The following is a 144,179-nucleotide window of genomic DNA, read 5'->3' on the forward strand; positions in this document are numbered from 1 at the left end:
CTAGACAATACACTATCGCATTGCATATGCTCTGGTGCCTTTTCAGAGGTCACCGCCAAATGGTGCACAGGTTTTTGCTCAGAAGATACCGCCATATGGTGCACAGGTTTTTGCTCAGAAGATACCGCCATATGGTGCACAGGTTTTTGCTCAAAAGATACCGCCATATGGTGCACAGATTTTTGCTCAGAAGATACCGCCATATGGTGCACAGATTTGCGCTCCCGTAAACGCCGATCAATCTGGATAGCCAATTTCATGGCATCATTCAGACCTGTAGGCACAGGGAACCCCACCATGACATCCTTCACGGCATCAGAGAGACCTTCTCTGAAATTAGCTGCTAGAGCGCACTCATTCCATTTAGTAAGCACCGACCATTTACGAAATTTCTGGCAGTATATCTCAGCTTCATTTTGCCCTTGGGAAAGAGCTATCAAGGCTTTCTCAGCCAAAATCTCTAAATTAGGTTCTTCATAAAGCAACCCCAAAGCCAGAAAAAACGCATCTACATTTAATAACGCAGGATCCCCTGGCGACAATGCAAATGCCCAACTTTGTGGGTCACCCCGCAATAGAGAAATAACAATTTTAACCTGTTGCGCAGGATCACCAGCAGAGTGAGATTTCAGAGACAAAAACAATTTACAATTCTCTCTGAAATTCAAAAAACGGGATCTGTCTCCGGTAAAAAATTCAGGCATAGGGATCTTAGGTTCAGACATTGGAGCACGTATAACAAAATCTTGTAAGTTCTGGACCTTTGAAGCCAGGTTATTCAGACCTGCAACCAAACTCTGTGGATCCATGATTCAAACAGGTGTAACCAAAGCCATTCAGAGATTAAGAGGAGAGGAGAAAAAAAAAAAGGCTGAAGACTGCAGTTTAAGCAAGGAGTACAAATAAGCACTAAGGTGCACTTTCCAAACACAGAAGGAAAAAAAAAAACCTTTTATATCCTTTCCTGCTTTAGTGCATAGTTTTAACACATGTGGGCCGGCCAAACTGTTATGATTTTCCCAATGGCAGGGAAATCAAAATAACAACGGACTAGCTCTCGGGTGATGGGAACTAAAGTGACCGTGACCTGAACCTGACACGACACTGGAAGTAGCCGGGGAGTGTTTCCTACGATGCCCTAGACACCACGCGCCAGCCGGAGATCTAACTACCCCTATCAGAGGAATATACAGGCCTGCCTTACCTCCAGAGATGAACCCCAAAAGGAGATAGCAGTCCCCCACAGATATTGACGGTGAGTCAAGAGGAAAAGACATACGTAGGATGAACAGCAGATTTAGCACAGTGAGGTCCGCTTACTAGATAGCAGAAGTACAGGAAAGAGTCACTTCACGGTCAACTTCAAAACACTACTCAAAAACACCATCCTGAAATTACTTTAAAACTCCAGTGACAACTCATGCCACTGGAGTGGCAATTTCAGTCCACGAGAGCTTCCAGCTACAGAGAGTCACATTGCAAATAGCTGGACAAAAATAGCATTAACTAGAAACAAAATTCAACTTAGCTGAACAGGATCTTGAGGCAGGAGAATGCAACAGAATGCTACTGATACATTGTTGGCCGGCATCGGACCAGCAGCGAAGCAGCCTTAAATAGGAAACTCCCCTAATGGGTGTCAACAGGTGATCAAGGATAGAAGAAGGGAAATAAGTGGCAATACCATAAAACACCACCGGGGGAGCCCACAAACAGAATTCACAACAGCAGGGGTACACAGGCAGCATTGGTGTGGTAAGCGGAGGACAATTGGAAGGAGGGACCACAGACAGACTTCCTAGGCCTAAAATAATAAAATAGGATCTATGCAGCTTCCATTAGGTGGCAGGGGTACACAGGCAGCATTGGTGTCGTCAACGTTGGACAATTGGAAGGAGGGACCGCAGACAGAATTCCTAGGCCCAAAATAGTAAAATAGGCTCTATGCAGCTTCCATTAGGTGGCAGAGGTACACAGGCAGCATTGGTGTGTTCATCGTAGGACAATTGGAAGGAGGGACCGCAGACAGAATTCCTAGGCCTAGAATAATAAAATAGGCTCTATGCAGCTTCCATTAGGTGGCAGGAGTACACAGGCAGCATTGGTGTGGTCAGCGGAGGACAATTGGAAGGAGGGACCACAGACAGTATTCCTAGGCCTAAAATAATAAAATAGGCTCTATGCAGCTTCCATTAGGTGGCAGGGGTACACAGGCAGCATTGGTGTGGTCAGCGGAGGACAAATGGAAGGAGGGACCGCAGACAGAATTCATAGGCCTAAAATAATAAAATAGGCTCTATGCAGCTTCCATTAGGTGGCAGGGGTACACAGGCAGCATTGGTGTGGTCAGCGGAGGACAATTGGAAGGAGGGACCGCAGACAGACTTCCTAGGCCTAAAATAATAAAATAGGCTCTATGCAGCTTCCATTAGGTGGCAGGGGCACAAAGGCAGCATTGGTGTGGTCAACGTAGGACAATTGGAAGGAGGGACCGCAGACAGAATTCCTAGGCCCAAAATAGTAAATTAGGCTCTATGCAGCTTTTATTAGGTGGCAGGAGTACACAGGCAGCATTGGTGTGTTCAACGTATGACAATTGGAAGGATGGACCGCAGACAGAATTCCTAAGCCTAAAATAATAAAATAGGCTCTATGCAGCTTCCATTAGGTGGCTTGGGTACACAGGCAGCATTGGTGTGGTCAGCGGAGGACAATTGGAAGGAGGGACCGGAGACAGACTTCCTAGGGCTAAAAGAATAAAATAGGCTCTATGCAGCTTCCATTAGGTGGCAGGGGTACACAGGCAGCATTGGTGTGGTCAACGTAGGACAATTGGAAGGAGGAACCGCCGACAGAATTCCTAGGCCCAAAATAGTAAAATAGGCTCTGTGCAGCTTCCATTAGGTGGCAGGGGTACACAGGCAGCATTGATGTGGTCAGCGGAAAACAATTGGAAGGAGGGACCGCAGACAGACTTCCTAGGCCTAAAATAATAAAATAGGCTCTATGCAGCTTCCATTAGGTGGCAGGGGTACACAGGCAGCATTGGTGTGGTCAACGTAGACAATTGGAAGGAGGAACCGCAGACAGAATTCCTAGGCCCAAAATAGTAAAATAGGCTGTATGCAGCTTCCATTAGGTGGCAGGGGTACACAGGCAGCATTGGTGTGTTCAACGTAGGACAATTGGAAGGAGGGACCGCCGACAGAATTCCTAGGCCTAAAATAATAAAATAGACTCTATGCAGCTTCCATTAGGTGGCAGGGGTACAAAGGCAGCATTGGTGTGGTCAACGTAGGACAATTGGAAGGAGGGACCGCAGACAGAATTCCTAGGCCCAAAATAGTAAATTAGGCTCTATGCAGCTTCCATTAGGTGGCAGGAGTACACAGGCAGCATTGGTGTGTTCAACGTATGACAATTGGAAGCATGGACCGCAGACAGAATTCCTAGGCCTAAAATAATAAAATAGGCTCTATGCAGTTTCATTAGGTCGCTTGGGTACACAGGCAGCATTGGTGTGGTCAGCGGAGGACAATTGGAAGGAGGGACCGCAGACAGACTTCCTAGGGCTAAAAGAATAAAATAGGCTCTATGCAGCTTCCATTAGGTGGCAGGGGTACACAGGCAGCATTGGTGTGGTCAACGTATGACAATTGGAAGGAGGAACCGCCGACAGAATTCCTAGGCCCAAAATAGTAAAATAGGCTCTGTGCAGCTTCCATTAGGTGGCAGGGGTACACAGGCAGCATTGATGTGGTCAACGTAGGACAATTGGAAGGAGGGACCGCCGACAGAATTCCTAGGCCCAAAAGAGTAAAATAGGCTCTGTGCAGCTTCCATTAGGTGGCAGGGGTACACAGGCAGCATTGATGTGGTCAGCGGAAAACAATTGGAAGGAGGGACCGCAGACAGACTTCCTAGGCCTAAAATAATAAAATAGGATCTATGCAGCTTCCATTAGGTGGCAGGGGTACACAGGCAGCATTGGTGTGGTCAACGTTGGACAATTGGAAGGAGGGACCGCCGACAGAATTCCTAGGCCTGAAATAATAAAATAGGCTCTATGCAGCTTCCATTAGGTGGCAGGGGTACACAGGCACCATTGGTGTGGTCAGCAGAGGACAAATGGAAGGAGGGACCGCAGACAGAATTCCTAGGCCTAAAATAATAAAATAGGCTCTATGCAGCTTCCATTAGGTGGCAGGGGTACACAGGCAGCATTGGTGTGGTCAGTGGAGGACAATTGGAAGGAGGGACCACAGACAGACTTCCTAGGCCTAAAATAATAAAATAGGATCTATGCAGCTTCCATTAGGTGGCAGGGGTACACAGGCAGCATTGGTGTGGTCAACGTTGGACAATTGGAAGGAGGGACCGCAGACAGAATTCCTAGGCCCAAAATATTAAAATAGGCTCTATGCAGCTTCCATTAGGTGGCAGGGGTACTCAGGCAGCATTGGTGCGTTCATCGTAGGGCAATTGGAAGGAGGGACCGCATACAGAATTCCTAGGCCTAAAATAATAAAATAGGCTCTATGCAGCTTCCATTAGGTGGCAGGGGTACACAGGCAGCATTGGTGTGTTCAGCGGAGGACAATTGGAAGGAGGGACCACAGACAGTATTCCTAGGCCTAAAATAATAAAATAGGCTCTATGCAGCTTCCATTAGGTGGCAGGGGTACACAGGCAGCATTGGTGTGGTCAGCGGAGGACAAATGGAAGGAGGGACCGCAGACAGAATTCCTAGGCCTAAAATAATAAAATAGGCTCTATGCAGCTTCCATTAGGTGGCAGGGATACACAGGCAGCATTGGTGTGGTCAGCGGAGGACAATTGGAAGGAGGGACCGCAGACAGACTTCCTAGGCCTAAAATAATAAAATAGGCTCTATGCAGCTTCCATTAGGTGGCAGGGGTACACAGGCAGCATTGGTGTGGTCAACGTAGGACAATTGGAAGGAGGGACCGCAGACAGAATTCCTAGGCCCAAAATAGTAAATTAGGCTCTATGCAGCTTCCATTAGGTGGCAGGAGTACACAGGCAGCATTGGTGTGTTCAACGTAGGACAATTGGAAGGAGGGACCGCAGACAGACTTCCTAGGCCTAAAAGAATAAAATAGGCTCTATGCAGCTTCCATTAGGTGGCAGGGGTACACAGGCAGCATTGGTATGGTCAACGTAGGACAATTGGAAGGAGGGACCGACGACAGAATTCCTAGGCCCAAAATAGTTTAATAGGCTCTGTGCAGCTTCCATTAGGTGGCAGGGGTACACAGGCAGCATTGATGTGGTCAGCGGAAAACAATTGGAAGGAGGGACCGCAGACAGACTTCCTAGGCCTAAAATAATAAAATAGGCTCTGTGCAGCTTCCATTAGGTGGCAGGTGTACACAGGCAGCATTGGTGTGGTCAGCGGAGGACAAATGGAAGGAGGGACCGCAGACAGAATTCCTAGGCCTAAAATAATAAAATAGGCTCTATGCAGCTTCCATTAGGTGGCAGGGGTACACAGGCAGCATTGGTGTGGTCAGCGGAGGACAATTGGAAGGAGGGACCGCAGACAGACTTCCTAGGCCTAAAATAATAAAATAGGCTCTATGCAGCTTCCATTAGGTGGCAGGGGTACACAGGCAGCATCGGTGTGGTCAACGTAGGACAATTGGAAGGAGGGACCGCAGACAGAATTCCTAGGCCCAAAATAGTAAATTAGGCTCTAGGCAGCTTCCATTAGGTGGCAGGGGTACACAGGCAGCATTGGTGTGGTCAACGTAGACAATTGGAAGGAGGGACCGCAGACAGAATTCCTAGGCCCAAAATAGTAAAATAGGCTCTATGCAGCTTCCATTAGGTGGCAGGGGTACACAGGCAGCATTGGTGTGTTCAACGTAGGACAATTGGAAGGAGGGACCGCTGACAGAATTCCTAGGCCTAAAATAATAAAATAGGCTCTATGTAGCTTCCATTAGGTGGCACGGGTACACAGGCAGCATTGGTGTGGTCAGCGGAAGACAATTGGAAGGAGGGACCGCAGACAGAATTCTTAGGCCCAAAATAGTAAAATAGGCTCTATGCAGCTTCCATTAGGTGGCAGGGGTACACAGGCAGCATTGGTGTGTTCAACGTAGGACAATTTGGAAAGAGGGACCGCAGACAGATTCCTAGGCTTAAAATAATAAAATAGGCTCTATGCAGCTTCCATTAGGTGGCAGGGGTACACAGGCAGCATTAGTGTGGTTAGCGGAGGACAATTGGAAGGAGGGACCGCAGACAGAATTCCTAGGCCTAAAATAATAAAATAGGCTCTATGCAGCTTCAATTAGGTGGCAGGGGTACACAGGCAGCATTGGTGTGGTCAACGTAGGACAATTGGAAGGAGGGACCGCAGACAGACTTCCTAGGCCTAAAAGAATAAAATAGGCTCTATGCAGCTTCCATTAGGTGGCAGGGGTACACAGGCAGCATTGGTGTGGTCAACGTAGGACAATTGGAAGGAGGGACCGCCGACAGAATTCCTAGGCCCAAAATAGTTTAATAGGCTCTGTGCAGCTTCCATTAGATGGCAGGGGTACACAGGCAGCATTGATGTGGTCAGCGGAAAACAATTGGAAGGAGGGACCGCAGACAGACTTCCTAGGCCTAAAATAATAAAATAGGCTCCATGCAGCTTCCATTAGGTGGCAGGGGTACACAGGCAGCATTGGTGTGGTCAACGTAGACAATTGGAAGGAGGGACCGCAGACAGAATTCCTAGGCCCAGAATAGTAAAATAGGCTCTATGCAGCTTCCATTAGGTCGCAGGGGTACACAGGCAGCATTGGTGTGTTCAACGTAGGACAATTGGAAGGAGGGACCGCAGACAGATTTCCTAGGCCTAAAATAATAAAATAGGCTCTATGCAGCTTCCATTAGGTGGCACGGGTACACAGGCAGCATTGGTGTGGTCAGCGGAAGACAATTGGAAGGAGGGACTGCAGACAGAATTCTTAGGCCCAAAATAGTAAAATAGGCTCTATGCGGCTTCCATTAGGTGGCAGGGGTACACAGGCAGCATTGGTGTGTTCAACGTAGGACAATTTGGAAAGAGGGACCGCAGACAGATTCCTAGGCTTAAAATAATAAAATAGGCTCTATGCAGCTTCCATTAGGTGGCAGGGGTACACAGGCAGCATTGGTGTGGTCAGCGGAGGACAATTGGAAGGAGGGACCGCAGACAGAATTCCTAGGCCTAAAATAATAAAATAGGCTCTATGCAGCTTCCATTTGGTGGCAGGGGTACACAGGCAGCATTGGTGTGGTCAGCGGAGGACAATTGGAAGGAGGGACCACAGACAGACTTCGTAGGCCTAAAATAATAAAATAGAATCTATGCAGCTTCCTTTAGGTGGCAGGGGTACACAGGCAGCATTGGTGTGGTCAACGTTGGACAATTGGAAGGAGGGACCGCAGACAGAATTCCTAGGCCCAAAATAGTAAAATAGGCTCTATGCAGCTTCCATTAGGTGGCAGGGGTACACAGGCAGCATTGGTGTGTTCATTGTAGGACAATTGGAAGGAGGGACCGCAGACAGAATTCCTAGGCCTAAAATAATAAAATAGGCTCTATGCAGCTTCCATTAGGTGGCAGGGGTACACAGGCAGCATTGGTGTGGTCAGTGGAGGACAATTGGAAGGAGGGACCACAGACAGTATTCCTAGACCTAAAATAATAAAATTGGCTCTATGTAGCTTCCATTAGGTGGCAGGGGTACACAGGCAGCATTGGTGTGGTCAGCGGAGGACAAATGGAAGGAGGGACTGCAGACAGAATTCCTAGGCCTAAAATAATAAAATAGGCTCTATGCAGCTTCCATTAGGTGGCAGGGGTACATAGGCAGCATTGGTGTGGTCAGCGGAGGACAATTGGAAGGAGGGACCGCAGACAGACTTCCTAGGCCTAAAATAATAAAATAGGCTCTATGCAGCTTCCATTAGGTGGCAGGGGTACACAGGCAGCATTGGTGTGGTCAGCGGAGGACAAATGGAAGGAGGGACTGCAGACAGAATTCCTAGGCCTAAAATAATAAAATAGGCTCTATGCAGCTTCCTTTAGGTGGCAGGGGTACACAGGCAGCATTGGTGTGGTCAACGTTGGACAATTGGAAGGAGGGACCGCAGACAGAATTCCTAGGCCCAAAATAGTAAAATAGGCTCTATGCAGCTTCCATTAGGTGGCAGGGGTACACAGGCAGCATTGGTGTGTTCATTGTAGGACAATTGGAAGGAGGGACCGCAGACAGAATTCCTAGGCCTAAAATAATAAAATAGGCTCTATGCAGCTTCCATTAGGTGGCAGGGGTACACAGGCAGCATTGGTGTGGTCAGTGGAGGACAATTGGAAGGAGGGACCACAGACAGTATTCCTAGACCTAAAATAATAAAATTGGCTCTATGTAGCTTCCATTAGGTGGCAGGGGTACACAGGCAGCATTGGTGTGGTCAGCGGAGGACAAATGGAAGGAGGGACTGCAGACAGAATTCCTAGGCCTAAAATAATAAAATAGGCTCTATGCAGCTTCCATTAGGTGGCAGGGGTACATAGGCAGCATTGGTGTGGTCAGCGGAGGACAATTGGAAGGAGGGACCGCAGACAGACTTCCTAGGCCTAAAATAATAAAATAGGCTCTATGCAGCTTCCATTAGGTGGCAGGGGTACACAGGCAGCATTGGTATGGTCAGCGGTGGACAATTGGAAGGAGGGACCACAGGCAGTATTCCTAGTCCTAATATAATAAAATAGGCTCTATGCAGCTTCCATTAGGTGGCAGGGGTACACAGGCAGCATTGGTGTGGTCAGCGGAGGACAAATGGAAGGAGGGACCGCAGACAGAATTCCTAGGCCTAAAATAATAAAATAGGCTCTATGCAGCTTCCATTAGGTGGCAGGGGTACATAGGTAGCATTGGCGTGGTCAGCGGAGGACAATTGGAAGTAGGGACCACAGACAGACTTCCTAGGCCTAAAATAATAAAATAGGCTCTATGCATGTTCCATTAGGTGGCAGGGGTACACAGGCAGCATTGGTGTGTTCAACGTAGGACAACTGGAAGGAGGGACCGCAGACAGAATTCCTAGGCCTAAAATAATAAAATAGGCTCTATGCAGCTTCCATTAGGTGGCAGGAGTACACAGGCAGCATTGGTGTGGTCAGCGGAGGATAATTGGAAGGAGTGTCTGACACAGTAAGTACTCCGAGTCTCAAAACCTAAATTGATGTTAATGTATCCCAAACAAAAACAAAACAAACAAAAAAAAAGGGTGGCATACTTAGGTACAGGGGTGTGCTCCTATGCTGACTTTCAGACATTGTAATTTGGCGCAAAGTATTTACTGGTGTAAATGTAAGGCAGGGCCCCTGACTATTTTAACTAGCATCATACATGTCAACAAATTGTTATTGTCTGTGCCAGGCATGGAAGGATTTCAGCGCATAGACTAAACAGTGGTGGAGCAGCGACAGATAATTTTGCAAGTGGTAGAGCACTGTTTGACCTTGGGGGGGACACTCTCTCCTGGCCGGCGGTACAAGCCCAGGGCCCCTCATGTTACAACAGTGTGTCTGACGTTGGGTGCGCGCCACCACCGCCAGAGACACTTCATTGTACTATGAGGGACCCAGTGTCAGTGCCGTCAACCAAAAGTGGGCACACCCACCTCTTCAGACAAACGGCACTCTGACAGGTGCTTGTGACAAGTGGCGAGACCACGGCCCTGTGGGGGGAGTTAGGCCATTTAGGGAGGTGTAAACATGTCATATGCTGGACAAACAGCAGCTGCAAATTAAGAGATTGGAACAGTCAGTAACACCAGTCCCGAAGCAAGACCTTTTTACAGGAAAGCTAGGTGTCGCAAAATAATTTGAAATCCATGAGTGGTTCATTTTTATGAAGGTTAGATCATCAACATTTTGGGTAGCCAGACGAGTCCTTTTTTCAGTCAGTATTGAACCAGCAGCACTGAATACTCTTTCTGATAGCACACTAGCTGCTGGGCAAGCAAGCTCCTGCAATGCATATTCAGCCAATTCAGGCTAGGTGTCTATTTTGGATGCCCAGTAATCAAAGGGGAATGACGGTTGAGGGAGAACATCGGTAATGGAGGAAAAATAGTTAGTAACCATACTGGACAAATGTTGTCTCCTGTCACTTTGAATGGATGCTGCTGTACCTGTCGTGTCTGCGGTCATTGCGAAATCACTCCACAACCTGGTCAGAAAACCCCTCTGTCCTGCGCCACTTCTGATCTGTGCACCTCTAACACCTCTGCCCTTTTGCCCCCTGCAGCTCGTGTGAGAACCATCACCGGCGCTGTGTGCTGGGAATGCCTGAATCAAACGGTCTACAAGAGTAGCTTGTTTGGTTGCCAATATCTGTTCGAGGTTCTCATGTGGCATGATATTTTGCAATTTGCCTTTATAGAGAGGATCAAGGAGGCAGGCCAACCAGTAATCGTCATCTGTCATCATTTTTATAATGCGTGGGTCCCTTTTGAGGATACGCAAGGCATAATCCGCCATGTGGGCCAATGTTCCAGTTGTCAAGTCAGTGCATATGCTGGGTTGAGGAGAACTTTCAGGCAAATCAACGTCACTTGTCTCCCTCAAAAACCCTGAACCCGGCCTTGCACCGCCAGCAGGTTCTATTGCCCCCTGAGAAGCTTCCTCATCCAAAAAATAGTCATCCCCATCATCCTCCTCGTCCTCCTCCTCTTTGCCCGCCACCTCGTCCTGTAGACTTCCCTGAGCAGACAATGGCTGACTGTCATCAAGGCTTCCCTCGTCCTCGGCTGCAGACGCCTGTTCCTTTGCATCAGCAGACGCATTAGGGGGATGCTCATGCTTATTACGGCGTTGTCTGCACTAACCAGCCGTGTGCATTCCTCAAAACACTGAAGGACTTGACACAGGTCTTGGAGCTTCGACCACTGCACAACTGACAACTCCATGTCTGCCATCCAACTGCCTGCCCGTGTATGTGTAACCTCCCACAAATACATAACAGCACGCCTCTGTTCGCACAGTCTATGAAGCATGTGTAGTGTGTAGTTCCACCTTGTTGCAACGTCGATGATTAGGCGATGCTGGGGAAGGTTCAAAGACTGCTGATGGTTCTGCATACGGCTGGAGTGTACAGGCGAACGGCGGATGTGAGAGCAAAGTCTGCACACTTTCAGCAGCAGGTCGGGTAACCCCGGATAACTTTTCAGGAAGCACTGCACCACCAGGTTTAAGGTGTGAGCCAGGCAAGGAATGTTTCAGTTGTGAAAGGGCTATGGCAGCCATAAAATTCCTTCCGTTATCACTCACTACCTTGCCTGCCTCAAGATGTACAGTGCCCAGCCATGACCGAGTTTCTTGCTGCAAGAACTCGGACAGAACTTCCGCGGTGTGTCTGTTGTCGCCCAAACACTTCATTGCCAATACAGCCTGCTGACACTTGCCACTAGCTGTTCCATAATTGGACACCTCGTGTGCAACAGTGGCAGCTGCGGATGGAGTGATCGTGCGACTGCGGTCTGTGGACGAGCTCTCGCTTCTGCTGGAGGACAAGGAGGAGGAGGGGGGACGAACGCCTACAGCCAACTGTTTCCTAGACCATGGGCTAGGCAGAACTGTCCCAATATTACTGTCCCCTGTGGACCCTGCATCCACCACATTAACCCAGTGTGCCGTGATAGAAATGTAACGCCACTGGCCATGCCTACTGGTCCATGCATCTGTTGTCAGGTGCACCTTTCTACTCACAGATTGCCTGAGCGCATGGACAATACGGTCTTTTACATGCTGGTGGAGGGCTGGGATGGCTTTTCTCAAAAAGAAGTGTCGACTGGGTAGCTCGTAGCGTGGTACAGCGTAGTCCATCAGTGCTTTGAAAGCTTCGATTTCAACTAACCGGTAGGGCATCATCTCTAATGAGATTAGTCTAGCAATGTGGGCATTCAAACCCTGTGTACGCGGATGCGAGGATGAGTACTTCCTTTTCCTAACGAGAGTCTCATGTAGGGTGAGCTGGACTGGAGAGCTGCATACGGTGGAACTAGCGGGGGTGCCGGTGGACATGGGTGACTGAGAGAGGGTTGGTGATGGTATTCTTGATGGTGCCCTACATACAGTTTTTCCGACCATGAACCTGGTGATTCCCTGACTGCTTTGGCCTTGCTTTGGCCTTGCGACGAAACATTACCTGCAGGTGGTGTGGTAAACGGTGGGCTTACAGTGAGGGAAGGGATGTCGCGTTTCTGACTAGCTTCATTGTGAGAGGGTGCTACAACGTTAAGGGACGTTTGGTAGTTTGTCCAGGCTTGCAAGTGCATGGTGGTTAAATGTCTATGCATGCAACTTGTATTTAAATTTTTAACATTCTGACGTCTGCTGAAGGTCCTTGAGCATTTCTTACAGATGACTTTGCGCTGATCATTGGGATCTTGGTTAAAAAAATTCCAGACTGCACTCTTCCTATCGGATACCTTTTCAGGCATTGCACACTGAGCTACTTTAACCTGATGGCCACGCTGTCCTACAACTGGTTTTGGTTTTGCCACACGTTTTTGGCCAGATACGGGCCTGCCAGATGGAACCTGTTGCGATGTTGATGCCTGCTGCGGCTCCTCCTCCTCCGCTTCAGAGCTACTGCTGCCTGCACCCTGTTCCCCCAATGGCTGCCAATTGGGGTCAACAACTGGGTCATCTATGACCTCCTCTTCTATGTTCTGTGCACCTTCCTCTGGGTCACCGTGTAAGCCGGTGCTATAGCGTTCGTGACGGGGCTCCATAGTCGAGGGCAATGTTCTGATCTGAGTCAAAGGAACAGCATAATAATCTGGCTGTGGCTGTGCATCTGTGCACTCCATGTCCGATTCATCTTGTAATGGGCATGGCCTGTTAACAATTTCCCTTTCTAACCCAGGCACGGTATGTGTAAAGAGCTCCATGGAGTAACCAGTTGTGTCGCCTGACGCATCCTTCACTGTTGTTCTGGGTGAAGGACACAAGGAAGCAACTTGTTCTTGACTGGGAGCATCCACTGACGACGCACTGCTCTGACATTTGGCACTTTCCAAGGAGGAGGCGAAAGAGCTAGAGGCAGAGTCAGCAATGAAAGCCAATACTTGTTCCTGCTGCTCCGGCTTCAAAAGCGGTTTTCCTACTCCCAGAAAAGGGAGCCTTCGAGGCCTTGTGTAGCCAGATGATGACGCTGGCTCAACAACTCGAGACTTAGGGGCTATATTGCTTTTCCCACGACCACCTGATGCTCCACGACCACCACCACTACCATCATTACCAGCTGGCAATGAACGCCTACGGCCACGACCTCTTCCACCAGACTTCCTCATTCTTGGAAAAATGTTACCAAACTAACAACCGTTATGTGGTCCTGTAAAACCAGGTACAAGGTGTGCGTGAACTTGTTGTGAATGTAAATCTCCCTTTTTTATGTGTGGGAGAATGCAGTGAAAAATGAGGCCCACTGTATTACACTAGACAGTTTGATTGGCAGAAAGAGGCTGGCAAATATGGCACTAACAGGAGTGAAGCAGATAAAAACACTGGCAAAAGAAATGTCCCTCTTTGTGTGTGGGAGAATGCAGTGAAAAATCAGGCCCACTATATTACAGTAGACAGTTTGATTGGCAGAAAGAGGCTGGCAGATATGGCACTAATTTTTTTTTTAGCAGAGAAGATGTGTCAGGTACACATCATACAATCTCTAGTAATCAATCCATCCAAATAGCCAAGAGAGTCCTTTATAGAATAAATTAAAACATAACTTTTACTCTTGTTACAATAAAAACATGTATGGACAATGTACACAATAAAGTGCAAAAAATAGTGCCAACAGTGCATAACAGTGCTCAATAAAAAATGGTTTTCTCTCACCAAATAGTTGTTAGTTACTGGCAGGAGTCCTTTGGTGCTTGAGGGGGAGGGGGGAGAGAGTAATCACTATACTACCCCAGTCGTGCCCCTGTTTTAGCTCCTGCCCTGACAAGGACAGTACCCAAGTCAGGCTAATTAGTTGTACCCACCACACAAAACAATTGAACTTCCCTACGCGTTTCTTCTCACTTCAGTGAGATTCATCAGGGGAATATATATAAAATAGTGGGGTATTCTATTCAAGAGAAAAGTCCCTCCATCCGGAGGTGACTATTATGTGTCCGATGCATACGGTTCTCGGCATGGACTAATGGTAGGGTGAGAATCCATGTGGGCAGGTGCCCCCTTAAATAGTTTACTCCTGCAAAGATAATTAAGTATAGCGTCCTACCTCCATATGAATGTCGCCCGCGTGGTCTTACATGGCGTGGTATCGCCATTACTATGTACGTTTCCGGTCCCCCCGGGGTATTGTGTCAATCATCCACATATCTTCCGGCGCAGTATGTGCGCTCAGAACAGCGGTCCGCTGTTACTTCCGGTTTACCTTCCCCCGGACTTGTGCTCAGTGCGCACGCGCCGTACATCATAGTACATACAACAAGTCTACGTTCTCCGGCGCTCTATGTGCACTCCGGGAATCATTTCCGGTTTACCCGGCCCTCTCCTTAGTGCGCACGCGCTATTCAAGTAAAGAAAGGAGACAGATTTTTTATATACGGGATCCCGGTCACCTTGGCAACACATATACACTGGCGGTTAGAACTATTACGCCCAAATTTATAGCTGGACAGGTTCATAATAATAATTGGAGGCATATAGTATAAAATTCTAAATAAGTACCTATTATTCTGGGTAGTTCTTGTCTTTGATATAAGATATCTGCATGTCTTATCAATCAATAAAGAGGAAAAAGTAAAAATCCCTGATGTTTTTAAGCCACCCATATAAATGGGTTGTATTATGAATATACGGGCCCATATACTGTTGTATAGATTATATCGATTATGTCAATGTTTATTACTACCATATCCATATATATACATAAGTAGCATATTACTGTTGTCTATAATATAATAATACTGCAGTTCCAAACAGGTGGTCATATGTCAGGATTAATATAAGCGCCTATCGGCTAAAAGTTGGACTAAAAGTAGACTGCTACAGATGATAAGGACAACCAGCTTGATATTACTGAACTATATGGGACCACAATTCGTTAAGGAGATGCAGATTGAATAATAGATGTACTGCAGGAGGACTATATGTAGATGAAGGAAAAGGGGAGCAGCCCTACAAACACAATGTCCATAACCAATGCCCGAATCTCCATTTATACCACATATGTTGGGGTCAGAGATACCGATATGTGAGATATAACAGTGGCCCATATCCCACTAAACCCGTCCAAGTGGACGATATAATATCCGTTTCATAGGCTCAATCTTCCTAAAGTACCAGTTCCTAAACACTAACCTATAAATACGCCTCAATGCAGCCGAAATTTCATCAGGGCTAATCAGATATACTGTTTAAGTTTAGAGAAAGCAACTAAAGTTCAACTGCTCATTTAATCCATGTGGATGGCAAGTATTAAGACGAAAAATCCACTTTGATTCTCTCTGGAGCAAAATCCTGTCATGGTCTCCACCCCTTCTTGGTGGCTTAACTTTCTCAATGCCCATAAATTGTATAGCCTTTACATCCCCCATATGCAAACCGTTAACATGTCTTGCCACAGTTGTTTCCCTTTTGTTGCGGATGTCGCCCAGGTGCTCACCTATCCTCCTCCTGAACTCCCTGATGGTCTTACCCACATATGTCTTGCCGCATCCGCAAATAATCCGATAAATTACGCCTTTAGTCTTACAATTAATGAAGTCTCTGATCTCAAAAGACTCACCGGCGTTTTCAAAGTTTCTGCCTACCAAAACATGTTCACAGGCTACACATTCACCGCAACGATAGCATCCCTTGGTCCTGACCGGCAGCCAAGTTCCTCTGACTGTGGGTGTAACAAAATGGCTGTGCACCAATCGATTACCTATCGTCCGGCTCCTCCTATAGGTGATCTCCGGTCTTTCACCTATTACATCTTTTATGTCCTCATCCATCTGGAGGATACCCCAATATTTTTGGATAACCTCTCTGACCATGTGAGCCCCATTATCAAAGGTACAGATGAGTCGAGTCTTCCCTGGTGAGTTTTCCGTTCTTTTTCTCGGGATTAGAAGTCCCCTCCTATCCTGGTTATTGGCATGCCTGAACGCTTCTCTGAGTACGTGGTCGGGGTAACCTTTGACACGAAATCTTTGGCGTAAGTCATCCGCCTTGATTTTAAAATCTATGTCATTTGAGCAATTTCTTTTTAACCTAAGATACTGGCCTTTGGGTATGCCCTTTTTTAAGGAATAAGGGTGATGGCTGTCCCACTTCAATAAAGAGTTGGTAGACGTAGGTTTACGAAAGATAGTGGTCTCAAGGGTATCCCCACTTTCTGATTTTGTAATCAAAACATCCAAAAAGGCCAGTCTTTTTGAGTCAATTTCGTACGTAAACTTTAAGCCCATCTCGTTATGGTTCAAACGGTCAATGAGTTCTTCAAATTCAGTCACGGTACCCCGCCATAAGATGAAAACATCATCTATGAACCTGACCCAGAGGTCAACCTTACTGGTCAGGTTCACAGAGTTCTCAGAGAAAACGATGGTGTCCTCCCACCAGCCCAGGAAAAGATTAGCGTAACTGGGCGCACATGGATTGCCCATGGCGGTTCCCCTGAGCTGGTGGAGGACTTTACCATCAAAACAAAAATAATTTTGCTGTAGAACAAAACCAAGGAGGGAGGTGACCAGTCTATTGTGAGGAACAAACTGAAGACCTCTTGTGGCCAGAAAAAATTCTACACCCTTTATGCCAAAACTGTGTGGAATTGAGGAATATAGCGCCTCAATGTCAATACTGGCCAAAAGAACGTCTGGTTCCACATTAATGTTATCAAGTTTGCACAACAGGTCAGCCGTGTCTCTCACATATGACGGTAACGAGCTCACAAAAGGTCTAAGTATCTCATCAAGGTATGTGCCTACATTGTGGCTTATGCTCCCTATACCGGACACAATAGGTCTGCCTTTGAGGGGGGAGACCCCTTTATGGAGTTTTGGGAGTGCATAGAAGGTCGCCGTCACTGGATGTTTGGGAAAAAGAAAGTCAAATTCTGCCTGGTTAATCAGTTGGTTAAGCCTGGCCTCTTCAAGGATATTTTTCAATTCGTTCCTAGTTTTCTCAATTGGATTATTCTGGACTCTGGCATATGTTGTTGAATCACTTAAAAGAGATAAGCACATATCCTTGTACTTATCAATATTCATTATGACAATGTTACCCCCCTTATCGGAGGGCTTAATCACTATAGATGTGTCTCTTTCCAAGGTATGGAGTGCTTCCATTTGTTCCTTAGTTAGATTATATCTGGTACGGACCCCTTCCTTTTGTTTAATATCATTGGTAACCAGATTAAGGAACACATCTATGGCAGAGATGTCACCACCCGGTGGTGGCATCCTAATGCTGGTCTTTTTCAAAGATGTAAATGGACCTTGACCCGTAACAGACGGTGGAACGTGATCCAAGTCGGCCAAAAGCTGTACTTCGTGGAACATATCAATTGGAATATCAAGGCCCGCACATGTCTTCCTATCCTGTTGTTTAAAGTGCTTGTGCCATCTTAATTTCCTAACGAATAAATTAATATCCTTAATACAATCAAAAGAGGAAAAATCGGTGGTGGGGATAAAGGATAATCCCTTACTCAATACAGTCATCTCTGACTCACTGATTAATCTATCGGAGAGATTGACTATTTGTAATTCTAATCCTTGTTGAACGGATTTCTGCTCCTCAGGGAGTATGTGTTGTCTAAAAAACCAGGCCTGGTATAAGAATGAAAAGTCCCTCCCCTGGAGAAACCTCTATTTCTACCCCTTTGGCGACCACGTATTTGTCTCTGCCTTATTTCTGTATCTGAAAAATCGGTGTCTGTAGAGGAACGGTCTGTTTCCCTTTCCACCCTTTCCAAGCGGTCCCCTAGGACCTGATAGATTTTATTCTCCTTGAAGTCCTGGAGATCCCTCAAATACTGTTTGTGTTTCCTTTCTTTTAATTTATATTGGAATTTTTCAATTGAATTTTGTAATTGAGTTTCTTTAATACTGAAGTCACTTTCTCCTTTAAATTTGGTAACAATCTCAATCTGTTCCTTCAGTTTAATATTTAATTTTTCAAAATTATTTTTCTCTTCCGTAAGTAGGAGATTCATAAACCTCAAAGAGCTATTGGTCGCCTCCTTCTCCCACCGGCTCAATAGTTCTGGGTTTCGACACCGAGGTGCTGGTAATAAGGTAATACGTAGTCCCCTGGGTACTATGTTGTTTTTTATATACGTATCTAGGCTCTGGATTTCCCACCACGAGCTTGTGTGTTCCTTATATACTTTATTCAAATCTTTAAAAGCTGCTGCATATGTAGGGGTATATTTTTTCTGAGAGAAGGTTTTCTCAGAGAAAATCTCTTTGGCCTCAGTCAGCCAAAGGTTAGTGTCAGGTCCTGCCGATAAGAACCCGGCCATAACAGAAAAATATGACCAATTTTTTTTAGCAGAGAAGATGTGTCAGGTACACACACTTCATACAATCTCTAGTAATCAATCCATCCAAATAGCCAAGAGAGTCCTTTATAGAATAAATTAAAACATAACTTTTACTCTTGTTACAATAAAAACATGTATGGACAATGTACACAATAAAGTGCAAAAAATAGTGCCAACAGTGCATAACAGTGCTCAATAAAAAATGGTTTTCTCTCACCAAATAGTTGTTAGTTACTGGCAGGAGTCCTTTGGTGCTTGAGGGGGAGGGGGGAGAGAGTAATCACTATACTACCCCAGTCGTGCCCCTGTTTTAGCTCCTGCCCTGACAAGGACAGTACCCAAGTCAGGCTAATTAGTTGTACCCACCACACAAAACAATTGAACTTCCCTACGCGTTTCTTCTCACTTCAGTGAGATTCATCAGGGGAATATATATAAAATAGTGGGGTATTCTATTCAAGAGAAAAGTCCCTCCATCCGGAGGTGACTATTATGTGTCCGATGCATACGGTTCTCGGCATGGACTAATGGTAGGGTGAGAATCCATGTGGGCAGGTGCCCCCTTAAATAGTTTACTCCTGCAAAGATAATTAAGTATAGCGTCCTACCTCCATATGAATGTCGCCCGCGTGGTCTTACATGGCGTGGTATCGCCATTACTATGTACGTTTCCGGTCCCCCCGGGGTATTGTGTCAATCATCCACATATCTTCCGGCGCAGTATGTGCACTCAGAACAGCGGTCCGCTGTTACTTCCGGTTTACCTTCCCCCGGACTTGTGCTCAGTGAGCACGCGCCGTACATCATAGTACATACAACAAGTCTACGTTCTCCGGCGCTCTATGTGCACTCCGGGAATCATTTCCGGTTTACCCGGCCCTCTCCTTAGTGCGCACGCGCTATTCAAGTAAACTTGCAGGAGTAAACTATTTAAGGGGGCACCTGCCCACATGGATTCAAGACATATGTGGGTAAGACCATCAGGGAGTTCAGGAGGAGGATAGGTGAGCCCCTGGGCGACATCCGCAACAAAAGGGAAACAACTGTGGCAAGACATGTTAACGGTTTGCATATGGGGGATGTAAAGGCTATACAATTTATGGGCATTGAGAAAGTTAAGCCACCAAGAAGGGGTGGAGACCATGACAGGATTTTGCTCCAGAGAGAATCAAAGTGGATTTTTCGTCTTAATACTTGCCATCCACATGGATTAAATGAGCAGTTGAACTTTAGTTGCTTTCTCTAAACTTAAACAGTATATCTGATTAGCCCTGATGAAATTTCGGCTGCATTGAGGCGTATTTATAGGTTAGTGTTTAGGAACTGGTACTTTAGGAAGATTGAGCCTATGAAACGGATATTATATCGTCCACTTGGACGGGTTTAGTGGGATATGGGCCACTGTTATATCTCACATATCGGTATCTCTGACCCCAACATATGTGGTATAAATGGAGATTCGGGCATTGGTTATGGACATTGTGTTTGTAGGGCTGCTCCCCTTTTCCTTCATCTACATATAGTCCTCCTGCAGTACATCTATTATTCAATCTGCATCTCCTTAACGAATTGTGGTCCCATATAGTTCAGTAATATCAAGCTGGTTGTCCTTATCATCTGTAGCAGTCTACTTTTAGTCCAACTTTTAGCCGATAGGCGCTTATATTAATCCTGACATATGACCACCTGTTTGGAACTGCAGTATTATTATATTATAGACAACAGTAATATGCTACTTATGTATATATATGGATATGGTAGTAATAAACATTGACATAATCGATATAATCTATACAACAGTATATGGGCCCGTATATTCATAATACAACCCATTTATATGGGTGGCTTAAAAACATCAGGGATTTTTACTTTTTCCTCTTTATTGATTGATAAGACATGCAGATATCTTATATCAAAGACAAGAACTACCCAGAATAATAGGTACTTATTTAGAATTTTATACTATATGCCTCCAATTATTATTATGAACCTGTCCAGCTATAAATTTGGGCGTAATAGTTCTAACCGCCAGTGTATATGTGTTGCCAAGGTGACCGGGATCCCGTATATAAAAAATCTGTCTCCTTTCTTTACTTGAATAGCGCGTGCGCACTAAGGAGAGGGCCGGGTAAACCGGAAATGATTCCCGGAGTGCACATAGAGCGCCGGAGAACGTAGACTTGTTGTATGTACTATGATGTACGGCGCGTGCGCACTGAGCACAAGTCCGGGGGAAGGTAAACCGGAAGTAACAGCGGACCGCTGTTCTGAGCGCACATACTGCGCCGGAAGATATGTGGATGATTGACACAATACCCCGGGGGGACTGGAAACGTACATAATAATGGCGATACCACGCCATGTAAGACCACGCGGGCGACATTCACATGGAGGTAGGACGCTATACTTAATTATCTTTGCAGGAGTAAACTATTTAAGGGGGCACCTGCCCACATGGATTCTCACCCTACCATTAGTCCATGCCGAGAACCGTATGCATCGGACACATAATAGTCACCTCCGGATGGAGGGACTTTTCTCTTGAATAGAATACCCCACTATTTTATATATATTCCCCTGATGAATCTCACTGAAGTTCAATTGTTTTGTGTGGTGGGTACAACTAATTAGCCTGACTTGGGTACTGTCCTTGTCAGGGCAGGAGCTAAAACAGGGGCACGACTGGGGTAGTATAGTGATTACTAGTGTTGAGCGATACTTTCCGATATCGGAAAGTATCGGTATCGGAAAGTATCGGCCGATACCGTCAAAATATCGGATCCAATCCGATACCGATACCCGATCCCAATGCAAGTCAATGGGACGAAAATATCGGAATTAAAATAAACCCTTTATACACTTGTAGGTTCATTCTACATGAAGGAAAACAACTAAGAATAATGTAGGATGTATTGGGGGACGTGGCGGAGACATTAAAGGCACAGAGGTTTAGCCCAATGTAATAGAATAGCAGGATTTTTTTTTTTTGGATGACGTTCGGCGTTAGAAAGAATTTGACTATGTTAATTTTTTTTTTTTTTTTATGCCACATATTGATGTTTCACTACTTCAACGCCCTTCACCTTCTTTTTTTCTTCTCCCACGCTTTCTTCTTCATTATCCTCATCATCAGCTTCTTTGACATCAACTTCTTCACCTTATTCATCTTCTTCTTCATCTTCTACCTATTATTTTTTGGGTTACATTGTTCATATTCTTTTTATTTTACTATTATCTTCATCATATTCTACTTCTTCATCATATTCTTATTTGTGACAGGCATTCCTGTAGTTGTTATCTATAAAAGTTTGAAGATTACACCTTCCGTTCTGCCTGTCACAAAACAGTTACATTTGTCCGCGTTCAGTTTGGCCTGCAGCATCAGGCTTTATCCAGGGGCACCACGAGGAGGAACGGACTCACCCCCATACACTGCTTAGTCTTCTTCTGCTTATAATTTAGATAATATTTTTTGCTCTGATATTTAGTGTTATGCTTAATGTTCTTCTGCTCTTTGTTCTGCAGCCTCTTGTTCTTCTGCTTCTCGGTCTTCCAGGTCGTCGTCGTCTCCAGGGTCGTCGTCTCCAGGGTCGTCGTCTCCCGGGTCATCGTCATCGGGGTGGTCTTCAGGGTCGTCGTCTCCGGGGTCGTCGTCATCACGGTGGTCTTCAGGGTCATCGTCTCCAGGGTCGTCGTCATCACGGTGGTTGTCGTCTCTGGTGTCGTCGTCATCTTAGGGGTGTTCTTCCGGGTCATCGTGTTTAGTCTCTTGAACTTGGAAATGTAGCAGAAGGTACAAGAAGGCTGAGAAAATGCCGAGAACCAGCTGATGGAACTGGAACTCGGATGGCTACCCGAAGGTCCAAGAGCCAATGGAACTACCGAGGACCAGCTGACGTTACTGGAACCCGGTTACTAAGCAGGAGGTACCCGTGCCTGAAAGCACTACCAAGGACCACCTGACGTTGGTGGAACTCGGATACCCAGAGGGAGGCACCTAAGCCAAAGGCTCTGCCCGGAACCAGCTGACGGTACTGGAACCAGGATGGGGAGCAGAAGGTACAAGAGCAAAAGACAGTGCCGAGAACCAGCTGATGGTGCTGGAACCCGGATGGGTAGCCGAAGGTCCAAGAGCCAATGGAACTACCGAGGACCAGCTGACGTTACTGGAACCCGGTTACTAAGCAGGAGGTACCCGTGCCTGAAAGCACTACCAAGGACCACCTGACGTTGGTGGAACTCGGATACCCAGAGGGAGGCACCTAAGCCAAAGGCTCTGCCCGGAACCAGCTGACGGTACTGGAACCAGGATGGGGAGCAGAAGGTAAAAGAGCAAGTGTCTGCATGGCTTTTGCAGGACACGATGCCGGCTGCACAGCAGGGGAACAGCTGGCGGTGCTGAACCCCACTGACACATTGGCGAGGTGTTTTTCTCTGTGCAGCTAGCAGTACCGGGCCCCAACTGGCGGTGTTGGAGCCCGGGGTCAGCAGGAGGAGGAGAGGGAGCAGAGTGTAGGCCGAAGCCTGCACTGGCGGCAGCTTTGGGTCTGTTGTGCCTGCGTGGCTGTTGCAGGACACGTTGCCGGCTGCACAGCAGGGGAACAGCTGGCGGTGCTGAACCCCACTGACACATTGGCGAGGTGTTTTTCTCTGTGCAGCTAGCAGTACCGGGCCCCAACTGGCGGTGTTGGAGCCCGGGCTCTGCAGGGGGAGCAGAGTGTAGGCCGAAGCCTAATCGAACCAATTTCAAAGGTAACCTTTAACCCCCCCTCAGGGGTTACAAAGTAGAAGAGCCACAGCTTATGCAGCAGTAGTGGTGCACAAGTCAAAGGTTGCTCTTTTAATTTGGCTCCTTGCACACGCTGAATGGAACACGTGTAACATTTAGCCCTTTATACAGTCAAACTGTGTTGGAGGCGCGAGTTCCCTTTGTAATGAGACACAGCACAGATGTCAAGAATCCCACCTTGGTGCTGGGTGCAGCCTCCTGAGCGTTGTTATTTGCTGTACAGGAGTCTGCGCTGTCGTGTTATCCCCTGGCCTAGCGCTGTTAGCGCTGCCCATCTTCTGACCTCATTTAATGTTGGCTGGTGCGGTTCGCGATGCCCATGAATCACAGCCCCGCAGTGTATTGACATAGTTAAAACACTGCGGGGCTGGGATTCATGGCCTGGCGCAGTACATATGTTCGCCTCTCGCTTGGGTTCTTACACCTGCTTCAGACTATGTGGCGTCAGCTGATCCCTTATCGCATGCCACGGCCATGAAGCCGCACAGTCTGAAGAAGGCGGAAGGAGATGAGGGACAGGCGAACTGATGCACTGCTCATGCCCATCAAACACACCCTCGCACTCCCAAGAAATAAGACACCGAGGGGCGTTGTGTGGGTCAGGGCGGCCGCAGAGGCGCAGGCAGCCAAACAATGATGCCAGAAGACGGGCAGCGCTACCAAGGGGGTTGCAGCGTGTCATTACAAAGGAAAGTCACACCACCGGGACGGTTAAATGGTCACACAGAGGACACATTTTAGACGTGTTTTCCGTTCCACATGTGCGAGGAGAATACGTTTATGAGCCACCTTGCACACATGCAGCATTACCGCTGTACAAGGTGGCCTTAAAAACGTACAAACGCCTGGGGGAGGGGGGACAGGTTCCCTTCAATTTCAGTTCTGGTGTCTGCGTGGCTTTTGCAGGACACGATGCCGGCTGCACAGCAGGGGAACAGCTGGCGGTGCTGAACCCCACTGACACATTGGCGAGGTGTTTTTCTCTGTGCAGCTAGCAGTACCGGGCCCCAACTGGCGGTGTTGGAGCCCGGGGTCAGCAGGAGGAGGAGAGGGAGCAGAGTGTAGGCCGAAGCCTGCACTGGCGGCAGCTTTGGGTCTGTTGTGCCTGCGTGGCTGTTGCAGGACACGTTGCCGGCTGCACAGCAGGGGAACAGCTGGCGGTGCTGAACCCCACTGACACATTGGCGAGGTGTTTTTCTCTGTGCAGCTAGCAGTACCGGGCCCCAACTGGCGGTGTTGGAGCCCGGGCTCTGCAGGGGGAGCAGAGTGTAGGCCGAAGCCTAATCGAACCAATTTCAAAGGTAACCTTTAACCCCCCCTCAGGGGTTACAAAGTAGAAGAGCCACAGCTTATGCAGCAGTAGTGGTGCACAAGTCAAAGGTTGCTCTTTTAATTTGGCTCCTTGCACACGCTGAATGGAACACGTGTAACATTTAGCCCTTTATACAGTCAAACTGTGTTGGAGGCGCGAGTTCCCTTTGTAATGAGACGCAGCACAGATGTCAAGAATCCCACCTTGGTGCTGGGTGCAGCCTCCTGAGCGTTGTTATTTGCTGTACAGGAGTCTGCGCTGTCGTGTTATCCCCTGGCCTAGCGCTGTTAGCGCTGCCCATCTTCTGACCTCATTTAATGTTGGCTGGTGCGGTTCGCGATGCCCATGAATCACAGCCCCGCAGTGTATTGACATAGTTAAAACACTGCGGGGCTGGGATTCATGGCCTGGCGCAGTACATATGTTCGCCTCTCGCTTGGGTTCTTACACCTGCTTCAGACTATGTGGCGTCAGCTGATCCCTTATCGCATGCCACGGCCATGAAGCCGCACAGTCTGAAGAAGGCGGAAGGAGATGAGGGACAGGCGAACTGATGCACTGCTCATGCCCATCAAACACACCCTCGCACTCCCAAGAAATAAGACACCGAGGGGCGTTGTGTGGGTCAGGGCGGCCGCAGAGGCGCAGGCAGCCAAACAATGATGCCAGAAGACGGGCAGCGCTACCAAGGGGGTTGCAGCGTGTCATTACAAAGGAAAGTCACACCACCGGGACGGTTAAATGGTCACACAGAGGACACATTTTAGACGTGTTTTCCGTTCCACATGTGCGAGGAGAATACGTTTATGAGCCACCTTGCACACATGCAGCATTACCGCTGTACAAGGTGGCCTTAAAAACGTACAAACGCCTGGGGGAGGGGGGACAGGTTCCCTTCAATTTCAGTTCTGGTGTCTGCGTGGCTTTTGCAGGACACGATGCCGGCTGCACAGCAGGGGAACAGCTGGCGGTGCTGAACCCCACTGACACATTGGCGAGGTGTTTTTCTCTGTGCAGCTAGCAGTACCGGGCCCCAACTGGCGGTGTTGGAGCCCGGGGTCAGCAGGAGGAGGAGAGGGAGCAGAGTGTAGGCCGAAGCCTGCACTGGCGGCAGCTTTGGGTCTGTTGTGCCTGCGTGGCTGTTGCAGGACACGTTGCCGGCTGCACAGCAGGGGAACAGCTGGCGGTGCTGAACCCCACTGACACATTGTCGAGGTGTTTTTCTCTGTGCAGCTAGCAGTACCGGGCCCCAACTGGCGGTGTTGGAGCCCGGGCTCTGCAGGGGGAGCAGAGTGTAGGCCGAAGCCTAATCGAACCAATTTCAAAGGTAACCTTTAACCCCCCCTCAGGGGTTACAAAGTGGAAGAGCCACAGCTTATGCAGCAGTAGTGGTGCACAAGTCAAAGGTTGCTCTTTTAATTTGGCTCCTTGCACACGCTGAATGGAACACGTGTAACATTTAGCCCTTTATACAGTCAAACTGTGTTGGAGGCGCGAGTTCCCTTTGTAATGAGACGCAGCACAGATGTCAAGAATCCCACCTTGGTGCTGGGTGCAGCCTCCTGAGCGTTGTTATTTGCTGTACAGGAGTCTGCGCTGTCGTGTTATCCCCTGGCCTAGCGCTGTTAGCGCTACCCATCTTCTGACCTCATTTAATGTTGGCTGGTGCGGTTCGCGATGCCCATGAATCACAGCCCCGCAGTGTATTGACATAGTTAAAACACTGCGGGGCTGGGATTCATGGCCTGGCGCAGTACATATGTTCGCCTCTCACTTGGGTTCTTACACCTGCTTCAGACTATGTGGCGTCAGCTGATCCCTTATCGCATGCCACGGCCATGAAGCCGCACAGTCTGAAGAAGGCGGAAGGAGATGAGGGATAGGCGAACTGATGCACTGCTCATGCCCATCAAACACACCCTCGCACTCCCAAGAAATAAGACACCGAGGGGCGTTGTGTGGGTCAGGGCGGCCGCAGAGGCGCAGGCAGCCAAACAATGATGCCAGAAGACGGGCAGCGCTACCAAGGGGGTTGCAGCGTGTCATTACAAAGGAAAGTCACACCACCGGGACGGTTAAATGGTCACACAGAGGACACATTTTAGACGTGTTTTCCGTTCCACATGTGCGAGGAGAATACGTTTATGAGCCACCTTGCACACATGCAGCATTACCGCTGTACAAGGTGGCCTTAAAAACGTACAAATGCCTGGGGGAGGGGGGACAGGTTCCCTTCAATTTCAGTTCTGGTGTCTGCGTGGCTTTTGCAGGACACGATGCCGGCTGCACAGCAGGGGAACAGCTGGCGGTGCTGAACCCCACTGACACATTGGCGAGGTGTTTTTCTCTGTGCAGCTAGCAGTACCGGGCCCCAACTGGCGGTGTTGGAGCCCGGGGTCAGCAGGAGGAGGAGAGGGAGCAGAGTGTAGGCCGAAGCCTGCACTGGCGGCAGCTTTGGGTCTGTTGTGCCTGCGTGGCTGTTGCAGGACACGTTGCCGGCTGCACAGCAGGGGAACAGCTGGCGGTGCTGAACCCCACTGACACATTGGCGAGGTGTTTTTCTCTGTGCAGCTAGCAGTACCGGGCCCCAACTGGCGGTGTTGGAGCCCGGGCTCTGCAGGGGGAGCAGAGTGTAGGCCGAAGCCTAATCGAACCAATTTCAAAGGTAACCTTTAACCCCCCCTCAGGGGTTACAAAGTAGAAGAGCCACAGCTTATGCAGCAGTAGTGGTGCACAAGTCAAAGGTTGCTCTTTTAATTTGGCTCCTTGCACACGCTGAATGGAACACGTGTAACATTTAGCCCTTTATACAGTCAAACTGTGTTGGAGGCGCGAGTTCCCTTTGTAATGAGACGCAGCACAGATGTCAAGAATCCCACCTTGGTGCTGGGTGCAGCCTCCTGAGCGTTGTTATTTGCTGTACAGGAGTCTGCGCTGTCGTGTTATCCCCTGGCCTAGCGCTGTTAGCGCTGCCCATCTTCTGACCTCATTTAATGTTGGCTGGTGCGGTTCGCGATGCCCATGAATCACAGCCCCGCAGTGTATTGACATAGTTAAAACACTGCGGGGCTGGGATTCATGGCCTGGCGCAGTACATATGTTCGCCTCTCGCTTGGGTTCTTACACCTGCTTCAGACTATGTGGCGTCAGCTGATCCCTTATCGCATGCCACGGCCATGAAGCCGCACAGTCTGAAGAAGGCGGAAGGAGATGAGGGACAGGCGAACTGATGCACTGCTCATGCCCATCAAACACACCCTCGCACTCCCAAGAAATAAGACACCGAGGGGCGTTGTGTGGGTCAGGGCGGCCGCAGAGGCGCAGGCAGCCAAACAATGATGCCAGAAGACGGGCAGCGCTACCAAGGGGGTTGCAGCGTGTCATTACAAAGGAAAGTCACACCACCGGGACGGTTAAATGGTCACACAGAGGACACATTTTAGACGTGTTTTCCGTTCCACATGTGCGAGGAGAATACGTTTATGAGCCACCTTGCACACATGCAGCATTACCGCTGTACAAGGTGGCCTTAAAAACGTACAAACGCCTGGGGGAGGGGGGACAGGTTCCCTTCAATTTCAGTTCTGGTGTCTGCGTGGCTTTTGCAGGACACGATGCCGGCTGCACAGCAGGGGAACAGCTGGCGGTGCTGAACCCCACTGACACATTGGCGAGGTGTTTTTCTCTGTGCAGCTAGCACATCTGGGCCCCAACTGGCGGTGTTAGAGCCCAGGGTCAGCAGGAGGAGCAGGGGGAGCGGAGTGTAGGCCGAAGCCTGCACTGGAGCAAGTTGAAAGGAAACCTTTAACCCCCCCCCCAGGCGTTTGTAGCTGGAAGAGCCATCGTGTACAGCACTAATGCTGGAAAAGGTAAACTTAGCTCTTTTAATTATGGTCCTTGCAGATGCTGAACCTAACACTTATGAAATGTGTCCCCTCACAGCGTTCAACCGTCCGGTAGGTGGAACTTTCTTTTGTCATGTGACGCAGCACAGCCGTCATTTTTACCCCCTTGTCGCCGTGCGCCGCCTCCTCAGCGTTGTTTGAATCTGTCCCGGAGCCTGCGCTGTTAGGTTACCCCTTGGCCATGCACACATTTTGCGCTGCCCGTCTTCTGACATCATTTGCTGTCAGGCTGGCTGCGCCTGTGCGGGTGCGCTGTCCGAGATTCAGCCTCGCGGTGTCGTCTAATGTAATCCCACCGCGGGCCTGGGATCCGTGTCCATGCGCAGTGCATATCCTCGCCTCTCACTCCCCTCCCTACGGCTTCTTAAGACTGTGCGGTGTCACGGCCGTGGCATGCTATTAGGGATCAGCTGACACCGAACAGTCTTTAGAAGCCGTAGGGAGGGGAGTGAGAGGCGAGGATATGCACTGCGCATGGACACGGATCCCAGGCCCGCGGTGGGATTACATTAGACAACACCGCGAGGCTGAATCTCGGACAGCGCACCCGCACAGGCGCAGCCAGCCTGACAGCAAATGATGTCAGAAGACGGGCAGCGCAAAATGTGTGCATGGCCAAGGGGTAACCTAACAGCGCAGGCTCCAGGACAGATTCAAACAACGCTGAGGAGGCGGCGCACGGCGACAAGGGGGTAAAAATGACGGCTGTGCTGCGTCACATGACAAAGGAAAGTTCCACCTACCGGACGGTTGAACGCTGTGAGGGGACACATTTCATAAGTGTTAGGTTCAGCATCTGCAAGGAGCACCACGAAAAGAGGCACTTTTTCCCTTTGCATCATTACTGCTGCACAAGGTGGCTCCTTCAGTAACAAACGCCTGGGGGGGGGGGACAGGTTCCCTTAAATTTAACTTGTTGTGCCTGCGTGGCGGTCGCAGTACACGTTGCCGTATACACAGCAGGGGAACAGCTGGCGGTGCTGAACCCCACTAACACATTGGCGAGGTGTTTGGCTCTGTGCGTACAGCACTTCTGGACGGCAACTGGCGGTGTTGGAGCCCAGGGGCAGGTGGAGGAGGAGGAGGTTGGAGGAGGTAGGAGGGATTGCCACACACACAGCAGGGGAACAGCTGACGTTACTGAACCCCAATAACAGAGGAGGGACTGTTGACTGTGCGTACAGCACTTCTGGACGGCAACTGGCGGTGTTGGAGCCCAGGGACAGGTGGAGGAGGAGGAGGTTGGAGGAGGTTGGAGGAGGTAGGAGGGATTGCCACACACACAGCAGGGGAACAGCTGACGTTACTGAACCCCAATAACAGAGGAGGGACTGTTGACTGTGCGTACAGCACTTCTGGACGGCAACTGGCGGTGTTGGAGCCCAGGGACAGGTGGAGGAGGAGGAGGTTGGAGGAGGTAGGAGGGATTGCCACACACACAGCAGGGGAACAGCTGACGTTACTGAACCCCAATAACAGAGGAGGGACTGTTGACTGTGCGTACAGCACTTCTGGACGGCAACTGGCGGTGTTGGAGCCCAGGGACAGGTGGAGGAGGAGGAGGTTGGAGGAGGTAGGAGGGATTGCCACACACACAGCAGGGGAACAGCTGACGTTACTGAACCCCAATAACAGAGGAGGGACTGTTGACTGTGCGTACAGCACTTCTGGACGGCAACTGGCGGTGTTGGAGCCCAGGGACAGGTGGAGGAGGAGGAGGTTGGAGGAGGTTGGAGGGATTGCCACACACACAGCAGGGGAACAGCTGACGTTACTGAACCCCAATAACAGAGGAGGGACTGTTGACTGTGCGTACAGCACTTCTGGACGGCAACTGGCGGTGTTGGAGCCCAGGGACAGGTGGAGGAGGAGGAGGTTGGAGGAGGTTGGAGGGATTGCCACACACACAGCAGGGGAACAGCTGACGTTACTGAACCCCAATAACAGAGGAGGGACTGTTGACTGTGCGTACAGCACTTCTGGACGGCAACTGGCGGTGTTGGAGCCCAGGGACAGGTGGAGGAGGAGGAGGTTGGAGGAGGTAGGAGGGATTGCCACACACACAGCAGGGGAACAGCTGACGTTACTGAACCCCAATAACAGAGGAGGGACTGTTGACTGTGCGTACAGCACTTCTGGACGGCAACTGGCGGTGTTGGAGCCCAGGGACAGGTGGAGGAGGAGCAGGTTGGAGGAGGTAGGAGGGATTGCCACACACACAGCAGGGGAACAGCTGACGTTACTGAACCCCAATAACAGAGGAGGGACTGTTGACTGTGCGTACAGCATTTCTGGACGGCAACTGGCGGTGTTGGAGCCCAGGGGCAGGTGGAGGAGGAGGAGGTTGGAGGAGGTAGGAGGGATTGCCACACACACAGCAGGGGAACAGCTGACGTTACTGAACCCCAATAACAGAGGAGGGACTGTTGACTGTGCGTACAGCACTTCTGGATAGCAACTGGCGGTGTTGGAGCCCAGGGACAGGTGGAGGAGGAGGAGGTTGGAGGAGGTAGGAGGGATTGCCACACACACAGCAGGGGAACAGCTGACGTTACTGAACCCCAATAACAGAGGAGGGACTGTTGACTGTGCGTACAGCACTTCTGGACGGCAACTGGCGGTGTTGGAGCCCAGGGACAGGTGGAGGAGGAGGAGGTTGGAGGAGGTTGGAGGAGGTAGGAGGGATTGCCACACACACAGCAGGGGAACAGCTGACGTTACTGAACCCCAATAACAGAGGAGGGACTGTTGACTGTGCGTACAGCACTTCTGGACGGCAACTGGCGGTGTTGGAGCCCAGGGACAGGTGGAGGAGGAGGAGGTTGGAGGAGGTTGGAGGAGGTAGGAGGGATTGCCACACACACAGCAGGGGAACAGCTGACGTTACTGAACCCCAATAACAGAGGAGGGACTGTTGACTGTGCGTACAGCACTTCTGGACGGCAACTGGCGGTGTTGGAGCCCAGGGGCAGGTGGAGGAGGAGGAGGTTGGAGGAGGTAGGAGGGATTGCCACACACACAGCAGGGGAACAGCTGACGTTACTGAACCCCAATAACAGAGGAGGGACTGTTGACTGTGCGTACAGCACTTGTGGACGGCAACTGGCGGTGTTGGAGCCCAGGGACAGGTGGAAAAGCAGAGGAACACAATGTAGGCCGAAGCCTGAGAAAGTCGAAAGGGAACCTTTAACCCCCCCCCCCAAGGCGTTTGTAGCTGAAAGAGCCAGCTTGTGCAGCACAAAAGATGCAAAAGGAAAAGGTGGCTCTTTTCATCATGCTCCTTGCAAACACAGAACTAAACACTTATAAAATGTGTCCCCTGCAACCGTAAAACCGTCCCGGAGGTGGGACTTTCCTTCGTAATGTGACGCAGCACAGCCGTCATTCCTACCCCCCCGGCGCCGCGCACCGGCTCCTCAGCGTTGTTTTATTCCGTCCCGGAGCCTGCGCTGTTATGTTATCCCGTGGCCAGGCACACTTAGCGCTGCCCGTCTTCTGGCATCATTTGGTGTCAGGATGGCTGCGCCTGTGCGGCCGCGCTGGCAGAGAGCCCGCCTCGCAGAGTCTTCTGATTTAATCCCACTGGGGGCCTGGGATCCATGGACATGCACAGTGCATATCCTCGCCTCTCACTCCCCTCCCTACGGCTTCTTAAGACTGTGCGGTGTCACGGCCGTGGCATGCTATTAGGGACCAGCTGACACCGAACAGTCTGAAGAAGCCATAGGGAAATGAGTGAGAGGTGGAGGTTCAGATATGCACTGCGCATGTCCATGGATCCCAGGCCCCCAGTGGGATTAAATCAGAAGACACTGCGAGGCGGGCTCTCTGCCAGCACGGCCGCACAGGCGCAGCCATCCTGACACCAAATGATGCCAGAAGACGGGCAGCGCTAAGTGTGCCTGGCCACGGGATAACATAACAGCGCAGGCTCCGGGACGGAATAAAACAACGCTGAGGAGCCGGTGCGCGGCGCCGGGGGGGTAGGAATGACGGCTGTGCTGCGTCACATTACGAAGGAAAGTCCCACCTCCGGGACGGTTTTACGGTATCAGTGGACACATTTTATAAGTGTTAAGTTCTGCGTGTGCAAGGAGCTAAACAAAAATAGCTACCTTTTCCTTGTGCAGCATTACTGCTGCACAAGGTGGCTCTTTCAGTAACAAACGCCTTGGGGGGGGGGGACAGATTCCCTTACATTTCAGTTGTTGTGTCAGCGTGGCGGTCGCATGACACATTGCCGGCTACACAGCTGGGGATCAGCTGACGTTACTGAAACCCAATAACACTGGGTCGTATGTTTTGACTGTGCAGACGGCACTTCTGAGCCTCAACTGGCGGTGTTGGAGCACAGGAATTTAAGTTCAGGTGGTAGAAAGATGAACACAACAGGAGACCTGGATAACGTATACAGTGACCTAATTATTTAATCAGGAGGAGGAGTGGCAAATTCCTGCGAGATCCAGGCCTTGTTCATTTTCAGGAAAGTAAGCCGGTCAACGTTATCGGAGGATAGTCGCATGCGACGGTCAGTTAGTACACCACCTGCAGCACTAAAGACACGTTCCGATAATACACTGGCCGCAGGGCAAGACAGCACCTCCAATGCATACTGGCTTAGCTCTGGCCATGTATCCAGCTTTGAGACCCAAAACTTGAAAGGGGAAGAGCCGTCTGGGAGTACAGCAAGAGGGCAAGACATGTAGTCTGTCACCATCTGACGGAACCGTTGCCTCCCGCTGACTGGAGCCGTCTGTGATGGTGTAGACTTTTGTGGGGGGCACAGAAAACTGTGCCACAGTTGGGCCATACTGGTCTTGCCTTGGGCAGAGGCACTGCTTCTGCTCCCTCTTTGTGCAGAGCCTCCTCCACTGCCTGGACGCACTGAGCTGCTTTGTAATGCACTAGCAGCACTTCTCTCAGTTGGAATGGAGAAGATGATGGAATTGACCAGTGTGTCTTGGTACTCCCGCATTTTTCGCTCCCGGTTCAACGGTGTGATGAGGCTTTCTACGTTGTCCCGGTAGCGAGGATCGAGGAGGGTGAACACCCAATAATCAGACATGTTGAGAATGTGGGCGATGCGGCGGTCGTTTCTCAGGCACTGCAGCATGTAATCCACCATGTGCTGCAGACTGCCAACTGCCCAAGAAACGCTGTCCCCTGCTGGAGGCGTGATCTCTGCCTGCTCGTCATCACCCCACCCTCGCTGTACACACTGAGTACTGGACAATTCGGTAACTCCCTCCTCTGCACGGACGTCTTCCTCCTCCATTGACTCCTCCTCATCCTCCTCACAAACTGTCCCCTGCCTACGCATTTGTGAGGAACCACGTGGCGCTGACTGTCCAGAAGATGATGGAAATGGTGAATCCTCATCCTCCACCTCTTCCACAACATCATCCCTTAGCGCTTGCAGTGATTTTTCAAGCAGGCAGATAAGGGGGACAGTCATGCTGACTAGTGCATCATCTGCACTCGCCATCCGCGTGGAATAATCAAAGGGACGCAAAACCTGGCAGACGTCATTCATAGTGGCCCACTCTGTGGTTGTGAAGTCTGTACGGCGCTGACTGCGACTTTTTTGCGCCTGAAGCAGCTGGTACTCCATTACAGCTTGCTGCTGCTCACACAACCGCTGCAACATATGTAACGTGGAATTCCACCTGGTAGGTAGGTCACATATGATGCGATGTTCCGGCAGGCGGTGTCGGCGCTGCAGAGCCGCAATGCACGCTTTTGCCGTGCTGGAACGCCGCAAGTGAGCACACTCTAGGCGGACCTTGTGCAGCAGTGCATCAAGATCCGGATAGTCCCTCAAAAAGCTCTGCACGACCAAATTGAGCACATGTGCCAGACATGGGATGTGAGTGAGGTTGCCGAGGCCCAGAGCTGCCACCAGATTTCGGCCATTATCACACACTACCATGCCTGGCTGGAGATTCGCTGGCACAAACCACACATCGCTCTCCTGCTTGATGGCATTCCAGAGCTCCTGCGCTGTGTGGCTACGATTCCCCAAAAAAATTAATTTCAAGACGGCCTGTTGACGTTTGGCCACGGCTGTGCTCATGTCGGTCGTAACAGGTACACGTTCATCACGGGTCCATGTGGAGGTGGACTGTGACGGCTCCTGCAGCGATGATTCTGAGGAACTGGTGTAAGAGGAGGAGTCAATGCGTACAGAATGGATTCCTGCAATCCTTGGAGTGGGCAGGACACGTCCTGCGCCACTCGCACGGTCTGTACCCGGCTCAACAACATTAACCCAATGGGCAGTGAGGGAAAGGTATCGCCCCTGTCCATGTTGACTGGTCCACGCATCGGTGGTGAGGTGGACCTTGCTACTGACGGCGTTCAGTAGCGCGTGTTTTATGTGTCCCTCCACATGCTTGTGCAGGGCAGGGACGGCTTGCCTGCTGAAGTAAAAGCGGCTGGGCACATTGTACTGTGGGACTGCCAATGACATCAAGTCACGGAAGCTGTCAGTCTCCACCAGCCTGAATGACAGCATTTCCAGTGACAGAAGTTTGGCAATGCCTGCAGTCAGAGCCTGTGCTCGTGGGTGGTTTGACGAGAAAGGCCGCCTTTTCTCCCATGCCTGTACTACCGATGGCTGTAGACTGGGCTGGGAGTGTGTGGATGACTGGGAAAGTGGCGCTGCGGGTGGAATTACAGCGGGTCTCTGGACAACAGGGCCAGAGGTTCTTCCACGGCGATCCTGGGAGGAAGCCGAACCAGCTGCGTGTGAGCTAGAGGAAGAGGCAACACGAGCTGAAGAGGTGGTAGCTGCCGCTGTTGGTTGGCCTACCTCTTCAGTGTGTTTTTCTAACTCCGCCGGGTGCCTGTTGCGCACATGTTTCCACATGTTGGAGGTATTGAGGTTGCTGACATTTTTCCCTCTTTTGACTTTTAGATGACACACGTTGCATCTGACATAGCAAATGTCATCTGCAACTGTGTCAAAAAAGGACCAGGCACTGCAAGTCTTGGGAGCGCCCTTTTTGGCTTTTGGAAGAGACATGCTCCTAACGGGTGCCAAAGCGGAGGCTGCAGGATCCGCAGTCTTCCCCCTCCCTCTCCCTCTTTGGGCCGTACGGGGAATCTCTTCCTCAGAGCTGCTCCCACCACCTTCCTGTCCCTCACGCCAAGATGGGTCGAGGACCTCATCATCTACACTACCCTCTGCCCCCAACTGCTCCTCCTGGGTAGTCTCAGCAGCAGAGCACGCACCAGTAAGTGGCACCTGAGTGTCATCATCAGCTGATGCGGCCTGCGATGTGGTGACCGGAGCCACTGGCCCACCCGCCTCTTCAGAGGAAGACAGAAAAAGCTGTTGGGCATCACTGCACCCTGCCTCTTCTTCCATTTCTCCAATGCTGCTTGGCTGGCCCCCTGTTTCCAAGCCAAGAGATTCAGAGAACAGAAGTAGAGACGGCTCCTGTCCTGGGCTCTCTGTCTGCCTGGGCAATTTGGCAGGTGGTGAAGAGACAGATGGCTGCTCTCCAGTGCTCTGTGTCTGAGAGGATGTGGCACTAATGGAAGTTGATGCATTAGCTGCCATCCATCCGACAACAGCTTCAATTTGGTCTTCACGCAGCAGCGGTGTACGGCGCTCTGACACAAAGCTGCGCATGAACGACTGTTGCCTGGTGAAAGTGGGTGCTGATGAGTCACCGGTGCCCGCAGCAGGCACAGAATCCCCATGTCCCCTCCCTGCTCCGCGCCCACGCCCACGCCCACGTGCCTTACTCACTGCCTTCTTCATCTTGGTTGACTGATAAAGATAAGCAGAAAAGTACTAACGGATTTGTGTGCTTATTCCTGAGCAACTCCTCCTAACAGGTATAAGAAACACTAATTTTCTAAAGTGTGGACTAGACTTTAATATGAGCTAATGTGGCCTACAGAAATGTAAAGTGGTGTAACTGGTGTGTTTGGTGAACTTTATTATTTATTTCTTTTTTGGGGGCTGAACTGACAACAGATAGAGCTGCAGTCACACGGAGACCGTGCAGACAGACGTAAACGGCGCTGCAAGGCCCAAAAACCCTCCTCTACGTTATCCTATGTAGTGTTTTTCCACAAATTAGCTGGAGACGGGTGGAAAGACACTAATAGGATTTTTTTAAATTAATTAGCAGCAGACTACACTACTTGAAAAAAAATTAAAATTGATTTGGCGGTATGACGCAGTGAACAACCCTGAGCTGGAGACAACCAGGCTACGGCTGCTCACAGACTACAGGGCGAGCTGCAGTCACACGGAGACCGTGCAGACAGCCGTAAACGGCGCTGCAAGGCCCAAAAACCCTCCTCTACTTTATCCTATGTAGTGTTTTTCCACAAATTAGCTGGAGACGGGTGGAAAGACACTAATAGGATTTTTTTAAATTAATTAGCAGCAGACTACACTACTTGAAAAAAAATTAAAATTGATTTGGCGGTATGACGCAGTGAACAACCCTGAGCTGGAGACAACCAGGCTACGGCTGCTCACAGACTACAGGGCGAGCTGCAGTCACACGGAGACCGTGCAGACAGCCGTAAACGGCGCTGCAAGGCCCAAAAACCCTCCTCTACTTTATCCTATGTAGTGTTTTTCCACAAATTAGCTGGAGACGGGTGGAAAGACACTAATAGGATTTTTTTAAATTAATTAGCAGCAGACTACACTACTTGAAAAAAAATTAAAATTGATTTGGCGGTATGACGCAGTGAACAACCCTGAGCTGGAGACAACCAGGCTACGGCTGCTCACAGACTACAGGGCGAGCTGCAGTCACACGGAGACCGTGCAGACAGCCGTAAACGGCGCTGCAAGGCCCAAAAACCCTCCTCTACTTTATCCTATGTAGTGTTTTTCCACAAATTAGCTGGAGACGGGTGGAAAGACACTAATAGGATTTTTTTAAATTAATTAGCAGCAGACTACACTACTTGAAAAAAAAATAAAAAAAATAAAAAAGAAAAGTATGAGGCAATGAACCACCCTCCCTGAACTGAATACAACCAGCTATGGATGGCCTATGTGGCTGCACTCAGACTAGAGAGTGGGCTGCACTCACACACACACACACAGACCTTGCAGATCGCTGTGAAAACAGCGCTACAAGGCAAAAGCAAGGTGAATAGTAGGTGAACACAGCGGTTGCTAAATTAGCCTTTGGAAAGCACAAAGAAGCAAATCGCTATCTCTAAACTGTCCCTCAGTCAGCAAACAGCGTCCTGTCACTAACTGAATTCACAGCAGAGTGATCGCAAAATGGCGCCAGCGACTTTTAAACTGCATCATGACATCATTTCAGCAGCCAATCACAGCCTTGCCAGTAGTTTCATGCCCTCCATGCTAAACAGGATGTGCCCACACTTGGAATCATTCTCATTGGCTGAATTTCGGAATTTTGAATCTGGGAACTTCCGATTCCGGTATCCGATACGCGGCAAGTATCGGAATCCCGGTATCGGAATTCCGATACCGCAAGTATCGGCCGATACCCGATACTTGCGGTATCGGAATGCTCAACACTAGTGATTACTCTCTCCCCCCTCCCCCTCAAGCACCAAAGGACTCCTGCCAGTAACTAACAACTATTTGGTGAGAGAAAACCATTTTTTATTGAGCACTGTTATGCACTGTTGGCACTATTTTTTGCACTTTATTGTGTACATTGTCCATACATGTTTTTATTGTAACAAGAGTAAAAGTTATGTTTTAATTTATTCTATAAAGGACTCTCTTGGCTATTTGGATGAATTGATTACTAGAGATTGTATGAAGTGTGTGTACCTGACACATCTTCTCTGCTAAAAAAAATTGGTCATATTTTTCTGTTATGGCCGGGTTCTTATCGGCAGGACCTGACACTAACCTTTGGCTGACTGAGGCCAAAGAGATTTTCTCTGAGAAAACCTTCTCTCAGAAAAAATATACCCCTACATATGCAGCAGCTTTTAAAGATTTGAATAAAGTATATAAGGAACACACAAGCTCGTGGTGGGAAATCCAGAGCCTAGATACGTATATAAAAAACAACATAGTACCCAGGGGACTATGTATTACCTTATTACCAGCACCTCGGTGTCGAAACCCAGAACTATTGAGCCGGTGGGAGAAGGAGGCGACCAATAGCTCTTTGAGGTTTATGAATCTCCTACTTACGGAAGAGAAAAATAATTTTGAAAAATTAAATATTAAACTGAAGGAACAGATTGAGATTGTTACCAAATTTAAAGGAGAAAGTGACTTCAGTATTAAAGAAACTCAATTACAAAATTCAATTGAAAAATTCCAATATAAATTAAAAGAAAGGAAACACAAACAGTATTTGAGGGATCTCCAGGACTTCAAGGAGAATAAAATCTATCAGGTCCTAGGGGACCGCTTGGAAAGGGTGGAAAGGGAAACAGACCGTTCCTCTACAGACACCGATTTTTCAGATACAGAAATAAGGCAGAGACAAATACGTGGTCGCCAAAGGGGTAGAAATAGAGGTTTCTCCAGGGAAGGGACTTTTCATTCTTATACCAGGCCTGGTTTTTTAGACAACACATACTCCCTGAGGAGCAGAAATCCGTTCAACAAGGATTAGAATTACAAATAGTCAATCTCTCCGATAGATTAATCAGTGAGTCAGAGATGACTGTATTGAGTAAGGGATTATCCTTTATCCCCACCACCGATTTTTCCTCTTTTGATTGTATTAAGGATATTAATTTATTCGTTAGGAAATTAAGATGGCACAAGCACTTTAAACAACAGGATAGGAAGACATGTGCGGGCCTTGATATTCCAATTGATATGTTCCACGAAGTACAGCTTTTGGCCGACTTGGATCACGTTCCACCGTCTGTTACGGGTCAAGGTCCATTTACATCTTTGAAAAAGACCAGCATTAGGATGCCACCACCGGGTGGTGACATCTCTGCCATAGATGTGTTCCTTAATCTGGTTACCAATGATATTAAACAAAAGGAAGGGGTCCGTACCAGATATAATCTAACTAAGGAACAAATGGAAGCACTCCATACCTTGGAAAGAGACACATCTATAGTGATTAAGCCCTCCGATAAGGGGGGTAACATTGTCATAATGAATATTGATAAGTACAAGGATATGTGCTTATCTCTTTTAAGTGATTCAACAACATATGCCAGAGTCCAGAATAATCCAATTGAGAAAACTAGGAACGAATTGAAAAATATCCTTGAAGAGGCCAGGCTTAACCAACTGATTAACCAGGCAGAATTTGACTTTCTTTTTCCCAAACATCCAGTGACGGCGACCTTCTATGCACTCCCAAAACTCCATAAAGGGGTCTCCCCCCTCAAAGGCAGACCTATTGTGTCCGGTATAGGGAGCATAAGCCACAATGTAGGCACATACCTTGATGAGATACTTAGACCTTTTGTGAGCTCGTTACCGTCATATGTGAGAGACACGGCTGACCTGTTGTGCAAACTTGATAACATTAATGTGGAACCAGACGTTCTTTTGGCCAGTATTGACATTGAGGCGCTATATTCCTCAATTCCACACAGTTTTGGCATAAAGGGTGTAGAATTTTTTCTGGCCACAAGAGGTCTTCAGTTTGTTCCTCACAATAGACTGGTCACCTCACTCCTTGGTTTTGTTCTACAGCAAAATTATTTTTGTTTTGATGGTAAAGTCCTCCACCAGCTCAGGGGAACCGCCATGGGCAATCCATGTGCGCCCAGTTACGCTAATCTTTTCCTGGGCTGGTGGGAGGACACCATCGTTTTCTCTGAGAACTCTGTGAACCTGACCAGGTTGACCTCTGGGTCAGGTTCATAGATGATGTTTTCATCTTATGGCGGGGTACCGTGACTGAATTTGAAGAACTCATTGACCGTTTGAACCATAACGAGATGGGCTTAAAGTTTACGTACGAAATTGACTCAAAAAGACTGGCCTTTTTGGATGTTTTGATTACAAAATCAGAAAGTGGGGATACCCTTGAGACCACTATCTTTCGTAAACCTACGTCTACCAACTCTTTATTGAAGTGGGACAGCCATCACCCTTATTCCTTAAAAAAGGGCATACCCAAAGGCCAGTATCTTAGGTTAAAAAGAAATTGCTCAAATGACATAGATTTTAAAATCAAGGCGGATGACTTACGCCAAAGATTTCGTGTCAAAGGTTACCCCGACCACGTACTCAGAGAAGCGTTCAGGCATGCCAATAACCAGGATAGGAGGGGACTTCTAATCCCAAGAAAAAGAACGGAAAACTCACCAGGGAAGACTCGACTCATCTGTACCTTTGATAATGGGGCTCACATGGTCAGAGAGGTTATCCAAAAATATTGGGGTATCCTCCAGATGGATGAGGACATAAAAGATGTAATAGGTGAAAGACCGGAGATCACCTATAGGAGGAGCCGGACGATAGGTAATCGATTGGTGCACAGCCATTTTGTTACACCCACAGTCAGAGGAACTTGGCTGCCGGTCAGGACCAAGGGATGCTATCGTTGCGGTGAATGTGTAGCCTGTGAACATGTTTTGGTAGGCAGAAACTTTGAAAACGCCGGTGAGTCTTTTGAGATCAGAGACTTCATTAATTGTAAGACTAAAGGCGTAATTTATCGGATTATTTGCGGATGCGGCAAGACATATGTGGGTAAGACCATCAGGGAGTTCAGGAGGAGGATAGGTGAGCACCTGGGCGACATCCGCAACAAAAGGGAAACAACTGTGGCAAGACATGTTAACGGTTTGCATATGGGGGATGTAAAGGCTATACAATTTATGGGCATTGAGAAAGTTAAGCCACCAAGAAGGGGTGGAGACCATGACAGGATTTTGCTCCAGAGAGAATCAAAGTGGATTTTTCGTCTTAATACTTGCCATCCACATGGATTAAATGAGCAGTTGAACTTTAGTTGCTTTCTCTAAACTTAAACAGTATATCTGATTAGCCCTGATGAAATTTCGGCTGCATTGAGGCGTATTTATAGGTTAGTGTTTAGGAACTGGTACTTTAGGAAGATTGAGCCTATGAAACGGATATTATATCGTCCACTTGGACGGGTTTAGTGGGATATGGGCCACTGTTATATCTCACATATCGGTATCTCTGACCCCAACATATGTGGTATAAATGGAGATTCGGGCATTGGTTATGGACATTGTGTTTGTAGGGCTGCTCCCCTTTTCCTTCATCTACATATAGTCCTCCTGCAGTACATCTATTATTCAATCTGCATCTCCTTAACGAATTGTGGTCCCATATAGTTCAGTAATATCAAGCTGGTTGTCCTTATCATCTGTAGCAGTCTACTTTTAGTCCAACTTTTAGCCGATAGGCGCTTATATTAATCCTGACATATGACCACCTGTTTGGAACTGCAGTATTATTATATTATAGACAACAGTAATATGCTACTTATGTATATATATGGATATGGTAGTAATAAACATTGACATAATCGATATAATCTATACAACAGTATATGGGCCCGTATATTCATAATACAACCCATTTATATGGGTGGCTTAAAAACATCAGGGATTTTTACTTTTTCCTCTTTATTGATTGATAAGACATGCAGATATCTTATATCAAAGACAAGAACTACCCAGAATAATAGGTACTTATTTAGAATTTTATACTATATGCCTCCAATTATTATTATGAACCTGTCCAGCTATAAATTTGGGCGTAATAGTTCTAACCGCCAGTGTATATGTGTTGCCAAGGTGACCGGGATCCCGTATATAAAAAATCTGTCTCCTTTCTTTACTTGAATAGCGCGTGCGCACTAAGGAGAGGGCCGGGTAAACCGGAAATGATTCCCGGAGTGCACATAGAGCGCCGGAGAACGTAGACTTGTTGTATGTACTATGATGTACGGCGCGTGCGCACTGAGCACAAGTCCGGGGGAAGGTAAACCGGAAGTAACAGCGGACCGCTGTTCTGAGCGCACATACTGCGCCGGAAGATATGTGGATGATTGACACAATACCCCGGGGGGACTGGAAACGTACATAGTAATGGCGATACCACGCCATGTAAGACCACGCGGGCGACATTCATATGGAGGTAGGACGCTATACTTAATTATCTTTGCAGGAGTAAACTATTGAAGGGGGCACCTGCCCACATGGATTCTCACCCTACCATTAGTCCATGCCGAGAACCGTATGCATCGGACACATAATAGTCACCTCCGGATGGAGGGACTTTTCTCTTGAATAGAATACCCCACTATTTTATATATATTCCCCTGATGAATCTCACTGAAGTGAGAAGAAACGCGTAGGGAAGTTCAATTGTTTTGTGTGGTGGGTACAACTAATTAGCCTGACTTGGGTACTGTCCTTGTCAGGGCAGGAGCTAAAACAGGGGCACGACTGGGGTAGTATAGTGATTACTCTCTCCCCCCTCCCCCTCAAGCACCAAAGGACTCCTGCCAGTAACTAACAACTATTTGGTGAGAGAAAACCATTTTTTATTGAGCACTGTTATGCACTGTTGGCACTATTTTTTGCACTTTATTGTGTACATTGTCCATACATGTTTTTATTGTAACAAGAGTAAAAGTTATGTTTTAATTTATTCTATAAAGGACTCTCTTGGCTATTTGGACAGATATGGCACTAACAGGAGTGACGCAGATGCACACACTGGCAATAGAAATGTCCCTCTTTATGTGTGGGAGAATCCAGGGAAAAATCAGGCCCACTGTATTACACAACACAGTTTGATTAGCAGAAAGAGGCTGGCAGATATGGCACTAAAGGTACCTTCACACTAAACGATTTACCAACGATCACGACCAGCGATACGACCTGGCCGTGATCGTTGGTAAGTCGTTGTGTGGTCGCTGGGGAGCTGTCACACAGACAGCTCTCCAGCGACCAACGATGCCAAGGTCCCCGGGTAACGAGGGTAAACATTGGGTTACTAAGCGCAGGGCCGCGCTTAGTAACCCGATGTTTACCCTGGTTACCATTGTAAAAGTAAAAAAAACAAACAGTACATACTCACCTTCTGCTGTTTGTCACACGTCCCTTGCCGTCTGCTTCCTGCATTGACTGTGATTGCCGGCCGTAAAGTACAGCACAGCGGTGACGTCACTGCTGTGCTCTGCTTTCACTTTACGGCCGGCGCTCACAGTCAGTGCGGGAAGCAGACGGCGAGGGACGTGAGACAGACATCAGAGGGTGAGTATGTACTGTTTGTTTTTTTTACTTTTACAATGGCAACCAGGGTAAACATCGGGTTACTAAGCGCGGCCCTGTGCTTAGTAACCCGATATTTACCCTGGTTACCATTGTAAAACATCGCTGGCATCGTTGCTTTGGCTGTCAAACACGACGATACACGCCGATCTGACGACCAAATAAAGTTCTGAACTTTCAGCAATGACCAGCGATATCACAGCAGGATCCTGATCGCTGCTGCTTGTCAAACACAACGATATCGCTAGCCAGGACGCTGCAACGTCACGGATCGCTAGCGATATCGCTTAGTGTGAAGGTACCTTAACAGGAGTGACGCAGATAAAAACTCTGGCAATAGAAATGTCCCTCTTTGTGTGTGGGAGAATGCAGTGAAAAATCAGGCCCACTATATTACAGTAGACAGTTTGATTGGCAGAAAGAGGCTGGCAGATATGGCACTAACAGGAGTGACGCAGATGCACACACTGGCAATAGAAATGTCCCTCTTTATGTGTGGGAGAATCCAGGGAAAAATCAGGCCCACTGTATTACACAACACAGTTTGATTAGCAATAAGAGGCTGGCAGATATGGCACTAACAGGAGTGACACAGATGCACACACTGGCAATAGAAATGTCCCTCTTTTTTTGATATGGGAGACAAGGGATTGAATCAGGCCCACTATATCACAGTATAGTTCCTGTGGCACAAAATGACTGACAGATACCACAGACAGCACTCGCACAGATGCACAGGTTTGGCAAGATTATTCTCCCTTTATTTTAATTTTTTGGGGGGATATGTGAGACAAGTGATTTAATCTGGCCCACTGTTATACAGTAGGTTTTCTGTGGCAGAAAAAAAAGACAGATGCCACACACAGGACTGGCACTAATGCAGATTTGCCAATCTTAATCTCCCACTTTTTTTTTTTTTTCTGGGAGAATTGTGAAGAAATCAGGCCCTCTGCTACACAGTAAGTTTTCTGTGGCAGAAAAAAAAAAAGATGCCACACACAGGACTGGCACTAATGCAGATTTGCCAATCTTAATCTCCCACTTTTATTTTTTTTTCTGGGAGAATTGTGAAGAAATCAGGCCCACAGTTATACAGTAGGTTTTCTGTGGCAGAAAAAAAAAAAGATGCCACACACAGGACTGGCACTAATGCAGATTTGCCAATCTTAATCTCCCACTTTTATTTTTTTTTCTGGGAGAATTGTGAAGAAATCAGGCCCACAGTTATACAGTAGGTTTTCTGTGGCAGAAAAAAAAAAAGATGCCACACACAGGACTGGCACTAATGCAGATTTGCCAATCTTAATCTCCCACTTTTATTTTTTTTTCTGGGAGAATTGTGAAGAAATCAGGCCCACAGTTATACAGTAGGTTTTCTGTGGCAGAAAAACAAAGACAGATGCCACACACAGGACTGGCACTTATGCAGATTTGACAATCTTAATCTCCCACTTTCATTTTTTTTTTCTGGGAGAATTGTGAAGAAATCAGGCCCTCTGCTACACAGTAGGTTTTCTGTGGCAGAAAAAAAAAAAAGATGCCACACACAGGACTGGCACTAATGCAGATTTGCCAATCTTAATCTCCCACTTTTATTTTTTTTTCTGGGAGAATTGTGAAGACATCAGGCCCACTGTTACACAGTAGGTTTTCTGTGGCAGAAAAAAAAAAGATGCCACACACAGGACTAGCACTAATGCAGATTTGCCAATCTTAATCTCCCACTTTTATTTTTTTTTCTGGGAGAATTGTGAAGAAATCAGGCCCACTGTTACACAGTAGGTTTTCTGTGGCAGAAAAAAAAATGCCACACACAGGACTGGCACTAATGCAGATTTGCCAATCTTAATCTCCCACTTTTATTTTTTTTTCTGGGAGAATTGTGAAGAAATCAGGCCCACAGTTGTACAGTAGGTTTTCTGTGGCAGAAAAACAAAGACAGATGCCACACACAGGACTGGCACTGATGCAGATTTGACAATCTTAATCTCCCACTTTTATTTTTTTTTCTGTGAATAAATCGGGGCCACTGTATTAGAGTATATTTTCTGTGGCAAAAAGTGGCTTGAGCCACTACCAAACTACTACAATTACTATCTCCCTACAGTTATCTCAGAAAAGTATGTCAGGCAGCAATAAAAAGGACTGCTGCACACAAAAGTCAAAAGTGTGGACAAACAAACAAGATAGCTCTGCAGAAAGGAAGGAGCAACAGGATTTGTGCTTTGAAAAAAGCAGTTGGTTTGCACAGCGGCGTACACACAGCAACGCAGCTATCAGGGAGCCTTATAACCTACAGAGCTGTTGCACAGAAATCGAGCCTCCACTGTCCCAAAAAGAAAAGGTGGTGTTGGACAGTGGAAATCGCTACAGCACAAGCAGTTTGGGGCTTAATTTACCCTGCCTAACGCTATCCCTGCTTCTGACGAAGCGGCAGCAACCTCTCCCTATGCTCAGATCAGCAGCAGTAACATGGCGGTCAGCGGGAACGCCCCCTTATAGCCCCTGTGATGCCACAGAAAGCAAGCCAATCACTGCCATGCCCTTCTCTAAGATGGTGTGGACCAGGACCTATGTCATCACGCTGCCCACACTCTGCGTGCACCTTCATTGGCTGAGAAATGTGTTATGATCCCAATGGCAGAGGATCTCTGATATTCCGGCAAGATAGCAAAATATAAATACTGCTCTAGGGAGGTGGAAACTGGGCTAACCGCATACCTGATCCTAACACAAACAACTAAAAGTAGCCGGTGAACGTGCCTACGTTGGTTCTAGACGTCTCGAGCCAGCCGGAGAACTGACTACCCCTAGAGAGAAAAAATAAGACCTCGCTTGCCTCCAGAGAAATTGAACCCCAAAGATATAGAAAGCCCCCAACAAATAATAACGGTGAGGCAAGAGGAAAACACAAACGTAGAGATGAACTAGATTCAGCAAAGTGAGGCCCAATAGTCTAAATAGCAGAAAATAGATAGTGGACTATGCGGTTAGCAGAAAACCCTACAAAACATCCACGCTGAACATTCAAGAACCCCCACACCGACTGACGGTGTGGAGGGAGAATATCAGCCCCCTAGAGCTTCCAGCGAGTCAAAAAATCAAATGTAAAGCAAGCTGGACAAAAACACTGAATAATGCAAACGATCCAAATTGTACAAAACAGACTTAGCTTTTCTTGCATGAGGCAGACTGAAAGGAATCCGGAGGAGACCAAATAGGTCTGGATACAACGATGCCAGGCAAGAGACTGAGTCCAGAGGAGACTCAAATAGGACACACCCGCTGCTTAACGACACAGCTGGAGCTCAGGCCTGCAACAAGACATACCTAACACAATACCGTTAGTGACCACCAGAGGGAGCCCAGAAACACAGTTCACAACAGAAATGGCGATTTAAGCGTCATAGGAAACGCGACTTTGGCGCAAAGATCGTGTACTGCATGGCCAATCCCACGCTGGGATCGGGTCGGGTTTCATGAAACCCGACTTTGCCAAAAGTCAGCGACTTATGAAAATGACCGATCCGTTTCGCTCAACCCTAGTCACCATCCATTGGTTTATCAATGCTGACCCAGCAGCTAGTGAACAAATAATTTTCAAATTAAAGTAATGGCATTTTTCTCATTATAGCATCCCTTGAACCACACACCATGAAAAAAAGAATCCAAAAATACTAAGTTTCGTCTGACACAACAGATTCTGGAAAATGTTTTGTCATTTCTATCCAATTCTTCTAATTCTATTTAATACATAGTATGTTTACAAAAAAGACAAGTCCACCAATTTCAGCAAAGGACATGACAATTTTTTTAAGGACATGACAATGGTTTATTTCTCCTGTAATTCAAGCTATAACAATTTACAATACGTTGTTATTAACCTTGCTGTTTACATTATTTTATTTTATTTTACTTGCATAATTATAAGGCAGAGGCTGCTGTTTATGTTACATATTACATTATATAAATATGTAAATGTTCATGATCATGATAATATGTCAGAAACATGAAAATGGCAATTGACTTATCAAATTCAATGATCTTGTATAATGTTGTTCTACATTGCATTCAGAAAACAAACAAACATATCACAGTAAAATCACTATGATAATAGCTGTGAGAATTTTCCTACTGTCAGATTTTAAGTTTAATGTAGTGGCAATTGGATTGTCAAAAACCCAACCAGAGAACATAAAGCTTTATCACTTAATTCTCAGCTCCCCTGCAATACGTGTCAATGTGTTATCACACGGTACTGTGGAAAGATAGCTAATGTTCTCTGCATAGTTATAAAAGACACCCGTCCTTCTAATCGTAGATTGCTGTCCAGTATTATACCTTGTTGCGCCTGTATGCTGACAACTAGATATTTACAATGACAGTTTATATGCTGTTATATTAGATTTATGTTGCCCCAAAGCAATACAGGAAGCATCGATTTGTTGAAATGGAAGTAGACGAGCTTATTTGACTAAATCTAGTAATTTCTAGAAATTACTACTTATAATCATAATGGGATTGATTAGTAAATTAGTATTCTTTAAATTTGTATCTTAAAAGGAAGCAGAATGGCCCCACACTTATTATTTGGGGTCCATATGGTTTCCGGTTGATATTTATTTTTAGAACTGTCAGAAAGTTTTTTAATGTCAAAATTGTTCCTCTTCTAGAAGTAAACAGCAAATAATAACCAAATGAATCAGATATAAATTAATGGGGACCCATTGCTTCCATTTAAAAAAAGGAATGCACAAGATGCTAATTCCATTCATCTGATCCATTTGTCTGTTCCAAACAGAACAGATAAATTGAAAAGATAACCAGACATGTGATCAGAGCCCAAGCAGCATCTGTACACATCAGCTTTAGAGTTAATTTATCTCTTTTGCCCGGCCAGGCTCATACAGTGAAGTTGTAGTGAGGTTGTCAAATGCATTATTTAGCTAATTCCAGGATTAGATCCAAAGAAGAGCAGAGATGTAAATCTTTCTTTTGAGATTCTCTTCTCTTTTGAACCCCATACCATTTCAAATCTGCAAAAACAGCAAATGCTTTTTTTCTTATGGAAATTAAGCTAAATTGTTTCAACCTTCTATGTTTTATCTGCAAAAAAGGAGGCAACAGCCTTTGTACACTTTCATACAAGCTCAGTTTCAAGTTTGAAAGACACAATAGTAGCGATGGTGAATTGATGAAAAGGAGTGAGAAGATGGTTAACAAATCTAGAAGTCTTTGCTATGGTGATCTTAATACTTTTATATGCTATACTAATTTCTTCATGAATTCTGATGTTTTATTTGTACATTAATTTTGCATGATCATTTTTATTGCAATTCCTCTGAAGATGGGCAGCTATGAAAAAAGGGTTACAGTTGGCCACTCCAAATGGTGGGAAAAGTTTTCAGGGTAAGAAGATAGATACTACTTCTTAATTGGAGTCAGTCAGTGTTTGGAAATGAATTGTGAAAGAAATTTAAGCAAGTAGTAAAGTTTCAACCAAGTAGTATTAGCAAGGAAAGAGGTCTTTGTGGTAGCAAGCCTGCAACAGTAGCTGGATTTGTAGCAGTCTGAATCGTAAAGGGGCTGTCCGGTACAAATCAGTAAGTGTGAAGTCACTCTGTGTGAGCTATGATTACCCCAAAAGCACGCACTGTGTGCTGCGAACACTCACCAGTTTCTGAGCCGGGACAGGAGGGTGCATATGTGTTTTACATACTCCAGTCGGCGCACCCTCACACCATACACTTGTATAGAGTAAGGCCACTCCCCGACTAGTGACGGTGCTGTCCAGTGGGCATGGTCGACTAGAGGGCATGGCCTTTGTTTCATACAAGTGTCTGGAGCAAGGCCACACCCACAGGAAAGGTTCTGGCCAGGAATATGTATAACTCATACATTTCCTCCAGTCCTGGCTCAGAAACTGGGAAATCACCGAAGCGCAATGTGTGAGCGATGGAGGGATTCATGAGTCTGCAGTCACAAATAGTAACTGTAGTCTTATCAGTTTGGATTGGACAGCCACTTTAATATTATCAAAACATCCTAGATGCCTCAAAAGTGGAGGATCCAGAAAGAGTGCTTAGCTGCAGTGTATATGGCTAGGAGTTCAGAAGAAACTGAAAGTTTTGTACCTTCTACCTACTGTACATAGCCATCATCAGTTCCAACGTTAAAGATCATTTTTTTATTGTAAAATGAACTGTATCCTTTCTTGAAAATGAATGACAACTTTGGTTCCTGTTAAATCTGAGTAACCGCGACTATAATGAGAAATACAGTGGCATGTAAAAGTAAGTGCACCCCTGGTCAAAACTACTATCATTCTGAACAGTAAAGCAAGTTGAAGATGAAATGATCTCTAAAAGGCCTAAAGTTAAAGATGACACATGACCTTTGTATTTGAGGCAAAAAAAAAATATATTGTCATGTATTACATACAGTATTAAAAATTCTGAAAAGAAAAATGGGCTGATGCAAACGTTTGGGCACCCTGCATGGTTAACACCTAGTAACACCCCTTTTTGAAAGTAGCACAGCTTAAAAAGAGTCTTTCAATTCTTGCTTGATGGATTTTCATCCATTCTTTCTTGAAAAATTCTATGATTTCTTTGAGATTCCTGGGTTGTCTTACATGTATTGAGGTCTACCCACATATTTTGAAATGATATTCAGATCAGGGAACTTTGAGGGCCATTGTAAATTCTTCAGCTTGCACGCTTTCAGGTACTGGGAATTTTGACATGTGTTTAGGATCATTATCAATTTGTTGAAGATATCCTCTTCCACTTATTTACAGATGGTATTATGTTTGAATAAATAATTTTTTGAAATTTTGCTGAATCTATTCTTCCCTCTACCCGTGATATGTTCCCGATGCCAATGTCTGCTAGAAAACCCCAAAGCATGATTGATCCATCCCCATGCTTAATTATTGGTGACATTTTTTCTCCACACATTCCTTTCATCATTGTGACCAAAGAGTTCTATTTTAACCTCATCAGGCCACAGGACTTGCTTCAAAAATGCACCAGGCTTGTTTAGATGTTCTTTTGCATACTTCTGAAGCTTAATTGTGTAGTGAAGGCCATATTTGTCCAGGTGTTTCTGAACAGTAGAACAATGTAAAACAACTCCAGAGTCTGCTAAGTCTTTCTGAAGGTCTTTTGCAGTGAAGCGGGGGTTCTGATTTGCCTTTCTCCTGCAATCCTATGAGCAGCTGTCACTCAAATTTTGCTTGGTCCGCCAGACCTTATCTTGACCTCCACTGTTCCTGTTAACTGCCATATCTTAATTACATTTCAGACTGAGGAAAGAGCAACTTGAAAACTATTTGCTATCTTCTTATAGCCTTCTCTTGCTTGGTGGGCCTCCACCATTTTCATTTTCAGAGTGCTAGGCACTTGCTTAGAAGAACCCATTGCTGCTGTTTTTTGTCACAATGCTAGTGGAGGCTGGGTTTTTGTAAAGCTGGGAAATATACATCACTCGGGCCTTTTATAAGTGAATAAGCCATAAACCTAACAGGCTAATTAAGGTCTTAAACCTTGGTCAAAGTTAACTGAGCACACAAATCTCCAATGGTGCCCAAAATTTAGCATTAGCCCATTTTCCTTTTTGCAGTCTTTAGAATGTAAAAAATGACTATATTTTTTTTTCTGAAATAAAAAATTGATTTTATTAAATTTTAGTGTTTTTTGTTGCTTACCCTCCATCACAGATGGGTATCGGTATGGTTTGCTGAGTTGATTTGAATGCCACTCTATTAGCAGAACAGCCAGAGGAACATCGTTCACTAGAGTCAAGAGTTGCAGTTCAAAACCTGGACCTATGCGACCATTAGGCCGGAGTCAGACTACCATAGAATATGGGCAAGTGCTATGCGAGAAAACATTGCATAGCACTCGGATCAGTGTTAATCTATGGGACAGCTCACATCCCAGTATTTTTTCTCAGTATTCGATGTGTAAAATCGCAGCATACTGGGATTTTATGCGTATATCGTCCGAGACTCATCAATGCAAGCCTATGGGTGCGAGAAAAACTCGGACACCACACGGACCATCCGTCTAGCTTGTGTCAAATACGCACACATTTTCCTCATTTCAGCTATTTAATTCAATGGGGAAAATCAGTGAGAAATGTAAAGCCATATGCATATCATACGCATGTCATATGGATACATGGTTGGGAGAGAATCGCATCATCACATTCAAAATGCATTACACACTGATTACCATATGCAGAACATTCGTGCAAATCTCGGCAGGGAGAATCAGACCGATGTTTCATACGTTTAGTGTGACTCTGGCTTTACAGTGAGACGGCAAAAAGCTTTAATACCATGTGAATGCATGAACACCAGTCGTAGGATGATCCATTTTTTTAAAGCAAAATCCAAATATAAGAAGGCTTCAATATCCAGTAAAAATCAGTTTGATTTATTATGCTATCACAAATACAGAAGCCTCAGAAATTTTTCAATCCCTAATACCGATGTGAATCTAATCTAAGCTAATACAGTAGTATACATCACTTCTTTTTAAACCCAATTTAACCAATCAATTCATCTGCACATATCCAGCAATAGACATAACTCTTACAGAAAAAACATTTATAAAACATAATATAAAATGTATATAAAAAGCAAATTGTGTAAGGATGGGTTGAAAGCAGAAAGTCAGGAACGTCCAGATAAAGTAAAGTGCATCAAATATTCATTTCAGGATGCACTTTATCTGGATGTTCTTATCGCTCTGCTGGCAGTGCGATTTATTCTGGTCTGTTGTTTATATACATTTTATGCTCTTCTATTATGGCGGCCTCTACTGAGAATAGGAGGATTTTAGAAGCCATGCCCTACACAAATGACAGCATTATGCCTAAGTATGCATAATATGGACAGGTGAGCAGACATCTTCATACTATAAATGCTTAATCCTTTAACATCTGCTGATATGCCTTTCAATGGCGGCCGTTTAGGGGCAATTTTCCTCAGCATCGCTTTTTAACGTTGCTAAGAAATAAATCCCTCAGCTGATATTCCTGCAGGTGACAGGGTTACATGACAGCTAACACAATATAGTATCAGCCCCAGATGGTTGTATAGCCGATCAGGGCTGATTAACTCCTTACATACTGCTGTCAATCGTGATAGCAGTATTTAATTGGTTACAAGGGGGTTTCAAGAACCCTTTTGCAGCCTTCAGACCCCTGTGATGAGAATCTGCAATGAGTACCTCAGAGTATGAGACCAGAGATCAAAATGAAAATTATACATGTCTCACAATAGGACTAAGTGAAAAAATAACACAAGTAAAATAAAATAAAAATAAAAAAGCTACAGCTCTCAGAATATGCTGGCAAAAAATTGTTTTTACTGTGAGATATCAACAAAACCTATAAAAAAATTAATATAAATATACAATCGCTGTAATCACACCGATCCAAAAAAATAAATTCACCTTATCACTTATACTGCACAGTGAACAGCACAAAAAAGGAAAATAAGAACTATTATTGAACTGCTGAATATTTGTTCATTCTACCTACTAAAATTTGGAATAAGGATCTGGTCACATATATCCAGCCTTCTCTGCTGAGCGCTTATGTCGACGTTTCTGTATAAATTCCCCAAAACTGTGATTCTGACAAAATCCTCTACAGAACCACTCACTTATGAGGCAGATGGAGTCACTTTGGAATGGTCTGTGTTCCGGTGGTGTCCCATCATTTTAGGCATCTTTTTAGAACACAATTTTGGGCAAGCACATATCTGTGCAAGCCTAAAAAAGATGGGCACCACCAGAGAAAACACCAAATGGAGTACAAATTGTCTCCATCTGCCTCATTATGGCTGGTGTTTCCATTAGGGGTTTCATCTGAATCACAGTTTTGTGGGATTTATACGGAAACCCCAAAGTAAGTGCTCAGCAAAGGACACAAGAATGTGATCCTAGCCTTATTCTAAAAGTGATCAAAAATGTTATGTACCCCAAAATGTTAGGTAATAAGCAATGGGTAAAGTAGAAAACCACTATGAGGATATTAGTAAGGTAGCAATTAGTGGGAAATAAAACTTAATTTTTACTCAAAAAAAGTTAAAAAAAGCATTAGATACGTATAATCCAGCAGCACTACAAAGTGCATCCTATGAACAACTAGCTCAAAAACATGCACCTCCAAAGTGAAAATGGCAAGCTCAGGTCATGTATCTAATTTGGGGACCCAGAAATTGATTAGAGCAGACCCATCTGTTAGTACGTGGAGAGGAGAGAACACGTAGACTTGCACCGTGTTGCAATGCTGGTTCCTGCTAGTACGGACCATATTACATGGTAGTGCTGTATGTTTTGGTGTGCTCATAAAGTTTTATCACATGTCAGCCTGGCTAACCTTGCCTTGCAGACAGGCAACAGCAGCAAGGTGAGAACAGAGAATGCGCACACTGGCCATACTTTCAGCAGAAGCTCCCACAAGTATAGGTAGTTTTTATATCTGCTACAAGATTTTACCCGTTAAAGCACATCACAAGGCTGGGCTTGAGGCCAACCACTCATCTCACTGCTGTTTGATCCTAGTCCACAGCTCCTGCGTAATGTGAGATTTGTCCCCAAAACAGTAGACTGTTCTTAAACTCCTCTGTTATTTCCCCCTGGCTGTGCTGAAGTTTCTTCTTGTGATCAGATGAGGAGAGTAAGAGGAGGACATAACCTGGACAGATAAACATGCAGAAATCCTAGTTTGTGGTAGGACATGAGAATGGCTTCCGCCTCTGTCACAGCAGCCACTACATTTACCCACTGGGCAGTTAGTGAGATGTAACATCCCTGGCCATGCTTACAGCTCCAAGGATTGGTGGCGTTGGGCAGAGTGCACCTGATTTTCTCGTCAACATGTTTGTGCAGGGCAGGGATAGCCCAGCTGGAAAAGTAGTCGTGGCTGAGAACAACGTATTGTGTTATAGCCACCGCCATCAGTTTTTTAAAACTGTCTGGCTCCACCAGCTGTATTGGCAGTATTTGAAAGGCCAGTAATTTGGAAGTAGTCCAATAAAAAGAATAAATACTCGCACTGCTGCTTTTTGCGATCACCTAACGGCGTGCCACGATGCGCTGTACCAGCTCCTATTCCCACTGCTCAATGCATGGGCTTATGGGGTGCTTCAACCAAAAGATATACATATGACCAAAGTAAAAAAGAAAAAATGGTCAGCACTCACCATTCCCGATGCTTAAAAAGTCTTTATTAGAACATGGACACGGACAGGGAGAGCATGGTGTCCAGGGATGACAGCTGTTTCGCGCTACATGCGCTTCCACAGATCCCGATCGGGATCTGTGGAAGCGCATGTAGCGGGAAACAGCTGTCATCCCTGGACACCATGCTCTCCCTGTCCGTGTCCATGTTCTAATAAAGACTTTTTAAGCATCGGGAATGGTGAGTGCTGACCATTTTTTCTTTTTTACTTTGGTCAGTAATTTGGAAGTGTTGTCAATAAGGACCATGGCTCTTGTGTGGCTAGTAAGTGGCCCTGTTGATCATGAGTAAGAGGCTTAGACCACAGCAGAAGAGGAAGGAGGAATCTCAGATCCGTCACGGTTTTTAAGGTGTGCATTCCACTGCACCTCATGCTTTGAATTCAGATGCCTCATAATACTGCTGGAGCTCAGGTTCAGAACATTTTTGCCTCGCTTCAGGGTCTGAAAGCAAAGAGTGCAAACGACCTATTGCTTTTCAGCAGCACATTTCCTGAATAAATGCCAGGCCAGGGAAATCTTTGGGCTGTCTTTGGTGTGCTGATTTTAGGATTGCAGTGGCCAATAGCAGCCAACATACTGGCTAGTGGCCAGCCACTGTGCCTTTGCACCCTGCTCCCTCTTTTGTTATGGCAGCGTTGCCACCTCCTCTTCCTCCGAACTTCACACGTCACTAGGATGCCCCCCACTCCCTGTGGGTCTAGAACCTGATCATTCCCTGCATGTACTTCCACCAAGTCCTTAACTCAGCCCTCCTTGCCAGTCTGCACAATGCATAAGGAAGCCGCAGTCGGCAACTGAGTTTCACCATCATCTTACCTTTCCTGCTGTGGTCAACTGACCATGTGTACTAGCCCTCCCACATACTCTTCAACATTTAAAGTGGCTGGGCATAAGTGCACTCAGTCTCTTCCACTTCTGTGGCAGGGCCAGGTGGATGGCCATGGAACCCCAGCCAGCTGAGTCATCAAAAAGCAGAACAGACTGCTGCATGACTTGAGTGAGGTGGAAACCAGTTGTCCATGGTCCTCAGGTACTGACTGTGCATTTTGTGCAGTGGACCAGGTGGAAGATAATGTGAAGGAACTGGAGCCAATCTCAGCCATCCAATCTAACACTTTTTCAACATCTTATGGACTCATCCATTTGAAGCTTGTTTCATATTTGGAAGTGGGTTTTTTCTGCATACTACTTACAAAGAGATGGAGGAAGAGTAGGTTAATTTAATTGCAACAATACACATGTATTTATTTGCCCTATAAATGGCAATGAGATAGCTGATGCCAATTATTTATTTCACAGACTACTAGAAAATACACACCAGTCCAAAAACATTCTTTCTTTTGCCTAGAAGTGGCAACAAGATGGCTAATGCCAATTATTTATTTGTAACAATATTAGAATACACCCATAGGCTGGGAATGCAGTGCACACACTGCAGGTTTTTTGGCACAGTACTCACAGTGCTCCCACATGTATGGGTTACAGAGTACCCACAGCATTTTTTTGCAGCGTGCACAGTTAGAATCCGTTCCTTGCTCCAGCTGTGTCTTATACATATACAAATAAGAGAAAATTGGGGGGTGGCACTCATGATCTGGACTTTATATAGGCTTGTTCACGTGGTGTGCTGGCCAATCACAGCCATGCCAATATTTGCCATGACGGTGATGATGCTGTATGTGTTTACAGTCTTAACGCGTATTGATTGGCAGTGCTGAAGCCTTTCAACAAGCTTTATTAGACTGGTGAACCTGAACAGTAAAAAAAATATTATTCAAAAAAAGGCATCCTTCTTGAAAGGCCCTATTCGAACTTGTTTAATGAATTGACCATTATGACATGTTGTGGCAGAAAGTTACATCACGTAACTACTAAATACACTAAAGATTCACAGTATGTGATGATTAGTAAACTCTTTTCTAAAGTTGTAGAGGATGCCCCCTTGTCCCCATCGTTGGCCTAAAGGTACCTTCACACTAAACGATATCGCTAGCGATCCATGACGTTGCAGCGTCCTGGCTAGCGATATCGTTTAGTTTGACACGCAGCAGCGATCAGGATCCTGCTGTGATATCGCTGGTCGTTGAACAAAGTTCAGAACTTTATTTGGTCGTCAGACCGGCGTGTATCGTCGTGTTTGACACCAAAAGCAACGATACCAGCGATGTTTTACACTGGTAACCAGGGTAAACATCGGGTTACTAAGCGCAGGGCCGCGCTTAGTAACCCGATGTTTACCATGGTTACCAGTGTAAAATGTAAAAAAACAAACAGTACATACTCACCTTCGCATCCCCCGGCGTCCGCTTCCCACACTGACTGAGCGCCGTAAAGTGAAAGTGAAAGTACAGCACAGCGGTGACGTCACCGCTCTGCTGTTAGGGCCGGCGCTCAGTCAGTGCAGGAATCGGACGCCGGGGGACGCGAATGTAAGTATGTACTGTTTGTTTTTTTTACATTTAATGCTGGTAACCAGGGTAAACATCGGGTTACTAAGCGCGGCCCTGCGCTTAGTAACCCGATGTTTACCCTGGTTACCCGGGGACCTCGGCATCGTTGGTCGCTGGAGAGCGGTCTGTGTGACAGCTCTCCAGTGATCAAACAGCGACGCTGCAGCGATCGGCATCGTTGTCGCTATCGCTGCAGCGTCGCTTAATGTGAAGGTACCTTAAGTGTGTAAAGATCATTAGAATGATTTCTGCACTGTTTCCCCTTATATTTGTATATCGTAATAAGATCACCCCTAAGCCTTTTTTTTTTCAAAACGGAATAACACCAGGTTTGATAACTTGTCTTGGTATTGCAATCCACCCACTCTCTTAATAACTTTAGCTGCTCCTCTCTGCACCTGCTCTAGGTCAACCACACCCTTCTTATACTCGAAGCCCAAATTTATATCCAGTATTCCATGTGGCCAAAGTGTTCTTGTCATGAACATCTATATCTCTTTTAGTGCACCCCATGATTTTATTTGCCCTGGCAGAAGTTGCTAAGTCGGGTAACTCAAGATTTTTTTCGTACTACAGTAGAGAATATTGTAGCATTGTTAGTGCTGCAATTATTTGCTTCCACTGATTTTCATTATCCCTTGTTTAATCATCAAGAATCCTAAAATCAGAAAGAAATGAAGCATACTTTTTGGGAATTTCAAATAGTAGATTATGCAAAGCACTCCTAAGTAGTTTATTGTCATACCCATACAACACCTGTTGAAGATAATCAGAAATAATTTACTTTTCATTTTAATCTTTCCCAGCTGTCCTTTCAAGCTATAAATCAAAAATCTTGGAGAATATCCCATTTTGTTTTTGGTATGCAATGATTTGGATAAGCTTTGACTGTTCCAGCATTATAAATAGATTCAAGACACCGTGTTTAACTTGTGAGTATTCAATTAAACAAAATTGCACCAAGATGAAGTTAATCATATTTATAGATTTTATATTATCTTTTTGTAAAATTCTTACTAAACTTCTTTAAAATTTCTTCAGAGAACACTCAATATGCACAACTATCACATTAATTGAATCAATTAATTATCCAATCATAAACTGTAAAATCATTTCATTTCAAAGACAACAGTGTAGTCTTGACTAGTGTTGAGCGATACCGTCCGATACTTGAAAGTATCGGTATCGGAAAGTATCGGCCGATACCGGCAAAGTATCGGATCCAATCCGATACCGATACCCGATACCAATACAAGTCAATGGGACTCAAGTATCGGACGGTATTCCTGATGGTTCCCAGGGTCTGAAGGAGAGGAAACTCTCCTTCAGGCCCTGGGATCCATATAAATGTGTAAAAGAAAGAATTAAAATAAAAAATATCGCTATACTCACCCTCCGACGCAGCCTGGACCTCAGCGAGGGAACCGGCAGCGTTGTTTGTTTAAAATTCGCGCTTTTACTTGGTTACGTGAAGTCCCGGCTTGTGATTGGTCAGGGCGGCCATGTTGCCGGGATTCGGACCAATCACAGCAAGCCGTGACGAAATTACGTCACGGCTTGCTGTGATTGGTCCGCGTCCCGGCAACATGGCCGCCATTAACCAATCACAAGCCGTGACGTCACGGGAGGCTGGACACGCGCGCTTTTTAAAATGGGCGCGTGTCCAGCCTCCCGTGACGTCACGGCTTGTGATTGGTTGCGTCTCCCATGTGACTGCGACGCAACCAATCACAAAGCCGGGACGTAATTTTAAAATCCTTAAGGACCTGAAATTACGTCACGGCTTGCTGTGATTGGTTGCGTCGCCCATGTGACTGCGACGCAACCAATCACAACGCCGGAACGTAATTTTAAAATCCTGAAGGACCTGAAATTACGTCACGGCTTGCTGTGATTGGTTGCGTCCCGGTCACATGGGCGGCACGCAACCAATCACAAGCCGGGACTCACGTAAAGGAAAGAAAAGCGCGAATTTTAAACAAAGAACACTGCCGCTTCCCTCGGTAAGGTGCAGGCTGCGTCGGAGAGGTGAGTATAGCAATATTTTTTATTTTAATTCTCTCTTTTACACATTTTTACATTAATGTTGTTTCGATACCGATACCCGATATCACAAAAATATCGGATCTCAGTATCGGAATTCCGATACAGCAAGTATCGGCCGATACCCGATACTTGCAGTATCGGAATGCTCAACACTAGTCTTGACTTCTTTTGAGTTGAAGGATTAAATAGGGTACTAGCCATACTAGCCAGAGGAATCCTAACTACATTTGTAGTGGGAGATAGCGCTTACTGCATGTGTTTGGGGGACACTCGCTTAGCAAAGGGACTCAGTCACACAGGCACGTTTTTCTCACAAAACAGTCCATGCAGTTTATTATGCAGTCATAAACCGGGTTATGCACAGCTCATTATATACTTCATAGAACACAATAGGCACCAACAGGTGACATTAAGCTGCGGCTTTAATTTAGATTCTTCTTATACAGTTTTAACTCACAGTTCAGACACTATACCTGCCAGCCCTCCTTGACTAGTTCCCGGGGGAGTCCGTATGCCGTATCAATGTCTCTAGTCATACTGCACACATGAAATTGGTTCACTGTCTCTAAACACGCTGGGCCTCACTTCATCCAGTTACCGTGAGAGACCACAAAGTTCATTACTGACCCCCTGTCAATGCACACAGTTCAGCAATGTCCATGGAACACAACAAGCACCAACAGTCTGTGCCACTGGAAGAAAATTATCTGCCACTATGATAGCTCCCTTCCCAGGTGTTACCTTTCTGGAGCTCCTGCTCCACACGCTGACCTCCTGTCAGTCCTCTATCCTCCAGGGAAACTGCCAAACTGGGATCACCAACTTGCCTTGCAGGGAGACATCAGTCAGCCCAGATCCTAAGATGGGCTGTAGCTCTCCCAATGCAGTGCCATCACAGACTCTGCATACACTCCTTTCTATTTGCTCTTCTGGAAGTCCTACTCCCAGGATCTTCCAACACAGGTTGTGCTATTCAGGAAGTCATACTCCCAGGACTTACATCACAGGCCGCTGCATGTGCTGTTCAAGATGTATGTCCCCACCTGGGACCGTCTAACACACAAGTCTCTCAGTGCACTGTTCAGTGATCCAGTGATGGTCACATTATGTAGTTGCAACCACTCCTATAGATGGGAGGTGTGGGTGGCTAGTTCGACCCACCCAGCTCTCAAACTAGCCCAGTAAGCCTCCCTTCACAACTATACAAATACTTGTGCAACTACAGATCCCAAAACAACATTACTTCAGGCTTACAACGCAGACTCCCTCTGTGACACATACTGGCCATTTACAATCCTGCCGGTCACTATCTCATTATCACTGTTAGTGCAGTGCCCCAGAGTCCTGGTCGTGGCAGTGATGTCATTCCTCCACCAGGGGGAGTGATATTACGTCTGATGGCAATAAAAAAGATCTTCCTACCAGGTATCACAAACCATACACCACACGTCACACTCCAGACCACCAGGGGGAGCCTTGCTCCTATCTACTAGGGCACCCCTCACAGAAGGGTAAAACTGGTGGGCTTAATAGAAAGTTTGAGAGAAGCTGACTGGGCTTTACCCAGGCAACATCTGTCAGGCAGACAGGGGGAAAGGAGGAACATCGGAGCTGCAGACAGAGGGTCCCTGACAGGGGTGGGATCCTGTCAGAGGCCTAGCAAGACAGAAAGACACGGAGCTGCGCCTGCCCCATGTGTGGCAGCATCCTAAGAAAGGACACAAAGAGAATTGTGTTGTAGAGGGTGAGAAACAAAGTCATAGCACAAGGAGATAACACAAGAAGGAGTTCTGCCCTGTAATAGGCTGCCTCCTTCTGAGGGGCGTAGCCGGCGGCCAGAACACCGAGGGAGCAACCGTCTCCAAGCCTTGCTCCAGAGACCGGCAAGACAGTCAATTCCAAGTTGGCTGCCCAACATTAACCCCTTCATGACCTTGGGATTTTTCGTTTTTCCGTGTTCGTTTTCCACTCCCTTCCTTCCCAGAGCCATAACTTTTTTATTTTTCCATCAATTTGGCCATTTGAGGGCTTATTTTTTGCGGGACGAGTTGTACTTTTGAACATCATCATTGGTTTTACCATGTCGTGTACTAGAAAATGGGAAAAAAATTCCAAGTGCGGTGAAATTGCAAAAAAAGTGCAATCCCACACTTGTTTTTTGCTTGGCTTTTTTGCTAGGTTCACTAAATGCGAAAACTGACCTGCCATTATGATTCTCCAGGTCACTACGAGTTCATAGACACCTAACATGACTAGGTTATTTTTTACCTAAGTGGTGAAAAAAATTCCAAACTTTGCTAAAAAAAACAAACAAATTGTGCCATTTTCCGATACTCGTAGCGTCTCCATTTTTCATGATCTGGGGTCGGTTGAGGGCTTATTTTTTGCGTGCCTAGATGACGTTTTTAATGATAGCATTTTGGTGCAGATACGTTCTTTTGATCGCCCGTTATTGCATTTTAATGCAATGTCGCGGCGACCAAAAAAACGTAATTCTGGGGTTTCGATTTTTTTTCTCATTATGCCGTTTAGCGATCAGGTTAATGCTTTTTTATTGATAGATCGGGTGATTCTGAACATGGCGATACCAAATATGTGTAGGTTTGATTTTTTTTTTATTGATTTATTTTGATTGGGGCGAAAGGGGGGTGATTTAAACTTTTATTTTTTTTTATTTTTTTCACATTTTTTTTTAACTTTTTTTTTTTACTTTTGCCATGCTTCAATAGCCCCCATAGGAGGCTAGAAGCTGGCATAGCCTGATCGGCTCTGCTACATAGCAGCGATCATCAGATCGCTGCTATGCAGTAGAAAATCAGGTGTGCTGTGAGCGCCGACCACAGGGTGGCGCTCACAGCTACCGGCGATCAGTAACCATAGAGGTCTCAAGGACCTCTATGGTTACAATGGAGAAGCATCGTCGACCTCCGATCATGTGACTGGGGTCGGCGATGCGCTCATATCTGGCCGCCCGGCCGGATGCGGTAGTTAAATGCCGCTGTCTGCGTTTGACAGCGGTATTTAACTAGTTAATAGCGGCGGGTGAATCGTGATTTCACCCGCCGCTATTGCGGGCACATGTCAGCTGTTCAAAACAGCTGGCATGTCCCGGCTTTGATGCGGGCTCACGCCGGAGCCCTGCATCAAAGCAGGGGAGCTGACCTCGGACGTAATATCCCGTCTGAGGTCAGTAAGGGGTTAATACCTAGGAGACACGGTGGCAACTTGTGGGGGTCGGGTCGTCTCTAGGGTCCCTATAAACAAGCCTCAGGCCATCAGTCATACGGGTTTGTCCTATCCATACCATCTGGGGGACAGAGAGGAAGAAATAACATCTAGAACATCTACAATAGTTGTGAGGACCTTACCGAGAAGCTCAGCAGGGAGGTACTACAACACACAGGCGCTAGAGGAAGGCTACTGATTTCCACCTGGATAAGGGGACTCTGGATTTGCGTTCAGACTGGCTGGACTCTGCCTACCCTGTGGTCTGTACCCTGGACTGTGGATTCTGTAGCCTTCAGTAAAGGAAAAGAGACTGCAACCTTGTGTCCTCGTTATTCACTGCACCTTACATCATCCACCATCACCATATACACTTCTGGGAAGCCCTGGGGATACATTTCACCTGTGGGAAGGTATACCAACTAGCTGCCATAACATCACCCCAGCAGACCCCTCACAGCAGCGTCGGTCACCCTGACCGAATACCACAGGAGGCGTCACGAACTTCCCCTTTAAAGACCTTTCCCAAAACCATAAAAACTCTATTCTTTTTATTGGATGTCCGTCAAAGGGCCATGGACCGGGTCAGCCACCGTGACATCCCCCGAACCGAAGGACCCGATGCCGAGTACCCCACTGCCCTTGCGTGGGGGTGATCCATTATAACCACAGATGCGCCTCCATGCATATCCTGAGGAGCATACACAGTGCCCCCTAGCTGCAACAGGGGTCACTGCATCACAGTAGTTTATCTGATTGTAATTTTGTTATTGGCATAGTTAGTATTTTCTTTAAATCAACTGTCCCTATGACATTTATATTGGTGTCACAGGAAAAGTTAAAAAAAATCTAAAATGTTTGCCACAGATGAGTGTCCTACAAAAGAGTTGCTTCTAGCTTAGTGAACTTTGAGTGTCTATACATTTGTTTTTATATTACGTATCATCTGCTGCTTCCACAGTGATATCAGGTAGTACAGGGAGAGTTAGCAACCAGACTGTCTTTAAAGATGGCATTGTACAATTAGAATCCCCTCTTTAATTTATCAATTAATAAATGATGCTTCAGATAACCACTTCCTAAAATATTTTTCTTGGTCACTGAAAATCACATTTACAAATATTTCATAGCTTTGTCAATTACAGATGTGGCATTGCACATTAATACAAAGCGGGATACAATACCATAATACAGAAAACATTTTCATGTAGAAACATCACAAGTCATTGGAATCACTTGCATATGCTGTCCTTTGTGGGATTTACACCTAGGATCCCAGCACTGCAAGGCTGCAGTGCTAACCAATGAGACACTGTGCTGACCCCCAAAAAATGAAAATTAGTTCTTCTCTAGAAGCAAGAAACTACCTTGTATTATGTGCGCCTGCTTCTAAACAGCCATTTTGAGGTTTTACCCATCATTAGTACAGGTTACAGTTGCAGGTGACTAGATGAGATGACTTGATGTATGTTGGGGAGGACAATCTTGGCTGTAAATGAAGAAATCCAGAAGGTATATGGAGATTGACTAATGGGTCTGTTCCAGAAATAATGGAGAGATGGCATAGTCATTTATTATGTAACAGAGATTACTTTAAAATTAATCTTTCAGCAAGATTTCACATCCAAACTATTTGTGTTCAAGTAGCTCTTTCAAAGACAAGTCCAGCAATATCTTTACTTGGCCAATCCGCTCCTCCATTACTGACAAATCTGCACTTGATTTGATGTGCAAATGATGCTGAAGATCTATTTGTAGATCTGAAGCCTCTGTCACTTTAGCTCTGTTCCCCACACAGCATTACCTCCTCTTGCCTGACAGCTTCCATGCAGTGTGACTTCAGGTAAATGAATTGCCAGTCAAACAGGAGGAGGTGGCAATTTCTGAGGAATAGAGCTGGAGTGACAGACGCTACAGATCTGCAATAGCCTTTTAACCTTTATTTCCATATTGGTTCAAATGCTGATATCTCAGTAGTGGAGCAATATACTTGCTTTGTAAATGTATTGCTGAACTTGTCTTTGAAAAAGTTAGACGTTCATATAAATACTTTTGAGGATAAAATTCTGCTGACAGATTCCCTTTAAATGTCAATAACTATTAATCATTGAATACATTATATTCATAGTTTAGATGCTAAAACATAGAATTTTAGTTTATTGACCTTGTAAAAGTAAAAATGTATTATCATCTGAACGGTGTTTAAATATAACTATAAAAGAAAAATACTTATAATTTAGTTGGCTAACTTAAACTGAACTCTGAGAGAAAAAAGGTTTGATTTCTTTTCAAATCAACCTTGTCATCTGTGTTCTGTATTCAAATCAAAATTGATGCCAGAAAAATCCAGTCTGTACTCAACATTAATCATCCTCAGATAGTTTTATGATAGTTTCAATAGACAGTATGTGTGCACAGACTCTCTGAATAACAATACATCGAAGGCTGCTCTCTTGTCACAAGCACCTAGCAGGAGTAGGGTATATTTGATTATCCTGTCAATCCCCCAGATCTCATATGTTCATGTATGAATGATATGTCACGATGGAAGATACAATGAGTTCATGCTGTGTTACCATTGTTCTCTTTAACATCCCAAGTGATTCTCTTCCATTCAAACATAGTATATATTATCAGACAGGAATAATCCATCTTCTGGTTTTATTCACGCATTCAGAATCATCTGATACTTGGACTCCTATAGTTACGTGACACAAATCAGATAAAGAGAAATAAATCAGGAACATAAAGTCTATTTTTTTTCCTTGTATTATTTTAATGAATGTTATTTTCCTAGAATTGTTTGCAGACTCCATATAGAGAGCCCTTATGTGCTAGAAAAGCAGAATCCCCACTCAAGTGACCCCATTTTGGAAATTATACCCCTTTGGGAATTTATCTACAGGTATAGTGACAATTTTTATTCCATGGGTGTTTTCCAAAACAAGCATTTCCAGGGCCTTTGTGCTACCAGTAACGTGGAAGCCCACTATATTTCCAGATAACGGATGTGAGTGGGGACTTGCTTTTTTGTGGATTGAGTTGAAGCTTTTATTAGGAACATTTACATAACTTTTAAGATCACATTTCTCCTGCGCTCAACTCTGAGCACTTACTTTGGGGTTTCCATCTAAATCTCTGAGTGACATGACAGATGAAAACCCTGAGGCATCTGTTCACTATAAGGAGGCAGCAGAGTTACTGTTGACTCTATTTGGCCACTGTTCAGTGTTGTCCTTCTTTTCAGAAGTGCACAAACTGTGGACAACCACACCTAAAAAGACGGACACCGACGAATCACAGGCCTGTTGGTTTCACAGTGCCTCCATCAATCTAATTATAGGGAATCTTCCACCGGGAGTTCTGTCTGAATAGTGTATTTCAGAGATTTACACGGAAACCCAGGTTTCAGAAACTCAGCATATAGCGCAGGATAAATGTGCTTACTGCAATCTTTGGGAGGCAGAATTAAAAAATCAACAGCAGGAGAAGAATGTGTTTTATTTAATTTTTACACCGTTCCTCGTGTGGTATGAGTGATTAGGTAACTTTACTCATTGGGTCTGCGCGATTACAAAAATACCAGATTTATATCAGTTTACGTTTGGCTGCTGGCACACACTAAAAGACGCTTTTTATTGGCAAAACTGTTTTTTTGCATCTTTATACTTAGCTATAATTTTTCCATATTCCAGCCGGCAGAGTCATGTGATGGCTTGTTTGTTTTGCGGGAAGAGTTGACATTTTTATTGGTATCATATTTGTGGTCACATGACATTTTTTGATCACTTTCCATTCCGATTTCTTTTTAGATAGAATGAACAAAAACCAGCAATTCAGGAATTTTTTTTATACCAGTCCGCATGTGGTAAAGTTGATAAGGAAGCTTTATTCTTTGGGTCAGTATGATTACAGCGATACTCCATTTATATAGTTTTTTTTAATGTTTTGCAGCTTTTAAACAATTATATAGAAAAAATAATTATTTTTGCATCGATTTACTCTGAGAGCTATAACATTCTTGCTTTTCCATTGATGTAGCTGTGTTGTTGCTTTTTTTTTGCAGGACATGATGACATTTTCAGAGGTACCTTTTTTATTTACATTTGCTTTTTTGATCAATTGTTTGCACTTTTTGTTAGCAGGCACTAAGAAGTCACCTTTCCTGAAGGACCTCGCGGCCATCCTGCGGCTGGGGGTCTTCATGGAGACCATCACGACAATGCTGCTGTCACTATTGATGGCAGCAGAAGAGGGGTTAATCGCCTGCAATTGGTACTAGCACCAGAGCTAGCACCGATAGGCTGCCATCACACTAGCAGTATTTGCTCAGTATTTTACATCAGTATTTGTAAGCCAAAACCAGGAGTGGAACAATCAGGGGAAAAGTATAATAGAAACATATGCACCACTTCTGCATTTATCACCCACTCCTGGTTTTGGCTTACAGATACTGATGTAAAATACTGACCAAATACTGCGAGTGTGACGGCAGCCATAGTGGGAGTTGTTGCAGGGTGTCAGCTCTCACAGAGAGCTGACACCCGCACCCAAACATGGCGGCGCTCAGCGTGAGCCCCTGTGATTGAAGCACCATACATGTATGGTGCTTTGCAGGAACGCAGCTCTCGCAGCGCCGTACATGTACAGCGCATGTCGGGAAGGGGTTAAATATTTTTTTTTCTTAAAACAACAGTTCACATGAAAATAAGGCACTGAAAATACTCTTTATTAGAGACATCTACTTATTTTTCCTCCTGGACAAATCATTAATTCTCAATTCATGGGCAAAATCTTTCTTAATCCCTTAACGACCAGATGTATTTTTGATTTTGCATTTTCATTTATTGCTCCCCTTCTTCCCAGAGCCATAACTTTTTTTTTCAAAATGGCCAAGTGAGGGCTTGTTTTTTGAATGACACTATTGGTTTTAACACATCCTGTACTGGAAAATGGGAAAATATCCAAGTGCTGTGAAATTGCAAAAAAAAAAGTGTAATCTCAGGTTTTTCTTTTACCATGTTCACTAAATGCTAAAACTGACCGGCCATTATGATTCTCGAGGTCATTACAAGTTCAAAGACACCAAACATGTCTAGGTTCTTTTTTATTTAAGTGATTAAAAAAATTCCAAAATTTGTTAAAAAAAAGTGCCTTTCCAATACCTGTAGCATCTCCATTTTCGTGATCTCGTGTTTTATGAGGGGTTATTTTTTGCATGCTGAGCTGAGGTTTATAAAGATACCATTTTGGTTCAGATACGATCTTTTGATCGCCCATTTTTGCATTTTAATGCAATGAGCAGAGACCAAAAAAATTTAGTTCTGGCATTTTGACTTCTTTTTCCTGTTGCGCCGTTTAACAATTGGATTAATTATTTTATTATATTAATAGATTGGGCAATTCTGAACACAGCGATACTAAATATGTGTATGCTTGATTTTTTTTGTATTGCTTTATTTTGAATGGGGCAAAAGGGGGGTGATTTGAACTTATATACTTTTTTATTTTCTTAAATAATTTTTTAAACATTTTTTTTATTTTTGGCATGTTTCAATAGTCTCCATAGGAGACTAGCAGCTGCAGTTGTCCGATCGGCTCTGCTACAAACAGGTGATGATCAGATTGCCTGTATGTAGCAGAAATGCTCCCTTGCTATGCTCGCCGACCACCTTGCTGCGCTCATAGCAATCTGACTATGACAACCATAGAGGTCTGCTGGAGACCTTTTGTTTTCATGCCAACCAATCAGTGACCCGCAATCACATGACAGGGTCACCGATAGGCTGCATTTCCAGCGCGCTTTCCTGAAGCGCAAGTTAAATTCCTTTGTCAGAGATTGACAGCGGTATGTAACTAGTTATGTGCCTCTGGTGGATTGAGATTCCACCCGCAGCTGTTAGAGGCACATGTCAGCTGTTCAAAGCAACTGACATGTGCTGGAAAAGATGTGGGCTCCGCTCTGGAGCCCACATCAAATGGAGGGAATCTGACATTGGCGTACTATTACACCCGATGCCTGAAAGGGGTTAGATAGAAAGATAGGAGATGACAGCTTGTGCTCTTAAATTTCTATGGAGACCTCTAACTCGATTCAGATGAACTTGAAGCATAATGTCCTTGTCTATTTCTAGAACCTTATTACACATTTCCATCGAGTGTTAGAAGCACCAACTGTAATTTCTTTTGCTAGTAAAGTAGTAGCTAGAACATCATTTTATTTTATTCTTTTGTAGCTGATACTACTATCAATTAATTATAAAGCAGTTCTCCTATTTGAATGATCTTGTAAGGGGTTAAGGCAGAACAGATGATTCTGCCATCAAAGACTTATGACAGACTGTGTCCATCATAAATGAGCTCCTTGCCATTGATGCGGACTCGCATCTTTCCTGGCAGATGATACCTGTGATATTCATTCAACATCTGCCTCTAACAGTTGTTAATCGCCACTGTCAATCTGTAACAGCAGCATTTAATGCACGACAGCAAGGTGGCGCACAGTTCTATACCCTTATCCACATGATTGCAGGACCCCGATGTGTTGCAATAAAAGCCAGGGGTCTGCTGAAGACTCCTATGTCTGTCATCACTGTATTCCTGTGAAAGCCAGCCCATGGCTGGCGTTCATAGGAGACCCTGGTTTCTGCTATTACAGCAATTCTATGGCATTGCTGTATATAGTATAAGTGAACAGGTGATCGCAAGTTCCCTTCTCCTAAACAGACTAACAAATAGAATAAATAGTTAAAAAAAAATGATTTTTTTAAATATAAAAGTCCACCACCTTTTCTCAAATTAAAAATTAAGAAATAAAAAATACACATTTTGTATCACTGCAAAATGTGCATTTTGTATCACTGCACTGTAAATGTCTGATCTATCAAAGAATAAAATACATTAATCTCACTGCATTGTTTAATAAAGAGAAAAAAAACTCAAAATGCCAGAATTGCAGTTTTTTGGCTGCTGCAACAACAGAAAAATGTAATAACAGGCTATCAAAACGAGGCATAAATCTCAAAACGATATAAATAAAAACATTGGCTCATACAGCCCCATATCTGAAAATAGAAAACCTTATGGCTCTCGGAAAGTGGGGGCATTAACAAAAATGTTTTTATATAAATTTCTGAATTTTTTTTTCACCTTTTAAGCAAAGAAAAAGCTATGTATATTGAATATATGTACAATCATTCTGACCTGGAAAAACATATTGATGGCTCAGTTTTACTGGAAAACCAATGCTGTAAATCAAAAATCCAAAAATGAATGGCACTTTTTTATGGATTTTTTTCCCCACTTTCCAGTACATTATATGATAAAATAGATGGTGTAATTCAAATGTACAACTGGCCCCCAAAGACAAGCCTTCGCATACCTATATCAATGGAAAAGTAAAAATAGTTATGGCTCTTGGAATAATTTTCTCATAGAAAAAAAATTCTATCCTATAGAGATGAATAAATCAGTTGAGTCAAATAGAATTCTCCTGAATTCTTAACTTTTGGTATTTCACCTCATCCACATACATCAAAATGGTGGCCAGCCGATATGTAGCTAATTTGTATTGAGCAGAGAAAGTGGTTAAATAAAAATAATAAAAAAATATTCACTTCAGTTTTTATCTGTCTTGCCACTGGTTCCCCTTGAAGCTGCCTCTGGCCTCTTTATGTGTCCATGACACAAGAAGTCCTCTTCCTCCATCATCACATTGCTCTGGGCATCATGAATCAAGGAGATCTCATGCACTTCATTATATTAGAACAGGCACTGTCAGAGACCAAGACAGCGCCGTGTGCGACACTCATGATGTCTGATCCCCACTGAGCACCTGAAGCCCCAGTTTTGGGAGAAGATAGAAATAAATAATGTCATGTGAAATGGGGTAAAGAAAAGGCACAGATGGTGAGTGAGGAGATGTAGCAGTGGGACAGAGGAGTGGTGACTAGTGATGAGCGAGTATACTCGTTGCTCACGCTCGGGTGGTCTCCGAGTATTTGTTAGTGCTCAAAGATTTAATTTTTGTTGACGTAGCTGCATGTTTTACAGCTGCTAGCCAGCCTGAGTACATGTGGGGGTTGCCTAGTTGCTAGGGAATCGCCAGATGTATTCAAGCTGTCTAGCAGCCGTAAATCATGCAGCTGAGCAGACGAAAACTAAATCTCCGAGCACTAACATATACTCGGAGACCACCTGAGCATGCTTAGGAAAACCCAGGCAACGAGTATACTCACTCATCACTGGTGGTGACATTTTCTTTTTCACCTTATTCTTATTATGACCTGGGGTTAGGATAAACCCCATAATAGGGCACATTTGCTTTGCATTGCATAAATTCAATGCTAATTTAATTACATGACCAAATTTGTACTAACTACTGGAATCAAATTTCAACAGATTTTCTCATCACTAATAAGACTAGGTTTACATAGATATCCATCCCCTTTTCCAATTTATTGGCAACCTAAAAACAAGTTATCAATATAAAATGTTTAGGATTTATTTACAATAAGTCAGAAAGTCAAAGTGCAAATGCAAGTCTGGTTTTTCACGAGAAACATCCTTATTTACATGGTAATCAAACTGCAATAAGAGGAAAAGTAGGTTGGTGAGACAGAAGGAAACAACATGATATATTTCAAATGTAAGCATATATTCAGTACTGTGAAGACTCTCCAGTAATTATCTGGTAACGATTTGCATATAAATTATAGAAATCTACCCTATTCTTTCCAAATGCATACATTTTTCTGGATGGTTAATGTAAAGTAGATAAATTCCAATATTAGTGCATTCTTGAATGGACTGAGAGAACTGGGAACAAAAAGAAAAGAGTTTTGTAGAGCTCTCAACAGGTCACATTGTCATCAAACTCAATTAGATAATGTAGGCTGCCTGGTTTTCAAGTGTTAAGAAATTGCATCCCGTAAGCTGGTGCTAAACACAGAAATTTAGAATAGGGGATATATTAAAAACTAATTACATTTTTTTCTCTCCTTATTATGTTTCATTTGTAGTAGATACGATTTTATATGGTGTCTGCTTTATTATCTGCCTTGCTTTCAGGAAGTCGGTTAAAGTAACAAAGGAAGAAATTATTTCAGCTTTTGATGTATGGGATGCTTTTGTAATTTGCCTTTACTATGCATCCTGAAAAAAAAGTATGTACATTAGCTGCCTCTGTCTATCCAGTGATAACAAAATAAAAATTGTACAAGTTTTCTTTGTACATAAAAGCACATTCAACGCAGTTGCTTTTTGCAAGAAACCTTTGGTCTACTTTTACTCTGTGTTTATTTCTTGGATATACAGCCTACAATAATACACACATTATTTTATTTTTCTATAATGCAGTTTAATGTTTAATTACAACTTAATTAGCTGTTTCTGATCCATTGTTATATAACTGTATGCTGAAGCCTTTTATAAATCACTCATTGGATGAGACATTAAACTTCAAAGGAATCTTCTAACTTAACTTACTGATGTAGTGATGAACCATATATTATCATAAAATAACATTCACTTTACATATTTAACACTGCACAGAGGCAATCGCGACAATAAAAAGGAACAATTTTTAACGGACATTTATTTAATTCTTTAATTCAGAAATATATTTTGGACCGTAATGTTACTTAAAGCTATTAGGCTTTATAGTCTGACATTATGTTGCTTGTGACTTAGTACGTTTGACATTACATACTGATATATCTTTATAATTATCTAGCACTAATTTTATGAGATGATACCAATATGACCTGTAAAGGTCATTACTTTTATGGAAGACTACCTGCTGTTTAGCTTTGAGTGTTCATTAGTGCTGGACAGGTTGGTCGTTCTGCATGGGTAGTTGACATGCATGCTCTATAATCTGTAGTGCGATGTCTTTTTCATGAAAGGTGAGCATCTGTTCTACTAACTGTATCAATGTCTAATCATTTAAGAACACGTAAAAAACCTCTCATCTCGTGGACTGCAATCAAGCCATTGTTTTCATGTTCTAAGGTTCTGTAAGTTGTTCAGCAAGTTGCCTTAGGTCTACTTATGAATTTCCTTCCATTATGTTTACTATTTAAAGCACTTACTGTTAGGGCTAGCGGAACACACTGAATAAATATAGATGTTATTATTGGTGCGTTCGCAGCCCAGGGTCCACCGTGCAGGAGGAACCTGCTGCTAGCAAATGACGGCAACATATGGTGGTATAATCGAACTCTGTTACTTCACAAAGTCGCACAGAAAGAAGATGCTGTGCCCTGCTAATGTCACAGGGGAACACAGGTAACTGCTGAGCTGATGTGGCAGTCAGTGGTCACGCACTCAGAGAAGCACACAAAACATTCCTCTCCGGTGGAACCGGAATTCTAGAGCCAGCCCTGAATACATTCATACAAAACTCCTCACCAGAGGTGCTGGTATTCTAGGGGCTTATTTCAGCCAAACCCTGTCCACATACAGCCGTGACCACAATAGCAAAGCTCATACACATGTTGATACTGGCCATGCGAACCTTTTATAGCTGCAGCAACTTCAGGACCTTCCTAGAGGACCAATGGAAGCTGCCACAGTACCTGAGCAACTTCAGGACCTTCCTAGAGGACCAATGGGAGCTCCTGCAGTACCTGAGCATGTGACCCCTGACCTCCAATGAGAGGTCATACCTTGGGCATGCTCAGAAGGGGAAAAGCAGGACTTAGTCCCAGAGACATCTGCTCGCCGCTGACCAGTACCAGAAGGATGGGAGACCGCAGCGGAGATGGAATGAAATTCCCCCTGTGCAGAGGCAGGAACTCGACACCTAACACTTATTGCTTTGTTTTGGGCAAAAATAGACTTTGCACTTGTTTTTTAAAGGGACTCTGTCACCTGATTTTGGTGGGCCCTGTGTTTGGTCCGATGGGCGGTGTTTTCTCTTGTTTCATTGACCCCTTCCTTTCCCGCTGGCCGCACTATTTTCTTGAATGTGAGTTGTCTTCATCCATAGTACACGCACTGCACTATGTCCTGGAAGTATTTCACTGTGTTCCGGGACATAGTGCGGTGGCGCATGCGTACTAATGCTTTTCGGCTTTGCTCGCAGTTGGGCAAAGCATACTGCGCGTGCGCAAGGAAAGATTGCCATGCGCATGCGTGTACTACAGAGGAAGACAACTCACATTCAAGAAAATAGCGCGGCCAGCGGGAAAGGAAGGGGTCAATGAAACAAGAGAAAACACCGCCCATCGGACCGAACACAGGGCCCCCCAAAATCAGGTGACACAGTCCCTTTAATAGTGTTGGGGAAAGTCCATTCCTGTAGAAAATACTACCAAATTAAAATAACAACCAAACATACATATAATGTGCATGTGGTGTGGTGTCATATTGGTCACTGACTTTATCGACATTTATATAAAGGTATTGTGAGTAAAATCAAAAGAAGAGACAAGTAGAACTGGTAAGGTGGTAATGAAATTATATAACAGTAATGCAATAGTTGAATGACAAACTGTGGTTTGAATTAAAGAGTCAATTTTGCTAAACATATTGTCCACCCTTAACTCTTCATTACATTTTCTTCAGCCTCGTGCCCGGTATGAATATTCAGTACTTCACACCATTCTCAGTCACCTTCCTCCCATGATGGGCCAATATTTTCCTTCAGTACTGCACTTTAGTATGCTGTTTTTTACTTCAGTGACCTGAGTGTTGCAAGAGGAGAGATGTTCTGTCACAACCAGATACAGCAGTGAGACATATGCATGTTGTAGATGTTTCTCACTCAGGTTGCATACCCTCGGCTGACTCCGGAACCCCAGATGTAGTACATTAGCAAGGAATTTTCATCCATTTCATAAAAAAGGTCAACACATACTGTTTACAATAGGTAGCAGATACAAAGCTTGTCTTTCACATCATCTGTTTTACACACAGGCATATACATATTTATTTCAATGTGGCGGTACATCACTTGTAAAGAGCATTTCAGTAATACAACATAGGTGACTTGAATGGACCATTCTTTTCATGTGTTCTTCACTAACCACACGCCATATCTGTCCCCCATCCTGGCAACTTTAGTATCTTTTCAATAAGATTCTCAGTTAAGGTCTTCACATTGCCTCTTCAGTCCTACTTCATCTGTGCTATCTCAGGGTTACCCAAAATCCACAGCTACCACTCCTTAGGCTCTTTGCTTTTCCTATAGCTCTCCTCCTGTCTATTGAAATTCCAAGAATCCATGGAATTGTGGCTGAAGTAAGGTTCATACTGCTACTTTATCCAATACAGGGCATGCTACCCCAGAAAATCTTACTTACACTCATACCCAGTATGTGGCTTAGGCTGCTTTCACACTAGTGTCGGACCGGTACGGGCCCGTTGCATTGAGTCGGGCCGACGTACTGACGCATGCTGTGAAAGAAATGCACAACGGGCCCCATTGTATGGTCCGGGGAGGAGGGGGCAGAGTTTTGGCCGTGCATGCGCGGTCAAAAATGGCGGACTAGACGCACAAAAAAGCGTTACATGTAAGGTTTTTTTGTGCCGGCGGTCCGCCAAAACACGACGCAACCGTCGCACGATGGTTGCGACGTGTGGCGATATGTCGCAATGCGTCGGTATTGTAAGTCTATGGGGAAAAAATGCATCCTGCAGACAACTTTGCAGGATGCGTTTTTTCTCCTAAACAACGCATTGCGACGTCCGCCGAAAAGCGCTAGTGTGAAAGTAGCCTTAGTCTGTCACACTCCTGTGCTAGCTTCACTGTTCTCACTTCACAAGTAACTACTTACTCACTGTAACCAGGAAGCAACTATATTCTTACTCCCAAAAACCCCTCCCATCTACAGGGCTGCTGTTAACTCTTTGATGCTTACACATTTACACTGTTACTTTCACCTTCCAAAAACAACTGCATAAAGGAGCATTAATCACACATTGAACGACTGCATCAAACATCAACTTAACAAAAATGCATTAATGCATCAGCTCTATAAGGTTTTCTGAAGTGAGTTTCTACTCTTTTTACACTCCTACACAGTAATTAAGAATACTTCTTAATCTGTAGAGAAAGACAGAGGAGATAGCAGATATGGGGAGAGAAAGAGAGCAAGCAATAGATATGAGAGAAAAAATATAGGGTAGAGAGAGAAGACTGAGGCGAGAGAAAGGGATCAAACTTGTTTGCTGCAATGTTTTTTTTTAATACTAAAGTCTTTTTCTGCTGCTCTGTGGAATAACTTGTGCACTTTTACTGCTATCCCTATGTAACAAGGTGGCATGGGGTGGTAGTCATAGTCGAGTCCACTAGGTCACAGTAAGTGAGCACCCCGAGCCCTTGCACATGAAAAGACAGGTCCAGTCCCAGCCACAGGTCATAGTGGGTTACCTCAGAATCATAGCTGTTTTCCATGTTGGAAAGGCGTCCTCCTGATGTACAACACACCACACTCTTTAGGGCCCAACAGTGGCAATTTGTTTTATGGAGATAACGAAGAGAAGAAGCTAATAATTCCTAAACTGTCCCTATTCTATGATGCTGCTCCTTCGGCAGCAGCAGCACAAGAATCAGCTCCCAATGGCTCCTGAAAACACACAGTCAACTAAAGGCCAATATCACAGTTCCTGTGCCCTGTTCCACTGCCTGGCAGTCCTTGGTAGCTTGAAGTCCCCAGCCAGGATTTCCTTCTGTCCCAGATGGGGATCCACATATATCCCAAATGGAGGTCCTCACAGTTACAGACAAGAACACATTTATGCCCCAGACGGGGGTCTCTTCTGTCCCAGACAGGGACGCATATATTCCCCAGACAGGGGCTCCTTCTGTCCCATAAGGGGATACACCTGTGCCCAAGACGGGGACACACACTCTGCCTCAGAATGTCCTGCCTGGGCTCTGACCAGGAAGCAGGAGCTTCCTGCTCCCTTGAGGCTGCAAGTCCAGCCCTCTAAATTAACCGCTTCTGTTCCTGCCTCTAGCATGTGCATTACAAAACACAGCATAATAATCATACATGGCAGACACAGCACATTTAACAGTGTATAACATTAAGGCATAAGTAGTACATAGCATTACACTTTATTGAACGACAGCGAAACATTAGCATGTTAACATCCAGGTACACCATCCGGGTACTGCATAAAGTATATGGGACCAGCATGAAGGAGAGAGGGAGCACTGAGGGTCCCTGCCATCTCCTTTCACCTACTCTGTAGAAACATAAATTGGTGCTGCTAAATTGGTCACCATCTTTAATCCTGGCTGTGATAATCCCCCTGATTGTTTATGTCAAATCACGTGATGTGATAGCTACTAGTGATGAGCGAGTATGCACGTTATTCGAGTTTCTCCGAGCATGCTGGGGTGGTCTCTGAGTATTTTGGCATGCTCGGAAATTTAGTTTATTTCGACACAGCTTCATGATTTGTGGCTGCTAGACAGCTTGAATACATGTGGGGATTGCTTAGCAAACAGGCAACCCCCACATGTATTCAAGCTGTCTAGCAGCCGCAAATTACTAATCACTAATAGCTACCAGACAAGAGGAAGCCAGCGCAACTGCACCTGGCATTAGTAACCCGCTCTGTGACTTTTCAGCAATGTATGAAATGCATTGAACAGTTTACTCTTCTGGATAATCTGCACAAATGGAATTGTAATCTGTTTGAAATTTCAGGATAATCAACTTCTTCAAATTTTTCCCAAATGTATCACATTTTCAAAAACGCATTCTGGTAACTGTGAATGGAGTTGATCATAACATTTTTTCCTACCATCCCAGCACTGCCAATGCTTAAAAAATATACAGTGGGGCAAAAAAGTATTTAGTCAGTCAGCAATAGTGCAAGTTCCACCACTTAAAAAGATGAGAGGCGTCTGTAATTTACATCATAGGTAGACCTCAACTATGGGAGACAAACTGAGAAAAAAAAATCCAGAAAATCACATTGTCTGTTTTTTTATCATTTTATTTGCATATTATGGTGGAAAATAAGTATTTGGTCAGAAACAAACAATCAAGATTTCTGGCTCTCACAGACCTGTAACTTCTTCTTTAAGAGTCTCCTCTTTTCTCCACTCATTACCTGTAGTAATGGCACCTGTTTAAACTTGTTATCAGTATAAAAAGACACTCAAAAAGAAGGTTATGAGTGGCGCTATGAGTCACAAGGCAGTTTGCCTGCAGCGAGTACAACAATCACCACAGAGGATTGTAAATAATACAAATACTATTAAATAGATGTGGACATGAAAATGTACACATCGGTACTTGCGCTGGTATAGCTGCCTATCGGTACTACTTCCCCACAGAATGTAAAACAAAGGAAAAAGGGAATGATATAAGCCCAAGGCTGAATTAATAAACTTAAAATCAGTGAACCAGCATGCACGCCTGGTTAAAAAGAATGATCGATTCTTACCCTTAATGTGAAGCCATAAGGGAAGTAAAAGTCATCCTGAATGAAAGTCTGCTGTTGAGGAAAGTTCTCCAGATTCCGCTTGATTGCTCGGGCCGGTAACAATTCGTGCAACCCCCGTATGCAGCACAGCAATCTCGTGGAGACAACTCGAATCCCCCTCCGGTGCGAGCAGTGTAAACGGCGCCTGCGCAGGACCTGTGAGCCGTGGTGACGTGACCGCGCACGTGACGAGGGGTGCGAGTACGGATGGCGATATGGACCAAAAGAACAGAACAACGCGTTTCGGAGACGTCTGTCTCCTTCCTCAGGTATGGTCCATACCTCCCCATAGTGGTCCTTATATAGACGCCAGCCGTACTAAAAGTTATTGAAACCCAAAAAGTTCAATCCCACTGTTCAAACCCTTGGGGATAATAGTGTCCAAAGTAAAAATCCATTTGGTTTCGGATCTAGACATGGATTTAATGAAACTCCCTCCTCTCCAATGTGGATGTATTCTTTCAATTCCCGTAATCTTCATGCTTTGTACTTTTCCCGCATGATACTCAATAAAATGCTTCGAGAGTGGGTGTCCCAGAAATTTATTATTAATGTTCCGGATATGTTCGTTAATTCGAACCCGCAAGGATCTTTTAGTACGTCCAACGTATATTTTATTGCAGGGGCATACGATGGTATAAATGACCCCTGTAGAAGAACAAGTTATAAATTCTTCAATCCTCAATTCGGTATTCCCAATCTTCTGTTGTTTCTGTGTTTGAGTGTTATTACACATGTTGCACTTTTTACAGGGGAAAAAACCTTTTAAAACATTCCGTGAGAGAGTAGTTTGAATAGATGCTGGTTTCTTTTGCACTGTCGGAGCGATATAAGTACCTAAACTACGGCTTTTCCTATAAATAAAACGAGGTGCTTCTGTGATATTGTCCCCCAGTATCTTATCTTTTTTCAATAAGTGCCAGTGTTTTCTCACTATACCTCGTAGGATATTTGAATTTGGATTGTACTGGGTAATTATTGGAATACAATCCAGATTGTCATTTTTTAATTTAGTAATGGGATTTATCAGATCCTGACGTGGTTTCAAAAGTGCTGCATCCCTAGATTCCTTCAGCATATCCAAATTATACCCCTTTTCCAAGAATTTAGTAGTTAGAGCTTCCGCTTCATCCTCAAAATCCTGTGGCTTAGAGCAATTCCTATTTAATCGCATATATTGACTTTTTGGGATGTTCAAAAGCCATTGTGGAAGGTGACTACTGTCTAACGGGATGAAACTATTGGTATCTGTTGGTTTATTGAAAGTTCGAGTTTGAATAGTACCCCCCTCAATAAAAATGGTCAGGTCTAAAAAATTAATTTGATGTGCACTAGTATTACTTGTAAAATTTAAAAAAAAATCATTTTTATTTAAATTAATTAAAAACTGATTTAGGGCCTCCTGCCCCCCTGACCAGATAAAAATCACATCATCAATATCAGTTTTTAATTAATTTAAATAAAAATGAATTTTTTTTAAATTTTACAAGTAATACTAGTGCACATCAAATTAATTTTTTAGACCTGACAATTTTAAATAGGAATTGCTCTAAGCCACAGGATTTTGAGGATGAAGCGGAAGCTCTAACTACTAAATTCTTGGAAAAGGGGTATAATTTGGATATGCTGAAGGAATCTAGGGATGCAGCACTTTTGAAACCACGTCAGGATCTGATAAATCCCATTACTAAATTAAAAAATGACAATCTGGATTGTATTCCAATAATTACCCAGTACAATCCAAATTCAAATATCCTACGAGGTATAGTGAGAAAACACTGGCACTTATTGAAAAAAGATAAGATACTGGGGGACAATATCACAGAAGCACCTCGTTTTATTTATAGGAAAAGCCGTAGTTTAGGTACTTATATCGCTCCGACAGTGCAAAAGAAACCAGCATCTATTCAAACTACTCTCTCACGGAATGTTTTAAAAGGTTTTTTCCCCTGTAAAAAGTGCAACATGTGTAATAACACTCAAACACAGAAACAACAGAAGATTGGGAATACCGAATTGAGGATTGAAGAATTTATAACTTGTTCTTCTACAGGGGTCATTTATACCATCGTATGCCCCTGCAATAAAATATACGTTGGACGTACTAAAAGATCCTTGCGGGTTCGAATTAACGAACATATCCGGAACATTAATAATAAATTTCTGGGACACCCACTCTCGAAGCATTTTATTGAGTACCATGCGGGAAAAGTACAAAGCATGAAGATTACGGGAATTGAAAGAATACATCCACATTGGAGAGGAGGGAGTTTCATTAAATCCATGTCTAGATCCGAAACCAAATGGATTTTTACTTTGGACACTATTATCCCCAAGGGTTTGAACAGTGGGATTGAACTTTTTGGGTTTCAATAACTTTTAGTACGGCTGGCGTCTATATAAGGACCACTATGGGGAGGTATGGACCATACCTGAGGAAGGAGACAGACGTCTCCGAAACGCGTTGTTCTGTTCTTTTGGTCCATATCGCCATCCGTACTCGCACCCCTCGTCACGTGCGCGGTCACGTCACCACGGCTCACAGGTCCTGCGCAGGCGCCGTTTACACTGCTCGCACCGGAGGGGGATTCGAGTTGTCTCCACGAGATTGCTGTGCTGCATACGGGGGTTGCACGAATTGTTACCGGCCCGAGCAATCAAGCGGAATCTGGAGAACTTTCCTCAACAGCAGACTTTCATTCAGGATGACTTTTACTTCCCTTATGGCTTCACATTAAGGGTAAGAATCGATCATTCTTTTTAACCAGGCGTGCATGCTGGTTCACTGATTTTAAGTTTATTAATTCAGCCTTGGGCTTATATCATTCCCTTTTTCCTTTGTTTTACATTCTGTGGGGAAGTAGTATAAAAAGACACCTGTGCACACCCTCAAACAGTCTGACTCCAAACTCCACTATGGTGAAGACCAAAGAGCTGTCAAAGGACACCAGAAACAAAATTGTAGCCCTGCACCAGGCTGGGAAGACTGAATCTGCAATAGCCAACCAGCTTAGAGTGAAGAAATCAACAGTGGGAGCAATAATTAGAAAATGGAAGACATTCAAGACCACTGATAATCTCCCTCGATCTGGGGCTCCATGCAAAATCCCACCCCGTGGGGTCAGAATGATCACAAGAACGGTGAGCAAAAATCCCAGAACCACGCGGGGGGGACCTAGTGAATGAACTGCAGAGAGCTGGGACCAATGTAACAAGACCTACCATAAGTAACACACTACGCCACCATGGACTCAGATCCTGCAGTGCCAGACGTGTCCCACTGCTTAAGCCAGTACATGTCCGGGCCCGTCTGAAGTTTGCTAGAGAGCATTTGGATGATCCAGAGGAGTTTTGGGAGAATGTCCTATGGTCTGATGAAACCAAACTGGAACTGTTTGGTAGAAACACAACTTGTCGTGTTTGGAGGAAAAAGAATACTGAGTTGCATCCATCAAACACCATACCTACTGTAAAGCATGGTGGTGGAAACGTCATGCTTTGGGGCTGTTTCTCTGCAAAGGGGCCAGGACGACTGATCCGGGTACATGAAAGAATGAATGGGGCCATGTATAGTGAGATTTTGAGTGCAAACCTCCTTCCATCAGCAAGGGCATTGAAGATGAAACGTGGCTGGGTCTTTCAACATGACAATGATGCAAAGCACACCACCAGGGCAACGAAGGAGTGGCTTTGTAAGAAGCATTTCAAGGTCCTGGAGTGGCCTAGCCAGTCTCCAGATCTCAACCCTATAGAAAACCTTTGGAGGGAGTTGAAAGTCCGTGTTGCCAAGCGAAAAGCCAAAAACATCACTGCTCTAGAGGAGATCTGCATGGAGGAATGGGCCAACATACCAACAACAGTGTGTGGCAACCTTGTGAAGACTTACAGAAAACGTTTGACCTCTGTCATTGCCAACAAAGGATATATTACAAAGTATTGAGATGAAATTTTGTTTCTGACCAAATACTTATTTTCCACCATAATATGCAAATAAAATGATAAAAAAACAGACAATGTGATTTTCTGGATTTTTTTTTCTCAGTTTGTCTCCCATAGTTGAGGTCTACCTATGATGTAAATTACAGACGCCTCTCATCTTTTTAAGTGGTGGAACTTGCACTATTGCTGACTGACTAAATACTTTTTTGCCCCACTGTATAGGGCATGTTAGGTTAGGCTATGGGTTGTACCAGATGGACTTAAATTCTTCCTTCAAACCTAATAACTATGTTACTATGTATATGTTGAAAAAGTGCAGTGAGTGATGTTAACTGTTTTTTTTAGAATATGTGCTTCAAGAAACTATACACAATGTGTATTCAAGGTCTTAATTATTTTGTTTTTTTTAAAACAATAAAAAATAACAACTATTAAAAGTGTGACAATCAACACGAAAATTATAAAAAAGGAAAATGAATTATAGAAGTATCACACCTGCTGAATTATAGAAGTATCACACCTGCTTGATATAATGCTTTTTTAAATTAAATTAAAAACAAAATCATTCCACACCTAAATACAAAATTTGCTTATCTTTCTGATTTGTCAAAGAAGCACAACCACATATGCTCACAGTATATCCCAAAACTGAAGCCTTCCAAGACCTACCCAGGAGCACTTAGATATCGACTTACGTAACCAATCTGGAAGTTCATTTTATGATATTTCAGCTGAAGAATCTCTTTGAAGGGACCCAAGGATAAAGACAAACTGGAGCTTAGAAGTTAAGGAGGGATAAACATGAACTTTTTACTTTGTAGATAAATTGGATGCAAACATCAAGAACCATAGTAATCTGCAGTATGGGAAAGGAGAGCTGTTAAATTTCCCATTTGCTGTTTTTCACGTCATATATTTGAAGCATTCACAGATTCTGCATGCTTCCCTCAATCCATTTTGAGATGCTTTCTTGGTTCTTTACAGATAGGTATTCTGTGTAGCTCATTTCTGGAAGCTGATTTTTATTTTACTTTTTTCTTATGATTGAGTGTGTTCAGTTCAGTTATTCGCTTTGCATTGGACACATCTAAACTGCAGTAAAACACATTTGGACTAGAACAGCAGCTCAAATATATTCAAAATATTTTTTCAATAAATTGCTAAATAATTAATTATAAGATTTTCTAGAATAACTTAGAGTCCATGAATGCCTTATCAATTATCAAGGATATCATTAATAATATGTAATCATTCAAGTTTTAAGATTTTTTTCATTATATTACCTATCTTTTTTTTTCTCTAATAGAGGTCCACCACATTTCTTTGATTAGTACGTAGAACTTCATTTTTGATTTCTCAATGCCGGAGACACACTAGCGTATCACATCCGATGCTATGGAATCAGATGTGATATGCTAATGACACTCAGCTACTGCTCTGTGTGAGCCTGAGCCAAGAGTCAGTGCTCTGTGCTCAAGTTCTCTCACATGAAATGATCCCAGCACAGCTGCAGAGGAGATGGAGAAATTAATTTCTCCATCATGGCCGGCATTTGCAGGAATTTAACTGCACTAGGCTGATATCCGAGTGCAGTGTGATGTTTCGCACTCATAGACTTTTATGGATACGTGCGATCCAACTTTGCTTGCAATCACAAGCATGCAGATTTTTTTTCTGTCTGCAAAAAATAGCCACTGAGAACAAGAGCATGGGATAAAATTGGTATGGAGGCAATCCCATTTGTAATTGAAATGCATTTGTCCGATTTAATCTCAAGTGTGAGCGAGTCCATACACATGTAGTGCGCAGTTCATCTTCTGATTTAAATCTTGAAATGACCTTCAGTTTTATTCTTTTGTGGTTTAATCTATCATGTTTTCTTGTACTGAACCCATGTTTTGGAGCTAAATATATTAGAAGATGTACAGTATTAAATCTTTATTCTCCAATGTAGAGTTTATGTTTGGAAGTTATTAAATGAAACACAGTTTTAACTAGTGATGAGCGAATTTGTTCAAAAAACGATCGCCAAACATAAAATCTGCACAAATATGGCACATTCAGATTCATGATCGGAAACACAAGCACAATTTTATGAAATCGGAAAAAATCGGAGACATTGGGCAAAAAGTTCTAGAAAATATTTGCATTGCCACTAAAGTATTTTCAGCACTTTGGCTTCGAAAATGGTGGTGTATGATGAGCTTAGGGCACATGTTTGATGAGGGTAGGGGTTTGCAGAGCTCAGAGGAATGACGTGATTGTTTTTTTCTTCTAACTTTCTTCCAGATGACCCAGGAGGTCCCTTCCAACTATACCATTCTATGATTTTATGACTTACTAAATGTGAAGCAGCATGCCATATCCCAGCTTGTCATTTAGTGGTGTGGTAACACTGCTCTGTGATTTTTGCTGTTGTGCATGAAAAAAATTGGGGGGGGGGGCAGTTGCTATCGTGATTCACCCTGCCATATCTGACCTTGTTATTTAGCTATGGTGGAATTCCACTATCTGCACATCTCATCCACATTAAAAGAAATAATAATTTTTTCTGTTGCAAAACGTGATACCATCTGCCTTATCTCACGTTGTAATTTTGTGGCGGTAGTTGGTTAGCTACTTGGTTTAGTGTTAACCGGAGGCTCGTAGCCTATTTTTGTACCCGTATCTCCATTTAAAACTGATTTTATTTTAATATGTTTAATAAAGGTTATGAATTGCATTATACTTGGCATTGACTTCCTGGTTTCAATAGGAGTACATACATTAATTGCAAGTTCCATTAGACTAGGCCTGTGATTATATTTTTGGTTTCAAGCTGTTTAGCTGTGTGGTCTCTATTGTCTAGACAATGACACGATTGGGCAACGATCATGCAAGGAGGCAGCAGGCTGTTTACAATAAATAGTTCTCAAAAAATAGTAATGAGCGTACGGCATATCCACCTCCGGATTAGACAGCATGGAATATGTAAATATCCTATCGTACTGTAAGGGGTTACAAGGACTGATCCATCCCTTTAATTGCGTTCTGGTTCAATGTGATGTATTAATACTGTATGAGTCTAATCGTCTAGTACTGGGTGCATTATAGTATATGTGATAACTATATATTTTTCTAGCTGCTTTTGCACTTTGTGAATTGTTTCAGTGTAGGGAAAGTGCAGTTCCCATATCTGGCCACTGGATGGGGATAATATAGTGGGCATAGTATAGACAGGAGGTACATATAGTAAATAGTTAATATAGGAGGGGCCAGCTGTGGTTAAGACAGGAGTATTTCCTGAAGTGAGTCAGAAAAGCCAGGGGGCTGAAACAGCTCAGGAGAGGCCAGAGAACCCAGACAGTCCTGGAGGGCATTAGGCCCAGGGCAACATGGTGACCCCGCAATGTTAACAAGGTAGAAGCCCAGCCATCCAGGGCCAGTTGGCCAGAGCAGCAGCAGAAATAGCAGTGACAGCAGTAGTAGTAGCTGCAGAAGAAGTCACAGCAGTACCAAAGGGCAGGTCGCTATCCATGTGGCAGATCATCGCATGGGCTGATGCCCTCAGATCTGGATGAAACAGCTGAGGGAACTCCCAAGTGCAGAAAGACTGAACAGGGAAGACACTGAGGAACCATATGATACAGTCTGACCTAGACATGTGCTGTGTGACAAGGAGAGAAGTACAGGGAAAGAGAAAGACATGTGAAGCATGGAATCTGTTGTTGGAGCTGTAACGAATATGGATGTGCAGCCAAAACAAGAGAGTAAAGTTTTAAATTTGAAGTTTGAAATGGACTCGGTGTCTTTATATGCAACAACGGCAGCAGCTTAAAATGATTTACACTTTTTAATTGTTTTTGCTCTGAAACTCATGATGCTTGGTTAACTTCTGAAATAAAAATTTATTACAATGAATTTAAATTACTTCCTTGCTCCAATTTTTTTTATATATACAGCCATGGCCGAAAGTGTTGGCATCCTTTAAATTGTTCCAGAAAAGGAAATATTTCTCCTGGAAAATTCTTGCAATTACAAATGTTTTGCTATATACATGTTTATTTCCTTTGTGGGTATTGGAGCAACACAAAAGAAAACAGAGAAAAAAAGCAAATTGGAAATAAATTTACACAAAACCCCAAAAATGAGCGGGACAAAATTGTTGGCACCTTTCCAAAATTATGAGTAAACAAATTTGCTTCAAGCATATGATGCTTGTTCAAAGTCATCTGTGGCAAGTAACATGTGTAGGCATCATTAAAATCACACTTGAAACCAGTTAAAAAGGGGAGATGTTGACTCAATCTTTGCACTGTGTGCCTGTGGATGCCACACTAGGAAAGGAGAACAGAACTGTCTGATGACTTGAGAACCAAAATTGTTAAATCACATCAGCAATCTCAAGCTTTCTACTTTTGTCCATGGTGGGCAACATAAAGAAGAGGTTTACAACTCATGGCATTGTAGCCTGTGGCTAATCTCCCTGGGCTTGGACAGCAGAGAAAAATAGATGAAAGGTTGCAATGCAGGATAGTCCAGATGGTGGATAAGCAGCCCCAATCAAGTTTCAAAGAAATTCAAGCAGTCTTGTAACCTCAAGGTGCATCAGTGTAAGCGCAAACTATCCATCGATATTTGACTGAAATGAAATGCTATGGCAGTGGACCCATAAGGTCCTCACTGCTGACACAAACATAAAAAGACTAGACTGCAGTTCACCAAAATGTTCATGAGTCTTGGATAGTGTCTTTTGGACATATGAGAGCAAGATAGAGCTTTTGGTAAAGCACATCATTCTACTGTTTATCAAAATGGAATGAAGCCTACAAATAAAAGATCATAGTACCTATAGTCAAATATGGTTGAGGTTCAAAAATGTTTCGGGGTTGTTTTGCTTCCTCTGGCACTTGGTTCCTTGACTGTGTGCAAGGCATTATGAAATCTGAAGATTACCAAAGCATTTTGGTTTGCAAAAAAGTGCCCAGTGTCAGAAAACTGGAACTCCTTGAAGCACCTAAAAATGAATGGAAACAAAGCACTGGAGAGTTTTGAAGTGGCCAGCAATGAGTCTGGATCTAAATCTCATTCAACACCTTTGGAGAGATCTTAAAATTGCTGTTGGGAAAAGGCACCTTTCAAATATATATGACCTGGAACAGATTGCAAAAAATGAGTGGTCCAAAATTCCATTTGAGAGGTGTAAGAAGTTGCTGATGGTTATAGGAAACTATTGGTTGCAGTAAAATATCAAGTTGAGGGTGCCAACAATTTTGTGATATCCATTTTTGGGGATGTGTCTGAAATTATGTCAATTTTGCCTTCTTTTCTCTGTTTTTCATGTTGTTCCAATACACACGAAGGTAATTAACATATGTACAACAAAACATGTAATTGCATTAATTTTCTGGGAGAAATACTTAATTTTCAAGAACAATTTCAAGGGTGCCAACACTTTCAGCAAGGACTGTACATTAAAGTAATACTGTATGTAGACATATCAAACATTTTTTTTTTAAATTATGAGACCTGCAATTGCAACTACAAGACTTCTTCAAATGAAATTCCTTAGGCTGCCTATCAGTAGAAGATTTTCAATCCAGAGACTGTGTAAACAGGTGATTCTCACTAAATTTTAATTCTAAAACTCTGGGCAAAACCATCAATGAAAAATACCTGGGAGTATGGGTGGATAACAAACTCACATTTAGTGGCCAGTGTCAGGCAGCTGCTACAAAGGCAAATAAAATAATGGGATGCATTAAAAGAGGCATAGATGATCATGAGGAGAACATAATTTTACCTCTATACAAGTCACTAGTGCGACCACACTTAGAATACTGTGCACAGTTCTGGTCTCCGGTGTATAAGAAAGACATAGCTGAACTAGAGCGGGTGCAGAGAAGAACGACCAAGGTTATTAGAGGACTGGGGGATCTGCAATACCAAGATAGGTTATTACACATGGGGCTGTTTAGTTTGGAAAAACGAAGACTAAGGGGTGATCTTATTTTAATATATAAATATATGAGGGGACAGTACAAAGACCTTTCTGATGATCTTTTTAATCATAGACCTGTGACAGGGACAAAAGGGCATCCTCTACGACTGGAGGAAAGAAGGTTTAAGCTTAATAACAGATGCGGATTCTTTACTGTAAGAGCAGGGAGACTATGGAACTCTCTGCCGTATGATGTTGTAATGAGTGATTCATTACTTAAATTTAAGAGGGGACTGGATACCTTTCTTGAAAAGTATAATGTTACAGGTTATATATACTAGATTCCTTGTTAGGGTGTTGATCCAGGGAACTAGTCTGATTGCCGTATGTGGAGTCGGGAAGAAATTTTTTTCCCCAAAGTGGAGCTTACTATTTGCCACATGGGTTTTTTTTGCCTTCCTCTGGATCAACATGTTAGGGCATGTTAGGTTAGGCTATGGGTTGAACTAGATGGACTTAAAGTCTTCCTTCAACCTTAATAACTATGTTACTATGTAACATAAAGCTGCTTTGAAAAAGAACTTATTGTTCGAAACATGTAGCATGCTGCCATTTCTTCTCCTGTGAACCATGTTTTTGGATCTTGGATTTTATCTTCAATAAATTTTGATATTTTTGGAAGCTGGATTTTCTCCTCTATTTGTTCTAATTAACGCTGCTGGTGATTAAACTAAAGTAAATAATGACAACATTCAATAGCGCTTACGCAGGTGGTAATTTAACTTAAAGTGAAGTTAATAACAATAATAATCATTAAAAATCTGAATAATACTAAAAATATATTTTATTCACAGAGTAAAATAAAAAACAAACTGGATTCAGTAAGATGTGCGTTTTTTATTCATTCCATCATCTAAACAAATTTCATAACGAAACATAAATTGAGTAAAAATTTATCTGTAAACACAATTAAATGTATAGTCATTTTCATCATTTTCAAAGATCTTTCCTTGACTTCTAAAAGATAAAATTTAATGTGTAGAGACTGGATTGTGTGTCATAATGTGGTGGGGGCAGGATTATGTGTGGTAATGTGGTGGGGGGGCGGGATTATGGGTGGTAATATGGTGGGGGGGTGGGATTATGTGTGGTAATGTGGTGGGGCAGGATTATGTGTGGTAATGTGGTAGGAGGCGGGATTATGTGTGGTAATGTGGTGGGGGGCAGGATTATGTGTGGTAATGTGGTGGGGGGGCGGAATTGTGTGGTGATGTGGTGGGGCGGAGCTACTGTGCAGGGGCGGGATTAGCAAGTGTGATGTGGGGGGCGGGCTTATGTGTGGTAATGTGGTGGGGGGAGGGATTATGTGTGGTAATATGGTGGGGTGGCGGGATTATGCGTGGTGATGTGGGGGGCAGGATTATGCGTGGTGATGTGTTGGGGGTGGGATAATGTGGTAATGTGGTGGGGGCGGAGCTACTGTGCAGGGGGCGGGATTAGCGAGTGTGATGTGGGGGGGTGGGATTATGTGTCGTAATGTGGTGAGGGGCGGGATTACGTGTGGTTATGTGGTGGGGGGCAGGATTATGTGTGGTAATGTGGTGGGGGCGGGATTGTGGGTGGTAATGGGGTGGGAGGGTGTGATTTTGGGTGGTAATGGGATGGGAGGGCGGGATTATGGGTGGTAAAGGGGTGGGGGGCGAGATTATGGGTGTTGATGGGGTGGGGGGGAGGGATTATGGGTGGTGTTGTTTTATGGGTGGTGTTTCTTATGGGTGGTGATGGGGTGGGAGGGTGGTATTATGGGTGGTGATGGGGTGGGAGGGCGGGATTATGGGTGGTGATGGGGTGGGAGGGCCGGATTATGGGTGGTGATGGGGTGGGAGGGCGGGATTATGGGTGGTGATGGGGTGGGGGGTGGGATTATGGGTGGTGATGGGGTGGGGGCGCAGGATTGTGGGTGGTGATGGGGTGGGGGCAGGATTGTGGGTGGTGATGGGGTGAGGGGCGGGATTGTGTGCAGTGATGGGGTGGGGGGCAGGATTGTGTGCGGTGATGGGGTGGGGGGGCGTTATTGTGTGCGGTGATGGGTTGGGGGCAGGATTGTGTGCGGTGATAAGGTGGGAGGGCAGGATTGTGTGCGGTGATGGGGTGGGGGCGGGATTGTGTGCGGTGATGGGGTGGGGGGGCGGGATTGTGTGCGGTGATAGGGTGGGGGGGCTGGATTGTGTGCAGTGATTTTTGTGTGCGGTGATGGGGTGGGGGGGCGAGATTGTGTGCGGTGATGGGGTGGGGGGTTGGTCTTTGTGTGCGGTGATGGGGTGGGAGTGGGATTGTGGGCGGTGAAGGGGTGGGGGGCGGGATTGTGGACGGTGAAGGGGTGGGGGGTGGGATTGTGGGCGGTGAAGGGGTGGGGGGCGAGATTGTGGGCGGTGATAAGGTGGGAAGCGTGATTGTGGGCGGTGATGGGTTGGGGGGGCGTGATTGTGTGCGGTGATGGGTTGCAGGGCGTGATTGTGTGCGGTGATGGGGTGGGGGCAGGATTGTGTGCGGTGATGGGGTGGGGGGCGTGATTGTGGGCGGTGATGGGTTGGGGGGCGTGATTGTGTGCGGTGATGGGGTGAGGGGTGGGATTGTGGGCGGTGAAGGGGGACGGGATTGTGGGCGGTGAAGGGGTGGGGGCGGGATTGTGGGCAGTGAAGGGGTGGGGGGCGAGATTGTGGGCGGTGATGGGTTGGGGGGCGTGATTGTGTGTGGTGATGTGGTGGGGGGGCATAATTGTGTGGTAATGTGGTGGGGGTGGGATTATGCGTGGTGATGTGATGGGGCGAAGCTACTGTTCAGGGGCGGGATTAGCAAGTGTGATGTGGGGGCGGGCTTATGGGTGGTAATGTGGTGGGGGGCGGGATTATGTGTGGTAATATGGTGGGGTGGCGGGATTATGCGTGGTGATGTGGGGGGCGGGATTATGCGTGGTGATGTGTTGCGGGTGGGATAATGTGGTGATGTGGTGGGGCGGAGCTACTGTGCAGGGGGCGGGATTAGCGAGTGTGATGTGGGGAGTGGGATTATGTGTGGTAATGTGGTGGGGGGCAGGATTATGTGTGGTAATGTGGTAGGGGCGGGATTATGTGTGGTAATGTGGTGGGGGGGGCGGGATTATGCGTGGTGATGTGGTGGGGGGCGGAATTATGTGTGGTGATGTGTTGGGGCGGGATTATGTGGTGATGTGGTGGGGTGGAGCTACTGTGCAGGGGGTGGGATTAGTGAGTGTGATGTGGGGGGCAGGATTATGTGTGGTAATGTTGTGGGGGGACGGGATTACATGTGGTAATGTGGTGGGGGGCGGGATTATGTGTGGTAATAGTGTGGGGGGTGGGATTATGGGTGGTAATGGGGTGGGAGGGTGGCATTTTGGGTGGTAATGGGATGGGAGGGCGGGATTATGGGTGGTAAAGGGCTGGGGGGCGGGATTGTGGGTGGTGATGGGGTGGGGGGCGGGATTATGGGTGGTGATTGGGTGGGGAGGCGGGATTATGGGTGGTGTTGTTTTATGGGTGGTGATGGGGTGGGGGGGCAGGATTATGGGTGGTGATGGGGTGGGAGGGCGGGATTATGGGTGGTGATGCGGTGGGAGGGCGGGATTATGGGTGGTGATGGGGTGGGAGGGCAGGATTATGGGTGTTGATGGGGTGGGAGGGCAGGATTATGTGTGGTAATGTGGTGGGGGGGCAGGATTACGTGTGGTAATGTGGTGGGGGGCAGGATTATGTGTGGTAATGGTGTGGGGGGGCGGGATTATGGGTGGTAATGGGGTGGAAGGGTGGGATTTTGGGTGGTAATGGGATGGGAGGGCGGGATTATGGGTGGTAAAGGGGTGGGGGGTGGTATTGTGGGTGGTGATGGGGTGGGGGGCGGGATTATGGGTGGTGATTGGGTGGGGGGGCGGGATTATGGGTGGTGATGGGGTGGGAGTGTGGGTGTCATGTTCCCAATGGCAGGGAATTAAACACATAACACGGGCAAAAACAGGACGAGCTCTAGGGTGATGGAACCTGAGCTGACCGCGATCCTGAACCTCAACACTCAACTAACAGCAGCCGGGGAACGTTCCTGGGGGGACTCTAGACGTCTCGCGCCAGCCGGAGATCTAGCTACCCCTATCAGAAGAATCACAGACCTATCTTGCCTCCAGAGAAATATTCCCACAGAAATAGCAGCCCCCCACATATAATGACGGTGAAATGAGAGGAAGGCACAAACGTAGTTATGAAAACAGATTCAGCAAAATGAGGCCCGCTTAAGCTAGATAGCAGAGGATACAAAAGGTGAACTGCGCGGTCAGCTTAAAACCCTTCAAAATACCATCCTGAAATTACTTGAACTCATGTGCCAACTCATGGTACATGAGTGGTAATTTCAGCCCACTAGAGCAACCAGCAGCAGAGAATTACATATCTGCAAGCTGGACTAAAAACATGAAAGCAAACATGAAACAGGGAAATCCAGACTTAGCTTGTCTAGAAGGCCTAGGAGCAGGTAGCAAAGGTAACAGAGACACACTGATACATTGATAGCCGACAAGGGAATGACAGGAAAGCCAGGTTAAATAGGAAACACCCAGCCTCTGATGGACAGGTGGAAACCAGAGACTGCAACCCACCAAAGTCACCCAGTACCAGCTGTAACCACCAGAGGGAGCCCAAAAACAGAATCCACAACAGTACCCCCCCCTTGAGGAGGGGTCACCGAACCCTCACGAGAACCCCCAGGGCGATCAGGATGAGCTCTATGGAAGGCGCGGACCAAATCAGTCGCATGAACATCAGAGGCGACCACCCAGGAATTATCCTCCTGACCATAACCCTTCCACTTAACCAAATACTGGAGTTTACGTCTGGAAACACAAGAATCCAAGATCTTCTCAACAACATACTCCAATTCTCCCTCCACCAGCACCGGAGCAGGAGGCTCAACCGAAGGAACAACGGGCACCTCATACCTCCGCAATAACGACCGATGGAACACATTATGAATAGCAAACGATGCTGGGAGATCCAAACGAAAAGATACAGGGTTAAGAATCTCCAAGATCTTATAAGGACTGATGAACCGAGGCTTGAACTTAGGAGAAGAGACCTTCATAGGGACAAAACGAGAAGACAACCACACCAAGTCCCCAACAAGAAGTCGGGGACCCACGCGGCGACGGCGATTAGCAAACTGCTGAGTCTTCTCCTGAGACAACTTCAAATTGTCCACCACCTGATTCCAAATCTGATGTAGCCTGTCCACCACCACGTCCACTCCAGGACAATCCGAAGGCTCCACCTGACCAGAGGAAAAACGAGGATGAAACCCCGAATTACAAAAGAAAGGAGAAACCAAAGTAGCAGAACTAGCCCGATTATTAAGGGCAAATTCGGCCAGTGGCAAAAAGGCAACCCAGTCATCTTGATCAGCAGAAACAAAACACCTTAAATAAGTTTCCAAGGTCTGATTAGTTCGCTCCGTCTGGCCATTCGTCTGAGGATGGAATGCAGACGAGAAAGACAAATCAATGCCCATCTTAGCACAAAACGTCCGCCAAAATCTAGACACAAACTGGGATCCCCTGTCAGAAACGATATTCTCCAGAATCCCATGCAAACGAACCACGTTCTGAAAAAATAAAGGGACCAACTCAGAGGAGGAAGGCAACTTAGGCAAGGGTACCAAATGAACCATCTTAGAAAAGCGGTCACACACAACCCAGATAACGGACATTTTCTGTGAGACAGGGAGATCTGAAATAAAATCCATGGAAATGTGCTTCCAAGGCCTCTTCGGGATAGGCAAGGATAACAACAACCCACTGGCCCGAGAACAGCAAGGCTTAGCCCGAGCACACACTTCACAAGACTGCACAAAGGTGCGCACATCCCTTGACAAGGAAGGCCACCAAAAAGACCTGGCCACCAAGTCTCTAGTACCAAATATTCCAGGATGACCAGCCAACACAGAAGAATGGACCTCGGAGATGACTCTACTGGTCCAATCATCCGGAACAAACAGTCTTTCTGATGGACAACGATCAGGTTTATCCGCCTGAAACTCCTGCAATGCACGTCGCAAGTCTGGGGAGATGGCGGACAATATTACCCCATCCCTAAGGATACCAGTAGGCCCAGAGTCTCCAGGAGAGTCAGGCACAAAACTCCTGGAAAGAGCATCTGCCTTCACATTCTTTGAACCTGGCAGGTATGAAACCACAAAATTGAAACGAGAAAAAAACAACAACCAACGAGCCTGTCTAGGATTCAGACGCCTGGCAGACTCAAGGTAAATCAGATTTTTGTGATCAGTCAAGACCACCACACGATGTCTAGCACCCTCAAGCCAATGACGCCACTCCTCAAATGCCCACTTCATGGCCAAAAGCTCCCGATTACCCACATCATAATTGCGCTCGGCGGGCGAGAATTTTCTAGAAAAGAACGCACATGGCTTCATCACCGAGCCATCGGAACTTCTCTGTGACAAAACCGCCCCCGCTCCAATCTCGGAAGCATCAACCTCAACCTGAAAAGGAAGTGAAACATCTGGTTGACATAACACAGGAGCAGAAGAAAACCGGCGCTTAAGTTCCTGAAAGGCCTCCACAGCCGTAGGAGACCAATTAGCAACATCAGCACCCTTTTTTGTCAAATCAGTCAAAGGTTTAACAACACTGGAAAAATTAGTAATGAACCGACGATAAAAATTAGCAAAACCCAAGAACTTCTGAAGACTCTTAACAGATGTAGGTTGTGTCCACTCACAAATCGCCTGAACCTTGACGGGATCCATCTCAATAGTAGAAGGAAAAAAAATGTACCCCAAAAAAGAAATCTTCTGGACTCCGAAGAGACATTTTGAGCCCTTCACAAACAGAGAATTGGCCCGCAGGACTTGAAACACCTTCCTGACCTGTAGAACATGAGACTCCCAGTCATCAGAAAACACCAAAATATCATCCAAATACACAATCATAAACTTATCCAGATATTCACGGAAAATATTGTGCATAAAGGACTGAAAGACTGAAGGAGCATTAGAAAGTCCAAAAGGCATTACCAAATACTCAAAATGGCCCTCAGGCGTATTAAATGCGGTTTTCCACTCATCACCCTGCTTTATCCGCACAAGATTATACACACCGCGAAGATCTATCTTAGTGAACCACCTAGCCCCCTTAATGCGAGCAAACAAATCAGTCAATAATGGCAATGGATACTGATATTTGACTGTAATCTTATTCAGAAGGCGATAATCTATACAAGGCCTCAGGGAACCATCTTTTTTTGCCACGAAAAAAAAACCTGCTCCCAGAGGGGACGAAGATGGACGAATATGTCCCTTTTCCAAGGACTCCTTAATATAATTCCACATAGCAGTATGCTCTGGCACTGACAGATTAAATAAACGACCCTTAGGGAACTTACTGCCAGGAATTAATTCTATAGCACAGTCACAATCCCTATGAGGAGGGAGCGAATTGAGCTTAGGCTCCTCAAAAACATCCCGATAGTCAGACAAAAACGCAGGGACCTCAGAAGGAGTAGATGAAGCGATTGAAATCAGAGGTGCATCATCATGAACCCCCTGACATCCCCAGCTTAACACAGACATTGTTTTCCAATCCAGGACTGGATTATGAGTTTGTAACCATGGCAGACCAAGCACTAGTACATCATGTAAATTATACAGTACAAGGAAGCGAATCACCTCCTGATGAACGGGAGTCATGTGCATAGTCACTTGTGTCCAGTACTGCGGTTTATTCATAGCCAATGGTGTAGAGTCAATTCCCTTCAAAGGAATAGGAACTTCCAGAGGCTCCAGACTAAAACCGCAGCGTTTGGCAAATGACCAATCCATAAGACTCAGGGCAGCGCCCGAATCCACATAGGCATCGACGGAAATGGATGACAGTGAACAAATCAGAGTTACAGACAAAATGAACTTAGACTGCAGAGTACTAATGGCAAAAGATTTATCAACCTTTTTTGTGCGTTTAGAGCATGCTGATATAACATGAGCTGAATCACCACAATAAAAACACAATCCATTTTTCCGCCTATAATTTTGCCGTTCACTTCTGGGCTGAATTCTATCACATTGCATAGTCTCAGGTGCCTGTTCAGAAGACACCGCCAACTGGTGCACAGGTTTGCGCTCCCGTAAACGCCGATCAATCTGAATGGCCATAGCCATAGACTCATTCAGACCTGTAGGCGCAGGGAACCCCACCATAATATCCTTAATGGCCTCAGAAAGACCATCTCTGAAGTTTGCAGCCAGGGCGCACTCATTCCACTGAGTAAGCACCGACCATTTCCGAAATTTTTGACAATATACTTCCGCTTCATCATGCCCCTGAGAGAGGGCTAATAAAGCCTTTTCAGCCTGAATCTCCAGGTTAGGTTCCTCATAGAGCAATCCCAGTGCCAGAAAAAACGCATCCACACTGAGCAATGCAGGATCCCCTGGTGCCAATGCAAATGCCTAATTCTGAGGGTCGCCCCGCAGGAAAGATATTACAATCTTGACCTGCTGAGCAGGGTCTCCAGAGGAGCGAGATTTCAAAGAAAGAAACAATTTGCAATTGTTCCTGAAATTCAGGAAGGTAGATCTATCTCCAGAAAAAAACTCTGGAATAGGAATTCTAGGTTCAGACATAGGAGTGTGAACAACAAAATCCTGTATGTTTTGAACTTTTGCAGCAAGATTATTCAGGCTGGAAGCCAAACTCTGGACATCCATGTTAAACAGCTAAGGTCAGAGCCATTCAAGGGTTAAGAGGAGGTAAGAAGCAGCTAGACAGCAATTAAGGGCTAGGCAGCAAAACTCTGAGGGAAAAAAAAAAAATTTCCCTTCAACACTTCTTTTTCTCCTGCTTCAGCCCAAACAATTAACACTTTGTGGGCCGGCTATACTGTCATGTTCCCAATGGCAGGGAATTAAACACATAACACGGGCAAAAACAGGACGAGCTCTAGGGTGATGGAACCTGAGCTGACCGCGATCCTGAACCTCAACACTCAACTAACAGCAGCCGGGGAACGTTCCTGGGGGGACTCTAGACGTCTCGCGCCAGCCGGAGATCTAGCTACCCCTATCAGAAGAATCACAGACCTATCTTGCCTCCAGAGAAATATTCCCACAGAAATAGCAGCCCCCCACATATAATGACGGTGAAATGAGAGGAAGGCACAAACGTAGTTATGAAAACAGATTCAGCAAAATGAGGCCCGCTTAAGCTAGATAGCAGAGGATACAAAAGGTGAACTGCGCGGTCAGCTTAAAACCCTTCAAAATACCATCCTGAAATTACTTGAACTCATGTGCCAACTCATGGTACATGAGTGGTAATTTCAGCCCACTAGAGCAACCAGCAGCAGAGAATCACATATCTGCAAGCTGGACTAAAAACATGAAAGCAAACATGAAACAGGGAAATCCAGACTTAGCTTGTCTAGAAGGCCTAGGAGCAGGTAGCAAAGGTAACAGAGACACACTGATACATTGATAGCCGGCAAGGGAATGACAGGAAAGCCAGGTTAAATAGGAAACACCCAGCCTCTGATGGACAGGTGGAAACCAGAGACCGCAACCCACCAAAGTCACCCAGTACCAGCTGTAACCACCAGAGGGAGCCCAAAACAGAATCCACAACAGGTGGGATTATGGGTGGTGATGGGGTGGGAGGGTGGGATTATGGGTGGTGATGGGGTGGGAGGGTGGGATTATGGGTGGTGATGGGGTGGGAGGGCGGGATCATGGGTGGTGATGGGGTGAAGGGGCAGGATTATGGGTGGTGATGGGGTGGGGGGGCGGTATTATGGGTGGTGATGGGGTGTTGGTGGGATTGTGGGTGGTGAAGGGGTGGGGAGGCGGGATTGTGGGTGGTGATGGGGTGGGGGGTAGGATTGTGTGCGGTGATGGGGTGGTGGGTGGGATTGTTTGCGGTGACAGGTTTAGGGGTGGGATTGTGTGCAGTGACTGGTTGGGGGGCGGGATTGTGTGCGGTGATGGGGTGGGGATATGATTGTGTGCGGTGATGGGGTGGGGGGCGGGATTGTGTGCGGTGACGGGTTGGGGCGGGATTGTGTGCGGTGATGGGTTGGGGGGCAGGAATGTGTGCGGTGATGGGGTGGGGGGCGGGAATGTGTGCAGTGATGGGTTGGGGGCGGGATTGTGTGCGGTAATGGGGTGGGGGGTGGGATTGTGTGCGGTGATGGGGTGGGGGGTGGGATTGTGTGCGGTGATGGGTTGGGGGGCGGGATTGTGTGAGGTGATGGGGTGGGGGGGCGTTATTGTGTGCGGTGATGGGGTGGGGGGCGGGATTGTGTGCGGTGATGAGGGGGGGCGGGATTGTGTGCGGTGATGGGGTGGGGGGCAGGATTGTGTGCGGTGATGGGGTGGGGGGCGGGATTGTGTGCGGTGATGGGGTGGGGGGGCAGGATTGTGTGCGGTGATGGGGTGGGGGTGCGGGATTGTGTGCGGTGATGGGGTGGGGGGGCGGGATTGTGTGCGGTGATGGGGTGGGGGGGCGGGATTGTGTGCGGTGATGGGGTGCGGGGGTTTTGTGGGCGGTGAAGGGGTGGGGGGCAGGATTGTGGACGGTGAAGGGGTGGGGGGCGGGATTGTGTGCGGTGATGGGGTGGGGGGGCAGGATTGTGTGCGGTGATGGGGTGGGGGGGCGTGATTGTGTGCGGTGATGGGGTGGGGGGGCGGGATTGTGTGCGGTGATGGGGTGGGGGGGCGGGATTGTGTGCGGTGATGGGGTGCGGGGGTTTTGTGGGCGGTGAAGGGGTGGGGGGCAGGATTGTGGACGGTGAAGGGGTGGGGGGTGGGATTGTGGGCGGTGATGGGGTGGGGGGCGTGATTGTAGGCGGTGATGGGTTGGGGGGCGTGATTGTGTGCGGTGATGGGTTGAGGGGCGTGATTGTGTGCGGTGATGGGGTGAGGGGCCGGATTGTGTGCGGTGATTGGGTGGGGGCGTGATTGTGGGCGGTGATGAGTTGGGGGGCGTGATTGTGTGCGGTGATGGGGTGGGGGCTGGGATTGTGGGCGGTGAAGGGGGGGTGGGATTGTGGGTGGTGAAGGCGTGGGGGGGCGAGATTGTGGGCGGTGATGGGGTGGGGGGCGTGATTGTGGGCGGTGATGGGTTGGGGGCGTGATTGTGTGTGGTGATGAGTTGGGGGGCGTGATTGTGTGTTGTGATGGGTTGGGGTCAGGATTGTGTGCGGTGATGGGGTGAGAGGGCGGGATTGTGAGCGGTGATGGGGTGGGAGGGGGGTATTGTGTGCGGTGATGGGGTGGGAGGGCAGGATTGTGTGCGGTGATGGGGTGGGAGGTCAGGATTGTGTGTGGTGATGTGGTGGGGGGCGGAATTATGCGTGGTGATGTGTTGGGGCGGGATTATGTGGTGATGTGGTGGGGTGGAGCTACTGTGCAGGGGGTGGGATTAGTGAGTGTGATGTGGGGGGCAGGATTATGTGTGGTAATGTGGTGGGGGGGCGGGATTACATGTGGTAATGTGGGGGGCGGGATTATGTGTGGTAATAGTGTGGGGGGTGGGATTATAGGTGGTAATGGGGTGGGAGGGTGGCATTTTGGGTGGTAATGGGATGGGAGGGCGGGATTATGGGTGGTAAAGGGGTGGGGGGCGGGATTGTGGGCGGTGATGGGGTGGGGGGCGTGATTGTAGGCGGTGATGGGTTGGGGGGCGTGATTGTGTGCGGTGATGGGTTGGGGGGCGTGATTGTGTGCGGTGATGGGGTGAGGGGCCGGATTGTGTGCGGTGATTGGGTGGGGGCGTGATTCTGGGCGGTGATGAGTTGGGGGCGTGATTGTGTGCGGTGATGGGGTGGGGGCTGGGATTGTGGGCGGTGAAGGGGGGGCGGGATTGTGGGTGGTGAAGGCGTGGGGGGGCGAGATTGTGGGCGGTGATGGGGTGGGGGGCGTGATTGTGGGCGGTGATGGGTTGGGGGCATGATTATGTGTGGTGATGGGTTGGGGGCGTGATTGTGTGTTGTGATGGGTTGGGGTCAGGATTGTGTGCGGTGATGGGGTGAGAGGGCGGGATTGTGAGCGGTGATGGGGTGGGAGAGGGGTATTGTGTGCGGTGATGGGGTGGGAGGGCAGGATTGTGTGTGGTGATGGGGTGGGAGGGCGGGATTGTGTGCGGTGATGGGGTGGGAGGGTGGGATTGTGTGCGGTGATGGGGTGGGAGGGCGGGATTGTGTGCGGTGATGGGGTGGGAGTGTGGGATTGTGTGCGGTGATGGGGCGGGGGGTGGGATTGTGTGCGGTGATGTGTTGGGGGGCGGGATTGTGTGCGGTGATGGGTTGGGTTGCGGGATTGTGCGCGGTGATGGTTTGGGGGGCGGGATTGTGTGCGGTGATGGGTTGGGGGCGGGATTGTGTGCGGTAATGAGGTGGGGGGCGGGATTGTGTGCGGTGATGGGGTGGGGGGGCGTGATTGTGTGCGGTGATGGGGTGGGGGGGCGGGATTGTGTGCGGTGATGGGGTGGGGGGTGGGATTGTGGGCGGTGATGGGGTGGGGGGCGTGATTGTAGGCGGTGATGGGTTGGGGGGCGTGATTGTGTGCGGTGATGGGTTGAGGGGCGTGATTGTGTGCGGTGATGGGGTGAGGGGCCGGATTGTGTGCGGTGATTGGGTGGGGGCGTGATTGTGGGCGGTGATGAGTTGGGGGGCGTGATTGTGTGCGGTGATGGGGTGGGGGCTGGGATTGTGGGCGGTGAAGGGGGGGTGGGATTGTGGGTGGTGAAGGCGTGGGGGGGCGAGATTGTGGGCGGTGATGGGGTGGGGGGCGTGATTGTGGGCGGTGATGGGTTGGGGGCGTGATTGTGTGTGGTGATGAGTTGGGGGGCGTGATTGTGTGTTGTGATGGGTTGGGGTCAGGATTGTGTGCGGTGATGGGGTGAGAGGGCGGGATTGTGAGCGGTGATGGGGTGGGAGGGGGGTATTGTGTGCGGTGATGGGGTGGGAGGGCAGGATTGTGTGCGGTGATGGGGTGGGAGGTCAGGATTGTGTGTGGTGATGTGGTGGGGGGCGGAATTATGCGTGGTGATGTGTTGGGGCGGGATTATGTGGTGATGTGGTGGGGTGGAGCTACTGTGCAGGGGGTGGGATTAGTGAGTGTGATGTGGGGGGCAGGATTATGTGTGGTAATGTGGTGGGGGGGCGGGATTACATGTGGTAATGTGGGGGGCGGGATTATGTGTGGTAATAGTGTGGGGGGTGGGATTATGGGTGGTAATGGGGTGGGAGGGTGGCATTTTGGGTGGTAATGGGAAGGGAGGGCGGGATTATGGGTGGTAAAGGGGTGGGGGGCGGGATTGTGGGCGGTGATGGGGTGGGGGGCGTGATTGTAGGCGGTGATGGGTTGGGGGGCGTGATTGTGTGCGGTGATGGGTTGGGGGGCGTGATTGTGTGCGGTGATGGGGTGAGGGGCCGGATTGTGTGCGGTGATTGGGTGGGGGCGTGATTCTGGGCGGTGATGAGTTGGGGGCGTGATTGTGTGCGGTGATGGGGTGGGGGCTGGGATTGTGGGCGGTGAAGGGGGGGCGGGATTGTGGGTGGTGAAGGCGTGGGGGGGCGAGATTGTGGGCGGTGATGGGGTGGGGGGCGTGATTGTGGGCGGTGATGGGTTGGGGGCATGATTATGTGTGGTGATGGGTTGGGGGCGTGATTGTGTGTTGTGATGGGTTGGGGTCAGGATTGTGTGCGGTGATGGGGTGAGAGGGCGGGATTGTGAGCGGTGATGGGGTGGGAGAGGGGTATTGTGTGCGGTGATGGGGTGGGAGGGCAGGATTGTGTGTGGTGATGGGGTGGGAGGGCGGGATTGTGTGCGGTGATGGGGTGGGAGGGTGGGATTGTGTGCGGTGATGGGGTGGGAGGGCGGGATTGTGTGCGGTGATGGGGTGGGAGTGTGGGATTGTGTGCGGTGATGGGGCGGGGGGTGGGATTGTGTGCGGTGATGTGTTGGGGGGCGGGATTGTGTGCGGTGATGGGTTGGGTTGCGGGATTGTGCGCGGTGATGGTTTGGGGGGCGGGATTGTGTGCGGTGATGGGTTGGGGGCGGGATTGTGTGCGGTAATGAGGTGGGGGGCGGGATTGTGTGTGGTGATGTGGTGGGAGGCGGAGCTACTGTGCAGGGGGCGGGATTGGCGAGTAATCACAATGCCTCATATATATAGATACAAAGGAACCCAGGGCAGGCAGCGGCTGATGAATACTCCCTGTGTGTGTGACAGCAGCCAAACATAAAAAAACAATATATATCTGGTATCACTGAAGTAGCACCGACCGAAAGAATCACTTATACCACACAAGGAATGGCATAAAAATAAATAAAACCAATTCATCACCTGCTGTTGATTTTTTTCATTCTGCCTCCCATAGATCACATAACGTCTTGGCTTTATCCTGCAGTCTATGCTGAGCGCTTACACCTGAAATTCTTTATTTAGACTGAACCCTTGGAGGAAGATTCTCTATAATGAAGCAGTTTGAGGTACTGTGGACGCCAATTGACCTGTGATCCGATGGTGTCCATCTTTTTTAGGCATGCATAAAAGTGTCGTCAGCTACAGTTTTGTGAATGTCTGAAAAAAAGGACACCTCTGAACAAGGCCAGATGGAGTCTGTAGTAACTTTACTGCCTCACTATAGTATATTATAGAAAATTCTGCAGTCTAGGATGCCTCCGTTATGATAGTACTTTTTATCCAAATGGCGAGGCTGGAGAGAGACGGAGCACTCTTTGCCAACAGCACTCCATCCCTCCCAAGTCTCTGAGTATGGCTAAGCATTAGTGTACAGCCACATATGTTTTTTTTTTACATGTAGCAGAAATTATGTGACAAATTTTATTCATTTCCTAATATGGAAATATAAAATCTGGGTCATAGACAAAATTTTGTTGGTAAAAATATAATTTTAAGTGTAAAAAAAAAATAAAAACACCATTCTTAAAATCCCAGTTTTCCCAAAATAATGTTTAAATCTGGAAAATAAATATAGTTAAAAAGTCTCATAACGTTAATAAATGGAGAAAAAACAAGGCTAAAATTCACCTTTTTGTTCCTTCCACCTTACAAGAAAATAGAAAAACTATGCTAGAATTGCTGTAAGTAGCTCAGCCTCGCAATACCGTATATACCGTATATATATATATATATATATATATATATATATATATATATATATATATATATACACTCACTGGCCACTTTATTAGGTACACCTGTCCAACTTCTTGTTAACACTTAATTTCTAAATCAGCCAATCACATGGCGGCAACTCAGTGCATTTAGGCATGTAGACATGGTCAAGACAATCTCCTGCAGTTCAAACCGAGCATCAGTATGGGGAAGAAAGGTGATTTGAGTGCCTTTGAACGTGGCATGGTTGTTGGTGCCAGAAGGGCTGGTCTGAGAATTTCAGAAACTGCTGATCTACTGGGATTTTCACGCACAACCATCTCTAGGGTTTACAGAGAATGGTCCGAAAAAGAAAAAAAATCCAGTGAGCGGCAGTTCTGTGGGCGGAAATGCCTTGTTGATGCCAGAGGTCAGAGGAGAATGGGCAGACTGGTTCGAGCTGATAGAAAGGCAACAGTGACTCAAATCGCCACCCGTTACAACCAAGGTAGGCCTAAGAGCATCTCTGAACGCACAGTGCGTTGAACTTTGAGGCAGATGGGCTACAGCAGCAGAAGACCACACCGGGTACCACTCCTTTCAGCTAAGAACAGGAAACTGAGGCTACAATTTGTACAAGCTCATCGAAATTGGACAGTTGAAGATTGGAAAAACGTTGCTTGGTCTGATGAGTCTCGATTTCTGCTGCGACATTCGGATGGTAGGGTCAGAATTTGGCGTAAACAACATGAAAGCATGGATCCATCCTGCCTTGTATGGAGCATCTTTGGGATGTGCAGCCGACAAATCTGCGGCAACTGTGTGATGCCATCATGTCAATATGGACCAAAATCTCTGAGGAATGCTTCCAGCACCTTGTTGAATCTATGCCACGAAGAATTGAGGCAGTTCTGAAGGCAAAAGGGGGTCCAACCCGTTACTAGCATGGTGTACCTAATAAAGTGGCCGGTGAGTGTATATATATATACAGTGGGGCAAAAAAGTATTTAGTCAGTCAGCAATAGTGCAAGTTCCACCACTTAAAAAGATGAGAGGCGTCTGTAATTTACATCATAGGTAGACCTCAACTATGGGAGACAAACTGAGAAAAAAAAATCCAGAAAATCACATTGTCTGTTTTTTTATCATTTTATTTGCATATTAGGGTGGAAAATAATTATTTGGTCAGAAACAAAATTTCATCTCAATACTTTGTAATATAGCCTTTGTTGGCAATGACAGAGGTCAAACGTTTTCTGTAAGTCTTCACAAGGTTGCCACACACTGTTGTTGGTATGTTGGCCCATTCCTCCATGCAGATCTCCTCTGGAGCAGTGATGTTTTTGGCTTTTCGCTTGGCAACACGGACTTTCAACTCCCTCCAAAGGTTTTCTATAGGGTTGAGATCTGGAGACTGGCTAGGCCACTCCAGGACCTTGAAATGCTTCTTACAAAGACACTCCTTCGTTGCCCTGGCGGTGTGCTTTGGATCATTGTCATGTTGAAAGACCCAGCCACGTTTCATCTTCAATGCCCTTGCTGATGGAAGGAGGTTTGCACTCAAAATCTCACGATACATGGCCCCATTCATTCTTTCATGTACCCGGATCAGTCGTCCTGGCCCCTTTGCAGAGAAACAGCCCCAAAGCATGATGTTTCCACCACCATGCTTTACAGTAGGTATGGTGTTTGATGGATGCAACTCAGTATTCTTTTTCCTCCAAACATGACAAGTTGTGTTTCTACCAAACAGTTCCAGTTTGGTTTCATCAGACCATAGGACATTCTCCCAAAACTCCTCTGGATCATCCAAATGCTCTCTAGCAAACTTCAGACGGGCCCGGACATGTACTGGCTTAAGCAGTGGGACACGTCTGGCACTGCAGGATCTGAGTCCATGGTGGCGTAGTATGTTACTTATGGTAGGCCTTGTTACATTGGTCCCAGCTCTCTGCAGTTCATTCACTAGGTTCCCCCGCGTGGTTCTGGGATTTTTACTCACCGTTCTTGTGATCATTCTGACCCCACGGGGTGGGATTTTGCATGGAGCCCCAGATCGAGGGAGATTATCAGTGGTCTTGTATGTCTTCCATTTTCTAATTATTGCTCCCACTGTTGATTTCTTCACTCCAAGCTGGTTGGCTATTGCAGATTCAGTCTTCCCAGCCTCGTGCAGGGCTACAATTTAGTTTCTGGTGTCATTTGACAGCTCTTTGGTCTTCACCATAGTGGAGTTTGGAGTCAGACTGTTTGAGGGTGTGCACAGGTGTTTTTTTATACTGATAACAAGTTTAAACAGGTGCCATTACTACAGGTAATGAGTGGAGGAAAGAGGAGACTCTTAAAGAAGAAGTTACAGGTCTGTGAGAGCCAGAAATCTTGATTGTTTGTTTCTGACCAAATACTTATTTTCCACCCTAATATGCAAATAAAATGATAAAAAAACAGACAATGTGATTTTCTGGATTTTTTTTTCTCAGTTTGTCTCCCATAGTTGAGGTCTACCTATGATGTAAATTACAGACGCCTCTCATCTTTTTAAGTGGTGGAACTTGCACTATTGCTGACTGACTAAATACTTTTTTGCCCCACTGTATATATATAGCTACCAAACAATTATATGGGAAACAAATGGCATAAGGAGAAAAGTGCAGCTCGTTGCACAGAAAATAAGACCTCATACAACTCATGCAACTTTTAATAGAAATAAAAAATATGAGTCTTTGAAAATGGTAACCCCTCAACAATTATCTTTATAAGAAATGAATTTTTTGGGGACAGTAGTAAAGAAAAAGCATAAAAAATATTTAAAAAATGGGGTGCTATTTTTATTATTATCATTGATTAGACCTGAAAAACAATGTTAATATGTCAATTAAACTGAATAGTGAAGAGATGTAAAAAAACGGTTCTTTTTCTCAGTCTACACAGAATGCATATATATGTACAGTGTCTTGCAAAAGTATTTGGCCCCCTGGAAATTATCAACCTTTTCCCACATATCATGCTTCAAACATAAAGACACCAAATGTAAATTTTTGGTGAATAATCAACAAGTGGAACACAATTGTGAAGTTGAACGAAATTTATTAGTTATTTAAAATTTGTATGAAAATTCAAAAACTGAAAAATGGAGCGTGTAATATTATTCGGTCCCTTTACTTTCAGTGCAGCAAACTCACTCCAGAAGTTCATTGTGGATCTCTGAATGATCCAATGTTGTCCTAAATGGCTAATGATGATAAATATAATCCACCTGTGTGTAATCAAGTCTCAGTATAAATGCACCTACTCTGTGATAGTCTCAGGGTTTTGTTTGAAGCACAGAGAGCATCATGAAGACCAAGGATCACAACAGGCAGGTCCGTGATACTGTTGTGGAGAAGTTTAAAGCCGGATTTGGATACAAAGTGATTTCCAAAACTTTAAACATCCCAAGGAGCACTGAGCAAGCGATCATATTGAAATGGAAGGAGTATTATACCACTGAAAATCTACCAAGACCCGGCTGTCCCTCTAAACTTTCTTCTCAAACAAGGAGAAGACTGATCAGAGATGCAGCCAAGAGGCCCATGATCACTCTGGATGAACTGCAGAGATCTACAGCTGAGGTGGGACAGTCTGTCCATAGGACAACAATCAGTCGTACACTGCACAAATCAGGCCTTTATGGAAGAGTGGCAAGAAGAAAGCCATTTCTCAAAGATATCCATAAAAAGTGTTGTTTAAAGTTTGTAACAAGCCACCTGGGAGACACACCAAACATGTGGAAGAAGGTGCTCTGGTCAGATGAAACCAAAATCGAACTTTTTGGCAACAATGTCAAACGATATGTTTGGCGTAAAGGCGGCGCAGCTCATCACCCTGTGCACACCATCCCCACTGTCAAACTTGGTGATGGTTTGGGCCTGCTTTTTTCAGCAGAGACAGTGAAGATGGTTAAAATTGATAGGAAGATGGATGGAGCCAAATACAGGACCATTCTTGAAGAAAACCTGCAAAAGACCTGAGACTGGGGCAGAGATTTGTCTTCCAACAAGACAATGATCCCAAACATAAAGCAAAATCTACAATGGAATGGTTCACAAATAAACATATCCAGGTGTTAGAATGGCCAAGTCAAAGTCCAGACCTTAATCCAATAGAAAATCTGTGGAAATAGCTGAAAACTGCTGTTCACAAACGATCTCCATCAAACCTCACTGAGCTCGAGCTGTTTGCCAAGGAAGAATGGGCAAGAATTTCAGTCTCTCGATGTACAAAACTGATAGAGACATACCCCAAGCGACTTGCAGCTGTAATCACAGCAAAAGGTGCCGCAACAAAGTATTCAGTTAAAGGGGCTGAATAATATTGCACGCCCCACTTTTCAGTTTTTGAATTTCCACAAAAATTTTAAATAACCAATAAATTTTGTTCAACTTCACAATTGTGTTCCACTTGTTGTTGATTTTTCACCAAAAATTTACATTTGGTGTCTTTATGTTTGAAGCATGACATGTGGGAAAAGGTTGAAAAGTTCCAGGGGGCCGAATACTTTCGCAAGGCACTGTAAATTTATGTATCTATCTACCTATATATCTATCTATTTTGAGACGTAAGATGAAAAAGGATAAAGTGCAAATCTAAATAAGCACTCATTTTTAGTTTGAACGCTATGAGTTCTTTTACTAGCCTAAATTTTAATCTACCTCTGTTTTTTTCTTCCAAATTTATACTAATTAAAGTCAATCTTCCTGAAATTGCTCAGCTCAGCAGTTTAACAGGCAATATTGAGAAATGAGCTTTTTCCCGAAACTCTTCACTCAAATGATCAGGTTTGTACTTATTTAATTTATTTAAGTAAAATTGAGGCAATGTTTATGTGGAATTTTTATAGCTCACAGAAATAAACTATGGAACAAATGACAAAAACAGAAACTGCTCTGCATGTCATTTAATTAGAAGTTAACCTTTGGCCTTGAAACTGTAAAATACATCACCATTTTCCTTGTTAATTTACATCCTTTGAGTACAAAAATCTTATAGCTAGGGGTATTTTTTATTTTTTGTCTATTAAAGCTAGTTATAACATGTCAGTTAATTATTGTATGCAGTTACTATGAACCATAAATGCAGACTACATTTTATAATTGATTCATGTGATCAGATAATAAAGTATTTACAAAACTAAATTTTGTGCTTATAAACTATTTTATTTATGTTAACAACAAAATTATTTTAGAAATACTGTAACTTTTCATTTCTCATGTTCTCCCAAACACAGGTTAACAATAACATAAGAACTGTGTGTTATGTTATTCTACCTTAATTTATCTTGAAATTGTTTGATTAAACTGACATATGCTATTACCCTTTTCAATAAGGTTTAGACACTGACGCTTGTTGCGCTGATTGGACAATTTCAGTGATGGTAGAGAAACACTCTACTGAGAAGGGAATAATACCAAGCTGTCAAAGTATTCATTCATTTTCAAGCAAAATTACAGGGATAACACTACAGAGATACTGAATGTAAGAATGTACTCAAATATGCGGCTCAGTACAACAGTAGGCTGTATTTGGAGGAATGAGAGACTCGATATACTGCAGGAAGGAGCTGTGTATATAGTTAATAGAACAATGTATTCCATGTTGGTGTTGTTTATTGAAGGACTGAGAAGAGAAATGTAATGCAGGATGGGGCTCTGTATAAACGGTCTGAAAGAAGTAATGATCTGCAGCATGGGGTTGTGTAGAGAGAGGTGAGAGAAGTGATTTGATGCATTATGGAATGTATATAGTACAGAGGGAGATGAGAGGAGTGTTGTTTTTCATGATGGATTTGTATAAAAATAGGGGCTGAATAGAGTAATGAATTACAAAATGATAAACTATATAGAGGGACTGAGAGGAGGGGGCTGTGTATATAAAGGGCTAAATAGAGTGTTATTCTGCAGAATGGGGCTATATAAAGAGGTTGAGAAGAAATATGTACATCAGTATAGGAATATATATATGTATATATATATATATATATATATATATATATATATATATATATATATATACATATAGGGGTTGAGAGGTATGATATTCTGCATGACAGGGATAATTATAGAGGGGCTGAGAGGCTATATTCAGATGGGGCTGTGAGGAGTGATGTCTGCACAATGGGGTTGTATATAGAGGGGTTTACATGACTGTTGTTTTGCATGAAGGGATTATGTATACAGATGGGCTGAGACATGTGAGGCACTGGAGGATTGGGCTGTGTAGAGAAGGACTGAGAACAGTTGATGTACTTCCGGATGGAGCTGGGTGTAGAGTGTAGTGATGAGCGAATAGTGAAATATTCCGATTCCGGAGAATCGGCAAGAATAATTTCTAATATCTGTGTATTCATACAGAAGAATTAATCCAATGCAAGTCAATGGGAAGGCCAACATTTTTTTTTTTGCTGGACCCAACAAACAAGTCTGGGGGCCTGAGAAAAAAGCTAAAATGGATGGCAAAGTGCTAAAACTAAATGGGAACAACATGGAGAAGATGCCTGCATGCCTTTCTGACTCACATATGGTATCTGGGAATAATGTTGTCAGACTATTGCGGAGGTTTTACAGATTTATAAAAAAGACCTACCGAAGCAAACCTAAAACCTTTATAATTACATGCATATAGCGCAAAAAAATATATATATACCTCGCCTTTAGCATATATTCACATTGAATGTTTTGGCTTTATTTTTCCCTTTAACATTTGTGTGGGTTCTCACCTCTACATTTGGGAGGTCCCTCTCTCATTCTAAGTTGTTAGCTGGATAGTGGAATACATATTCCCCAGCACTTTACAATGCCAACTAAAACATGCCTATTGGAATTTTGGGCTTTCGCCCACCACTATGTACACCGTCATGTGATTATGTGGCCCTCGCTTCACATTTTCAGAGAGTCAGCAGGTGCCATGAAACCTGAGATTGGGAAGGGCCCTCAGGTCGCCCTGTATCATACAATTGGGAGAGCTCTCATTCCTATATTTAGAAAAAAGAAAGGAAGGAAGATGGCACTGCCAACACCATGAAACTGCTAGACTATTAATCATCAGGTGTATCTGGTAACCATTCGGTTATGAATCATGCTCCTGGATATGAGGTGCTCTTCACAAAAACAGTTTTAATCCACTTGCATTCATGAGAAAATAGAAGAAGGCACTCACCGATCCATTAAAATTCCGTACTTTATTAAGTCTTCATATAAAATCCATGGCCGGGAGAGTGAGTGGCGGACTTAGTGTGAGCAGGTGTAGACGACGGCCGTTTCGTGCTGTATAAGCACTTCTACGGGGGTTTTTTCTCTTGAATGTAAGTGGATTACTATATTTAGGAGATCCCTCCCTCATTCCAAATTGACATGGGGAATACTCATTCCCCATCACTTTATAATGCCAGCTAAAACATGCCCATTTTAATTTTGGGCTTCGCCTGCCACCACCACCACATCCACCATCATGTCATTATGCGGCCATCGCTTAACATTTTCAGAGGGCCAACAGGTGCCATGAAACCTGAGCTTGGGAATGGCCCTGTATCATACATTTGGGGAGCTCTCACTCCTATATTTGGGTGATTACTCCCTCATTAAAAATTGTTAGCTAGATAGTGGAAAACATATTTCCCATCACTTTACAATGCCAGCTAAAAAATGCCCATTTGAATTTTGGGCATGTTTCGCCACCACCATGTCCACCAACATGTCATTATGCCGCCCTCACTTCACATTGTCAGAGGACCATTTTGTGATCTCCACAGTTAATTTTGGCCACCAGATCCCAATGGAGCCACTGTCATGACAGGTGAAGGTGCTGTAAGGGGAATATAATACAGGAGTTGGGGGAGCTGTATGCCCAATGTCACTAAATTGGATTCTAACAGACATCAAAAGCATTACAGATAAATTTTGAATACACTGTATACAAGTGAGGGCCAGTATTGTGGTCAGTCTGTCAGGCTTGAAACCCAAGTCATGAACATGTACAAGCCTCATTTTTATTGGAAGCAGCCTCCTCAAGGGAAAGAGACAGAAGGGCCATTGACCAATCTGCACATGCCTACGCACTTATTCTGGAAACTACCCAACCAGGCAGAATGTATCTTTTCCATAGTTTTGAGCAGCAATGGAGTAATTACAGGATATGTCCCAGAGAGTGACGAGGTCTGTGGAATGTATTACTCAGGTGACAAGCAGTGCTACAGAGCTCAGTTACAGACCTTAGCATGGTAATGACCATGTTCCAATATGTGTAAGGCTGCGGCTTGAATAGATCTTTGGAGCTTGCTAACCCAATCTCTTAGACATGCTTAAAATGTACAAAACTAGGCAATACCCCACCACTATTTTAAGGGAAGCATCAGTTTAATAAAGAGACACAAGCCTCATTTAGCCTGGAAAAGCCAACAATGGTCTTTGTCCAGCACTGGGCAAAGCAAAGTGCTAACAAATATGTATGCCCTATCTAACTAACAATTTGGGAAGAGACATATATGCTGACAAGGGACAACTGAATGCTGCGCTGGAACAACGAACTGGACGTGGTTGCTGACTGTTGTTTCTGTGCCACTGCAGCTTTTGGGCTAGACGCATGATGGGCCTCCTTCTTCAACAGCAGATTGGGAAGGACACAACACAGGGGAAGAGCCAGTGGTTTCACCCTCAGACACAGATTTGGCACCCAGGCAATCCACTCACTACTGGGGTGCTACGTATGTGAGCAGTATATGGTGTATGCTAACAGAGGTATTTTGTCATATTTTCCTTTGTAAAGGGATGTGTGGGTAAGATTTTCAAACTTGCAGCATATTTATGTAGCATGTTTTTCATTACTCAAATTATTATTCTGTGTAAGGTTGAAACCTGAAGAAGTGTGTGGAGCATATTAATGTGTTGATGTTCAAAATGTCCAAGCGCAGACCAAAAAATCAACATCAGGCTCCCAGATACACACTTAAAGAGAGGGTGAGAGGGGCAGCACAATAAAAAAATTATAATAACATAATACATAGAGATTGAGAATAGAAATTTGACTACTGCACATTGTACAAAGGTATCCAAAAGTTACCCAAGTGGTCTGTATCAAACACACTGAAAGAGACCATGATGGGGTCCTAACAATACATTTTGCATTTATTAGAATAGGTAGTAATAGGGAGTACAAGTTTTGCCATTGCACAATGTACAAAAGTAAAAAAAAAAAATTAAAACCTTACCTACGTGGGGGATACATATATGACCATTAACCCCTTTAACCCCAAGGGTGGTTTGCACGTTAATGACCGGGCCAATTTTTACAATTCTGACCCTGTCCCTTTATGAGGTTTTAACTCTGGAATGCTTCAACGGATCTTGGCGATTCTGACACTGTTTTCTCATGACATATTGTACTTCACGATAGTAGTAAAATTTCTTCGATGTAACTTGTGTTTAATTGTGAAAAAAATGGAAATTTGGCAAAAATTTTGAAAATTTCACAATTTTCCAACTTTTAATTTTTATGCCCTTAAATCACAGAGATATGTCACACAAAATACTTAATAGGTAATTTCCCACATGTCTACTTTACAGCAGCACAATTTAGGAACCAAAATTTTTTTTTGTTAGGGAGTTATAAGGGTTAAAAGTTGACCAGAAATTTCTCATTTTTACAACACCTTTTTTTTTTAGGGACCACATCTCATTTGAAGTCATTTTGAGGGGTCTATATGATAAAAAATACCCAAGTATGACACCATTCTAAAAACTACACCCCTCAAGGTGCTCAAAACCACATTCAAGAAGTTTATTAACCCTTCAGGTCTTTCACAGGAATTTTTGGAATGTTTAAATAAAAATTAACATTTAACTTTTTTTTACACAAAATTTATTTCAGCTCCAATTTGTTTTATTTTACCAAGGGGAACAGGAGAAAATGGACCCCAAAAGTTGTTGTACAATTTAAGCTGAGTACGCTGATACCCCATATGTGGGGGTTAACCACTGTTTGGGCGCATGGCAGAGCTCAGAAGGGAAGGAGCGCCATTTGACTTTTCAATGCAAAATTGACTAGAATTGAGATTGAACGCCATGTTGCGTTTGGAGAGCCCCTGATGTGCCTAAACATTGAAACCCCCCACAAGTAACACCATTTTTGGAAAGTAAACCCACTAAGGAACTTATCTTGATGTGTGTTGAGCACTTTAACCGACCAAGTGCTTCACAGAAGTTTATAATGCAGAGCAGTAAAAATAAAAATATCATATTTTTTCACAAAAATTATTTTTTCACCCCCAATTTTTTATTTTCCCAAGGGTAAGAGAAGAAATTGGACCACAAAAGTTGTTGTGCAATTTGTCCTGAGTACGCCGATACCCAATATGTGGGGGTAAACCAATGTTTGGGCGCATAGCAGAGATCGGAAGGGAAGGAGCGCCATTTGACTTTTCAATGCAAAATTGACTAGAATTGAGATTGAACGCCATGTTGCGTTTGGAGAGCCCCTGATGTGCCTAAACATTGAAACCACCCACAAGTGACACCATTTTGGAAATTAGACCCCTTAAGGAACTTATCTAGATGTGTGGTGAGCACTTTGACCCAACAAGTGCTTCACAGAAGTTTATAATGCAGAGCCGTAAAAATAAAAAATCATATTTTTTCACAAAAATGATCTTTTTGCAACCAACTTTTTATTTTCCCAAGGGTAAGAGAAGAATTTGGACCCCAAAAGTTGTTGTGCAATTTGTCCTGCGTACGCTGACACCTGATATGTGGGGGTAAACCACTGTTTGGGTGCATGGCAGAGCTCGGAAGGGAAGGAACGCCGTTTGACTTTTCAATGTTAAATTAACTGGAATTGAGATTGGACACCATGTCGCGTTTGGAGAGCCCCTGATGTGCCTAAACATTAAACCCCCCACAAAAGACACCATTTTGGAAAGTAGACCCCCTAAGGAACTTATCTAGATGTGTTTTGAGAGCTTTGATACCCCAAGTGGTTCACTACAGTTTATAACGCAGGGCCGTGAAAATAAAATTCTTTTTTTTCTTCACATAAATGATTTTTTAGCCCCCAGTTTTGTATTTTCACAAGGGTAACAGGATAAATTTGACCCCAAAAGTTGTTGTCCAATTTGTTTTGAGTACACTTATACCCCATATGTGGGGGGAACCACTGTTTGGGCGCATGGCAGAGCTCGGGAGGGAAGGAGCGCCATTTGGAATGCAGACTTAGAAGAATTGGTTTGCAGGCGTCACATTGAATTTGCAGAGCCCCTGATGTACCTAAACAGTAGAAACCCCCCACAAGTGACCCCATATTGGAAATTAGACCTCCCAAGGAACTTATCTAGATGTGTTGTGAGAACTTTGAACCCCCAAGTGTTTCACTACAGTTTATAACGCAGAGCCGTGAAAATAAAAAATCCTTTTTTTCCCACAAAAATGATTTGTAGCCCCCCAAATTTATATTTTCCCAAGGGTAACATGAGAACTTGGACCCCAAAATTTGTTGTCCAATTTGTTCCGAGTACGCTGATGCCCCACATGTTGGGGTAAACCCCTGTTTGGGCGCACAGGAAAGCTCGGAAGGGAAGGAGCACTGTTTTACTTTTTCAATGCAGAATTGGCTGGAATTGAGATCGGATGCCATGTCGCGTTTGGAGAGCCCCTGATGTGCCTAAACAGTGGAAACTCCCAAATTCTAACTGAAACCCTAATCCACACACACCCCTAACCCTAATCCCAATGGTAACCCTAACCACACCCCTAACCCTGACACACCCCTAACTCTAATCCCAACCCTAATCCCAACCGTAAATGTAATCCAAACCCTAACCCAGACTTTAGCCCCAACCCTAACCCTATCTTTAGCTCCAACCCTAGCCGCAACCCTAACCCTAACCCTAGCCCTATCCCTAACCCTAACCCTAGCCCTAACCCTAGCCCTAAACCTAACCCTAACCCTAGTCCTAACCCTAGCCCTAGCCCTAACCCTAACCCTAGCCCTAGCCCTAACCCTAACCCTAACTCTAGCCCTAACCCTAACCCTAACACTAACCCTAACCCTAGCCCTAGCCCTAACCCTAACCCTAGCCCTAACCCTAACCCTAGCCCTAACCCTAATGGGAAAATTATTTTTCCCTAACTAAGGGGGTGATGAAGGGGGTTTTGATTTACTTTTATAGCATTTTTTATAGCGGATTTTTTTGATTGGCAGCCGTCACACACTAAAAGACGCTTTTTATAGCAAAAAAGTTTTTGCATCTCCACATTTTGGTCCACAGAGTCATGTGAGGTCTTGTTGTTTGCAGGACGAGTTGACGTTTTTATTGGTAACATTTTCGGACACATGACAGTTTTTGATCGCTTTTTATTCCAATTTTTGTGAGGTAGAATGACAAAAAACCAGCTATTCATGAATTTCTTTTGGGGGAGGCGTTTATACCGTTCCCTGTTTGGTAAAGTTGATAAAGCAGATTTATTCATCGGGTCAGTACGATTACAGCGATACCTCATTTATATCATTTTTTTATGTTTGGCGCTTTTACATGATAAAAACTATTTTATAGAATAAATAATTATTTTGGCATCGCTTTATTTTGAGGACTATAACTTTTTTATTTTTTCTTTGATGATGCTGTATGGTGGCTCGTTTTTTGCGGGACAAGATGACATTTTCAGTGGTACCATGGTTATTTATATCCGTCTTTTTGTTTGCGTGTTATTCCACTTTTTGTTCGGCGGTATGATAATAAAGCGTTGTTTTTTGCCTCGTTTTTTTTTTTCCCTACGGTGTTCACTGAAGGGGTTAACTAGTGGGACAGTTTTATTGGTTGGGTCGTGTACTTTTCTTGTTTTTTTTTATTTAGATAAAGAAATTTATTTATGGGAATAATATATATATTTTTTTTCTTCATTTAGGAATTTTTTTTTTATTTTTTTTACACATGTGGAAATTTTTTTTTTTACATTTTTACTTTGTCCCAGGGGGGACATCACAGATCGCTGATCTGACAGTTTGCACAGCATTCTGTCAGATCGGCGATCTGACTTACAGTGCTGCAGGCTTACCAAGCGCTTGCTCTGAGCAGGCACTTGGTAAGCCACCTACCTCCCTGCAGTACCCGGATGCCGCGGCAATTTTGGATCTGGGGACTGCAGGGAGAGAAGGTAAGAGACCCATCCCTGCGCAATGCTTCCCTCTACCGCCGGCACACCGCGATCATGTTTGATCGCGGTGTGCCGGGGGATAAAGTGCCGGGGCGGTCTGTGACCGCTCCTGGCACATAGTGCCGGATGTCAGCTGCGATAGTCAGCTGACACCCGGCCGCGATCACGGGGGGAGCGCGGCTGATCGCGCTGGATGTACTATCCCATCGGTGGTCATACGGGCCCACCCCACCTCGACCGGATTGTACGTCCAATGTCAGAAAGGGGTTAACTACTTTTTGTAGAAGCAGGATGAGTAAGACATGATTTCCTGAATAAACCGGATTTGAATGGTAAGGCATGGACTTTAAGACAACTTCCTAAAAAGGACATTTGGGCTGCATTTACGTTACGTTGCTGTCATCTGTAGGGCTTACAATGTTGGAGGAAATCCAGCTCTTGTTCAATTTTAGAAGACTCAGCCTGTCTGCATTTTCCATTGACAGGCATGTGCGCCTATCCGTTATGATTGCATGGGCCGAACTAAAAACCCGCTTAGACAACACACTTGTGGCAGGGCATGTCAGCTCCCCCAAGGCATACAAGGAGAGGTCAGGTCAAGTGTGCAGCTTGGACAACCAATAGTTGAAGGGCACTGAAGAATGAGGAAGGATGATGGTATGGTCACTTAAGTACTCCTTCAGCATCTTGATAAACATTTCCCTCCTTGTCATAGTTGCACCCACAGATAGCCCTTGCTGATGTGATGGTTTCATGAAAATGGCCCAGCTGGTGGACAGTCCTCCCTGAGATGCACCTGGTGTGCATATCCCTCCCCTGTAATACTCGTGGGTGAAAATAACCTGTACCTCTGCCAGCAGCATTGTCTGAGGGTAATTTTTTTAGCAAGTCTTCGACAACTGCTCTCTGTCATACATGCACTGAAAATGGCATGTCTGCCTCCGACATGAGAGAAGCAAATTTCTCCTTGTACCATGGGTCAAGAAAAGTGCACAGCCAGTATTTCATGTTGGACAAAATGTGTTTCATGCAAGGGTCTTGGGAAAGGCATCTGGATGTGATCCGTGTTATGTGTGGCAGACTACAAAGTGTCAAAAGTTCAATTTTTTTATTTCACCTTTTTGACCCTCGCCGACAAAAGATTGAAGAAAATTATTGCCACTGGTAAGTTGTGACATTTGCGTTTCTCTGCAGGGTTTGCGTCATTCGCATAACTGCTAGATAAATTTACGCTATTCATTTAACCAATAGAAAATTGTCATTTCTTTATATAGCGTCTACAACACACGCTGACAGCAGATTAAGGAAAATTATTGCCACTTATTTGGAGGACATCAGGATTTTCAGCCCGGAGTGGGGAAGTCGATTGCAGCAGGTCCAAGTGGTACTGGATGCACCGAGGAAGACAGTGTTTACCATAAACCCAAAGAAGTGTACCCTCAGTAAAGACGAGGCAAAATACTTGGGCTACATCATTGAAAGGGGCAAAATAAAGCCACAGATAGGCAAGGTGGAGGCAATCCAAAAGTGGTCACAGTCGGTCTCCAAATAGCAGGTCAGAGCATTCATAGGCATTGTGGGGTATTATCGCAGGTATATCCCAAATTCGCCATGGTAGCCTCCTCTCTGATGGACCTCTTTAAAAGGTTAATGTTGATGATGGTCAAATGGTCCTATCAAGCTGAAGTGGCATTCCAAAAGTTGAAGCTTGTCCAGTGCAGACAGCCAGTCTTGGTTGCCTCCGAAGTCAGTTTATTAGCTGTGCTGTCCCAGGAAATAGATTGAGATGAGCACCCAGTCTGTTATGATCCGGTGGTAGGATCTCAAAACTGATCTGATACATATAACCAGAATGTTAGGACAAGTTCTGGGGATGTGGAAGCTATACTGACCGCAATCCTGATCCTATCCAATACACTAAAGGCAGCCGTGGAGCGTTACCTAAAAACCTAGACGCCTCTTCACAGCCTGAGAAACTGACTGCCCCTAGAGAGAAAGCAAAGACTTCACTTGCCTCAGAGAAATAACCCCAAAGTTATAGACAGCCCCCCACAAATAATAACGGTAAGTTAAGGGGAAAATACAAACGTAGAAATGAAACAGGTTTAGCAAATGAGGCCTGCTAACACTAGATAGACAGAAAATAGATAGGAATCTGTGCGGTCAGTACAAAAACTATCAAAAATAAACCACGCAGAGAATACAAGAACCCCCACACCAACTCACGATGTGAGGGGCGCACTCTGCACCCCAGAACTAACCAGCAAGCAAAAAAAATCACATAAAAGCAAGCTGGACTGAACTCATCATATACTGAGAAACGTTTTCAAGGAAATAATGAGCAAAATGAACAAGCAAACTTAGCTTCTCCAGCAGGAGACTGGTCACAAGGAATATTCAGGAGAGCTCAGAATCAGGACTGAATACACCGACAGCAGGCAACAAATGAAGGTCAAGGTGAGTTAAATAGGCCCAGCATAGAAGGAAATGAAGCAGCTGAGCCCAGCCATATCGCTAAAGGCCACCAGAGGGAGCCCAAGAACAAACTCACACAGTACCACTCATGACCACAGGAGGGAGCCCGAGAACGGAATTCACAACAGTACCCTCCCCTTGAGGAGGGGTCACCAAACCCTCACCAGAGCTCCCAGGCCGATCAGGACGAGCCGAATGAAAGGCACGAACCAAATCGGCCGCATGGACATCGGAGGCGACAACCCAGGAATTATCCTCCTAACCATAGCCCTTCCATTTAACTAAGTACTGAAGCTTCTGTCTCGAAATACGAGAATCCAAGATCTTCTCCACCACATACTCCAACTCCCCCTCGACCAAGACAGGAGCAGGAGGATCAACAGAAGGGACCACAGGCACCACATATCTCCGCAACAATGACCTATGGAACACATTATGAATGGCAAATGATGTTGGGAGGTCCAAACGAAATGACACAGGGTTGAGGATTTCCAAAATCTTATAAGGACCGATGAAACGAGGCTTGAACTTAGGAGAGGAAACCTTCATTGGGACATAACGAGAAGACAACCACACCAAATCCCCCACACAAAGTCGGGGACCCACACAGCGACGGCGGTTAGCAAAGTGCTGAGCCTTCTCTTGGGACAACGTCAAATTGTCCACCACATGGTTCCAAATCTGCTGCAACCTATCCACCACAGAATCCACCCCAGGACAGTCAGTGGGCTCAACCTGACCCGAGGAAAAACGAGGATGAAAACCAGAATTGCAAAAGAAAGGCGAAACCAAAGTAGCAGAACTAGCCCGATTATTGAGGGCGAACTCAGCCAATGGCAAAAAAGTCACCCAATCATCCTGATCAGCAGAAATAAAACATCTCAAATAAGTTTCCAAGGTCTGATTAGTTTGTTCGGTTTGGCCATTCGTCTGAGGATGGAAGGCCGACGAAAAAGACAATTCAATGCCCATCTTAGCACAAAAGGACCGCCAAAATCTGGACACAAACTGGGATCCTCTGTCAGACACAATGTTCTCCGGAATACCATGTAAACCAACCACATTCTGAAAAAACAGTGGCACCAAATCGGAGGAGGAAGGCAGCTTAGGCAAAGGTACCAAATGGACCATTTTAGAAAAACGATCACAAACCACCCAGATGACAGACATCCTCTGGGAGACAGGAAGATCCGAAATAAAATCCATGGAAATATGCGTCCAAGGCCTCTTCGGGACAGGCAAAGGCAAAAGCAATCCACTGGCATGAGAACAGAAAGGCTTGGCCCGAGCACAAATCCCACAGGACTGCACAAAGGAACGCACATCCCGCGACAAGGAAGGCCACCAAAAGGACCTTGCCACCAAATCCCTGGTACCAAAAATCCCAGGATGACCCGCCAACACCGAAGAATGAACCTCGGAAATAACTCTACTGGTCCATCTGTCCAGGACAAACAGTCTCTCCGGTGGACAACGGTCAGGTCTATTGGCCTGAAACTCCTGCAACACCCATCGCAGATCAGGAGAGATGGCAGACAAAATCACCCCCTCTTTGAGGACACCAGTCGGTTCAGAAACTTCCGGGGAGTCAGGTACAAAACTCCTAGAAAGGGCATCAGCCTTCACGTTTTTCGAACCCGGAAGATATGAAACCACGAAATTGAAACGAGAGAAAAACAGCAACCATCGAGCCTGTCTCGGATTCAACCGTTTGGCAGACTCGAGATAAGTCAAATTCTTGTGATCCGTCAAGACCACCACATGATGCTTGGCTCCCTCAAGCCAATGTCGCCACTCTTCAAATGCCCACTTCATTGCCAACAACTCACGATTACCAACATCATAATTCCGCTCGGCAGGCGAAAACTTTCTTGAAAAGAAAGCACATGGTCTCATCACCGAGCCATCAGAGCTTCTCTGTGACAACACAGCCCCTGCTCCAATCTCAGAAGCATCAACCTCGACCTGAAAGGGAAGAGAGACATCGGGCTGGCGCAAGACAGGAGCCAAAGAAAATTGATGTTTCAGCTCCTGAAAGGCCTCCACGGCCGCAGGAGACTAATTCGTCACATCAGAACCCTTCTTGGTCAAATCCGTCAAAGGCTTAACCACACTAGAAAAATTAGTGATGAAGCGACGGTAAAAATTAGCAAAACCCAAGAACTTCTGAAGACTCTTCACAGATGTAGGTTGAGTCCAGTCATAAATAGCCTGGACCTTGACTGGATCCATCTCAATAGTAGAAGGAGAAAAAATAAAGCCCAAAAAGGAAACCTTCTGGACTCCGAAGAGACATTTAGAGCCCTTCACAAACAAGGCATTGGCACACAGGACCTGAAATACCATCCTGACCTGCTTCACATGAGACTCCCAATCATCAGAAAAGACCAAAATATCATCCAGATACACAATCATAAATCTATCCAGATACTCTCGGAAGATGTCATGCATGAAGGACTGAAACACAGAGGGGGCATTAGAAAGCCCAAAAGGCATCACCAAGTACTCAACATGGCCTTCGGGCGTATAAAATGCTGTTTTCCGTTCATCGCCCTGCTTTATACGCACAAGATTATACGCTCCTCGAAGATCTATCTTGGTGAACCAACTGGCCCCCCTAATCCGGGCAAACAGATCGGACAACAGTGGCAAGGGGTACTGAAATTTTACCGTGATGTTATTTAGAAGGCGATAATCAATACAGGGTCTCAGAGAACCATCCTTCTTGGCCACAAAAAAGAACCCCGCACCCAAAGGGGACGAGGATGGGCGAATATGCCCCTTCTCCAAGGACTCCTTTATATAACTCCGCATAGCGGCATGTTCTGGTACAGATAAATTAAAAAGTCTTCCCTTAGGGAACTTACTACCAGGAATCAGATTTATAACACAATCACAATCCCTATGAGGAGGTAGGGCACTGGATTTGGGCTCATCAAATACATCCTGGTAGTCCGACAAAAATTCAGGGACTTCAGAAGGAGTAGAAGAAGCAATTGACACCAAAGGAGCATCGCCATGAATTCCCTGGCAACCCCAACTTGACACAGACATTGCTTTCCAATCCAGGACTGGATTATGAGCCTGCAGCCATGGCAGACCCAACACTACAACATCATGCAAATTATGTAGCACAAGAAAGCGAATCACCTCCTGATGTGCAGGAGCCATGCACATGGTCACTTGGGTCCAGTACTGAGGTTTATTCTTGGCCAATGGCGTAGCATCAATTCCCTTTAGTGGGATAGGGAACTGAAAAGGCTCCAAGATAAAACCACAGCGCCTGGCAAATGACAAATCCATCAAATTCAGGGCGGCACCTGAATCCACAAAAGCCATAACTGAGTAGGATGACAGAGAGCAAATCAAAGTAACAGACAAAATGAATTTAGTTTGTACAGTACCAATGGTGACAGACCTGGCGAACCTCTTTGTGCGCCTAGAACACTCTCAGATAACATGAGTAGAATCACCACAGTAAAAGCACAACCCATTCTGACGTCTGTGGTTTTGCCGTTCAACTCTGTTCAGAATCCTGTCGCATTGCATAGGCTCAGGTTTCTGCTCAGAAAATACCGCCAGATGGTGCACAGGTTTGCGCTCCCGCAAACGCCGATCAATCTGAATGGCCAAAGACATTGACTCATTCAGACCCACAGGCGTGGGGAACCCCACCATAACATCTTTAAGGGCTTCAGAAAGACCCTTTCTGAAAATCGCCGCCAGGGCGCACTCATTCCATTGAGTGAGCACAGACCACTTCCTCAACTTCTGACAGTAAACCTCTGCTTCATCTTGACCCTGAGAGAGAGCCAGCAAAACCTTCTCTGCTTGGTCTACCAGATTAGGTTTCTCATAAAACACTCCAAGCGCCAGAAAAAACGCATCCACATTTAGCAATGCAGGATCTCCGGGCGCCAGAGAGAATTCCCAATCTTGAGGGTCACCACGTAACAAAGAAATAACAATTTTAACTTGCTGAACAGAATCACCAGAGGAGCAAGGTCTCAGAGAAAGGAATAACTTACAATTATTCTTAAAGTTCAAAAACCTAGATCTATCTCCGGAGAACAGCTCAGGAATTGGTATTTTAGGCTCTGACATAGGACTGCGGACTACATAATCCTGAATGCCCTGTACCCTTGCAGTGAGATGATCCACACTAGAAGACAGACTCTGAATGTCCATATCTGCAGCTGAGTTCAGAACCACCCAGAGATTAAGGGGAGGAGAGAGGCTAAACACAGTGCAGAGAAGAAAAAAAAATGACTTCAGGATTTCTCTTCTCCCTCTTCTGCTGCATTAACACTTTGTGGCCTGCTGTACTGTTATGATCCGGTGGTAAGATCTCAAAACTGACCTGATACATATAACCAGAATGTTAGGACAAGTTCTGGGGATGTGGAAGCTATACTGACCGCAATCCTGATCCTATCCAACACACTAAAGGCAGCCGTGGAGCGTTACCTAAAAATCTAGACGCCTCTTCACAGCCTGAGAAACTGACTGCCCCTAGAGAGAAAGCAAAGACCTCACTTGCCTCAGAGAAATAACCCCAAAGTTATAGACAGCCCCCCACAAATAATAACGGTGAGTTAAGGGGAAAATACAAACGTAGAAATGAAACAGGTTTAGCAAATGAGGCCCGCTAACACTAGATAGACAGAAAATAGATAGGAATCTGTGCGGTCAGTACAAAAACTATCAAAAATAAACCACGCAGAGAATACAAGAACCCCCACACCGACTCACGATGTGAGGGGCGCACTCTGCACCCCAGAACTAACCAGCAAGCAAAAAAAATCACATAAAAGCAAGCTGGACTGAACTCATCATATACTGAGAAACGTTTTCAAGGAAATAATGAGCAAAATGAACAAGCAAACTTAGCTTCTCCAGCAGGAGACTGGTCACAAGGAATATTCAGGAGAGCTCAGAATCAGGACTGAATACACCGACAGCAGGCAACAAATGAAGGTCCAGGTGAGTTAAATAGGCCCAGCATAGAAGGAAATGAAGCAGCTGAGCCCAGCCATATCGCTAAAGGCCACCAGAGGGAGCCCAAGAACAAACTCACACAGTACCACTCATGACCACAGGAGGGAGCCCGAGAACGGAATTCACAACACCAGTCCTGTACCTGAGAAGGAAACTCTCTTCCTGTGAGAGGAACTATGCCATTGTGTAGAAATAGTGCTTTGCCATTAAATTTGCTATTGACACCCTGAGGTACTACCTGCTTGGCTGTAAGTTCAGGCTAGTATCAGATTATCCTGAAATGGATGAGAGAAAGGATGGGGAAGAATGCCCGGGTGACTAGATGGTTTTTAGCACTGCAGGATTTTAATTTTTAGGTCAAGCACAGGCCAGGGAAGCTACATAGGAAGGCAGAGGCCATGTATAGACTCCCGTGTTTAGCAAGTGAAGGTGCCAAACGCCTTGTCTTTGGCCAGAGAGGGGAATATGTGACAGTGTCACTGGTGAAATGATGGAAGGGAGATAAGTGCCACTGTTAGTGATGAGCGAATATACCCATTAGTTGAGATTTCTCGAGCATGCTCGGGGGTCCTCCGAGTATTTTTTAGTGCTCAGAGATTTAGTTTTTCTTGCCGCAGCTGAATGATTTACATCTGTTAGCCAGCATAAGTACATGTGGGGGTTGCCTGGTTGCTAGGAAATCTCAAGTAACGAGTATATTCGCTCATGACTAGTCACTGTGCATGATGTCGTCAGTCATGTAAAACCAGAGTAATTTCCTCCAGCATATGTTGGGAGGATTAAATGAAAGTTATGTTGTGGGCTGGATTTAGTAGGAGGATGTCCATGTATCTCCACCTGCAGTGTCCTTAAAGGACCTGTGTGATGTCAGGATCATGTGATCAGTCTCATGATGGAGGATGTAGGGCTTAAATGGCTGACGGCCAGAGCTTTCAGTGATCAGTGTGTGCCTGGAGAGGGAGCACTCCTGGAAAGTGTTTGCTAAATCTGAACCATAGACATTGCTACCTGTGAGCGGGCTGACCCCCGCTAGGAAAAGGTCTGCGTTTCTTTGTTATGCTGGTTTTCCCAGTAGGCCGTTTTTATTTTCCCAGGCTTGGTTTATGCTGTCTACAATAAACCAAGCATTTTCTTAAAGAGACAGTGTTCTAGTTATACCTCTGTGTCCTGCCGAGTGAGCCTCTCGTCCACAATATATACTGTATATATATATATATATATATATATATATATATATAAAGTATATCACAGCTAGTTAATAATATTATGTGCAATGCAGTGTAAATGGCAAAAAACAATGACAATAGTGTACTTTTTAGAAAGTGAAGGAATGTGAGTTTTCTTAAAATAGCTTTCCAAAAAGTTATTCAGCAACAGATTTGTTCTATCAAAAAGTGAAGATGCAATGGCTTTGTAACAAGCCATCCAAATATTATCCCTTTTGATTAGCATTTTCAGATTTCTTACATTTATACATTGCAAAATAGGGTTCCCAGCTGCAGTACAGTAAGTGGCACATTGCCCATTGCTGTAGACCATGAGGTGGCTATGAAAGCTAGGGAGGCACTTTTCCCAGGCATTTTGATTTCTTTCACATCTGATTCCTCAAGATCTTACATTGGGCCCATTATTTTGGGTGAGGGAACTGTGGGAGTCATCATACTGTATAAATGGTTTTGCAGACAGGAGAAAGGATCTGCACACCAAACATCATTTAGAGATCTTTTAAATATGTTTTTTTAATGAGCATGTCATAGCCACTGATAGGTATGGAGGTATGGCATTATGTGTCTTTGTCCAGCCTATTCTGACTCAAATTTTTTGGGGCAGAAAGGAGATGTGTGGATATATTTTGACAGTGGCAGTGACAGCAGAAGCTACAAAAACTATACTGTACAATATAATGGACAGTGAGAGTGCAGCGCCCCAGGGTCCTGGTCATTGCAGTAATGTCATTTTCCTCTAGGGGGAGTGATGTTACGTTTGGAGGCAATAAAGGAGATCTCTTTACCAGGTATCATAAACATACAACACATTTCATAGTCCAGTCCACCAGGGGGAGTTATGCTCCTATTTATTAGGGCACTCTTCACACTTAGGTAAAACTGATGGCCTGGAGAGGAAGTTAGACAGTTGCTGGCTGAGCTTCGCTCAGGTAGTTGGTCCCTGACAGGGGTGGGAGCCTGTCAGACGCCTAGACAGAGGGTCACAGAGCTGCGCCTGTCCTAAGTGCGGCAGTTCATAAGAAAGGAGACGAAAAGAGAACTGTATTGTAGAGAGTGAGAAGAAGTCATAGCAAAGGAGTGGATACCAGAAGGAGTTCTGCCCTGCACAGGCTGCCTCCTTCTGAGGCACAGGATCCCAGTAGCCAGAACACCGAGGGAGCAACAGTCCTTTATGCCTTGCTCCAGAGACCGGCAGGACAGCTAATTGCAAATTACTGATCCGCCCCATACCCAGGAGGCAAGGTGGCACCCACGAGAGGCCGGGGCATGATGGAGTCCCTGTAAAAAGAATCAAAAGCCACCGGTCATACAGGTTTGTCCTATCCATCTGGGGGACAGAGAGAGAGATAACTTCGATAACATCTACAACATCTGTGAGGACCTTATGAAAGGCTTAGCAGTAAGGTACTACAACACCAAGGTGCTAGAGGAAGGCTTCTGATTTCCACCTGCATAAGGGGACTCTGGATTTGCCTCCAAACTGGCTGGACTCTGCTTGCCCTGTGATCTGGTGCTCTGGACTGTGGATGCTGAAGCCTTCAGTAAAAGGTAAAGAGACTGCAACCTTGTTTCCTTGTTCTTCACTGCTCCTCACACCATCCACCATCTACACACTGGGAAACCCTGGGGACATACTTCACCTGTGGGAAGGTATACCATCTAGCTGCCATAACATCACCCCAGTGGACCCCTTAAAGCAGCGTCGGTCACCCTGACCGAATACCACAGGTGGCGACACAAACATTTCCCCTTTTAAGACCTTCCCCCTTTTACAACGGATGTCCCGAGGGCCACGGACTGGGTCAGCCACCATGACATCCCTCTTGAGAACCTAGGGACCTGGTAACGAGTACCCCACGGCCCACGGGGGCGCTCCAAATCGATGTACAACTTTTAATGGCAGTGGCAGCAACAGTACATTGTACAACATCATGAATAGGCAGAAGATTTTTTGAAGCCATAATGTTATGAGGATTTTTACATAGTACAGTTTCCAGCTGTAGCTTACAAGAAGCTATGAATTGTGTGATTTTGAGATGTACATTGAGGAGAATGTGGAGGAGGTGTAGGAGGATGTACATAAGCATAACTTGCAAAAATGAAAAAACATCAATAAACTGACCAGCATTATCAAACAGAAAAAGACAAGTGTGAACAGGTACAATTTAAGAGAGCCACTCTATATAACTAACAATTTAAAGCAGCACTCTGAAATGCTATAATATGTACACATTTAATATATGAAATTGAAACTGCATTACTGCTGTAGAAAATAAGTTAGAATCATAATCGATGATTATGACGATTATGACTAGTCAAAACATGAGGATGCAACAGGAAGACAATCACTAGAAGAACATAGTTTGAACTGACCTTAGAAGAAGCAAACCTATTCTAATGCTCTTCTAGCTGGAGATTGGTTGCAGTTTCTATCACCAATGTTATTACCGTCCTCCTCTGAAAACACCTTCTTATCACGTCAATCTGATAAACAGGTACTATATATCACACAGTCATCATTATTATCATTAGCATCTTTATCTCTGACTCGGCAGACAGTTGTCTCAGCTTAGGAAACATACTAAACTTCATGCTCCTACTCCTAATTTCAATCTCTAGATTTAGCCTGACTCAGAGTAGTATTACCATCCTGTTTGTCAGTGCCAGTGCCCAGTGGTGTATCTGTGGGGGCAGCCGGGGCATGTGCCCCGGGCGCAGCCGGCGGGGGGGCACAGTTGGGCCGCCTAATGCGGCAGTCCAAAGTGTCTCCCCCTGCGGCTGCATTATGCCACCCCCTGGACTGGGAGTCAGCTGTTCTCTGTGCCGCCTGTCAAGCTGACAGCCAGCACAGAGAAGCTGCAGCGCCCCGGCTCCCGGAGATCAATTGTACTCACATCTAACAGCTGCGAGTACAATTGAGGGTCTGACCGCAGGGTCAGAGCAACGCCAGCAGCGTGATCAAGTCATGTGATCATGCTGCTGATGTCACTATCCGGCGCGCAGGAGAAAGAAGAGACTCGGTGGTAACTGCTCCTGTAGTTGTGGAGCTGAAGACACCGAAGATTCAGCGTGGGGTGGGTGGGTTTATGGGGAATATTTATTCAGTGTGTGTGTGTGTGTTTATTAATTCAGTGTTTGGGGGGGACATTTATTTAGTGTGTGTGTTGGGGAGTCAGGATTTAATCAATGTGTTGGGGGGTTAGGGATTTATTCAGTGTGTGTGTGTGTGTGTGTGTGATTAGGGATTTATTCAGAGTGTATGGAAGGGAGGTTCAGAGATTTATTCATTGTGTGTGGGGGGGATTTATTCAGTGTGTGGATTTATTCAGTGTGTGTGGGGGGGATTTATTCAGTGTGTGGATTTATTCAGTGTGTGTGGGAGGGATTTATTCAATGTGTGTGCGGGGGATTTATTCAGTGTGTGTGGGGATTTAATCAGTGTGTGTGTGATGGGGATTTATTCAGTGTGTGTGGGGAATTTATTCAGTGTGTGTGGGGGGAATTTATTCAGTGTGTGGGGGGGATTTATTCATTGCATGTGGGGATTTATTCAGTGTGTATGTTGGGGGGCGGGAATTTATTTAGCATGTGTGTGGCAGGGTGCATTTATTCTGTGTGGAAGGGATGGATTTATTCTGTCGGAAGGGAGTGGATATATTCTGTGGGGTGAGTGGGGAGATGGTGGTGGACACAGTAACAAAGGGAAAAATGTGTGCTGACACAGTATTGGGAGCGAGGGTGATGAGATGTGTGAGGACACAGTATGGGGAGTTGGGGGGAATGTGTGAGGAGGAAATATGGAGAGCAAAGGGGTAAATAAGTGAGGAGATAGTATAGTTAGCAGGGGGATGTACATGAGGAGGCTATTAGAAATGTGTTCAGACAGTATGGGGGGAGGAAAGTGTGAGTGGGCACAGAATAGATACTGAGTAGTGTGAGGGTAACAGCCAGAAGGAGGCAGTATGCCAGGTAGGAGGAGTGTAATGAAGGGGCACAGTAGAGAAACTGGGATCTCTAGGAGTATGAGAAGGCAGTGTGAAGAATGGAAAAGAGAGAGAGCAGTGTGGATGGCATGTACCATAAGAGGGACAGTGAGGGTCATATTATTGTCACGGGGATACAAGGAGGGCGAGAGCTAATAACCCGGGCCCCTGCAATTTCCCTCAGGCTAGGGAAACCCTGTCTGACCCTCTACCTGAAGTTTACACTGAAGGTGTGCATGTTCAGGCCTCCACCCTCACCCTGACTCCTGATTCAGCCCTAGACTGAACACCACAGACCACCACCCAGTGAATGCAATAGACCAATACCCATAGTTATAACAAACAAGGATAAAGGAAAATATACACCACGACGCAGTCAATCAGGAATACACTATAAAGGTGCAGGGCAAAATAAGTACAAATATAGGAAGGAGTAAATAAGACAAAGGAAAATACACCACCAGCAACGATTCTCCAACAACCAGCTCTCCACTCCGGACCGAGATAACTACGGATAAGACAGAAGCTATAATCGGCGACGCCCAAAGATCAGGAGAACCATTTAAAGGAAATGGGCATGGCCCAGCTTCCAATCTGAGGATCAGATAAATTAACCCCAGAGCAGCCAGACGAAAACTAGCCGACGCCAATGAGCAAACAGTGGTCAAACGCGGAATTACTGCTGTCTGTCAGACGACCTGGTCTGAACAGTGTCCGACATGACAATTATGTGCTGAGAATAAAGTGAGGGGCAATTATTTACTCAGGGGCTCAGCCTAGGGCAGATATTTTTATTCCGGAACATTATAATAACACTGCTATCTTTAAGGGTGTTGTGTAGGGATGTGCTGCAGAAGACAGGAGAAGATGGAAGTCTGCAGAAACGAGCTCTGCCGGTGGATAAGAAGAGTCATCATGGCATCTGGACAAGATGAAGATAAAAAGAAAGAGGCGACTCCAGAAACAACGTCATCTATCAGGTAGCTGGATGTAAATGTGTTTTTTTCTGTGATACTAATTCTCATATTTTTATTTATGTTAGGAACATTAAAGGGGATGTCCAAGGTTGTGATGAGTCTGCTATCATAATTCTCTGATGTTGGCGATTTGCATACATGCAGTCACTTGCGGACTAGACATGTGTGGCCTCATTCAATGAAAATGAATTGACTGAGGCCGGACACGTCTAGTTGGAATGTGGCCAGAAGTATCCAAATCACATACTTGTGCTGTCCTGCCTGTCCACTCTGGCCACCGGCAAGGGAGAATCCTGAAAGTGTTCAGTGCTTGTGCTGTGAGAATTCAGAAGCCTGCAGTCTCATAGAATGGCTGCAGACTTTCATCTCAAACCTGGACGCACCCTTTAATTATAAAATGATGTCCTGTAGCCAGTCCTAACAACGTGTAATATCCTAACTGTCAGGATTAAGCTCTTCTTTCAGGTTCCAGCAGTCATCACATGGCCACTTCACTCATGTGATTTTCATATTTGCTGTCATGTGACAATGAGGTGTTCTTCCTGCTTCTCTCAGTTTTTCACTGAACATTGAGAGAATTAGGGAGAGCAGCTCGTTGGTGCGTGACTAAGTGTACAAATCATGTATGTGCTGGGGGGGGTAGGGGGGGGCGCCAAACTGAATTCTTGCCCCGGGTGCCAGAAAACCTAGATACACCTCTGCCAGTGCCTCTACCACCATGGCTGTCAGTGCCACTACTACTATCTCTATCAACACAGCTACACTTTTGGGTTATGTCCTACACATCATCTGTCCCATGATATCCAAGACCAGCCAAGAAATGACTGGTACACAACACACGGCAAAAAAGAGCAGCAGCAACAAGTCACAATGTTGGTGTGTCATGCATGCACAGTTAACCCCTTCATGACCTTGCCGTTTTTTGCAATTCTGACCAGTGTCCCTTTATGAGGTAATAACTCAGGAACGCTTCAACGGATCCTAGCGATTCTGAGATCGTTTTTTCGTGACATATTGGGCTTCATGTTAGTGGTAAATTTAGGTCGATAATTTCTGAGTTTATTTGTGAAAAAAACGGAAATTTGGCAAAAATTTTGAAAATTTCGCAATTTTCACATTTTGAATTTTTATTCTGTTAAACCAGAGAGTTATGTGACACAAAATAGTTAATAAATAACATTTCCCACATGTCTACTTTACATCAGCACAATTTTGGAAACAAATTTTTTTTTTGCTAGGAAGTTATAAGGGTTAAAATTTGACCAGTGATTTCTCATTTTTACAACAAAATTTACAAAACCATTTTTTTTAGGGACCACCTCACATTTGAAGTCAGTTTGAGGGTTCTATATGGCTGAAAATACCCAAAAGTGACACCATTCTAAAAACTGCACCCCTCAAGGTGCTCAAAACCACATTCAAGAAGTTTATTAACCCTTCAGGTGTTTCACAGCAGCAGAAGCAACATGGAAGTAAAAAATGAACATTTAACTTTTTAGTCACAAAAATGATATTTTAGCAAAATTTTTTTTATTTTCCCAAGGGTAAAAGGAGAAACTGGACCACGGACGTTGTTGTCCAATTTGTCCTGAGTACGCTGATACCTCATATGTGGGGGTAAACCACTGTTTGGGCGCACGGCAGGGCTCGGAAGGGAAGGAGCGCCATTTGACTTTTTCAATGAAAAATTGGCTCCAATCTTTAGCGGACACCATGTCGCATTTGGAGAGCCCCCGTGTGCCTAAACATTGGAGCTCCCCCACAAGTGACCCCATTTTGGAAACTAGACCCCCCAAGGAACTTATCTAGAAGCATAGTGAGCACTTTAAACCCCCAGGTGCTTCACAAATTGATCCGTAAAAATGAAAAAGTACTTTTTTTTCACGAAAAAATTATTTTAGCCTCAATTTTTTCATTTTCACATGGGCAACAGGATAAAATGGATCCTAAATTTTGTTGGGCAATTTCTCCTGAGTACACCAATACCTCACATGTGGGGGTAAACCACTGTTTGGGCACATGGTAAGGCTCGGAAGGGAAGGAGCGCCATTTGACTTTTTGAATGAAAAATTATCTCCATCGTTAGCGGACACCATGTCGCGTTTGGAAAGCCCCTGTGTGCCTAAACATTGGAGCTCCTCCACAAGTGACCCCATTTTGGAAAGTAGACCCCCCAAGGAACTCATCTAGAGGCATAGTGAGCACTTTAAACCCCCAGGTGCTTCACAAATTGATCCGCAAAAATGAAAAAGTACTTTTTTTTCACACAAAATTTCTTTTAGCCTCAATTCTTTCATTTTCACATGGGCAACAGGATAAAATGGATCCTAAAATTTGTTGGGCAATTTCTCCTGAGTATGCCAATACCTCATATGTGGGGGTAAACCACTGTTTGGGTGCACGGCAAGGCTCGGAAGGGGAGGCGTGCCATTTGACTTTTTGAATGGAAAATTAGCTCCAATCGTTAGCGGACACCATGTCGTGTTTGGAGAGCCCCTGTGTGCCTAAACATTGGAGCTCCCCTACAAGTGACCCCATTTTGGAAACTAGACCCCCCAAGGAACTTATCTAGATGCATAGTAAACACTTATAACCCCCAGGTGCTTCACAGAAGTTTATAACGCAGAGCCGTGAAAATAAAAAAATAATTTTTCTTTCCTCAAAAATGATTTTTAGCCCAGAATTTTTTATTTTCCCAAGGGTAATAGGAGAAATTGGACCCCAAATGTTGTTGTCCAGTTTGTCCTGAGTACGATGATACCCCATATGTGGGGGTAAACCACTGTTTGGGCGCACGGCAGGGCTCGGAAGGGAAGGCACGCCATTTGGCTTTTTGAATGGAAAATTAGCTCCAATCATTAGCGGACACCATGTCGCGTTTGGAGAGCCCCTGTGTGCCTAAACATTGGAGCTCCCGCACAAGTGGCCCCATTTTGGAAACTAGACCGCCCAAGGAACTAATCTAGATGTGTGGTGAGCACTTTGAACCCCCAAGTGCTTCACAGAAGTTTATAACGCAGAGCCATGAAAATAAAAAATAATTTTTCTTTTCTCAAAAATGATTTTTTAGCCCACAATTTTTTATTTTCCAAGGGTAATAGGAGAAATTGGACCCCAAAAGTTGTTTTCCAGTTTCTCCTGAGTACGATGATACCCCATATGTGGGGGTAAACCACTGTTTTGGCACACGTCGGGGTTCGGAAGGGAAGTAGTGACGTTTTGAAATGCAGACTTTGATGGAATGCTCTGCGGGCGTCAGGTTGCGTTTGCAGAGCCCCTGATGTGCCTAAACAGTAGGAACTCCCCACAATTGACTCCATTGTGGAAACTAGACCCCCAAGGGAACTTATCTAGATGTGTAGTGAGCACTTTGAACCCCCAAGTGCTTCACAGAAGTTTATAACGCAGAGCCGTGAAAATAAAAAATGTGTTTCCTTTCCTCAAAAATATTTTTTTAGCCTAGAATTTTTTTATTTTTGCAAGAGTAACAGGAGAAATTGGACCCCAAAAGTTGTTGTCCAGTTTCTTCTGAGTACGCTGATACCCCATATGTGGGGGTAAACCACTGTTTTGGCACACGTCGGGGTTCGGAAGGGAAGTAGTGACGTTTTGAAATGCAGACTTTGATGGAATGCTCTGCGGGCATCAGGTTGCGTTTGCAGAGCCCCTGATGTGCCTAAACAGTAGGAACTCCCCACAAGTGACTCTATTTTGGAAACTAGACCCCCAAGGGAACTTATCTAGATGTGTGGTGAGCACTTTGAACCCCCAAGTGCTTCACAGAAGTTTATAACGCAGAGCCGTGAAAATAATAAATGTGTTTCCTTTCCTCAAAAATATTTTTTTAGCCCAGAATTTTTTATTTTTGCAAGAGTAACAGGATAAATTGGACCCCAAAAGTTGTTGTCCAGTTTCTCCTGAGTACGCTGATACCCCATATGTGGGGGTAAACCACTGTTTGGGTACATGCCGGGGCTCGGAAGGGAAGTAGTGACGTTTAGGAATGCAGACTTTGATGGAATGGTCTGCGGGCATCATGTTACGTTTGCAGAGCCCCTGATATGCCTAAACAGTAGAAACCCCCCACAAGTGACCCCATTTTGGAAACTAGACCCCCCAAGGAACTTATCTAGATGTGTGGTGAGCACGTTCAACCCCCAAGTGCTTCACAGAAGTTTACAACGCAGAGCCGTGAAAATAAAAAATCATTTTTCTTTCCTCAAAAAAGATGTTTTAGCAAGCAATTTTTTATTTTCACAAGGGTAACAGGAGAATTTGGACCCCAATATTTGTTGCCCAGTTTGTTGTGAGTACGCTGATACCCCATATGTGGGGGTAAACCACTGTTTGGGCACACGTCAGGGCTCGGAAGGGAAGTAGTGACATTTGAAATGCAGACTTTGATGGAATGGTCTGCGGGCGTCACATTGCATTTGCAGAGCCCCTGATGTGCCTAAACAGTAGAAACACCCCACAAGTGACCCCATTTTGGAAACTAGACCCCCGAAGGAACTTATCTAGATGTGTGGTGAGCACTTTCAACCCCCAAGTGCTTCACAGAAGTTTATAACGCAGAGCCGTGAAAATAAAAAATAATTGTTCTTTCCTCAAAAATTATGTTTTAGCAAGTAATTTTTTATTTTTGCAAGGGTAACAGGAGAAATTGGACCCCAACAGTTGTTGCCCAGTTTGTCCTGAGTACGCTGGTACCCCAAATGTGGGGGTAAACCACTGTTTGGGCGCACGTCGGGGCTTGGAAGGGCGGGAGCACCATTTGACTTTTTGAACGCAAGATTGGCTGGAATCAATGGTGGCGCCATGTTGCGTTTGGAGACCCCTGATGTGCCTAAAACAGTGGAAACCCCTCAATTCTAACTTCAACACTTACCCCAACACACCCCTAATCCTAATCCCAACTGTAGCCATAACCCTAATCACAACCCTAACCCCAACACACCCCTAACCACAACCCTAACCGCAACACAACCGTAACCCTAATTCCAACCCTAATCCTAACCCTAATCCCAACCGTAACCCTAATCCCAACCCTAACCACAACTGTAACCCCAACACACCCCTAACCCTATCCGTAACCCTAACCACAAGCCTATTCTTAACCCTATTTCGAACCCTAGCCCTAATTCCAACCCTAACCCTAAGGGTATGTGCCCACGTTGCGGATTCGTGTGAGATTTTTCCGCACGATTTTTGAAAAATCTGCAGGTAAAAGGCACTGCGTTTTGCCTGCGGATTTACAGCAGATTTCCAGTGTTTTTTTGTGCGGATTTCACCTGCGGATTCCTATTGAGGAACAGGTGTAAACCGCTGCGGAATCCGCACAAAGAATTGACATGCTGCGGAAAATACAATGCAGCGTTTCTGCACGGAATTTTCCGCACCATGGGCACAGCAGATTTGGTTTTCCTTAGGTGTACATGGTACTGTAAACCTGATGGAAAACTGCTTCGAATTCGCAGCGGCCAATTCGCTGCGGATCCGCGGCCAATCCGCTGCCAATCCGCTGCGGATCCGCGGCCAATCCGCTGCCAATCCGCTGCGGATCCGCGGCCAATCCGCTGCCAATCCGCTGCAGATCCGCGGCCAATCCGCTGCGGATCCGCGGCCGATCCGCTCTGTGTGCACATGCCATAACCCTACCCCTAACCCTAACCCTACCCGTAACCCTAACCCTACCCCTAACCCTACCCCTAGTTCTAACCCTAACCCTAGTGGTAAAAGAAAAAAAAATATTTTCTTTATTTTATTATTGTCCCTACCTATGGGGGTGATAAAGGGGGGGGTTTATTTATTATTTTTTTATTTTGATCGCTGTGGTAGAACCTACCACAGCGATCAAAATGTACCTGTAACGAATCTGCCAGCCTGCAGATTCGGCGGGCGTACTGAGCATGCGCCCGCCATTTTCCAAGATGGCGGCGCCCAGCGAGGAGACGGCCGGACACCGGGAGGATCGGTAAGTATGAGGGGGTGGTGGGGGGGTGGATCGGAGCACAGGGGGGGGGATCGGAGGACGGGGGGAGCGGACAGGAGCACGGGGGAACGGACAGGAGCACGGGGGAGCGAACAGGGGGACGGAGGGGGGTACCTGACAGAACGGACGACTGGGGAGGAGATCGGGGGCGGTGGGGGGGGCCAGTACATGATTTCCAGCCATGGCAGATGCTATTGCAGCATCGGCCATGGCTGGATTGCAATATTTCACCATTTTCATAGGTGAAATATTGCAAATTGCTCTGATTGGCTGTTGCACTTTCAACAGCCAATCAGAGCGATCGTAGCCACGTGGGGGCAAAGCCACCCCCCCTAGGCTGAAGTACAACTCCCCCTCTCCCTGCAGATCGGGTAAAATAGGAATTAACCCTTTCACCCGATCTGCAGGGATGCGATCATTCCATGACGCCGCATAGGCGTCATGGGTCGGGAAGGGGTATTTTTTGTTGTACAAAAAAAAGAACAGTGGTAAAAGGCCACAGCATTAGTGTGATGTGTTTGGACTATATCAGGTGTAGAAAAAAACCTTAGTTTGTGGCAGAAATACTTTGTGAGTTAGCAGCCAGTCACACTGTCAAATGTCTGTATTTTTTTTTCGACTTTTGCTTGTTTTTTTAATGAAATTTACAAGAAATGATGAGCACACACCCCAAACCCAGCACCATTAACAAGCCACAGCATTGGAGTGATGTGTGCGGACTTAAAATTTCACTAATAAAATGGGTGTGCAAAAAAAAATCAATAATTTATAGACCACACAATTTGAAAAGTACACAGCTGCTGCAGATCCACAGGTCAATCTGGTGACCGATTATAACTTAAAGGGCCACTGTCACCCCCTCCAGCCATTATAAACTAAAAGAGCCACCTTGTGCAGCAGTAATGCTGCAGTCTAACAAGGTGGCTCTTTTAGTTTTTGATTCATTTAATACCTCAATAAAGTGTTTTAAAAATTGGCCACACATACCAGATATTGTACCAGGAGGCGGTCCGAAGCGTCCTGTATGAATCCCCCAACTGCCGTCACTCTTCTCTTCAGGGCCGATGGTACCCGCCCCCTGAGCGTTGTTGCTTCTTAAATCCGGCGCCTGCGCTGTGCGTGCCTGCCTGGGGCCTGCGCAGTGTTCTTTGTCAGTCACATCTCAGATGCCGGGTGCCTGACTGCGCCTGTGCGGGCAGTGCGGCCGCCCTGTTACTGAATCCCCACCCCGCACTGTGTTATTCATTATGCACAGTGCGGGGCTGGCATTCCTGGGCATGCGCACTGCGCTGTTCAGGCGCTCCCCCATCTCGGACGCTCTCCCATCTCTGACGCTCCCCCGCCTTCTCAGGAACCCCAGCCCCGCACTGTGCATAATGAATAACACAGTGCGGGGCGGGGATTCAGTAACAGGGCGCAGTCAGGCACCCGGCATCTGAGATGTGACTGACAAAGAACACTGCGCAGGCCCCAGGCAGGCACGCACAGCGCAGGCGCCGGATTTAAGAAGCAACAACGCTCAGGGGGCGGGTACCATCGGCCCTGAAGAGAAGAGTGACGGCAGTTGGGGGATTCATACAGGACGCTTCGGACCGCCTCCTGGTACAATATCTGGTATGTGTGGCCAATTTTTAAAACGCTTTATTGAGGTAATAAATGAATCAAAAACTAAAAGAGCCACCTTGTTAGACTGCAGCATTACTGCTGCACAAGGTGGCTCTTTTAGTTTATAACGGCTGGAAGGGGGTGACAGTGGCCCTTTAAATCTGGAAAATCATGGATACCAGCACATTTTCCAGATTTAATGTTATTTATTATTATGCTCATTTATATAGCGCCAATAATTTTCCCTGCACTTTACTGACATTACCATCATTGTCCCCATTGTGGCTCACAAATTCCGTAAAGGTATGTCTTTGGAGTGAGAGGGGAAACCCATGCATATACAGGGAGAATATACAAATTTCATGCAAATGTTGGTCTTAAGATTTGAACCGAGTTCCGATGCTAACTAATGAGCCACTATACTGCTCTTTCAATTATTATTTTTTTTGCTCACTCTTTTTTACTCCTTTGCTTTAACACAAACTATCTGCAGATTTTGTTCACTTTTTTCTGACACTCTACAAAATATTACTAAGCTGTGACATCCTTTCTCTATCCAAATTCACCACAAATTGGCTGCTGCATTCCAAGCTTTTGTTTTTATACAGGCTGTGGTAGTTTTTCTCTGGATTGAATGTTCTGCAGTGTTTAAAATATCAGCAGCCATTTTAGGTGATTTGCTAGAAGCTAAATGCCAATTTTTTTAATTTGACAGGATTTTTCAAGTTCATATAAAATTAACATGATTAACATGATTTCTATAAGCATTAAATACATTTGCTCATCTCTACAAAGTACCATTGTAAAAATTATATCTACCACTCTATGGTCATTATATGATTGGAATGTTAATGTCACATAAGACTGCAAGTAACATGTACATTATCTGTACCTATCGGTAGCATTAAGTACATTATCGGTACAGATTTAATATTGTGAGTCTGTGGTTTTACACAGGACTGCAGGAACCATTTGCTACATTATGTTTACTCAGTATTGTGTGTTAATTTCATTAAATAAAACTGAAGGTACAATCTACTACATGGGCAGTACTCAGAGAGTCATCAAGGTGTGTCATTAGGGGCGTTACATAGTTCAGAAGATAAATCACAGCTCTATATGCATTATTAGTATAGATGAGTGGATCTTTTTAAATTCATATTCACCAACTTTGCCAAATTTTCCCCACAAAGTTGAATTGTGGCAAATAAATTTGCGCAAATCTCAATACTCAAAACTCAGATCACACTGATCATAAGATCTTACATTCTACAGAAGAGACTTACCCAGTGACTGGAGATGGAAAGCGACTCTGTTATTCAAGCTGTGTTCTAGTAGGAACCGCTGACCTGTGATGGCCCAGGATCTGACCACCACTGTACAACGCATGATAATCCTTAAGATGAAATTGCTGAATGGCATTATTGGGAAGCTTGAACAGTAATGCAAAATGACATTAGCCCACTCTCAAATGGTTTAGGAGTGACGTAAACAGTGCCTGGCATTTTTTTTTTTTTTTTTTTGGCAAACTGCCAGTAAAATCTCACAATGTGCATATTCGATGGAAACCGTGAATTTCAGGAACTCTGACTCTCAGGAACACTACCTTCTGATAAATCTGCTCATCTCTAATTCTGAATATAAAAGTTCTGGTGAAAATATACTGACATTTTTATTTTACCCAATTTTAGCACTGCACATAATAGAGAGTCACAATTATTGATCCTCCTTCTGAGTAAGTCCTGATAGAATCAAAACATTTTATGTAAAAATCTTATAGATTATTCAATTTACACATTTTATTTAATACAAAGAAACGGAATTAACTCATTCGACATAGGATATCCCATTAACACACAGCATAGCTGCACAGGTGAATATTGGTCAATTCTCTTCCTTACAATTCTACTATTAATAAATATTACTAAGAAAAAAATCCCAAACAAAGTCATGATTCTTTTCTCACCTGCAGCTGAGATAAATGCACACTACCCATTCACATTTGTGTCCAGTAACACAGTAAATCAGAGTAAACTATACCCATTTGAAATTTTCCACATGACATCTTCCAAAATGCTCATCTTCAGGCAATCTGTGGCCGTCTGCTTGTCTCTAGACTGTGTACTGAATCCATCATAGTGGAGATTGATATGACTGATATGTGATACCAAGCAAACACATTACATCAGTTTAGAGACAAGCTTAGTACAAAAGTGTTATGCTCCTAGGAGCAGCATAAGCTTCTGGGCTTTCAAATGAAAGCTTCTTCCCGTACTTTAAATGGAACGAGTTGCATAGAGCTTCATATTACATTTCTTGTATCAGTGACCACTTACCATGAGGAAGAATGCACATACTAAATATATGGGAGCACAGAAATGCTGTATATATGCGCTGGCAAGTACTATGTATATTTTACACCATTGAAAGCATTGATTTTAGCGCTAAAACATTTTATGAGTTTAACAATGGGCTAGCAAATGGTTCTGTTTCCTGGAACTCTATAATGTAGGATCTAAAGTTAGCTCAATCTATATTGTTTGCCAGCTGTTCAAGGAACTTAACTCCCGTTTCAACCCTCTAATAACGGAAGGATTAGGCTAAAAGTGTCTTGTAATTCCTAGTTGTTAAAGCAATCTTTCATTTAATATTATTAAACAGTAGAGCAGCCTCTACTGGAAACAGACGCTGAACAACATGCAGAGTTGTATGTTTCTTTTTCACACATTATGTATGCTTAGCTCTTAAACATTACACGTTCTGCGCACATGATAAGTCTAAAAATAAGCACATAATCCACAATAAAAATATAATAGGTAAAAATAACTTTAAAAAGGCAAATTCAGACTTTAAAAAAGAAAATAAAATTGTATTTTTGAAAAGTATAAAAACATGTATATGTACCTTTACATTTTTTAACCTCCCCACAAAACCCCCATAGTGCTGATATGATAACAGCTAATCAAAGCAGAAAATCAATGGCTGCTGCAGTCACTTAATCAGACAGCACATCATTGCTGTAACTGAATAAACCAGTAATAGTTTGAGGTTTGATAGAGGGTATCTCTTTTTTTGTCTCTTAATTTATATCAATAATGTTTAAAATATGTGATTTGTTCTGTAAAAATCAAGACCTCAAACAACTATGTGGTCCTACACATGCATGGAGGCAAAAGTGAGAAAATGCTCTTGGTCCTGAAAAGCAAAAATCGTTTCGATTCGATCATTAACCCCTTATCACCACAAGCCTGTAAATATATGTCACACCTGTTAATGTGTATATTTGCAGTCCTAATTTTAAAGGTAAATTGTGCTGCATATTTTTCTACCCTTAGAGGCTGATGAGGTGGCAGGCGGCCCAACTCCCCTGGGGTGACAGGGAATTAAAATGACATGCTGCCTTCCTCCCCCAAAAAAGTGAGATCTGTGTTTAGTACTGCAACCCAAATGGTAGTATCTTCTTTTCTGCCTGCTTGCCATTGCTATAAACAGTCACAACAGTACAGTGATGTCACAGGCTTCAAACTGTGACATGAAAGATAGGAGCACGCTGGCAAGACACGATTTATGTCCTAAAAATAGTTCTCTAAATAAAAAACACGGACAGCATTAGATCATTGTTATCAGCTAACAGCATAATGCTGGTAGGAATTAAATAATGCCATCCCAGATTTCTGGTGCCCAGGACAGCAAGATTGAAGAAAAAAGCTAAATGATCAGTAAAAAAATAATATGCCAAAACTAAATATTTAAAAATAAAAACATAACCTAAAACCAAGAAATATAAATACAAAAGAAGGAAAAAAGTAGGGGATGATTTTGGAAAAAATATTTCATATATATGTGCATAATATCACAAAAAAGACAGATGCTTTCAACAAAATATAGGAAATGCCGACATCACAACAAGTGAAAGATACAAAAAAAACATAATATGTGTTTCAATCTAGAGTTAGTTATATTTATATCAAGACTTAATTAAAGGGGAGGTGTCCCATATCCCATATCCCTTTTTAATTAGAGGGGGAGTATTTCATAACAAAATACAAGACAAAAGGGAAGACTATTAAAAAAAAAAAAAATAAATGAAGATGAATAGGATAATATATGCTGGAAAATCATCAGATAAAAGTACATAGTGCCTAGAAGGCATAATACAAAAAGGTATATGGGATTTAAAGTAAAAATAACCCACAAAAAGTGAGGGTATCTCATAAGAGAGAAATTATTATAGAAAAAGCAGAAAAACTATTTAAGAAAATAGAATAGATGGTACAATAAATACCAACATTTCTTTAAATAAAAGTGCAAAGTGCATAAGAGACATGACTCCAATATTCATGTAAAAAAAGTTAACTTGGAGAGTATCCCATATAGAAAAATATAGTACTTACTGCAGAAAATTGAAATAAAGCCAGCAATTAATGAAAGTGCAAAGTGCATTAAAAAAACAAACAAACATAATATACATAAACATATCAAAATTTAAAAGTCCAAATCGGTAAGTTTGATAGTGATTCCCCAAATTCTCTTAGAGTCCTCCAATCCTTCCTTATCTTGAAGGGGTATCTAAAATGGATAGTGTGGCGGCAAAGCGAAAGCTGATCCTTTCCAGATCAAACAAAGGTAGGTATATGCACAAATACTGTTAATAAAAAATATAAAAAAATAATTAGAAACAACAATGATAAAAAAATCCAGGCTAAGAAAAGGACATGATAGAAAACTACAGAAAGGGGGCAAAGCTTAAAGGGCCACTGTCACCCCCTCCAGCCGTTATAAACTAAAAGAGCCACCTTGTGCAGCAGTAATGCTGCAGTCTAACAAGGTGGCTCTTTTAGTTTTTGATTCCGTTATTCCCTCAATAAAGCGTTTTAAAATTTGCCCTAACTACCTGTCTGCAGACCTGGAGGCGGTCCGAAGCCTCCTCTGTGAATCTCCCAACGGCCGTCACTCTTCTCTTCTGGGGATGTGGTCGCCGCCCCCTTTGCGCTGTTTCTTCTTAAATCCGGCGCCTGCGCTGTGCGTGCCTGCCTGTGACAAGCGCAGTCTTCATTGTCCGTCATAGGTCAGATGCAGGGTGCCTGATTGCGCCTGTGCGGGCAGTGCGGCCACCCTGTTGCTGAATCCCCGCCCCGCACTGTGTTATTCATTATGCACAGTGCGGGGCTGGGGTTCCTGGGCATGCGCACTGCGCTGTTCAGACGCTCCCCCACCTCAGACGCTCCCCCAGCTCCCCCGCCTTCCAGCGTTGTTATTTGCGGCTGCTTCATTCCAAACGCTGGCAAGGAAACCTGTATATTACGGCAACGCTGGAAGGCGGGGGACCGGGGGAGCGTCTGAACAGCGCAGTGTTGCTTATGCACTAGTATTTATATTTGTAATGGTGCTTGGAGATTGTTTTTTACCGCTGCCTTCAGCTCAATGTCCCACCATTAATTAATTGATTGTTCCAGCTATACTTCCTTTTTCTTTATGTTTGTTTATTTTTTAGGTTGTTTTGCATATTCTGTTTATTTTTTCTGTCGGTAACATATGATTAAGGTATAATCATTAAGGACTACTTTCCTGTGTACGTGCCCCCTGCTAGTCTTTACAGTGTCTCCTCAGTGTAGCCACTTTCCTTCCTTACACTTGTTTTAATTGCTATCAATAAAGTATATTTTTCTATAATACTTTTTTTGACCATGTGTCATCTTTTTTCTTGTGTTGGAGAATTAGTTGTAGGCTGGGTTCACAAGACAAAAGTTCACGGTCTGTATACAGACGACAACCTCCAGCCTTGCGGAGGGTATCCTGAACTGAACTCACACCCTCATATGTCTATGGCAATTCGCTCCTGTAAACCCAGCCTGACAGGGACGACCTCTTATAAATGAAAGTGTGCCCCTCTAAATCATGCAATCACCTGGTGGGGAAAGTTACATCCTGACAAGCAGCGTCGAACTGGAGCACCTTGGGCCCACCAGAGAAAATCATTCTTGGGGCCCACTATGTCACTACATAGAAATAAATACAAGACCACCAATTGTGCAGTAAAACACGCTAATATCATGGTATAATATAAGGTAGTACACGTCTTAATTATGTAGCAGGGGTTGGGGTAGAATCATAGAGGGGTAGCCCCCTCATAGATTATAATGTCTCCCCCTCATAGAATATAATGTAGCCTCCCTCATAGAATAAAATGTAGCCCACCCTCATAAAAAATGTAGCCCCCTTCATAAAATATAATGCAGCCCCCTCTCACTGAATATAATGCAGCACCCCACAAAATATAATACAACTCCCTCATGTATAACGCAGTCCCCACCATAGAATATAATGTAGCACCCTCATAGGGTATAATGCAGCCCACCACCGAATATAATGCAGTTCCCCATAGAGTATACTGTAGCCCCCTCATAGGGCATAATGCTGCCCCCCTCATATAGTATGATGTAGCCCACCAGAATATAATGTAGTCCCCTGAGAATAATGCAGTC

This window comes from Ranitomeya variabilis, chromosome 2 (genome assembly GCF_051348905.1).
Source record: "Ranitomeya variabilis isolate aRanVar5 chromosome 2, aRanVar5.hap1, whole genome shotgun sequence".
NCBI classification, from domain to species: domain Eukaryota; kingdom Metazoa; phylum Chordata; class Amphibia; order Anura; family Dendrobatidae; genus Ranitomeya; species Ranitomeya variabilis.